The 144179-nt window shown below is 35.8% G+C and overlaps 1 protein-coding gene across 2 annotated transcripts; it reads left to right on the top strand.

Moving 5' to 3' along the window:
- The first annotated feature begins 29973 nt into the window (after positions 1–29973).
- On the top strand, positions 29974–104117 carry LOC145662042 (putative peptidoglycan muropeptide transporter SLC46). 2 transcript variants are annotated; one of them, XM_081727375.1, is made up of 7 exons: positions 29974–30288; positions 86358–87233; positions 89763–89864; positions 96480–96617; positions 100119–100202; positions 103066–103222; positions 103906–104117. In XM_081727375.1, exons 2-7 carry the CDS (start codon positions 86366–86368, stop codon positions 104042–104044), a joined length of 1488 nt encoding a protein of 495 aa, XP_081583501.1. In that variant the 5' UTR covers positions 29974–30288; positions 86358–86365; the 3' UTR covers positions 104045–104117. The 2 variants fall into 2 exon arrangements, with proteins under 2 accessions (XP_081583501.1, XP_081583500.1); XM_081727374.1 differs by lacking the exon at positions 29974–30288 and adding an exon at positions 69024–69272.
- Positions 104118–144179: the final 40062 nt, after the last annotated feature.

Below are 144179 nucleotides of genomic sequence, written 5' to 3'. Positions count from 1 at the left end.
TTGTTTTGTACCCGGATTTTTTTTTTTTTTTTTTTTTTTTTGCCAAATACTTTGCAAAGTTTATCTGACGCTATTTTGGCAAGACCATGAATTGTTTCACTGGACAAAGTCTGCGATAATTCGTTCAACAAGGAGAGTGAATGCTGCAAAGCCTTCTTACAGGATTCCAACTGTCTGACAACTTCAGGTATTGCCGAGAAGTGGTTATGTATGTACTTAATTTTGTTCTCAATGCCACTTGTAGAGAAACATTTTTGAGATACATAAATAGCGGCTGCATCATCGGGACTTAGTGAGTCTATGGCTGTCTTCATTTATTTTTAAGATATCTGTATAATACTGCACAGCTTGGAGCCACGAGCTCTTCACTGGATGAGAAGATACTGGAACATTTGTCGCAACTTCGCGAAAAATACGTAAGCGCGATGGAGCTTTCACAATAATTTATTTACATTTAATACTAGCGCGTCTACTGGTAGATATTAGCATTTGGTTGTTTCAGTTATTCAACACTTTCTGCTATTATTCTGTACAACATTTTGTTCTACACTGCGTTTACAAACGGAGTCAGTTCACTTTAAATATAGCCTACTTTCATGTGATATACTCTCAAATATGCTAGTAAGCAGCAATAAAATTCAGGAATATGCAGTATCCTGCAAAGTTTACAAAGATGCATACACATTGAAATTCACTCAAAATATGCACTTACATGCACCATTACATGCATCTCAAACGAATTCTTGCAAGTCCGTCGGAAGGAAGAAAACATTTTCCATACGTTCTTGCATGTCACTATAAACATGCATTTCGCATATAAATCCGGGCTGTAATCATCAACGTCTTCCTTAACCTCAGTGCATAATCATGGGACGCTAAACTACTACTACTACTACTACTACTACTACTACTACTACTACTACTACTACTACTACTACTATTACTATTACTACTACTACTACTACTACTACTACTACTACTACTACTACTACTACTAATAATAATAATAATAATAATAATAATAATAAGGATCACATTATAGTTTTATAACCAACATTGCACACCTGATTCATGACAATAAATTTACTCTTCTAGTCAACTCTAGGACTTGGTACCGTACTTCAATTAAATTTATGCATGTATCATTAAATTTTAAAATAGTTTTGAGTGTACCGTTTGTTCCCCTAGTCCGTGGAATATTTAATAACAATATTTAAATACTGATTCTCACATAGGGTACTTTATTATTATTATTATTATTATTATTATTATTATTATTATTATTATTATTATTATTATTATTATTTGCTTTTTTACTACCTACATGAATTACTTTTCTCTGTCTATCTATACTAATACAATAAAATATCGTTTATGTGTGTCTGTCTCTCATCGGCTCTCCGCAGAGAAAGACGTGACCTAGAGCTATCAAATTTGGTAGGTTACTAGATCTAATTCTATATGAAGCACTTTCTTCTTTATTTCGCCACTGAAGACATTATAGAGGACTCGAAATTTATGCATAAAGTGAGATTAATAATTCCCGGGCAGCCGGATATTAGTGTCTAATTCATAGTTTTCGGTGTCACTTAGACGAATAATAACACTCCCGAAGCCGTTCAAGTTATATTCTCTACCCATTATCATCGAGGGGGACGGAGAGAAAAACAGTACATCCAAAATCACCGATATTAGTATCGAATTTGCAAGCTGATTGGTGTCAGTCATGATGACATTGAAGCCCAAGTTTAGGCAGAAAGGGGCATGTCAGTTGGCCCGGGAATAGACAGGTACAACCAGGCGCGGACCAAGGCAAAATTTTCACCCGGGCAAAGTGACTTTCTGTCACTTTCTCCAAGTTCTAACATATATTTTACATTTTATTCGAGTGATTTTAATATTTTAAACCCATTGTTCAAAGAGAAAAATTAATATTCAAATACATGACATATGTAGATATATTTAGTACTTAAAAATGAATATGGTATCAGATATATTGTGTTTATATTATTATTATTATTATTATTATTATTATTATTATTATTATTATTATTATTATTATTATTATATTATTATTATTATTATTATGTATTATTATTATTATTATTATTATTATTATTATTATTATTATTATTATTATTATTATTATTATTATTATTATTTATGTATCGATATCTAACAACAAAAACAATATGGAACACCATTTATTGAATACTACTAATGCTGACATGATTAGTGCTATATAATCAATTGTTTTGTTATCAATAACATCAGTAGTAGTATTCAATACCACCCACTACCATAAATCCCACTATGTAACAATCTATTCTAATAACGTGAAATACCAATAAAGACACTTCACATATGTTGAATGTCTTTTACGCACAGCAATATAAACCACCCTTTTTAAGTAGGTCCTACTAGCTGAAGTCCATAGCATTCATAAAACATATCTCATGAATTTGTACAAAAGCTGAACACTCTTACAAGACTAAAGCTTAATAACAGGTTTTATTAAGTATTAGAAATCCTCTGACTTTGATAAGTAAGTAGATCATATCAATGTCAATTTATGGAACTTTATGAGAAAGAGCGTCCATGTCTTTTTCTTCCATAAAAACAGTACCTTAAAATCTTGAATAATTTACTCAAATTAGTTTCCTAATTTTGCAACATTTAGCCTCAGGCGTGATAATTAATAGTGTAACAAAATTTAGAAACTCAATAAAAAGTTAAACTTTACTATTACTGAAAATTAACAACATATTAAACAACTTTAAATATATTTCTTTTCAGCACTCACAAGAATTAAAATATAATTTTCCAAGTCTTTTTTGTCTGCAAAATACCTAACAATGACATCTGTGTCAATGTCTTGAAGAATGTCGAACTCAATCGGCATCATGGCGATCCCCACGAGGCGCTCCTGGCACATGGTAGATCTCAAATAATGTTTAATTAATTTTAATTTTGAGAATCTCCTTTCGCCTGAAGCCACGCTGACAAGAAGAGGGGGCGGCCCCCCACCCACCCCCCTGGATACGGGCCTGCTGGTTACTCCTTAAGTATTTTAATACTTCAAAGCAAGGCTGACATTTTCTTTGTAACTTTGGGAGGGTGGGGGCATTAAGATGTGTTTGGTTGCAAATAAGGGTCTAAGAAGGCATATATAAGGATTTTAAGACAAATTAAATTCAAATTATGCAAAATATTGTATATTCATAAAAAAAATATAACAATAAAAAATATTCAAAAAATACATGGGGGGCCACATAAGCATTGGAAGGCCCGGGCCCCCACGTTCTCCAGGATCGGCGACCTTGCTTCAATTTTTTTTTTTTTTTTTTTTTTTATCTGGTAGTAGGAGGAGTAAAACCAATAGTTCCTGTTGAAGTTGGAAACCCTCAATATCACAATGCTCTAGGTCAGCAAATTTCTTCATCAGGGTATCCTAGTCTACCTTTTTGATCCTGTATAAAAACCCAAATAGGTCATGTTGTTGGGTCGAAATGAATGATTTTGCAAGAACTGTGCATAGCGATACAATAACATTTCATAGACACTACTTTCAACAAAGGTCGACAGTTAGGTGCGGCGGCATCGTATCTAAGGAAACAAAAGTAAGTGGTGCCTGTTAACCCTCCAGTACCACTTTAAATGAGTAGCACATATAAACTCCAATAACATTCATTGCCTGGGAAAAGTTTACAAAGAAAATGGGCCGCTATAAACAATATTAAATCCGCCTCCACTCTCTCTTGTACATACCATTTCTCCATTTGTCGATACAGTCCCCTACTAATATGAAACTCTCTTCTTCCATGATGCAATGGAAAAAGATTATCTAATTGACGCTAGTTTACAACAATATAAAAAAATCAGTAGAGAACACGTTATAAAATTTGCTTTTTGAGACTCGTTTTGGCACCCCCTGACTGTGGCGCCCCGGGTAGTTGCCCAGGTTGCCTGGCCCTTGGTACGCTCCTGGGTACAACGCCAAGGGAACTACTCTTCCTTATTTATTCACTTAACATATTTCTTTACTTTTAAATCTATCTTTCTATATTGTATAAATAAAAATGAAAATGACAATGTTGTGACTTATTAACTCTTCAACAATAAGACTGATCTCGATCAAATTTTCAACATAAATGAGGTCTGGGATGATTTTCATAATTTTATTTTGATGGTGCAATTTGGAGAGGGGAAAATGTGTAAAAATGAGGGAAAATGAGCGATATTAGTGCCGAATCCATAGTTTTCGGGATCGGTGAGATCAACAGTGACACTTCGATGCCGTTTCAGTCCCTATTAGTACTTCTAAGAGAAGATGGTACCATATAAAAATAATTGAAAATAACCGATATTAGTGTAATTCATATTTTTTGCGGTCCCTAAGTTGATTGGGGGCAGTTTTGACGCTTTTTATGTCCAACATGAAACGCATTCTCCCCGTGCGAAGAACGGATATTTAAGGTAATATGTATAAATTCAATGGCTCATTCACTGAGTCATTCATAAACAAATCTCTCTGTTATTAAACGAACTTTGAAATTATTTATGAATGTTCTCCTTCTAGTCTATATTGTAGATAAGACAGTTTTTTTTTTTTTTTTTTTTTTTTTTTTTTTTTTTTTTAAATGTAACTCCTAAAGCTAAGAACGAGGGGAGAGCTTCAATGATTTTTGCCCTCGACAAATCTCCGAAACTACTCACCGTACAACCTTAAAATCTTTTCTTTTCATCGTACTCTGGGTATTTTCGAAATGCAACTTCCTATGTAAGGGAGGGAAGATTGTTTTCTTGTCGTTCAGTACAATTTTGAGAGTAGAACTATTACATTTTGAGTAAATATTTTTCTTTCCCTACTGCAGATTTTTTTTTTTAATTGTGACTTCCTAAAAAGATGGGAAAAAGAGCTTTCTTTTTTCCGTTCTCCAGATCTTTAACCCTATTAAGTATAAAACCTTGAACAATTTGCTTAAGCATTTTCAATTCACACCAAGTGATTTTGCGAAATTTGAGCTTCAAGGGGAGACTGAGGCCTAAACTTATTGCCTTTCTATTGGTCTTTGAACTTTTTCATAAATATTCTTGATTCACTCAGGCTCTAGATGACACGGGATTTTTGAAATGGTACCACTAAGAAAAACAAATAAGAAAAAAAAACATGATGTAATTTTTTTTTCATTCTGGATTTCCTAAAACATTAGGTGCCTGATCTTGAAAACTTTTCATTTCTACCTTCTGAATTAGACACAGTTTTACGAAATGGGATCCTCGGTCTGAGGAAACGGTCTGTATCTCTTCCTTCTCGTTCCCCAGATCTCCGAAATAGGTGTACATAATCATAATTTTGTATAGATATTAGGGTATAAATTTATGGGTAAAACTTTTTTAAAAAAATGAATCATGGAAGAAGGTGGAAATGGGGTTAGAGGTTTTCTCGCACTAGAAAGTTGAAATTTTGTGAATATATAATAAACTGTATACTTTAAGACAGAATTTGAAAATGAAATCTTTAAGTTTTACGTCCCACGGTTATGCCGGTTAGGCTAAAGGAGACGGTGATGATGAGAGATGAGTGAAATAGTGGAATGAAGAAAGTGGGAGAAAACGGGAGAACCCCGAGAAAACCCACGAGCACGGAAGACATAATTTGAGTAATAACTCCAAGGACACGAGTTAGAATCAAAAGATTTCGCATTATTAGTAATTTGCTAATTTCTTTTGAATGAAATAAAGTGAAACTTTTCAGTTTAACGTCCTACGATTCCTCTCTTTAGGCTAAGGGAGACGACGATTAAGGCAAGTGAATGATGATGGAAGAATTGGTGGAATGAGAATTGAGAGGAAGTGGGAGTATCCTGATAAAAATCACGGACACAATGTTGTCCATCATAAATTTATGTGGCCGGGGGTCGAACCAGGGACTCCACATACTAGAGGTAAGCGTATCTATACCATTGAGCCACCTTCCTCTCCCTAACTTCTTTTGAAACTAGCTATATTTTGGCATGCAGAATATTAGCATATTGTGTGAGAGATCGACTTGGTCAAGTTTGGGAACTGAGAAAAGACATTTAAAGGTGCTTTACGGAAAATTAATTTCGATGAATGAGATTTAGTAACAATTTCCGTTAACACTGTGAAAATCTTGTGATTTCCGGTGCAAGAAATTGATTCACCTCAGTCTCAACTCTGATAAAATACATTTTAAAAAATAGCTTTTGGGATTATGCGTATCGCCTAAAAATTTTGCCTAATGATTTACGTAGATTTTGGTGAATCCGCTATTTTTGCTGCTAAAAACGGTCTGATCCAGCCTTAACGTTGCGAAAAGTTATTTAGGAGCTGTCGCGTGAAGTTTTACGTAATTCCAGGGAAATCAAAATTCTATTAAGAAGTGTTTTAAATGAAGAAAATTTGCACATATATCAAATATTTTTTCATAAACCTATTTTTTCCGTGCGAAGAACGGACATTCTCCTAGTAATTTATTAAATTACTTGCTTGATTTGACGAAAGAAGATGTTTACTTTAAGATTAAAATTGAGTAAGACATCATGAAAAAATAAATATTTCCTGTGTTGAGATATGTGCCTGAAATTATATGAACTTGAAAGCATAAGTCACCATTGCCATTATTTTTCTGTGACAATGAACTTTCTGCCCTCTTAAGACACAAGGTTATTTACTTTGATTCATGTTGTATGTTATTGAAGCTTATATCTTGTACTATACTTGATTTTGATTGGAAATGCTGTGTGTTATTTGATAGGAAGTCTGATAACATTTTATATTAAAACAGAGAACTTGTTTTTATGCCAGTTTCAGTACGTCCAGACGTGATTGACATTATAGTTTGTTGTCTTGAAAATAAAGAAAAGCGCCTTTATTTCTCCGAGACGAACATACTGCTTATTTCACAGATGTTCATACAACAGATGAGTACCTGGTTGATCATTTTTACACTACACAGCATGTGACTTGGTCCCATGAGGATCTTCGGCCTTCTTGTTCCTAATCCGCTAGAACAAGACCTCGTGAGAAACGCAAGTAGACAACTCACCTAGTACTATACATCCTTTGTATCTAACAAGCATAAGCTACGTATATTCCTAAAGTAATATATCAATCCCTCCTACCGCCTCCTACCTCCGATCCGCTCCCACTAGGTGGATCGAGGAGGCAGTGATTTTGATATTACCACTTTACCTTGCGTCTTACGCCGCATGGGACACTTTCTCATTGAGAAACAATGTTTCAAAGAACAAGTGCTTCGTGAAATAAAGCTGACTCATATTGATAAGAGAGGAACTGGAAGAAAAGAAAGGTTGCCTTTCCTACAAGACACAGCTTGAAGAATACGAATCTATAAATACCACATCCACAAAATATCGTGTTCATCTGAAAGAAACCATAATACTCTTTCCCACGGTACCAGATCCATAGCCGGATACTATTTGAAGTACTGTGGAGAGAGCGTGAGAGAAATATAGGAAAATGGGCCATTAGGCTATTTTAAGTGCGGTGCATACCAATCTACAACTATGTGCGGTCAATATACCATGAAACAATATAAGCATTCGTTCTTAGAATGTTAGGCGAAAACACAAAATAAGCATAACATATGATGAAAATCTATTAAGCAGAAAAGTGGTGAAACGAAGTATTCAGACTCTTATACAGTATTTTACACTACAATAATGATATGCAGTACAGTACAATGATAATAGCCACGATCGGAAGAGAAATGATTATGATCGATCATATAATTGAGGAATAATCCTCGAAACAATGTTGTAATTAATCAGAAGAAAATATTCCCCAAAATGAATATATTTTTATTCTTTTCTGAATAGAGAAATAGTGATAAACGTTCACACTTGCAATGGTACCTAAGGCATGCCCAATCGGACAAATTTTACATGTTGACTAAGTTTATCCCTGGAATATTTATAATATTCCTCAAATTCATAATTTGAAATTGAAATGCTAAATCGTATTCCTCTGTGTGTCTTTTTTAAACAATTCCTCGTCTTCATCCCATACAAAGTATGCATATCTTGCGCCGCATTGATTACCTCATAAAACTCCTGGTCATCCTTGAGAATATTCGACTGTTGCCTTTTATTTCCATTAAGCAATATTGTACTGGAATGTACGATTTTAGTGTATTGCTCTTATGCCAATATGTTTCATTTTCGTGCATTTGCACATTATATTTCTTATTCTTTTCCTTGCTTTGCTCTGCTCTGAATTTCTGGATTTCCTGTACTCTCCTTCAATAACGTGTATTCTGTCTCTCCTGTTCCTCTGTTGTCGAAGCCTTTTCGGCATATTCTCTTCTTTACCTACACACTCGTTAATGAAGACACTCAAATATACTGTACAAGAACTGAATAATAGAAGTGATGCTGGATTTGGTTCCCAGTCAAGGGCGCCCATCCTGGGAGGGTGGGGGAACCCAAAGCTCATGTGACCCCTGTATTTTTATGAATATGTATTTTATATGTATTTTCTCTTGTTATATGTATTGTTATATGCACTTTTTTATGAATGGGCCCCCCAAAGTTACAGAGAAATCGGCGCCCTTGTTCCCAGTAGGGCTTGCCTGAGATACAGACTTCAAAAGCAATTTGGATTCCATTTTAAATAGTATGTCGCGTAACGTATAGCCTCTGTGTTGAAAAGAATATTAAGCTCCAATAAATACATCTTTTTTTAATTGCATATATTAATTATTTTAGATTTTTATGTAATGATTATTTATGGTGTTTGCTTGCCTCTCTTCCTATCGCAGTTTGAAACTCATTCAAGATGTAGTATTATTTTTCAGCTTCTCAAAATCCCATGGCCAATATAAATTATGAATTTTTCGATTATCACGTCAAATGTAACTGACATTTCATTAGTACTATGTTATCATTTCAATTAACTTTGGAGAACCTTTGATTACTCTTACTTCAATCATACAATTTCTTCCAAGACAGCATTTCCCAAACTATGTTTGACGGCAACCCCTTCGTGAATCCTATATACTTCACGTCTCTCCTCTTTCCTGCCGCTCATTGATCTGACCCTTTTTGCGATTTCAGATACTGCATTGAATTATTGAATCTTCCATAATAATAATAATAATAATAATAATAATAATAATAATAATAATAATAATAATAATAATAATAATAATAATAATAATAATAATAAGAAGAAGAAGAAGAAGAAGAAAATCTATAAATTACATTTATTTCCAGCAAGACTTCTACAAACGCTTCTATGTTACAACATTCGTAATGTTTGTAACCAGGTGAAATGCCTTTAGGCTTAAAAAGACGGTGATGATGAGAATGAATAAAATGATTCAATGAAGAAAGTGGGAGCAAACGGGAGAACTCCGAGAACATCCATTCACATGGTGTTTATTTATCATAAAACTCAATTGATACCAGCTGGGATCGAACCAGAGACCCGGTGCAGCAGAGGTGAACGATCTACCGATAATCAACCACGATAGCTTATTTTGTGTTACCTGATTTTAACTTTTCAGCCCCTGGAGTGTGACGCCCGCTGAAATTTTGCGCCACAACCCCTCTAGTTTACATAGTTTTACGCTCCGCCTTTATGGGGTAGTCTCAGTATGGATTTATTTTGTTTTCTTTTATGGTATAAATTTGAAGAATGTTATTTCCTTTTTTACCTTATAGGGTGTATATATAGCCTACCTTATTTTTGTTCTCTTTAATGCGCCCCTGCGCCCACCTTAGCATCGCCTTTAGGATTACGTCATGGGGTCATGTGATGTTAGGCCATACTCTACCTTTATGGGGTAGTTCCACTGAGGGGTTTAGTTTGTTTTCTTTTATGGTATAAATTTGAAGAATGTTATTTCCTTTTTTACCTTATAGGGTGTATATATAGCCTACCTTATTTTTGTTCCCTTTGATACGCCCCTGCACCCACCTTAGCATCGCCTTTAGGATTACGTCATGGGGTCACGTGATGTTAGGCCATACTCTACATTTATGGGGTAGTTTCACTGAGGGGATTATTTTGTTTCCTTTTATGGGTATAAAATTTTGGAGATTGTTATCTTTATTTTTTACTTTATAGGTTATATGTATAGTCCGTTTCCTTTGATGCTCATCAATGATTGATTTTGGAGCCTTATTACGTTATATGATTATTTGGTGGTGTACTTAAGATTATTTCCTTAAATTTGATATGTACTTTGTGATCCATTTTGTTCCGCTTTAGGGGTGAACATGGATACTTTACGTGTGTTGATTACTACGTTATAGACATTGCATTCGTCCCGAGTTCGATTATGGTGCTAGTTTCAGGAAACTTTAAGTTTAACGACCCCGCAAAACGATGGTGATGAGAAATGGTAGGATGAAACAGGAGAAAACATGAACTCACTTGCTTGCGGATTGAAGCAGGAACCTCACACATTAGAGACAATCGCTGAGCCACCGTGCCCCATTCGGTGTGAGCAATTTTACGTATGAAAAGAACATGGACATGTTATGTTACATTAAACATTTCTGCCCGTTGTTACGCATACGAGTTTGTTGTGAAATTGCAGAATCTGCTTTTACGAAGAGTATAATGTCAGTTCGTTTATTGAATATCTCTAAGAGGTGTAAAGGAGGAACTATTCCGGACCTCATTAATTTATATCGTTTTTGTTCGCAGATTAAATAAAAATGATGCAAAGTTTAAAAAAAGCTGCTTCGTGCATTGGTTTATAATCATATGTTTAGAAGCAAACGTCAGCTATATTGTGTTACATGTGCTTACGTATTCGTGGTCAGTATCATTGCCATTATTTTAGTTTGCATATTAAACATATACAGTATTTAACTGTCAATGGTTTACTTTGAAAGGATATATTTATTCTTTGAGAAGGATAAAAGGGATGGGATGATGTGATTTTGGACCTAGTTAGTACCTCTCGTTTCCGTTCGTGGATTAAATAAAAAGATGACTCTTTGCTTAAAACTGATTAGTTAATTGTTCGAGCGATTTTTTAAAAACGCTCAGCGTTTGTTGGTCAGTAAGCGCTTCATTAATGGAAACAGTGTTGCCAGATTTTTCTTTCCTAAACTGCTCCGACTCGTTTCGAAACGGTTCCGCAGAGTGCAAGAATTTTCAAACTAAAAGTTCTTCGAACTAAAAAAAAAAAAAAAATGAAACAAAAATTTTTCGAACTAAAAAATTTCAAAACTAAAAGTTTTTTCGAACTAAAAAAATGAAAAATTTGTGATTTAGGGCTGACTAGATAGCTTGTCTTGAGAGATGAGCTTAAGACTTCATTTCACTGTTCCGTTATGAAATAAATGACTAGCAATGACTAGCCAAACGGTTCATCAGCATATATCAAATTTAATCCTGAATACTTCTCCAAGATAATTTAAATTCAAATCAGTAAACCAAATATCGTTAAACTGACTGCACTTTCAACTTTAGTAACAATTCACAATTCTACGATGTAATCTGTTTAGGTGATCACTTTCAATCTCTATTAAAATTTTCAAAAAGTTTGAGTTTGATAATTGTAGTTCGAAAATATTTTTAATTGGAAACGTGAATTTCAAATTTTGATTTTAAAACTTTCTGAGTTCGAAAATTTTTAGTTTGAACTTTGAGTTCGAATTTTTTGTTCAAAATTTTAGATCGAAAACTTTTAGTTTGAAATTTTGATTTGCAAGTTTTAAGTTTGAAACTTTCTGAGTTCGAAAAAATTTGTTTAAAAATTTGGTTTGAAAAGTTTTTAGTTTTCAAATTCGGTTTGAAATCTTAAGTTCGAAAATTTTAAGTTTAAAAAATTTCGTTCCAGGAAGTTTTCATTTTATTTTTTTGTTTCAAAATTTTTAGTTCGAAATTTTTTTGTTTGAATCTTTTTGTTTCTTTTTTTGGTTCAAAAATATTTTTCATTTTTTTAGTTCGAAAAAATTTTTAGTTTTGAAATTTTTTAGTTCGAAAAATTTTTGTTTCATTTTTTTTAGTTCGAAGAATTTTTAGTTTGAAAATTCTTGCACTCTGCGGAACCGTTTCGAAACGAGTCGGAGCAGTTTAGGAAAGAAAAATCTGGCAACACTGTTTCCACTAATGAAGCGCTTACTGACCAACAAACGCTGAGCGTTTTTAAAAAATCGCTTGAACAATTAGCTAATCAGTTTTAAGCAAAGAGTCATCTTTTTATTTAATCCACGAACGGAAACGAGAGGTACTAACTAGGTCCAAAATCACATCATCCCATCCCTTTTATCCTTCTCAAAGAATAAATATATCCTTTCAAAGTAAACCATTGACAGTTAAATACTGTATATGTTTAATATGCAAACTAAAATAATGGCAATGATACTGACCACGAATACGTAAGCACATGTAACACAATATAGCTGACGTTTGCTTCTAAACATATGATTATAAACCAATGCACGAAGCAGCTTTTTTTTTTTAACTTTGCATCATTTTTATTTAATCTGCGAACAAAAACGATATAAATTAATGAGGTCCGGAATAGTTCCTCCTTTACACCTCTTAGAGATATTCAATAAACGAACTGACATTATACTCTTCGTAAAAGCAGATTCTGCAATTTCACAACAAACTCGTATGCGTAACAACGGGCAGAAATGTTTAATGTAACATAACATGTCCATGTTCTTTTCATACGTAAAATTGCTCACACCGAATGGGGCACGGTGGCTCAGCGCTTGTGTCTAATTTGTGAGGTCCCTGCTTCAATCCGCAAGCAAGTGAGTTCATGTTTTTTCCTGTTTCGTCCTATCATTTCTCATCATCGTCGTCTCCCTTAGCCTCGAGGGGGCGTTAAATTCAATATTTCCTAAACTAGCACCAAGAATCGAATATGTAAGCATATGTAACACGATTTAGTTGACGTTACCTTTTCAACATATGATTATAAGTCAATGCAGAAAGAAGCTTTTTAAATCTTTCCAACAGTTTTATTTAATCCACAAACGAATACAATATAAATTATTATTGTTAACCAAGTCCGGGATCGCCCCTCCCCCTCTTTTATGCGTCTCAAATAAATGTATGCTTTCCTGGATACACTTTTTGACAATTGAATATCATGGGTCGAGTCCCATAAGTTCCATGAATGAAAACTAAACCTTAATCAAAATAAAGTATTCCTCCCAAAGTTTTCGAGTTAAGTTGATTTTGAGTTTAACATCCCGTTCAGCAGCGAGGATAGAACCTACTAATTAACGTGAAATCCAAACCGCATGAGCTCCTTCCGGGAATCGAACCCTGGTCTCCCACGTTAAAGGCGCATACGCTAACCGGTTAGCCACGGAGGAACTCCAAAGTTTTCATATTAATACTAATACTAATTTATACTATTACTGGGATCTACTAATTCATAATGTAATAGATCATCAAGAAAGAGATCAAACCTTGTTTTAGTAATTTTATACCCATAAAAGGGAACGAAAAAAGCCATCATAATCTCCAAGCTAAAAATCCCAGTTCAGTGATGTCAAACGAACATATTAGCTCGAACCAAATACCTCTAATTCAATCATACCAGTAGGGGTGCGGTGGCTCAGTGGTAGAGCGTTCACCTTTGCTGTTTGTGGTCCCTGGTTGAAGCCCCGCGAAAGTAGTTTTGTGGTGGGCAACATTATGCTCGGGATACTCCATTTTTCTCCTACCAATTCATTCATTTCTTATCGTCACCGTTTCCTTTAGCCTAACCGGCATAATCGTGGGATGTAAAACTAAAGATTTCATTTGCACCAGTGTTAGTCCATCTCATCAAAGGGATAAAAATCTCCAAATTTTATGCCATAAAAGGGAACGAAAAATAAAAAGCATTCGTAAACCTGTACTATTTCATAACGTAATGAATCATCAAGACCAAATTTTTAGTAATTTTAAAGAATCATCATAATATCTGATCCAAAACTCCCAATTCAATGACGTCATAGCAGGGCCAAGGTACCTGTGACTCATTCGCACCAGCGTGCATGGCCCTGAATAAGCATAAGCAAAATTTCAATAGGTGACGCAATCCCAGGCCAAATCATCCCCGATTCATTCACTATGGTCCATGAGGCCCTAAATTGGATAATCAAGAGTGAGATCAGGTGGGACTCTTACTACTTTGTTAGCGTAGGTTCCTTTGGCGAGGAAGACTCGTGTTCTTAGTGGAAGCCCATATGATCCATATTCTACGTTAGCTGTATGTCTGCGTCCCATACAGCCTCTGGTTGAAAGGGACACTGAACTCCAAATCAACCAACCTACTGAATAGCTAAAAAAATGTCGGGAAAACATTTATCATCGGAGTAACCACGTCGTCATCAACTCTGACATGATCCACGGCCTCTTCTCTACTGACTAAAGTGTTTACACTTGTAATAAAACCAGGTTGTGAAATTATCACTAATCGGAGTTTGAACTTCTACGGTCAATCGCTCAAGCACCGTTCTGTCATAATAACGGTGGACCTGACCTTTATGATATAAAAGGGTAAAGTGTTTGTCATGGGCCAAATTACGATGAATTTTAATTAAATTGTCATGGTATAATTATTGCCTCGTTGAATTGTTGATACTTTTCAGTGAAAAAAGGATAAAATTTGAAAGTCCCAAATCAAGGTAAGTAGACTAAAGGAAGAAAAAAGTATACAATTTTTCATACAATTAAACGTACAGTCTGAACTTAAAATTTTCGTGTAATGAAGCTTAAACACAAATATTATGCCTACTTTTCTTACAACTTCATGGGTTGATTGCCCTGTGCTCTACATAAGCGCTCCATATAATAAATATAAGCTTCAACAATTATTATAGTAGAAAGCAATGGATATATGAAGCGAAGCACTGAATATTTTGTTTCTCAACTAATATCGATCGTTTTCGATTATTTTTACAAACCAAACCACTACCAATTTTTCATATATAGAAAGTTCCGCCCCCACTCATAAAGGAGAATTTTAAAAAATGCTAGGACACGTTCTGTTCATTTTCAATAAAGAGTTAACACACTGAATTTCAGCTCCGTAAATTTAAGGACTTGCGAGATACTTAAGGATGGACACGAGTCGAGCTATAACTCAACTCGACTTGAGTTTCGAGTCGAGTCAAATTCAATTTTCTTGAGTCGAGTCACTGTTTTGAGGTCGAGTTTCGAGTCGAGCCGAGTTTGATAAATGGCTAGCTCGTTCAGCTCGTTTTAACTCGTTTTGAAATCATCGCCAGATTAGCCTGGAAAACGAAAGCCATGAGGAATGTAAACAGTAATGCGGAATACTTTTAATGTTGTTCACAACAGGGACGCACCTCGTCTCGTACTTTTAGTGCATCTTGTGGGGAACTTTTAGTGCGTCTCGCCTCATCTTGATAACGAGGCAATAGATTTTAATAACGAGACTGCCTCAAATGTCATGACCACCAATATAACTATGTAGTTCTTACCATAAAGGCTGAGACCTGCACGGTCTAATGTTTGAGCCTAAACAGAAGCTCAATCCGGGTAGTGATGTCAACCGACTCGGCTCGGTTCAACTGAGCGAGCTGCTCCCTCCGGCTCGATTGTGATTAGCCATCGGCTCGGTAGGGACAAGCCATCGACTGAGCCGATGGTTCGAGCCAGCTAGGTTGGGATGAGCCACCGACTCGGCTCTAGCTAGCTCCGTTGAAACGAGTCCATCGGCTTGGTTCGACTCAGGTCAAATAAGTCGATGGCTCGAACTGGCTCGGTTGGGTGAGCAATCAGCTCGGTTTGGTTCGGCTTGGGTGAGCCATCGGTTCGAGCCTGCTCATTTAGGTGAGCTGTTGGCTCAGGTCACTTCTCGGTTCGGCTCGATATGAATGAGCTGTGAGCCGAGCCGTTCGAGCTGTTGACAACCATAAACCCAGGCCGAGCAGTATTGAACATCTTTGGCCGGCGCCGTATAACTTTTAACAACTTTTCGCTGGAGTCCGAATACTTATTCCTCCGGAACTCAAACCCAGAACCTCGTGACCGATGTTTTTGCCTCCTGAAGACTTTTCGAAGACCGAGATCTACAGGCAACTAGTTTTCATTATTCAGATACAAACCGCCTACCTTTCATGGTTATACACGGTATTGTTCTGATAATGGTAATAATAATAATTAATAATAATAATAATAATAATAATAATAATAATAATAATATAAGAAGTAGTAGTAGGAGTAGCATAATTGATAATTATTTTGTCACTGTAGGATACTTGAAAAGAGTACTTGGAACTACACACAGGGTTTAGCTCGAATTGGCTCATTTTGACTCCACTCGACTCGAAACGGCCCAAATTCGAATCGAGTTGCACGAAATTTTCGAGTCGAGCTGAAAAATGTCTGTTTCGAGTCAAGCTGAAAAATGTCTGTTTCGAGTCGAGTCGAGTTTCAAAGAAAACTCTCCCGTGCCCATCCGTAGCAGATACTCATTTTTTTTTTTTTTTGCGCAAAAAATCGGATCCCCACTACCCCCTTAGGATATGTTTTATAATAAAAGCGATGTGATACTATCCCAGTTTGGATTAAGACCTAAGCCAAAAGTCATTTCATTTGACTTTTCAATTTGGCCGTGATGGTTAAGCACACATAATTACATTCAAATTTTTATTATAATAATTTATATATTACAGTAATTCAAATTTTTTTCCCAGTATTTAGCTCCTCTAAAAGCTCACACGCTGTTTCTCAAAAGCCAAGTAGTAGTATAAGTCCTATTGCTTTTATTACGATTACAAATATCAATATCCGAAAATGCCTGAAGTTCTTTTTTCACTTAAATATACTCATCTCAAGTAAGTAAACAGAAACAAATGAAAAAGGAAAGGAAATGAAAGCCATGCAAGTAAAACATAGACAAATTCCCCAGTATTCAGAAGATGCTGTCTATAATGCAGAGAGTCGCTGGATCAGAGTGAGCCATGGTGAGTGGTGGGTTGCAGTGGGTCATGATGGGTGGTGGGTCTCAGTAGGTCACATGCTGTTGACCCACGACCCAATGACCCACTCCATCTCTAGTATGAAACACTGTGACCTTGAACAATTACTATTACCAATATTAGGATTAATTGCATTTTATTTTCACTCACAAAGTTTTTATTTAAATCCCAATCTTCCGCACCAATTTACAAAATTCCGTCCATATGTCCCTACGGTTACCAGAAATGTCTAAATATTTCTAAGTTAAAGAAAGATACATATCCCTACAGTAGACAACACTTATATTCACTGTAGTTAGTTACCATACAGTGAGCCAGCTAAACTAACTTTTGGCAACCAATTAGTGATCAGCGCGCTGTTGTCAAACCTGCGATGAGTGTTTCAGAGGATGAGTGTTTTGTAATGATGAGGCACTCACTAAGATTATTTAATACGTTATAACAATACATAAATACGTGACATTAATTATAAAATTATCTTAGCATGCGTGTTATTGATAATCGTATTAATTGTTATTACGGGTAAAAGCGGATCTGAAAAGGTAGGGGTATGGTAGGTAGCGGCATGAGGTCGCGCCGTCCCCTTGCCTATCTTTGCCCATTGTAATTTTTAGGAACTGGAGGGACGCCGTACATATTTTTTCAAGGTCGGAGGACATTATCTCCCCGCGTTCCCCCTCACTTTTACCCTTAATTATTATAAATAAATATTAATAATGTAAGTATATTCTATTTGGTTCGGATGTTCATGTATTCACCATCTAGTTCATAATCCTTCAGAGTTTAATAACATTGTTTTACTATTACAAGAAGTTCCTTATATATATATATATATATATATATATATATATATATATATATATATATATATATATATATATATATATATATATATATACCCACCTAAAGTTTTCTCTTTGGACTCACAAAAATTTGCTCACCACTGTGCTAGGATATAGGATATATATTTTCACTGAAATTTGTTAGTAATTATGAAAACACGAAATAAATTCTTCAATATCCTGCTATTTTGAAAACTCAAATATATATATATATATATATATATATATATATATATATATATATATATATATATATATATATATATATATATATATATATATATATATACAGTGAAACCTCTACTAACGGACACCTCTATAAAGCGGACACCTCCCTTAACGGACATATTTTGTAATCCCCAAACACTGTAATAGGAAAAAACATATTAGCAAACCTCTCTAAAGCGGACACTCTCTAGTACGGACACGGACAGTCTTTTCTGTCTTTTATAAGTATTATTTACCTCCGTATTACGGACACTTTCTCTAAAAATAAGTTGAAAAGTGTAGTAAAAATACATTTTTAGTAATTCATACATGTGTCACCAAGGATGCATTGTGACAACATTTTGCCTCTTCAACTGTCTGCTCAGCAATCCAAATGAAGCGTCTCTGTTTAACAACACTCTTATGTCCTTTGCTTGCATCCAACTCCCACCCAAGCTGTTTTAGACACAAAAGTGATTGACAGTTGCCCGCCACACGGATGACACGTTATGCTACTGTCCCGTTGGAGTCTCTAACCAACCAGAAGACAAGTTTAGTATTTTTTGCCCTCACGTATATATATTGTCTCAAAAAGGACACTTCAGGACTGCAATTACCCCACAAATTATAGCGCCATACTGAAAACGAAGGAAATACTGATAAGTGTAAAGTGCAGAGAACTATAATATGTTATTTCCATGTGTGCCCCGAACATAGAGTATTGGATGGCAGGGGATAATGCATGTAATCGTAAATACGTGATTCATGCAAAAATATTTTTTTCTAATTGTATATTACCTTGCTCACTAATTTACATAACAAAATACTCAAACCTCTTGAAGGCGGACACCTCTCTATAGCGGACAATTTTTGATTCCCCACGGCTGTCCGCTTTAGAGAGGTTTCACTGTATATATATATATATATATATATATATATATATATATATATATATATATATATATATATATATATATATAAAGCAGTTCGTACATTGTCAGAGCCGTAGCTAAAGGGGGGGGGGCAAGAAGAGCGGTCGCACCGGGTGCTGATAGTAAGGGGCGACGAACAAGCAAGAAAGAAAAAGCGCTGGAAATGAGTAAATGACGAGTCATTCCAAAAACTTATTGGTGTCCTATTAAATCAATATGTTTATCAGTTTGCAAAAAAAAAAAAAAAAAAAAAAAATAGATTTAAAAAAAATTTTTTACTCGCTCCTCTTGCAATTCGAATGTTTCAATAAGAGTGATTGCAAGTTTTAACTTATTACTTAAAAAATGTATTGTATATGATTTTTAAATAACGATGTGATATACAAGGTAGGGTGTAATAATATCTTATAGTGTACGGAGGAGCGTTTTCAAAATCGGAAACGGTCCAAGTTTGAAATACGCTTTCGGCATTGCGATGGTGATGAATTTGCTTAGTTAATCATAATTTTTTACTCAATCAGATTAATCACGATGGTGAGAATGAAGATATGAAAATGAGAGTAGCGAAGAGACATGAATGTTGCTGTTTGCGCAGGAACATTAGCCAGTTGAGAATGCTCGAAGAGTATTGCCAGAACCAACTTAGAACGAATTATTTTTTTCCGAAATTTATATGAAATTTAATAATTAATTTATTTGTTTAAATTCGATAGATAATACACTTACATATTTGGAACCTGCGTATTAGGGGATCTATTGAATTAGCTATATAGAGCTGTCACATTTTTATCACCGTATATATACTGAAAATGCAGATATAACCAGTGGCCATCGGTTATTATTTGGTACCAAAATGTTCACCATTCTCTTAGGTATTGATCAACACCAATATCATCTCACTATCACTTAAGGTTCCGAGATATCTACCGAAATCGGAACTTCTTCCAATATCTTGTAAACGGTAAGAGTGGCGCAAAAAATGTCATCACTTCTTTCAGGTAGTTTTTGATGCTCTATGGAATGGACGACTCAAAATTGAAAAAAAAAAATGCAGATATCAGACACACAGACATAGAGAATTCAGTAACCAACTATTTAAATTCGTTGAAAATGAAGGTAAACAAGGGGAATAATAACATTTTTGAAGTTGAAGCAGTTGTAGAATAGGAGCTTAAGGGTCATAACTAAACCCAGCGAATTTCGTATTTTTCAAAGACGGATCACTAACAGTGATTTTTTTTTTCATTCCATTGACATATGAAATGCTTCCAATTTGAAGGAATTTGTTATAATTTCTCCATCAACTACTTGTATCGCCAGGATATTTCTTCTCTGCATACCTATCTATCTAGTTGTGTATTTTTTTAATTATGTGGATACATAACACTCTCTCTCTCTCTCTCTATATATATATATATATATATATATATATATATATATATATATATATAATATGTATGTGCGTTAGTGTATACCAGACTAGAAATAACTCCCTCGTGTGTATAGCATACGCGCCTTTGGGGTGGGAGGTCCAGGTTCGATTCTCAGCGGGAATTCATGTGGTCCGGATCCCACGTCTCATACAGCCTTGCTGCTGAACGGGACACTAAACTCAGATATCTAATCCAACCCAATAAAACGAGAATCAGATAGCCTATTATACTTATTTCAAAGTGAAATAGTGTTATGATTTCCATTGGTTATTCCTTGCAATTTGCAGTCACTTCGAATAAGCATACAGGTAATTTTATGAACTACAACTTGGGAAAATATGTGTATCTATTTTTACTAATTGGTTCATTATCCAATCATTTGTTTCTTTTTCTTATAAGCATTACTAAAATATTTATTTAAAACATAATGCAGGCAGAGAAACAAAGAAAAATTAATAAACAGTACGATAAATAAAGTAATAAATAATAACTATTCTTGTATAATAACTGACTTTTTAAAGTCGGATTTTTTAAAAAAAAAAAAAGTAACTCTCGGTAAAAGAAATGTTTTAAAAAATAACACGCCTTGAAAATGAAACAAAACAAAGAAAACCACAAAACAAATATATATTTACAATAATATTATGGAAAATTTCCTACTTTAAAATCAGATAAAATTAACATGAAACGCAAGAAGGAATAGACATAATAGCTTCAATGAATCTGTAAGTATTGCAGCAGGTAAGAAATATGACAATTATTTGAGCTGACTTTCATAATTCTCTTCGTTGGCTTTTGCTCCTCGTAACTTACGTTACTCATTACAAACGGATACACAAAAGTTTCTCAAAGAAGTGTTACTTCACGTGGAGTTAATGAGAGTTTGACATTAGACACTGGAATCGTATTGGCTAAAAAGGTCGAAGAATTTAGGGGTGTGGCTGTGAATTGAATAAAGAGCTTTGTTTATGTCTTTTGACGTCCCGATGACCGCGTGAGCAGGTAGGGAGAACTAAACTTCCTTATCCTTTCCTCCTGCTTTATTGTCAATCTTTGGTTTTCTTTAAAACTGGTATTCATAGACGGCACCTGTTGGTGAAAGTCATCTCCTTTTAGAAGAAAGGGCTACTACATGTGTTTGTCAAAATAATTTATTGGGGGGTAATCTTTGTGTATAAGCACTACTTGAACTCGCTGAATGATCACCCTGTCCCTTACTCGTACCTTTATATTACTGGCAACCCTGAAACCAACTTAAAAGACGGTATCCTTTTGGTAATATATCTGGTTCCACAAGGAGGAAAGAATAAAAGCGGATGTCAATATGATTTATTGGGGGGTAGTTTTTGGCTGCTCATCTAGTACCCCCCGGTAATGCATGGGCAGCTTCAACTGTGGGCAGCACACCCACATGCACAGGAAGTTCCAAGCGAGGAAGAAATTTTACAGGAATTCAACTACGCGTCGTTGTCACAATCCATTCCCTGAAGTGTACAAAATGCTCCAGTAACTCCTGGAGATATGATAAAAGTACTTGGAACAGTAGCTACTCTGACAGGAGTAGAAGCAGCAAGAGCGGTCGCTAATTTCGAGGAGGGATTAGCTGGTCCTTGTGACGATATAAGTACAGTTGAAATGCTTGTACTGTCTAGTGTGATGAACTTAGCTGAAGCCAGAACACGAACAAAACCAATTATGAAGATCCATTGTATGTTAGAATGGACATTGATTTAAATCCATCCGATCAACTAGATCTATATTGGCCTGTAATTAGAGAAGCATTTGATCGAAAAACTACACAGTAAGACAATGAAGAAGAATTTTCTGAGCCAACAGAAGAAGAGGAAGCTACAGATTGTCAAGTTAAGGATCCCTTTTTTTTTTTTTTCCTTTTACAATACTAATATTACTTTGCGTTAAAATCTGTAGGATATTTCACATTAGGACCCAATAGGTGTAAATATCGAAGTTGTATCTTATATACAACTACGTCTTTTGTGGATTTCTTACTAGGAAAATCTTGAGAATTTTGTATTCAGTATAACAGAGTATTTTATTTTCGAAATAAATTAGCTTCAATAAAGGAACCGGCTTCAGAGTCTAAGGTTTAATAAATACAAATATTTAATAATAATAAAACGTAAGCATACCATAATGTATCGGTTTGTGTTTCGAATAAACGAGAAAATGTCTTCTGCAGTGACTTTTAATACTTTTCATTTTGTAACTTTTGGATACGCTTCGTAATCTCTAACATTTCAAACTCGTAATCTCTAACATAAGGATTTAGACTTCGGAGGAAAAGGGCGCCAGAAAAACAGTTTTGTTCCGGGCGCAATATTTCGTAGATCCGGTCCTGAACGTAGAGACCTGCACGGGCCAAATTTTTCGGCCCGAGCCCAATCCAGCCCGGGCCCGAAAAGTTTTGGAGATTTTCGGTCCGAGCCCAGCCCGGCCCGATAAGTTTTTTAAAATTCTTGGCCCAAGGCCGGCCCGGGCCCGATAAATTTTAGAAGTTGTTGGCCCGATCCCGGCCCGATAATTTTTTTAAAAAATTAGCTCGAGCCCCAATCTTTCTCAAAATTTAGTACTAAATTTGACCTAACCTTCAGAAACATTTTCTAAACTCTGGTTCACAACCTGACGCTTGCCTCCCGAATGGTACCATTGCCTCCTAGAACTTTGCCTGTTATCGAGAGAACAAAAACTCTATTCCCTGTAACAAAAATCTAACTTAATTGATTTTTAGCATAAAGTGAAGATGGCAATATTGTTTAGCGACAGGCAAACCATTCCCACCCCTTCTTGTTATATTTTGAGTTCAGTGAAGGTCAAGGTCAGAGCTCAATTTACCGCATAATGCCTGCAATCCTCTATAGTGAAAGTGGAGCCGCTAAGCAACACCAACTGTAAATAGCTAGTGCATTCTTTGTAACATTTTTTACGGACACACTTCTTCAACGTTTGGCTTTATTCCAATTATCGTTTAACGAAAATCAATAATTATTAAAGAATTGTAATTGATCGGCCCCAGCCCGGCCCGACCTTAAGAGAAATCAGTGTCGGCCAGCCCAAGAACGGCCCGGCCCAAAGAAATAACAGTGTCGGCCCGCCCAAGCCCAGCCCGGCCCAAAGAAATAGCAGAGTCGGCCCGCCCAAGCCCGGCCCGCGGGCCGGGCCCAGCCCGTGCAGGTCTCTACCTGAACGCCACTGCGATGGAGAACCTCATATAGGCGATCAAACAATAAACAAACGATCTAGCACAATTTCGATCAATATTGTTTCCATAGGGGGAGAGCAAACAGTTTATTTTGTTAGCTCCTCCTACAAAATTATGTATAGTACGTCAGTACATGTAGGGACTACGCGATAGTTGTTACCAAGTAAGATATCTGGTCCAGTGCCAATCAGTATTGCTTCCATCGTGGGGTCACATTTTAAATCTTTAGCCTCCTACAGCCTTATGTGTATTATGCCAATACGTGTGACAAGCAAACTATACTTTTTGGCGATTAAACACGACCAAACGACTATGAAAGGATTTGAAACAATTTCGATCAAACTTGCATTCATGGCAGACTTACAGGTTAACTTATCCCCCCCCTACAAAATTAAGTGTAGTACGTCAATACGCGGGAGGATTAAATGATAATCGTTGGCGATCAAACGATCTGGCCGAATTCCGATCAATTTTGCTTCCAATTGAGGCTGACAGGTTTACTTGTTAGCCCCCACACTTTAAAGTTATGTATAGTAGGTCAATACGTATGGCAATCAAATTATATTTCTTGGCAATCAAACATGTTCAAACGACGATGAAAATATCTTACCCAATTCCGATCAAATTGGGCTCCATCCGGGGTAACAGGCTAATCTGTTGGACCCCTGCAAACATTATGTATAGGACGTGAATACGCTTATCGATCAAACGATAATGCTTAGCGATAAAACGTCGATGTATCGGTCTGACCCAATTCCGATCAAATTTGCTTCCATGGGGGGGGGGCTAACAGGTTAACCTGTTGGCCCCTCTACTAATTTGTCATGTGGCGATCAAGCGATAATTATTGATGATCAAACGCCATCAAACGACAGTGAAACGATCTGACCCAATTCCGATCAAAGATGGTTTCATCGGGGACTAACAGGTTAACCTGTTGGCCCCTTCTTACATAATTATATGTAGTACGTTAATACACGTGGCGATCAAATGGAAATTCTTGGCTATCAAACGCGATCGAACGACGATGAATCGGTTTGAAATAATTCCGATCAAATTTGATTCCATGGGGGGAGCTAACAGGTTAACCTGTTTCCCCCTATAAAAATTATGTGTATTACATAAGTATGGGTATCGATCAAACTAAAGTTCTTAGCAACCAAATATCGATGAATCGACCTGACACAATTCCGATCAAATTTACTTCCATGGGAGGCTAACATGTTCAAATGTAGCCCCTTACATAATTATGCAAATACGTCAATACGCGTGGCGATCAACCGGTCATTGTTGGCGATGAAACGAGATCAAACAACGATGAAACGAGCGTACACAATTCCAATCAAATTTTCTTCCATGAGTGCTAGCAGGTTAACCTGTTGCCCCTAACAAAAATTGAAGACTCACTGTAGAAAACAATGCAAGTGCCAAACAATAGTTACTGTAATAATAGAGACAAAAGATAGTAAATTGTGCCTAAGCATCAAAACAATAGAAAATATTATTGCTTAGAAATACAACCTAGCATATAATCAAGTATGAGTCTAACTAAGGCATAAACGTATTTAAAAAAATAAACTAAGTGAACCAATTTCAAAGTGGCACTTATATTGTTTTCTACAGCGAGCCTTCAATTATGTGTATTATGTAAATACGCGTATAGATCAAACTATAACTCCCAGCGATGAAACGACAATGATTCGATCTGACTCTATTACTTCAATGAGGAGTTAACTGTTTACTCCCCTATAAAATTATGCGAAGTACGTCAATTTGAATGCCGATCAACCGATAATTGTTGGCGATCAAATGACAGTGAAACGATCTGACCCATGCTTCCATGGGGGGCTGACATGTTAACTTGTTAGCCCCTCTACATAATTATTTGTAGTACATCAATATGCGTGGCGATCAAACACAATCAAACTTGCTTGGATAACAGGTGATGATTCCAGGTTTCAACCGGAGAAGAACTCGAAATGAACAGAAGATGGAATGTAAGGGAGCTTTGCAATCATCACTGTTTAGGATTATTTCTTTACATGATTTAGTTTAAATAAATGAGTGATTCGTAATTGTACATTAGGTTCCAAGGTTACATTTTCACTCGAAATAAATTAATGAAGAAATCATTATTGTTAACAGACGTCAAACCAACCCATAAATACACTTTTGAATCTAGTGGCTGGCAGGTTATTTTAGTAAAAATCAAGAATTAATACATTGAAAGCGTTTCGAAAAACACAACAATGCGTCAAAGCACTCATGTCCCTTGGATATATTCAGCTTTGAGGTCAAGTGACTAAGGCATTTGATTACGATTGGATTTGAGTTTACATTTATATCTTAGATTTTAATAAAACCTTGTGCTACTTGTTGGTTTTACCTAGATCAACTGGAGTAAAATAGAAAATGACACTAAAGATTAAACTCTAGCACAGCGACGTACCATATTATGGTTTAAATAATTTTGTGATGTGTGAATATTAAAAAATGCGCTAAATGCTTTAACTAATAAATAATAAACAATGATCTTTGTATTGAACATATTTATCCCTTTCTGCGACTATAAATTCAATTTGTGGCCTTTCTGTGAGCTTAATGTGGCTACTGTCACCAGAGACGCACACAGAAATTTATTTCGGGAGCTCCAAAGCTTTCCGGGATGCCCAAATTCAATGAAGGAAATGTATATTAAAATTTGTAAAAACTATTCCTTCAGGGGTCCAAACCCCAGGATTCACCCCTGTATACGATCCTGACTAATCTTCAGAAGATGGGTTATCAATTGCTTTAAACTTTTCTAGAGAATTATAAGCCTTCCTCATATATGATTAAAATAATACGAACTTTAAAGTTTTAAGGCAGTTGAACAAGATTGCTGCAGTTTGAGTAACGAATAAGTGGACCACGACAATAGCCTTGATTTTAAACATTTGAAGATAAATAATTTTCCGATATCTAAAAATATGGGTAACTTAACCGTGAAACAGTGTACTATTTTCTCTTTTAAATTTCTCTGCATAGCGATAACCCGCACAACAAACTCAGATTTTCTTTCTTCAAACAAACGTCATTCATAACACAAATCCATGCAAGCGCCCGTTTGCCATACATCAGTGTAGTTGAAAGGGCAACAAGTTTGCAGCGCCAGTTATGCCTCCAATGGCTATTTTATAACTCTATGGTTTTAACCAACTAGGTATAGAAGAACGCCGAAGAATAAATATTTAATAATTATATATTTTTCTGCACAGAAAATGCGAAAAACAGTTACAATTTGGGAAAGATTAATTTTTAGAAAAAGGGAAAATGGAAAATATTGATCTTACGTTAATAGCTTTCGAAATAAGTGACTTATTAGTGTTCAAACTTTCTGAGAGCATCGCCTAATATTTTGAACTAGTTTCTAAAATTGGACAAAAGATTGTAAAACAAAATTCAAAATTCAGAACATCAATATCTGTTCAGCAACGTATGATCTTCAGCTGGTGATAATTTTCCAGTGACTATAAATTACAAATAAACGAAATAGTTTACAATCAGCTGTGTACTAGGCCTATTACAACGGTTAATTACATTGTTTAAAAGCAAAATTTGCTAGTAACAACTAGCTAACTTGAGGAAGCAAAATAGAATTCTGGGAGGAAAAATTCTTCCATAGTTTCAGACATCTATACTAGAGCTCAGTATAATTTTCTGCTGTACATTTTCAAGCTGGTTATCAGGGGCAAAAATTACGTACTACCTTTCGAGTTCCTTTATGGAAACGTGTATAACTGTAGTTTTTACTTTTCTGTGTTTTTAGTTTGCAATTAAATTACTGGTATAAATAGAACTATATTTTCTATTTAGAATACTGCAAGACACAAAATATGAACTTTCCCATTTAGCAGTGAAGAATATCCTACAAATTATGTATACCAGACAAGATAATATGAAATTGTGAGCGGAAGTATGACATTATTACTGATTACATATAAATTTCTTTTGCGTTGCCAGTATCTTCAGAGAACTTGACAGGTCTAAAATTTTATTCTAGAACAAGTAATGTTTGAAACACCCATAAATCTAGCTGATCACAATAAATTGAGAACCAAATTCTTGCAATTTTTTGAACTAGTAGACGTGTTCTGCTTTGGTGGTTTCGTAAAGTAAATATTGATCATTTGTTTTGTCCACAGATATAATTTTCCTGTGATAGTTCGTGGAATCAGCTAATATATAATTTACTTAACATCATGTTTAGTTTATTGCTCCGAACGCAAATTATGTATCTTGACATCCTTAAAGTTTGATATTGCTTAGTTTCTCATTCTAAACATCTTTTCTTTTAGTTTTGGTATTGTGATATAACGATTCAGCTGCAATCCCACATAAATGGATATTTTGCGTTAAATTCAGTTAATTAAATTATTGTTCTCTGAATTCCTGTTAACTCCCTATGTTGTTCCTCTTTTTGTGATCAGACGTAATTTCTTTGGAAATCGTATCCTAGTACAGGAAATGTGAAAATATCAACAGAAAGCAAACAGGGGTAATTCTTATTACCACATCGAGCTTATAATTTGTAATTGATATAGCAATCACTAAATATCTTCAAATTACTATACAATGAAGAGTTTTCTTCAAAGTACTGAAATCTGAAAATTTTCTTTCACAAGTTGTGTAAATATGTATAACGTCCCATGTTATAAACTTGTGCTGATCAATTTTGGTGTTGTAAACATAGGAATTTGATTTTGAGTTTAACGTACTTTTCAGCAGAGAGGCTATATGAGACATAGACCTACTGCTTAACATGGGATCCGAACTACACGAGCTTTCGCCGGAAATCGACCCAGTGTCTTCCACGCCAAAAGGGCGTACGCTAACCGCTTAGCCACGACGGAGCTCAGATAGTAATTTGTGTATGAATATTGAAAATATGCATGAACTTTAGCAAATGTTGACAAACTTGCCTTCACCATATGCACGCACAGAAAAGGGGACAAATTCGGTCTAGTATAGACACAACATTGTATCCGTATTTATTTTAATCAATGGACCTCCGGCATAATTTTATAGGTCTAATTTTTAATTATCTTTGCTTTTGGATGTGTTCTAGGTAAAGTCAATGTTACAATATTTCGATTTATAGTTATTATTATTATTATTGAAACAATTTGAGTATTGAATTGATAACTAACTTCATATGAAGTTTCATTTTAATTTTTAAAATGTATTTATTTATTTATTTATTTATTTTGTAATACGTGCTTGCAACTGAACTTTCGTTAGGATAACTTAAAGGAATGAATTCTGTGGGAAAGAGACCTGAAAATAGACACAATAATATAATGAAAGAATAATACAAAGTCAGTAACAACAATCTTTACAGCAGGGGAACCCAAGTGGAAAGCATTGAAGTTTCAAGTGGCTAAGAGAAAATAGTTGAATTTTTTAAATGCTGCAATTTACTTATTAAAATATATATAATGGTCAGTGGCTCACGCAATAAGGGTTTCCGGGTTTTAACTTTTCATCTTCAATTAGATATTATGCAATATTTACCATGTTAAGATTATATACAAAGACATAAAATGACGTAAACTTGTGAGTTTGAACCCCCTTGATGAATTTCGTAGGGTATTAATAATGAGACGACATCTACATGAAAACATGTTTTTAGTAGGAACGTACTCATCGATGATTGCAGGTCAAAGCCGTTGAGTATGTTTAGGAAAAAAGGGAACATGCCGATATCAACAGAAAAAGTTTGAGGGTACGCCATAGACTATAGGTGCTTACAGAATAAGCTTGGCATAAGAGAGGATTCGATGGAAACTTGGTTCTGCTGCAATGAACCTTTGCACTTCTTGCGACATATAAAGATGGAATTATTATTTTCAGGATTACTACTGTCTTAGCCACAATAATTCGTGATTTTCAATTATGATCTAAGCTCTAAAGTTTGGCCCAGACTTTTCATATTGCTTTCTTTGTATTGCCACCATATATATTGCAGCTTGAAACCACTGATTATTTGAGAGTATTAAACACTGTAAAACAATAAACCTAAGCCAGACAGGAAAGCTCTAATACGCTAAACATATACTCGAATAGTTAACTGTATTTTCAAACAATAATTGTCTTTGTTCCTTGCATTGATACTCAAAATACTACTGAAGCAGGGTTTCCATTCATTCTTCTCTCCTAACTAGCATCCTTGTTAATTTAATCCCGACAAACCACGAAGAGGAAGTTGCTAATCTTGCCGAAAAGAACCGAGAATTTCAAAAACAGCTGTAGTCTACGTCATTAAGTGGGCAGACCGTTGTGACTTTTTCGCGTGTTCAACATTTCGTAGATGAACTGTAAACATATATTTCCGGCAATGTTGCCATATATTAAAATGTGTGAATTGTGGTAGATGAAAAGCCGTGTTTTATTTTGAGTTTCCACGATATAACACGGCATTTTATTCTGTATGCATTGGGTATTTAACACTCAAAGGTAAGACGAGAAAGTAGCTCTGTGTATTAAAGTAAACCGCTTACCAAGACTAAGAAAACCGTTTTTTGAGTTCATTGTCATTAAAAGTGATCCATTAGACAACCGCACAAAGGAAGAAGTCTACTAGTAAGAGTGAAGTGTGAAGTATTTTGAAAACTAAGTCGATGAAGTGTCATATTAGAATCTGCTAAAACGGTAAGTAGTTCTGAACTGTTTTAAGCATACGAAAATTCTGTATTGTATTTTATGTCGTTATTTTATTTACTAACAGAGAAAATCATTATAGGCCCTATTGTGTGGTTTCAATAAAAGTAATAAGGAATGCATTCTTTATTAGGGTGACCATACTCCTCCAGAATGACATATTTTCCAGACTTAAAAACTGCGCGCTGAGCATATCATCAATGTCGTTTTTTATTGCTCCTTTTTTCTAAATAATTACCTTAGAAATTCTTAATCCTTTTAGGATTTATGGTATGTTTATATTAGGGATGGCCAAAATTTTCCGGAATCCGGATTCCGGAAATTTTGTTTTCCGGAATCGGAAAATTTACTTTCCGGAATTCGGAAAAAATCCGGATTTCGGAAAAATTCCGGAATTCAGAAAAATTCCGGAATTCGAAAAAATTCCGGAATTCAGAAAAAATCCGGAATTCGGAAAAATTCCGGAATTCAGAAAAATTCCGGATTTCGGAAAAATTCCGACATTCGGAAAAATTCCGGAATTCAGAAAAATTCCGGAATTCAGAAAAATTCCGGATTTCGGAAAAAATCCGGATTTCGGAAAAATTCCGACATTCGGAAAAAATCCGGAATTTAGAAAAATTCCGGAATTCGGAAAAATTCCAGGTTTCGGAAAAATTCCGGAATTCAGAAAAAATCCGGAATTTTTCCGAGATCCGGAATTTTTCCGAGATCCGGAATTTTTCCGATTTTACTTTCCGGATTCCGGAAAGTAAAAATTTTGGAATTGGCCATCCTTAGCTAGTAGCTGTTAAAAGAGAAACACAATAATGAATAGGCTATATATACTGTATTAATTTCTTGTAGTTGGATATGTCTTTATCATTTACATAGACAATTGCTACTGCAGTTATTTACTACTTTATGAGAAAGGTCTTATTTTCACACACAAAAAAGTCGCCGGTATGTCTCAAACATTATCGCGTTCCCACCTGCAGCTGCTCCAAAGCACTGCAAACTACTTTTTAACCAGGCGAAAGGCAGTGAAGGAAAAGAAATCTCAACAAATATTCTAATAACATTCGCTTATTGTCAACATACCTACAGTGAGCGCAGAAAGTGTTCGTACACCGTGCATACTTTATATTGAAAACAGCTAGCATGAGAACGGGAGGTGGAATATATATATATAACCAGAATTAAGACTACACATTCATACATTTTATTTCTATATACAAGAGGAAGGCCAAACAAACACAATCACTGTTTTGTTCAGAAGAAAAGAGAGAATTCCTTTTTTGTAAACGCAAAAAGTCACCGTACACTTATGCTTGAATTAATGCTTATAAAGTATATTACGTTATTTAATATTTTGTGGGATTACCCTGTGCGTTAATGATTGTCTGTGGTCTTCGTGGCATTGATTTCACCTGTAGTAGTTCGTAGTTCTGTAGCTTCGGGACTGATTATGTCCCATTCTTCTTGAATAGCTTTTCTTAGGCCTTCTTTAGTAAACAAGCTGTGCCTTCTGATTCTTGTCTCCAGAACAGATCATAAATGTTCTATGGGGTTCATGTCTGGGGATTGGGCAGGTGTGCGAAGCTGTTTCAAGGTATTATAGAGTCAGGGGCGGATCCAGAGGGGGGCGATCGCCCCCCCCCCACAAGAGGAAAATCTTATTTTATATATAAATAAACCCATCCATAACAAGTTTGGAGCTCTTAAAAGTAGCAGTATTACCGCCGACCGCCCCCCCCCCCAGAAGTCCGTCCTGGATCCGCCCCTGGCAAACCTTGCAGACAGGCCTTGTTCAACAGTACAAACAATAATTGCGATGTATAATGTTTCTATCACTGTGCGAAACCATAAAAAAAAAAAATAATAAAAAAATAATAATAAAAAAAAAGAACTGGAAGACCAAGAGTGTTGAGTGAACAAGTTAAACGTTACATTATTAGGGAAAGAAAAAAGGTTCCAAAAAGTAGTGCTGTGCAATTGGCAACGGATCTGGAAACACGCGGTGTTAAAGTATCAGCCAGTACAGTGCGGAATATTTGCAGGGTATCATGGTCGGATAGCCAGGAAAATGTTCTGGGTGAACAAGGCAAATCGTATAAAGAGACTAAAGGTTGAAAAAGAGTATAAAGATAAGGGATCAGGCTTCTTTCTGGAATAGGGTCATATTTTCGGACGAAAATAAATTTAATTTTATCGAGTCCAATGGGAGGCGTATGGTATGGCACAAGGTGAATACAGAGATGAATCCTCAAAATCTCGTCCCTAAAGTAAGACACGGAGGAGGGTCCGTGCTCGTCTGGGGTTGTATGAGTGCCTCAGGAGTGGGTCGTCTCCACCTTATCGATGGAGTGATGATCCACAAAGTGTATATTAACATATTAAAGGAATATCTCCATACTAGTGCGCAGAAGATGGTTCTTGAAAACAATTTATTGTTCAGCAAGACAACGACTCCAAACATACAGCGGAAAATACTCGATTGTGGCTACTCTATACAGGGGCGGATCCAGGACGGACTTCTGGGGAAGGGGCGGTCGGCAGTAATACTGCTACTTTTAAGAGCTCCAAACTTGTTATGGATGGGTTTATTTATATATAAAATAAGAAAGTTTCCTCTTGTGGGGGGGGGGCGATGGCCCCTATCGCCGCTCTGTGGATCTGCCCCTGAGGTTTGCTATCTTTCTCAAAGACTTACCCTTCTTATGCACTTTAATAATTACTTTTCTTGTCTCCTCATTTGTTTCTGTTCGGTTGCTTCCCATTTCGACAGCCCACCTTGCAGTTTTTTTCACTCCTATTCACAACTAAACTCATTCTGTTACTCGTCATGCTATACAGAGGTGTATACTCAGGTGAATACTAGTGAACCCCAGTTGTGGTATCTTTGATTCGTATTCGTACGTCAGGTGTACGATCACTTTTTGCGTCTACTCTATACATTTTCTACGGAATTTATTTACTTTCTGACCATTAAACTTGTCTTTGTGGTTCTTTATTGATATATTCATAAAGCTTAGTTTTCATTATTCATATTGTGTGTGTTATTACACTTCTTAAATTTTCTGTTTCTTTTTCGCAGGCATTCTCGTTTCAATAGCATAGGTGTACGAACACTTTCTGCGCTCACTGTATGTACAGTAAATACGAATTTATAATTTTTGACTTTACGAAGTGTACAATGTAATTGTTCAATAATTAACATAAGCAGGCATTCATTAATTTATATTAATATAATAGTTAACAAAACTAATAAGCGGGTGATTTATGACTCAGTGGTAGAGTTTTCATCTATGGTATTCTAACCCAGGACATGTGGGTTTTCGATGGCTAATTTTGTGTTCGAAAATTTTCCCGGTGGTACTCTTGGTTCCCTTTCTTATATTTGTTCCATCATCACTCATTAACGAATTTAGTTTATCAAAACTCTACAGCCATATATTCATTCTGTCCGTCAGTGAAACAAACAGTCTCAAGAACTATCTGATGGATTACCAATCAATTTTGGCCATGATGTACAGAGTCAATAGTTAAGAATCGAGTTCCCTGATGAATGTAATATTCAAACCGGAAGCGGTACAAATCAACCATTTCCGGTTTTAACGTTAATCATTATATAGTAAATATGGTAATAGATAGCGAGAAGCGGTTTCCAGTAATCGACATATATAACATTCATGTAGATAGAATGTTACCTAGTTTGTGCATCTGCTGAAAATAATGAGCTTAGGTATTTAGAGAGCATTTTCCGCTTTAGAAAATGTGTGCTTGGTAAAGAATGTAGAGAATTAGCTGAGTCAGGCACGTAGCTAGAATATGGTAATAGGAAGGGGGGGGGGGGATCTGTCACGAAATACTGTGGTTATTTACCAGGGGCTCAATCATTCTAAACTATTTTATTGGCAACATATATTGGTTCGTTTAGCCAAGATTTCTAATGGGGGCATGATATGAAATACTGTGGTTACACACCAGAGGCTCGATCAATCTAAATATTTTACTGACAATATACCCATATTGATTGGTTAGGACAATAAAATGAGGATATATTAGTAAGTATTTTAATAAGAAGCAATGAAGAAATCTCGAGTAAAAGAATATAAAAAAAGTATTGAAAAAGATATCGTCTTCCGAGGTCATTCGAACGGTGTCGAGAATTTTGTGTCTGGGAAATTTGCGCCCTACCTCAAGAACAGGGAAAATTGCGCCTGCGATGTACCTCCACCGGGAAGTTTGAGCCCTGCGAAATAAAAGAACCTATTGGAGCTTACGCATTTCCTCGGAGGGGCTGACATTACAGCATAAACAATCCTTCCCCCACAACCATGCCATTTGTGATTTATTTTCATTGTGGCTATATAAGGGGAGAATAAACTTCAATATAAGCCAAAAGAACACAACGGATCAACGCAATCACTGCTTCTTCCAGAGATGATTTTGGGGGAACACTGGCCTCCCCAGAGCTCTCAGAGTGCCCCCTCGGAGGAGACCAAAATAATACGTCTATAATATAATAATAAATAGAATAGTACCAGCAGTGACCCCCCTCCGGAATACTAAATGTGCCCCCCGGAACATTTTTCCTGAAAGAACGACTGAACGCAATTGTGTGTTTGAAGTGTAATTCCAGCAAGTAAACACACTGTACATAGTTTTCTTGATAATATTACTGAACTGATTTTACATTCACTTTACATTTTCTTTTCTATATTTTGTGTCCTGAAACGCAAAACAACTCTCAAGGATTGTGAACAGAGATATCTGGGTAGAGCCAAACAGCCTTTTGTAGATTAAATTATACTCTTTGATTATATTAATAAATAATTATATATCAGTCATTTATACGTTTATTGTAAATTTTGTAGTATAATGAAAAATTGTATTTGTATGGATTGCCCTTTAGTGAACTAAAATTGTATTTTTTTCATTTGTTCGGAATATTATAACGGATGGAGTAACTCACTGAGACGATGAGAGGCAAGCCTAGTTCAAGTGCGAGTGGAAGTTACTTTACACAATACAATAATAAGTTGAATTTTAGGGCGCTAACATCCCAGTGCAAATATATAGCCGGCGCATTTTCCCCTCTTTTTGCGGTAGGGCGCAAACATCCCAGTGCAAATATATTGCGAGCGCATTTTTTCCTATTTTTGTGGTAGGGCGCAAAATTCTCGCATTCAAGGAAAATATAATGTCCGTGAAGTTGACAAGCCACTTATGTCAGACTCCAATTTCGACTTTAAACGTCGCTAGTGCTACGTTAGTGTTCGATAGTGACGCAATTCGTTAGTACTCCAACTGCATGCCAACACGCCCACTTCTAAGAATCATCTCAAAAATGAGGTTAACCGTTAGAGCAAGTAAGTGCTCATTGGTGCCATTAACATTAACGTTAAAGCCTTCATCGTACGGCCCTTTGAGTAATAATAACACCACGTTTTTTGCTAGTCTCAATGCGTCCCTATATTCTCGCGAATATTCTGACGTGCCTAAGTTAGTTACTTTTTTTGGGGGGGGGGGGACTATTGTTTATCTGTTATTGTTTATTGCTAGTCTGCAGAGTAGTCCTTACATTAATATGCCATTGTCCTTGATAATCATTGCGTATTTACAAGCAATTTGTTATTACTGTTAGAAGATATCAAAAAACAACAGATAAAATCGACTACTTAACGGTTCATATTTTTCTTTTACAGTACATAAACGATTAATAATAATAATAATAATAATAATAATAATAATAATAATAATAATAATAATAATAATAATAATAATAATAAGACTATTCCAGCATAAAAGTTATCAATTGCATCACACTGGCAACAAGCGACGCATATTTTAACTTCATAAAAAATCGTTTCTCACGATTTTCTGGAAAACTACGTATGATAACATCTTCATTATGTCAAGTTGTTTATCTCAGTGTGATATATGTCTTACTTCTGGACAATATCACAGTAAAACAAAAATTAAATATTAGGAGTACATCGTACTTTTGGACTACATCTCATTAACCATGGGAAGATTGAGTAGTGTATACTTTAGGATGTAAGTTTCAGCTTAACTTGCATCATACATTCTTAGGATTACAAAAAGGAAATTTGTTCGTTTGCATTTGAACAAAATTCTTAGGATTACAAAAAGAAAAAATAATTTTTCCGAATTCCGGAATTTTTCCGAAATCCGGAATTTTCCCGAATTCCGGAATTTTTCTGAATTCCGGATTTTTTTCCGAAATCCGATTTTTTCCGAAATCTGGATTTTTTCCGAATTCCGGAATTTTCCCAAATTCCGGATTTTTTCTGAATTCCGGAATTTTTCCGAATTCCGGAATTTTTCCGAATTCCGGATTTTTTCCGAAATCCGGAATTTTTCCGAATTCAGGAATTTTTCTGAATTCCGGAATTTTTCCGAAATCCGGATTTTTTTCCGAATTCCGGAATTTTTCTGAATTCCGGAATTTTTCCGAAATCCGGAATTTTTCCGAATCCCGGATTTTTTCTGAATTCCGGAATTTTTCCGAAATCCGGAATTTTTCCGAATTCCGGAATTTTTCTGAATTCCGGATTTTTTCCGAAATCCGGAATTTTTCCGAATTCCGGAATTTTTCCGAATTCCGGAATTTTCCGATTTTACTTTCCGGATTCCGGAAAGTAAAAATTCCGGAATTGGCCATCCCTAGTTTATATACTATGGCATAGTATCGTCTTTGACCGCTTATTTAGGTTCTATAACAGGTATTTAAGCCGGTTTTTATTATTATTATTATTATTATTGGTCAAGTCAAGGATAGACCAAAGAACACCCCAGATGCGTTTTGAAACCGGATGGTTGACTTGGCGGCGCCAAGTGGGAGCTAGGGTGTGTGACATTTTTCTTAAGGCAAATTTAAAAAGAAAAATTCACTCCTTTATTTTCAAGATATCAGATTGAAACTTTTCATACGGATTGTGTGTACCTTTGGGTATTTATAACTTTTTTGAGATCCCTACACGAAACCGGGACCTTCTCGAGGGACGCAAGTGATCCGAGAGGGTGATTTTTTTTCAGAAAAATTTCTGGTTTTCCCGATTTTTCCGGTTCAGGGCATGATACGGACATGTAGGTGGTACCGTTGAAAAGGGCTCGTTATACTGAAGAAAATGGCGTTTGAACCACGACTCTAAGTCAAATAGTAATGATGCAGTATATATATATATATATATATATATATATATATATATATATATATATATAGAGAGAGAGAGAGAGAGAGAGAGAGAGAGAGAGAGAGAGAGAGAGAGTGTCCCAAGTCCCAGGAGGAAGGGGCAATGTTTTGAGAAATGGTAGTATGGGTGATTCTGAGCAAAAAAGTTCATATCAACATAAGTCCTAATCTCAACGGTTTGAGAGCTATAGGTTCTGAACCATTTTTTTTTTTTTTTTTTACTTTATATTGATTATTGTTCACCCTGTAGTTATTCTTCAGAGATGGTACATAGTGAATTTGAAAGGTGATGAAATGACCTTTCCAATGAAATGCAATATGTGGCAGTGGTGTCTTTGGAAGAAAAGTTATTGAGGGATATTTTGGAATCATTGTTGCCATCCACTTTCTTTAAATAACCTTAACTTCCTCAAATTTCCTTCAATACCTTCCCTTCAGAAGACAACATGCCACATGCAGCATACCGTTGAAAATGTTATTCCATCACCTTTCATATCCGCTATGTCTTACCTCTGTAAAATAGTTACAGGGTGAACAAGACGCAACAAAGTCAAACATGGTTCACAACCTGTAGCTCTGAAACCGTTGAGATTAGGACCTATGTTCATATGAACTTTTTTGCTCAGAATCACTCATACTACCATTTCCCAAACTATTACCCCTTCCTCCTGGGACACTTGGGTCACCTTCAGACTTTCAAACATTTCTCCCGACCTTAGTTTTCAAAATAAAAGATTGAAATTTTTCACATGTATTATTTATATAACAATGTGTTATTTAAAAAAAAAAATCAGATCCCTACGTGAACCCATGCCCGGGTTAGAGGGGTACAAAAACTTTGAAAATGTTTTTTGAAAATTCTACGGATTTTTCCCGATTTTCCAGGGTCTGGTGTATAATACGGACAAGTGAGTGGTACGGTTGTAAAGTAGGCTCTATCGTGAAGAAAACTAGGTATGATCCATGATCCTACGGTAAATAGTAAGGAAGCAGTAGCTGTTTGAGTGCAAGTTTAAAATTTACCTCAAAAAGTGGGAATCCTAAAAGAGTTTTAAAAAATAAACGTGCTTTTCTTAATATGATGATATTTTTTTGGCCTTTTGCAGAAATATTTGTGTTAATCGCGAAATGTAGAGATGAATTAGGGTAAATAACTCCAAAACTTAAGTGATGTGTGTCTGGAGCAAGTGAATAAGGTAGATCGATCTTATGTACTCTATCACCTGTCATATCCAGAATGACTCGTATCTCTTGATTTATCGTCAGTCACATTTTCTTGGACCATATTTCACAATCATAAAGAATATTCTTGTGGCTATGTGGATAGTGTACGTGCCTTTGAGCAGAGTTCGATTTCCCGCAGGAGCTCATGTGGTCCGGATCCCACGTTAAGCTGTACGTCCACGTCTCATATAGTCTCGCTGTTGAAATGGTCGCTAAACTCAAAAATATAATTCAACATTCATAAAGTCTTGGGGCTTATTACGTGTTTTAAAAATGGGAAGTTGTGAATATATATCTCACTCCTTTCCAACCCTAAAGTTGAAAGTGATAAAATTTGTAAAACTGACTATTATTGACATAAACGATTTTACATTTCCAGATAGTCTTAGCGTACTGATAGATATGATTTCACAAATTTATAAAGTAGTATGAATATTTAGCGCCCTTTCATACGGATGTTCATTCCTGACAAACTGCTTCTCATGAAGAACATAGTCAATTTCACGATCATAGCTATCTGAGTATAAGGAAGAGAATAAATAAACAAAGCCAGATTCCTGAGCTTATATCAGGGTTACCAGAAAGTAAAATAATCTAATTACTCAATAATTTGTTTGTTTTGTTGAACTTCATCTACCAAGGCCATTCTGTAAGATTAAAGCAGAACTTGAGAAGCACATAAATGATGATAGTGAAAGAAATTGTGAAAAAAATATTCACATGTAAAAAATAAAGAGGGAGTCGATTTATTCGAAAATTTAACGCCCCTTTTCAACATTAGTGTAGCCTAAGAGACGAGACAAAGCGAGAAATAAGGATTTCTTGTCTCGTTTTGTAAATTTATGTGCAAAATTTAAATTTGTCCTGATTTCTTTCTTAATTTCAACTAAGAGTTATCAGTCTTTCGTGTCACGAGAGGATCACGAAGGGTGTGATTTTATAATTAAACTATAGTTATTATTGGGGAACATTGTGTAATGACTTACATATCATTAAATGTTGTTAAAAGTTGTTCGTTGTGTTCATATAATCATTTTATCAATTTATAGCTTTTATGTATGAAGTATATAACACTAAAAACAGTGTTTGAAGTCTAAGTTCTAAATGAACTAGTGTTGTCCACAAGACTCTTGAAATTTTTCGTCTCGACATAAAAGGGAAACGATGCACAAAATTTTTCTTATCTTCGGCAATACTATTCTTGATCGAAGCTAATTGAGAGGGACCTACTGTTTACAATGGACGTAGAGCCACTAATTGGATTTCTATTGGAGATTAATCCTCTCAACGGGGCGGGGTGTTGAAATGAATCCGGGACTAAACACGCAGAAATTGAGAACGTTATTCATTTGACCACAAAGGGGAACGAGAACTCGATTTTACACCTTAGCTTATCACCCCGTTCTACAAGGGTGGGTCCTGTGGATTCATACTCCCTCCTGAAATCCCGACTTTTATGTAAACTCAAGATAATTTTAGGGGTGATTTTTACAAGTTTTAATATTTATCCTCATATTGAATTTGAAACCCCCAAAAAGCTTTGGACCCCGAAATAAATTTCTGTGTATGTGCTTGCCTACAATCATCAAGATATTGAAATGGAATAGTAACTCAACTCTTTTCGAAATCATAGGTAGAGTGAAGACTGCTGATATGTGGCATTCATCTTGATCGATAGTTTTGTGTCAAAAACAAAAGCATACGAGGTTTGTTGTTTCATAGGCAGGCTTATAATGCTCTCTAAAAGAGGAATACAAATCAGCAGTTACGCTGTCAGTGATCTGGCTTCCTGATACTGTAAGAAGTGAAAGTATCTTTATCACAGGAATATTCATTGACTTGCGCAAATGAATGTTAGTGTAAAGGGCCAAAATTCTTCTCGCACATGTAGTATGCCTATCTCTAGTTCTTTTTCAATCAATCCCTTCACTTTTGTCTTTCCAATTTACATTTTTCGATATACTGAACCGAAGGTCTGACCATTCTGTTCCGATTGTGTTGACTTAGTACCCTGCCTAGCTACTCCTGATAAGTGGGCTAAAACTTCCTTTCAACAGAACAGTCAAACAAAGTAATATTGTAATATAGACTACAATTCTTCTACTGACAGAAATACTATTTGTCGGTTTCACCAACATTTGTAACGTTAATTCTTCCGTTACATTTCCTGGTTCCAAATATATTGAATATTTATAAAGTACACGAGATTACAATGAATCACACAACACAGTTATGCTCTTTGGATATATATACGAGGCGTGTTTTTTAAGTAAGGTCCGTTTGAACATAAGTACACAACGAAAGTTATTTTAAAAAAGTAAATGTATTTTCAGAAAGTACATACTTTACTCTATTTTTCGACATAGTTGCCAAGTTTGTTCAAACACTTATCATCCTTTCAACCAATTTCAAAATACCCTCTTCATAAAAACTTGCCGCCTGCTCCGATAACCAAGAGTTCGCTGCAGTTTTTCGATACCCAACGGGAGCACAGTTCCCTGAACTTTAGGTCTTCAGAAATAATTTTGTAAAGCACTGATCTCGACACGTCAGGAAATTCATTTGAAAGACCTGTTATTGTGAAGCGCCTGTTCTCACGAACCCTCGCTTCAACTGAAGCCACCAAATCATCTGTAATCGAAGAAGGGCGACCGGAGCGGTCATCATCATGGACGTTGTCACGGCCATTTTTGAATTCTCGTACCCACTTACGCACTTTGCTTGCACTCATAATAGTATCACCGTATACTTCGCAAATCTGTCGATGAATTTCTGCAGTTGACAGGTTTCTTGCTGAGAAAAACCGTATCACTGAGCGAACCTCATATGCGGCGGGCGACTTGATAGTCTTAAACATTGTGAAAGCACAGAACACAACCGTACAGTTCAGCTACAGAGCTGAAACTGAGCACAGTTGTTAACGAGGCATGCCGGTACACGACGCACACGCTCGTTGCGGTATGCGCGCGAACTACTAGTGTCTACAACAAAACGGACCTTACTTAAAAAACACGCCTCGTATATATATATATATATTTCAACATATACCGTATTTGTCACATTAAAATAATATACATCCAATTCTAACAATATGGTTCTTCGTTCTATCTTTTTCTAGTTACCTTAACAACAAGATAAACAAGTTGTCATAGCAACAAAAACAAGAAATACATCGATATAATACAAAATATTTTAAATTATTTCTTTATATATTTTCTTCTTCTTCTTCTCCTTAACCACTTGTGCTCTTTTAAATAGCACTTTTGCCCGTAAATAGAAACAATACTTAGAAGTACATACAAAATATACATTATCTTTGTATACACGACTCCAAAAGTGCATTACCACCTACAATTCTCCTTTTCCTGCAATAGCAGGCAACCCAATAAGCTCGGCGGTTGGGTTGATTGCGAATTCGAAAGGCGCTGGACCAAACCTCAATTTTGTAATAAATATATCAGTGTGGCAAACTGCAAATAAGAGAATAAAACAAATTCTTAAAAATGACAATTTTATTATCGTGACGGAGTTGGATGACATTAAAAGTTACAAAATGATCTTACTTCAGCGGTTCAAACAAGGTCAATGGCAAGAAACAGATATCAGAGGAAAGCATTCCTCTCCTCAATACCACCAAAAAAATCATAAAAAAGAAAAAGGAACATAAAGTTACGTAAGTTTTAATATAAAAGTCCCACTCTAATTTGTGAAAGTTGACACCCGAAAGGCAAGAACAACTGAACCAAAGTCAATGAAATTGTGCACAGATATTGCAGACGTAAAACGAAGGAATACGAGTTTCGTATTTTCCTGGAAAAAGGGTTGGGTGAGGCACGGGCCCCTCCAAACCTTTCATCACGAAATATGAAAACTGCTAGTAACAGTATGTCAGAAGTGTGTAGAAGACATCAAGAATTGCAACGAAACTTTTTGTATGGAAAATACGCAAAAAATAAAGGAATACGGGCTTTTTTAATTTTCTGCGGAAAAAACGGATTTAGGGACAAAAACTAGCACCCAAAATTTTGAAACTAGACGTCTGAAGGCAAGAAGTGAATCGAATTGAATGAAATTAAGCACAGATATTGCAGACGTAAAATGAGGATACGGGTTTCGTATTTTCCTTGAGAAAACGATTGGGTGGGGCACGGACCCCTCCAGATCTTTAATCACGGAAAATTAAATGTGTTGGTAACAGCATGTCAGATGTGTGTAAAAGAATATCAAGAATTGAATCAAACTGCGAGTATGGACAATACGCAAAAAATAAAGGAAAATATTTTTTAAAATTTTCTGTGGAAAAACGGTTTTAAGGGGCAAAACTCAAACCCTAAATTTTGAAAGTTGATGCCCGAAAGACAAAAGGAAGTGAACCGAAGTTAATGGAATTTTGCACAGATATTGTATACCAAATTGGGGAATCCGCGTTTCGTATTTTCCTGGAAAAAACGGTTGAGTGGGGCCCGATCCCTCCAAAACTTTGATCACGAAAATTCAAAAGAGCTAGTAACAGTATGTCAGTCACATGTGTGTAAAGGACATGAAATATTGAAACGAAACTTCTTGTATGGAGAATACAGAAAAAATAAAGGAATACAGGATTTTCTATGTTCTTCGCAAAGTGTGTTTTAGGGGGCAAAACAACTTACCCCAAAATTTTGAAATTTAACGACCGAAAGGTAAGAAGAAGTGAGCTTAAGAGCAGGAAATTTTGCACAGATATTGTGAAAATAAAATATGGGAATACTGGCTCCGTATTTCCTTAAAAAAACTGTTAGGTGGGCACGGACCCCTCCAAACATTTGATCACGAAATATCAAAAGTGCTAGTAGCAGTATATCATATTTGTGTAAAGGACATGAAGAATTCCAACGAAACTTCACGTACGAGCAACACGCAAAAAAGTGGAGAAGGGTATTTTCTGCGGAAAAACGGTTTTAGGGGCAAAAGTTCTCACCCAAAATTATGAAACTTGCCGCCGGAAAGGCAAAAAGAAGTGAACCGAAGTGAATGACATTGTGCAAGGACATTGTAGACATAAAATGAGGGTATATGGGTTTGCTAATTTCCTGGAGAAAAGGGTTCGGTGCGGCACGGACCCCCATTATCCTTTGATCACAAAATATCAAAAGTGCTAATAACAGTATGTCAAATGTGTGTCAAGGACGTTAAGAATTGCAACATAACTCAGTGTATGGACAATACGCAAAAAGTAAACGAATACGGGTTTTTCTAAGTTTTACGGGAAAACGGTTTTAAGGGGCAAAAACTCCTACACTAAATTTTGAAAGTTGAGATCGAAAGGCAAAAAGAAGTTTACCGAAGTGAGTGCAAATGTGCACAGATATTGTAGACATAAAATGTGGATACGGTTTTCATATTTTCCTGGAGAAAATGGTCGTGCAAGGCTCGGACCCCTCCAAACCTTTGATCACAAAAAATTAAAATGCTAATAACAGTATGTCAGAAGTGCATAAAGGACATGAAGAACTGGAACAGAACGTTTTGTATGGATAATACGCCAGAAATAAAGCAATATGGCTTCTTTTATGTTCTGTTGAAGAATGGTATTAGGGGGCAGAAGCTCACACACAAAGTTACGAAAATTGACTCACGAAAGGTAAAAAGAATTGAACCGAAGTGAATGAATCTCTCCACAGATACTGCAGATACTGTAGACGTAAAATGAGGGAATACGGTTTATTATTTTCCTGGAAAAAAGGGTTGGGTGGTACATGGATAATACGTAAAAAATAAAGGAATATACGATTTTCTATGTTCTTCGAAAAGACGGTTTTAGGGGCAAATTTTGCAATTGGACGCCCGAAAGGTAAGAAGAAGTGAACTGAAGTGAAAGAAATGTTGCACAGATATTGTAGAAATAAAATGGGGGAATACGGGTTTGTATTTTTCTGGAAAAAGCGGTTTGGTGGAGCACTAACCCATCCAAACCTTTGATCATGAAATATCAAAAGTGCTAGTAACCGTATCTGAGATGTGTGTAAAGGACATGAAGAACTGCAACGAAACTTTGTGTATGGACAATACGCAAAAAATAAGTGAATATTGTTTTTCAATTTCCGCGGAAAAACTGTATTAGAGGGAAAAAGCTCTCACCCAAAATTTTGGAAGTTAACACCCGAAAGGCAGAAGAAGTAAACCGAAGTGAATAAAAATTTGCACAGATATTCCATACGTAAAATTAGGATACCAGTTTCGTATTTTCATTGAAAAAAACGGTTGGATGGGGCACGGACCTCTCCAAACCTTTGATAACGAAAAATCAAAAGTGCTAGTCATAATATGTCAGATGTGTGTAAAAGACATGAAGAATTGCAACATAACTCAGTGTATGGACAACACACAAAAAGTAAACGAATACGGGTTTCTCTAAGTTCTGCGAGAAAACGGTTTTAGTGGGCTAAAGCCCCTACACTAAATTTTGAAAGTTGAGCCCGAAAGGCAAAAAGAAGTTAACCTAAATTAGTGCAAATGAGCACAGATATTGCAGACATAAAATATGCAAACGGGTTTCATATTTTCCTGGAGAAAATGGTCGTTTGGGGCACGGACCCCTTCCAAACCTTTGATCAGAGAAAATTAAAATGCTAATAACAATATGTCAGAAGTGTATAAAGGACATAAAGAATTGCAACAAAACTTTTTGTATGGATAATACTCCAGAAATAAAGGAATATGGATTCTTTTATGTTCTGCTGAAAAATGGTATTAGGGGGCAAAAACTCACAAAGTTTTGAAAATTGACGCACGAAAGGCAAAAAGAAATGAACCGAAGTGAATGAATCTCTCGAAAGATATTGTAAACGTAAAATGAGGGAATACGGTTTCCTATTTTCCTGGAAAAAAGGGTTGGGAGGTTCATGGACCCCTCCAAACCCTAGATCACGAAATATCAGAAGTGCTACTAACAGTATGTCAGATGTGTGTAAAAGACATGAAGAATTGCAACGAAACTTTTTGAATGAAAAATACACAAAAAATAAACGAATACGGGCTTTTTTAATTTTCTGCGGAAAAAGGGATTTAGGGGCAAAAGCTAGCACCCAAAATTTTGAAACTTGACGTCCGAAAGGCAAGAAGAAGTGAACGGAACTGAATGAAATTAAGCACAGATATTGCAGACGTAAAATGAGGATACGAGTTTCGTATTTTCATGGAAAAAACGGTTGGATGGGGCACGGATCCCTCCAAAACTTTGATCACAAAAAATACAATGTGCTGGTAACAGTATGTCAGTCAGATGTATGTAAAGGACATGAAATACTGAAACAAAACTTCTTGTATGGATAATACACAAAAAATTAAGGAATACCGGATTTTCTATGTTCTTCGGAAAGACGGTTTTAGGGGGCGAAACAACTTACTCCCAAATTTTGAAATTTGACGCCCGAAAGGTAAGAAGAAGTGAACCTAAGAGCAAGAAATTTTGCACAGATATTGTAGATATAAAATGGGGGAATACGGGTTTAGTATTTTTCTGGAAAAAACGGTTTTGTGGGGCACCAACCCCTCCAAACCTTTGATGATGAAATATCAAAGGTGCTAGTAATCGTATCTGAGATGTGTGTAAAGGACATGAAGAATTGCAACATAACTTTTTGTATGGACAATACACAGAAAGTTAATGAATACAGGTTTTTTCATGTTCGGCGGGAAAACGGTTTTTGGGGGCAAAATCTCCCAAATAAAATTTTGAAAGTTGACTCCCGAAAGGCAAAAAGAAGTTAACCGAAGTGAGTGAAATTGTGCACAGATATTATAGACATAAAGTGAGTGAATACGGGTTTCGTATTTTCCTGGAGAAATCGGTTGGGTGGGGCACCGACCCCCCAAACCTTTGATCACAAAAACTAAAAATTGCTAGTAACAGTATGTCAGATGTGTGTAAAGGAGATGAAGAATTGCAACAAGACTTTTTGTATACACAAATAATAAAGGAATATGTTGTTTTCTTTTTTGCGGAAAGATGGTTTTAGGGGCAAAAAACCCAAAACCAAAATTTCGAAAGTTGACACTTGAAAGGTAAAAAGTGAACTGAAGTGATTGAAATTTGGACAGATATTGCAGACAAAAAATTAGGGAATACGGTTTGCGTATTTTCCTGGAAAAAACGGTTAGGTGGGGCACGGACTGCTGCAAACCTTTCATCACGAAATATCAAAATATCTAGTAACAGTATATCAGATGTGTGTAACGGACATGAAGAATTGCATCAAACTGTGTGTATGGACAATACGCAAAAATAAACGAATACATTTTTTAATTTTGGTTAATAGCGGTTTCGGGGGGAAGGCCCCCGTCCAAAATTTTGGAATTTGACCACAAAAGATAAGAAGAAGTGGACCGAAGTGAATGAAATGTGCACTAATATTGAAGAGGTAAGGTGAGGGAATACGTGTTTCGTATTTTCCTGAAAGAAAAAAAAAACTTTTGAGTGAACTGAGGCGTTGAGTTGCGGGAGGAGTGGACCGAAGCGAAAGAAAGATATTGGATATGTAAAATATGGCCTTTCGTGTTTGACAAGTGTCGTGCCTCCATCCGATTTCTTCAAATTTGGCAGATCAAGTAATACAAACACCAACAGTGTAGCTTATTCTATAGTATTTCAGGAGGCACCTTTAACCCTTGGAATGTTTTTTCCGCATAAAGAAAAACACGTGTCGATTTATATCCAGTTTGCTATTCATATGCCAAATTTGAAGGAAAACCGATAGGAACACTTGAGAAACACGAGAGTCCTTATTTTACATGTAATATCTACACACAATTTGATTTGCTTGGGTCCACTCCTTCCTGAGCTATATTTCCTTTTTTTTCGGATGGGACCTAGGCCCCAACACTGTTTTTCCGCAAAAATTAAAACATGTTTCATATATTGTTTTGCAAATAGTCCCTTTACAAAGTTTCGTTCCAATTCTCCATATTCTTTAGGAACTTTTGCGTATGCTTATTTGCACTTTTGATATTCCGTAATGAACAGTTTAGAAGGTCCGTGTCTCACTCAACCGCCTTTTCCAGGGAAATACGAAACCAAATTATCTCATTTTTCGTCTACAATATCTGCGCGAAATTCAATTCAATTCGGTGCACTTCTTCTTGCATTTTGAGCCTCAAATTTCAAAATTTGGGATGGGGGCTTTCGCCCTCTAAAACCGTATTTCCGCAGAAAACAAAAGAAAAACCGTATTCGTTTATTTTATGCGTATTGTCCCTACACAATGTGTCGTTCCAATTCTTCATGTCCTTCAAGCACTTCTGTTATTAGCAGTTTTGATATTTCACGATCAAAGTTCTGGATGGGGTGTGTCCCACCTAAACGGTTTTCTTTTTATCAGGGAAATAAGAAAAAGGTATTCCGTCATTTTATGTCGACAATATCTGTGCACAATTTCATTCACTTTGATTCACTTCCTCTGGCCTTTCGGGCCTTAACTTTCAAAATTTTGGGTGATGGCTTTTGCCCCCTGAAACCGTTTTTCAGCACAAAATAAAAAAACCCGTGTTCCTTTTTTTTTCGTATATTGTTCATACACAAAGTTTAGTTGCAATTCTTTGTGTCCTTTACACATATTTGTCATATTGTTACTATCACTTTCAGTATTTCGTGATGGAAGTTTTAGAGGGGTCCGTTCCCTCCTGTTTACCTCCTGTTGATTACCTCCCGTTTTTCCAGGAAAATACGAAACACGTGTTCCCTCATTTTATGTCTGCAATATGTGTGTAAAATTTCGTTTACTTCGGTTTACTTGGTTTTACGAATAAGTAAGTAAGCCGAATCGTTTAATTCGGCTTACTTACGAATAAGAAACACGTATTCGTTTATTTCATGTGTAGTATCTACCTCCCAAATTTTATCAAAATCGGAGTGTTAAACTTCAGAAGTGTTGCTTGTTAATAATAATATTTCTTTAAAATTTTATGAAAAAATAGAGGGAATTAAAGCGAAAAATTGGGATCAATTGGAACTTTCGGCTCCTACCAACATTGAAAGAAATGACAGCATAAGTTTTTGGATGCAAGGTAGACATGAAATTTGAAACTGATATTTAACTACATTTCTGTCATGATTTTAATGCACACTGCGAAGTTCTTAAATGCTAATTATGTCAGGATTTTGCATCCAAATTAAGTTGCACCATAATAATTCTTGTTAGAAAACCCGCATCGGCAATGCGAATTTAAGATTAGCCGATACTTTAGATAGCATGGGAAAAAGGTGAAGAGTGTAACCTAAGTGTGCTTCACTTGTTACAGATTTTTTTCTCTCACTTCCAAAACTATCCCAGATCTCCCATTTTAAAAAATAATGTGTAGAATGGCAATTGAAAACAAAGACCAAAGCTATGTATCCAAGTTTTCCCTCTCCCCTTTGTACCGGGATCGACCCCCTGATAGAGTTCTGCAGTTTAGCTACAGTGACTGGATGAAAAGGTTGTGTATTATTGCATTCTTACTTTTCTAGTTTTCCTTAGATTTTTAGAGATGGCAGGAATTTTTCCATTCGATATTTTAACCGTTATTGAACTTGTGGAATGTAGACTTTGCATATGGGATAAGAGAACAGACTCTTTCAAGGATAGAATTGAAAAGCAAGCCTTGCCCATGATTTTGAGTTCATGGACAAAAAGAAACGAGAAACGACAGGTATGTATGCAACAGCGCAAATCTGTCTTCAACATTGGGGGGGGGGGACGGGTAAGATCGTTCCCATATTATATAGGGCCTATATACATATATAACGATGTTCAAAATATTTCTGTTGCCGAGAAACAATGCTGTAGAGGATCAGGGGAGCAGAATTGTCTTCAACATTGGGAGGCGGGCAGATTTGAGGCTTATTCTGAGTGGACATTAATTTCATCTCACTTTCCTTTCTAGCGATCGGACACAAATAATCAAATTTCTCTCCCAAAAAACACATTTCAAATCGGATTATTGGGGAGGACAATCTCCCCAGTTTCAAGATTGGAGGGGACATGTCCCCTTCATTCCCCGGGATTTGCTCCAGTGTATGTATGGAGCAATGTAAAACAGAATTACTAATTCGAATTTTATCATTTAATCTACTATGACATTAATGTTAACTACATGGAAAACAAAATAATATATATACATGTGTTTTCATTGGGAAGGCCGATGGGGTCTGAATTTGAACGTAAACACTATCGGGAATGTCACTATACATCTGAGCAATCCCGATAAATATGGATTCGACACAAATATTGGTCATTTTCTACTACTTTTACATATCCCGGTAAACGCCCTCTGAGACCTCCTTGGTTCGAATTGTGAAAAAATCGCCTCTGGCCTCCAGACGATACCGCGAAAATTATGAATGTGACACTAAAATCTGCCATTTTCTACTACTTTTACATATTCCGATAAAAGCCCCTATGATCCTCTGGTTCCAATTTTGAAAAAAAAAAAAAAACGCCTCTGGCCAGCAGCCGATGGGGGCAGTATTTGGAAGTCAACTCCTGTGTGAGTATCACCATTCATCTCAGCGACAGTGAAAACTATTGATTTGAGACTAATATCGGTCATTTTCCATTATTTTTACATGTCTCGCAATTCTCCACCCCGGTGACTCCCGGCCCGCATACAATGGTGGCTGAATTAGAAAATCATCGCTAATGAAAGTATCACCATTGATCTCAGCGACCGCGAAAACTATGAAATCGACACTAATATCGGTCATTTTCTACTACTTTTACATGTCTGGGTTAACGCCCTCCTGAGACCCCCCTGGTTCGAATTTAGTCAAAAACGCTTCACCTTTGTCTGGGACCTGAACCAAGGTAACCGTGTCCAAAATTTGGTAACTCTCGGCCAACTTGTCTGGTTCCCAGGCCGGTCTCGGTTAAAAAAAAACTCTTTGTCTTGATCTGTAGCCTAGACCAAGCTACCCGCAACCAAATTTTGAAAACTTTCGTCCACTCGTCTGGTCCACGGGCCGCACACAGATAGAGAGACAGACACTCAAGCAAACTCTATTTTATTTATATTAGAAAGGTCAGATCCACCGTTATTGTAATAGAGCGGTGCTTGAGTGATTGATCGTAGAAATTCAAAATCCAATGAGTGATAATTTCATAGCCTTGATTTATTACAAGTTTAAACTCTTTAGTCAGTAGAGAAGAGGGCATGATTCATGGGTCAGAGTTGATGACAATGGGTTTCGGTGGGTCTTGGGTCACAGTGTGTGACAGTGGTTCATGGTGGGTGGTGGGACAGAGTGGGTCACGGGGGGTCATGGGTCACGATGGATGGTGGATCAGTTTTTCGTGGCTAAAGTTTTCATTGCCCCACACTCTCTTTGAACTACAGTGTTGAAAATTAATCAGTGAAAATCAATTGCAATTGATCAATCAATTGAAAGTAATTGCTGTGGAAATCAAAAGTTGCAATTGAATTAATTGCTAATTAATTTCAATTGCAATTGAATGACTAAATTCAATTGCAATTACTTTCCACTGCAATTACTTTCAATCGATTGATTAATTGCAATTGATTCTCCTTTATTAATAGCCAACTGCAATTAACAATTAACCATTACTTTTTTCAATTGTTAATTGAAATTAACAATTAAATTTACAGATTAATTGTTAATTGTCAATTCAATTGAAATTCGACCAACACTGCCACTCTTCTCTTCACTGTCCCGATCCGGCCCTTCAAACTTTTTTTTCCTTCTATCGAAGCCAGTACTGCCCATTTGGGAAAAGTCTCAATGTAGAGGATTGCTAGTGGTAAAAACGATGCATTCGCCGTTCTGTTGGAAGGGGGGCTGGTGGAATGTGCCCTAAAATTTTACGTTGCCCCCATAGGAAAAAATCTAGATTCGACACTACTAATATATATATATATATATATATATATATATATATATATATATATATATATATATATATATATATATATAAATAATTGAGAAACACTATGTTTGTGACTCTAAATCTCCCGAACCGCCCCACTGATCTTAATCAAATTTGAAACATGGATGAGTTTTACGGCTGGGCTGGTTTTAGGCTATTCACTTAGATGGTAGAACTTAGGGGGGGGGGGTAAAAATAAATAAAATTTAATAATTCCTGAACCACACGACCGATCTTGATCAAATTTTCAACATAGAGGAGACTCAGGTCTGGGATCGTGTTATTTAAGTCTGAGGAAGCAACGTGGGGGCGGAGAAGGAGAGATATACATAAAAATCAATTTATATAAGACTGAAAGCCACTATTTTTGTAACTTAATAACTCTTGAACTATATCTTGAATATCCGACTGATCGCAATCAAATCTTCAAGATATATGAGGTTTGGATCTGGAAACATTTTTGTAATTTCACTTTAACGGTACATCCTAGGGGGGAGGGGAGGGGGACGTATAAATAGAAACTAATAAAACCTAATAACTTTTGAACCACCCAACCAATCTCGATCTAATTTTCAACAAATATGAAGGTCGGGCCTTGGGTGTTTTTTTTAATCGTTTCACTTTGACGAGCCAACGTAGGGGAGGGAGAGGGGGCAGATATATGTTAAAAAAAATAAATAAAAATAAAAATGTCTGGCTCTGTGACTTCATTACTCTTGAACCACCCGACCGATCTAAATCAAATTTTCAATATACATGAGTTTAGAGGCAGGGATTACTTTAGGCTATTCACTTTGACGAAGCAACGTAGGGGAAGGCGAGAGAGAGAGAAATTTAAAAATGATCAAAAATGACCGATATTACTGTTAAATCCATAGTTTTCGGGCCCGATGAGACAAAGAGTGACACTTCTGATGCTGTTTCAAACCACGTTCAGCCCTAATAGTTGGGAAAAGGGAGGGTACAATGGAGGAGAGGGGGATAAACGTTTAAAAATGATCGAAACTGAGTAATACTAGTGTCGAATCAATAGTTTTAGGAGAAGCTGAGATTAACAGTGACAATTCTGATTTCGTGTGCCGCAGCACGGGGGAGAGAGATCTATATATAATAATAATAATAATAATCGAAAATGACCAATATTAGTGCCTAATCCATAGTTTTCGGGATCATTCTGATGAACTGTGACATTTTCGATCCGGTTTAAATGCAAAATCAGCTCCGCCACTTGCGGGAAGGGGAGAAAGTGATATATAAAATGATCTATAATGGCCACTATCAGTGTCAAATTTATAGTTTTCTGGGTCGCTTAGATGAACAGTGGTACTTTCGATCATGTTTAAATTCAAATTCAACCCCACAACTTGGGGGAAAGGGAGGAAGAGATATTTAAAGATAATGGAAAATGACCGTTAATTAGTGCTGAATCCACATTTGTGGGGGGTCGCTGAGATGAACAGTGACACTTTCGTTGCCATTGCCCGCAACATAGGGGAGGAGGAAATATATATATATAAATGACCGAAAATGACCATTATTGGTGTCGAATCCATGATTTTTGGGGTCGCCGAGTTGATAAATGATCTTTCCGATGCTGTTTAAATCGATGCCATTAAAAACGAAAACAGCATATTTCACGGGTACTAAACACATGAAATACGGTGTTGTGCTTTTAAATTTTCATTTTAACTTAGCAAAGCGGGTAATATATGCTAGTAATACTAATAAAGCTCAGGTACTGTCCTTTCTCTATTTCAAAACCACCTATTTTTTAAATCTCTTTGCTATAATATCTATTTCTAGAGCTATCAGTATATTTTTGTTTTTCGTCCTTATACAACACCAAGGTTATAAAGGGAGGTATTTTTAATGTGGGTTCGGAACTTGAATCTGATAGGTCGTTTCCAACCATACTATCTCGCCTCCAGAAAAACTGGATTACAGGGCAAAGTCTAAAGCAATAAATTTCTCTCTCTTTTGCTAAAAAAAACTTTAGTTCGCATACTAGTCATAGCACATGTTTAGAGGTTTTTCAACGAATCTGTATGAGACGAGACCTGCAAATGACACAGGACTGAAAGCTGAGCTTACACCAGGAGTCGAACCTGGTATCGTCCTAAAACAAAAAAATCCTAATGGCTGACTACTTTAATGCTCATAAATCATTCTAATGTAAAAATTTTGGGTGAGCCCGGCCCCCTTGACTCCCCGTGGATACGAACCTGTGTGACCCCCCACCCTCGAACACAATTTTCTGGAAGAAAGCCTCTATTCTTCCTTTTGTCTGTCTAGTTTACTGAAAACATGAAAAGCAAACTAGGTCACAGAGCATAGAGTTGGAAATGATGGACATGTTGCATTGCAGACATATTTCGTACCGTTGATGATTTTGGGAGGTTTTCCAGGGACAAAATTCCCCTCGGAGTTATATCTCCTATGATGCTCAATATGAGTTGAGTTGATTTTGTCGTCCCTTTCAGCAGCGAGGCTTTATAAGACGGGACCTACTGATTAATTGACAAACCCGAACTACATGAGCTCTCACCGGAATCGAACCCGGGTCTCTAACGCCAAAGGCACATACGCTAACCACTTAGCCACGAAGAAGCTCGGAGCTCATATTAGAAAAGAAGAAAGCACATTATGGGAATTTCAGTGCAGACAACTAAGTACGACGACTGTTAAAAGAATATTTTTCATCTTGAATATATTGTAATAATGGTCAATCTTATTCGATAATGTCATTTTTTAAAAAATAGCATTCTCTTTTCTGTAACTTACTACAGTATACAAGTTAAATTTCACAGTGTGTAAAAGAGGGGAAGGGATTACAACGTACGATGGGCTTCGTTCGCTTCCTATCCGATGGACAAAACCTTTCTTGTAAAATTCAGCGTTTCAAAGAACCTGTGTGGTTGACTGATAGCTACACATAAATTGACAGAATTTTAGTACTGTCTGCCTGAGGCAAAGTCTTAGTACTGAAGCTGCCTGAGGCAAAAAAGCAAGCACACCGCAGGTGTGGTGGCTTCTGTGCCTCGTAACATTATGTTTAAAAAAACAGACACAAGATCACTTGTCAGTGCTTAGTTCCTTGTAAAGCCTGATAAGGCTTTTTTTCTTTTATACAAATCATATTGTTGTTTGAATCTTCTTTGTTCCTTACAAAAACAATGTAACCAGATTCATGGGAACCCACAGCAATTGTAATAAAAGTTGAAAAAATATCTGTATCATTCAGATACTTTATTATTATTATTATTATTACATAATATTTTTCGTTAGTCCTCACAGCAATTAATACTTAGCAAAAGGGGTTAAAGTGCGAGGGAACGCGGGGGACCCTATCCCCACCCCCAAAAAACTGTGAACGCCGTCCTTCCCACTTCCTAAGCAATTACAATGGGCAAAGATAGGCATGGGGGACGGCGTGACGTCATGCCGCTACCTACCGTACCTCTACCTTTTCAGATGATTCCACCCCATCTAGCCTAATCCCACCTCGCCTAACGATTTATCAGCCACTTATATCTCCAAAATAAGAATGTCTACCATTTTAGGCGAGATGGGAATTCCCATCTTACTTAATCCCATCTCGCCTAAAATGGCGGTAGGATGCAAGGAGGTAATTTCTGCACTGAAGAGGGAATTCCTCTAATAGAATTTTAACCAGATATTTCAATCAATATTGGCAATCTCTGTCAATTACAATATAAATATATAATAAGTACTATACAAGAATGAAGCATAGGGGGAAGGCGATTTAGTGAATTTAGTTCACTTTTGGTTTGTTTTGGGAATACTGGAAATTGATTGGCAAAGATAAGCTAATCAGAAACAGGATAGAAATATAGAGGGTGTTTCAAAACAACACTTACAACGTTTGAGAGCTCATTCCTGACACCATGATAAGACAACCTGGGTGCACAATGCTTCCTTTTGGCGCTATGACCAGCCAAAAACCAGTCGGAAAAATGCCCAAAACAGCCGTAACTCGAGAACAAAATGTCGGATTGAAGTCGGGGAAAGGAAATGTATATTATTTTTAGCCATGGCTTCCATTAATGCACAACCCGATATGGTACAGAGGCAGCACAAAGGTCACCTCAAATAAATTGAAGAATTATGGGGATATTTTATGGAACGTTGACCGAGGCAAGTTAACTACAATTAAATACGATATTTCAACTAACAGGAATCTTAGAACACGGTCAAAGTTACAAGAACATCATTAAGATTATAAAAAAAGCTAAGATGGACACATTTGATTGATCTACTTTGTCTCAGTATAGAATTGGCTATCGAGGAAGAACTGAAATTATTTGAAGTCCATAAAGTTTAAATGTTATGCCTTATAGGCCAATGAAGACAGAGAGATTACGCATGGCTATGGGGTAGCGTCTGCGACTTTCGCATAGGAGACCCGGCTCCAATTCGCGGCGGGAGCGCAAGCAGTTCGTATCTCACGTTAATCCGTAGCTCCATATCTCATGTAATTTTGCTACCGAAGGGATGCTAAACTGAAATCCGATCCAATAATAAAGAGAGGTAATAGATGGAAGCTAATTTTTGGGAAATAATTTGTGAAATGAGAATGTAGCAGAAAACAGGATAATTCCGAGAAATCTCACGGGTACGATGGCATCCACTACAAATTTTATAGTCTGGGATCGAACGAGGTTCATCCCACACCAGAAACGCTCTATCACTAAGTCACCCTGCCCTTACTTTGGAGGAAACACTATGATTCTGACAGATGTATCGATATACTAAATAATGTGTGTGATAAACCAACATACAAGAAGTACAAACGGTCAGAATGTGGGATTCGTGGAGTATGAAAATGGTAAGTACGTTTTTCTATGTCAGTTATTCTTAACTGGATGCCCGCGTCTCTTAGGGATTGGGGGAAGACAAGGTGACTCAGTGGTAAACACTTATCTCTGGTACGTGGGGCCTCTAGTTCGATCCTCAGCCAAGAAATTTTGTGGTGGACACCATCGTATCGTGTGTGGGTTTTCTTGGGATACTTCAATTTCCTTCCACATTCTCATTCCATCATATCTTCCATCAACATTCACTTGCCTTAATCATTGTCTCCCTTAGCCTAAAGAGCATAATCGTGGTTCGTTAAAATGAAATACTTCATTTCATTTTACAGGGGTTGCTTAGAGTTTGTCGGTGGGTTACCTTTAAGATAATTTTTAATAGGTTGTATTATTGATACTAATATTTGTAAGAAAGAAGGAGTCTATGAGGCTCATAATTTTCGAAAGGCTAAGAACTACAATTGTACGTTGATTGTAAGAAATGCTAAAGGTACGAACTAAATCTGATTTGTGAGTCTTTTAGCATTATTAGTCGTATTATGGACAAGAAATAACTCACATATCTACAAACCAAGAAAACTAACAGTGAAATTTGATATTCGACAGTGAAATATAATAATATACAACTTGGATATCAAATTTCGAGGTTAGTTTTCTTGGCTTTGGACATGTTCAACTTACATGTGCTTTCGTGATGGTCCAAACTTTCAACATACGAGTATCAGTCTCCTAGATTTTCGTAAATAACTATGAAGATTATCCTAAATCTAACAAATAAGTACAGATTACGATCACTAAAGTTCATAATTGACTTTTGAGAGCATGCTAGCCCTAATTGATATATCACGTCACTACCTTTCCATTTCCAAAATTATCACAGATTTCAAAATGACGGATTTCAAGGTGCCGCCAGAGGTTCGTGATCTACTCTGCCCATTCTTTTTCTGTCAATATGTGAAACTATCACCGTTTGCATTGTCTATCTTCACTATTTTCATGATACAACAGTTTATTTGATGTATTTCAATAACATAGCATAGCTTTCCTACCCATCAATTTTGACCCCCGTCCATTTCTTATGACGTTCAGCCCTTATAATTTTGCAAATATACATATTTCCATATCCTCTATCAGTCGCACTACGTCTCATCTCGCAACTCGATCCATCCATTTGGACCCTTTACTTGTCAGACAATTTTTATTGATGGAGAAACAAGGAAAATAGTTCTACAATGACTGACAAGTAACACGTCCCAAGTGGAACACTCCGATTTTGATAAAATTTGGTAGGTCGATACTACACATAAAATAAACGAATACGTGTATTTTTATTTTCTGTGGTAAAGCTGTTTTAGGGAGCGAAAACCCAGACCCAAAATTTTGAAAGTTGACGCCCGAAAGGTAATAACAAGTGGACCGAAGTGAAATTGTGCACAGATATTGTAGACATAAAATGAGGGAATACGGGTTTCGTATTTTCCTGGAAAAAACGGTTAGTTGGGCCACGGACCCCTCCAAATGTTTGATCACGAAATATCAAAAGTGCTAATAACAGTATACCAGAAGTGCCTAAAGAACATGAAGAATTGCAACGAAATTTTGTGTAGTGAAAATATGCAAAAAAAAATCTAATGCGTTTTCTATTATCTGTGGAAAAGCGGTAAAGGGGAAAAGGCCCCCACCCAAAATTTTGAAAATTAACGCCCAAAAGGCAAAAACAAGTGAACCGAAGTGAATGCAATTGTGCACAAATATTGTAGAGGTAAGATGAACGAATACGTGTTTCGTATTTTCCCTTTCACTTCTTGTCTTTCGGGCGTAATCTTTCAAAATTTTGGGTGATAGCTTTTGCCCTCTAAAACCGTTTTCCACAGAAAATAAAAACCTGCATTCATTCATTTTTTGCGTATTGTCAGCACGTAAAGTTTCGCAGCAATTCTCCATGTCCTTTACACACATTTGACCTAGTGTTACTAACACTTTTCATATTTCGTGATCAAAGGTTTGGAGAGGTCCGTGCACCACCCAATCGTTTTTTCCATGAAAATACGAAACCCGTACCCTCATTTTACGTCTGCGGTATCTGTTCACAATTCCATTCAGTTCGGTTAACTTCTATTTGCCTTTCGGGCGTCAACTTTCAAACTTTTCGGTGGGAGCTTTTGCTCCCTAAAACCGTTTTTCCGCAGAAAATTAAAAACTCGTATTCGTCTATTTTTCGCGTATTGTCCATACTCAAACTTTCGCTGCAATTCGTCATGTCCTTTTACACATCTGACATACAGATACCAGTGTTGGGCAAATTTCAATTGAATTAACAATTAACAATTAATTTGTAAATTTAATTGTTAATTGCAATTAACAATTGAAAAAAGTAATGGTTAATTGTTAATTGCAGTTGGTCATTAATAAAGGAAAATCAATTGCAATTGATCAATCGATTGAAAGTAATTGCAGTGGAAAGTAATTGCAATTGAATTCTGTAATTCCATGTAAAAATAATGGAAAGTGACCGATATTAGTGTCAAATCCATAGTTTTCGCTGTCGCTGAGATGAATGGTGATTCTTCCACAGGCGTTGACTTCCAAATACAGCCCCCATCGGCTCTGGGCCAGAGGCATTGTTTTTTCAAAATTGGAACCAGAGGATTATAGGGACTTTTACCGGCATATGTAAAAAGTAGTAGAAAATGGCAGATGTTAGTTTTACATTCATAGTTTTCGCGGTATTGGTTGGAGGTTGGTGGGGGCCAGAGGAGATTTTTTCACAATACGAACCAAGGGGGTCTGAGGGGGTTCACCGGGACATGTAAAAGTAGTAGAATTTGTGTCGAATCCATATTTATTGGAGTTGCTCAGACGTATAGTGACACCCCCGATAGAGTTTACGTTCGAATTCATCCCCCATCGGCCTTCCCAATGAAAACACATGTACGTTGTTGGATATATATTCACACAAAATATATCCAATTTTAGAAATGTTTCTTAATTGTTCTCCCGTTGTTCAGTTTGTTTACATTGATATTTTATCTGATCCGTGCGAAGAACGGGCATAACAGCTAGTACGAAATGGTAAAGTGTTTGTTATGGAACAAATTACAATGAATTCAATTATATAGATAAGAATTATAATTATAATTAATAATTATTTTCTTGTTGAATTATATATAAAATACTTTTCAGTGGAAAACTGAATAAAATTTAAAAGTCCCAAATCAACGTAAAGTAGACCAACGTAAAGGAAAAATGTATAAAATTTTCCATATAATTAAGCTTACAAACTTAAATAGAAATTTAGCTTAATTACATGGACATTTTTTGTGTCGTTTTGTGCGCCTATTTCCTCGTTTTCTGCGTAACCGGAAATGGGTCAATGTTATCCTACAAATATGGCGGAACAAGTTAATGCTGTTCCGTCAGGAACGATTTCGAGGTCGTTTCCTTCACATCATCTTGTGCGTGTTTTCTACCGTTTTGTAAGCCTATTTCCACGTTTTGTGAATCAATGGTAGGGGATCAAAATGGGCATTCAATGTGGGAAGAAAAATGATCCACTCTCCCACCAGTATCGTATTTCAAGGTCGTTTTTTCGCATTGTTTAGTGCATGTTTTTATAGTTTCTGCGCATATTTTCACGTTTTGTAGGCCAACGAAAGTGGGTCAAAGACGACCTACAAATATGGCAGAAAAAGAAATATTCATTCCACTTTTAAGGTTCATTTTGACCCTCTCCCACTGATGCACAAAGCGACACAAATCATGCATTAAAAATGTGAAGGAAACGACCTCGACATTCGATGGTGACGGAACAGCATTAAGTTATTCCGCTATACTTGTAGGTCATTTTGATCCATTTTCGTTGTCGCACTAAAGTGGAAATAGGAGCACAAAACAGTACAAAGCAGGCACTATACGATGCGAAAGAAACGACCTCCAAATTCGATATTGGCGGAACAATGGCTCTATTTCCTCACACATTGATAGACCATTTTGACGCATTTCTGGTGATGCTCAAAACGTGGAAGTAGGCGAACAGAACGGTACAAGATACACACTAAACGATGCCAAAGAACCAACCCCGAAATTCGATAGTGGCGGAACAGCGAGCAATTTAACTCCCACTTTAAAGCCCCGTTTAACTCACCTCGGGTGATGCACAAGACGAGAAATAGGTGCAGAAAACTTTAAAAAAAGGCACTAAACGATGCGAAAGTAACGATCTAGAAATTCGATAGTGTCGGAACAGTGGGTCATTTTCGTCACACCTTGGAGGTTCATCTTGACACACTTCTGGTGACGAACAAACCGTGGAAATAGGGGCACAAAATGTAACAAAACAGGCACTAGTCAATGCGAAAGGAAGGACCTCGAAATTCGGTAGTGGCGGAGGAGTGAGTAATTTTCGTCACACTTTGGAGGCCCGTTTTGACACACTTCTGGTGACGCGCAAAACGTGGAAATAAGGGCACGAAACTGCACGAAACATTCACTAGTCGATGCGAAAGGAAGGACCATGAAATTCGGCAGTGACGGAGAAGTGGGTCATTTCCGTCACACTTTGGAAGCCCATTTTGACACACTTCTGGTGACGCACAAAACGTACAAAACAGGCACTAAACGATGCGAAAGAACCGACCCCGAAATTCGATAGTGGCGGAACAGTAAGCCATTTAACTCCCACTTTAAAGGCCTGTTTAACTCACTTCCGGTGACGCACAAGACGAGGAAGTGAGTACAGAAAACTTTTTTTAAAAATAGGCACTAAACGATGCGAAAGAAACGACCTAGAAATTCGATAGTGTCGGAACAATGGGTCATTTTGGTCACACTTTGAAGGCCCATTTTGACACACTTCTGGTGATGCGAGAAACGTGGAAATAAGGGCACGAAACGGCACGAAACATTCACTAGTTGATGCGAAAGGAAGGACTACGAAATTTGGTAGTGGCGGAGCAGTGGGTCATTTTCGTCCCACTTTCGAGGCCCATTTTGACCGTCTTCCAGTGACGCACAAAACGTCGAAATACGCACACAAAATGGTATGCGATGTGAAATTAACGACCTCGAAATTCGATAGTGGCGGAACAGTGGGTCATTTTCGTCCCATCTTGGAAGCCCATTTTGACCCACTTCTGGTAACGCACAAAACGTGGAAATGGAGGCACGAAACAGCATGAAAATTCGGTAGTCGATGCAAAAGGAAGGACCTCGAAAATCGGTAGTGGCGGAGCAGTGGGTCATTTTCGTCCCACCTTCGAGGCCCATTTTGACCGTCTTCCAGTGACGCACAAAACGTCGAAATAGGCGCACAAAAGGGTACGAGATGTGAAATTAACGACCTCGAAATTCGATAATAGCGGAACTCTTGGTCATTTTCGTCCCATCTTGAAAGCCCATTTTGACCCAATTCCCATGACGCACAAAACGGAAGTAGACGCACAAAACGGCACAAAACGATGTGAAGGAAACGACCTCGAAATTCATTGGTGGCGGAAGAGCAATAATTTGTTCCGCCATATTTGTAGGCCCATTTTGATCCACTTCCGATGATGCACAAAATGTGGGAATAGGCGCACAAAGCGACACAAAACACGCACAAAAGATGCAAAACAAAGTACCTCGAAATTCGTTGGTGGTGGAAGAAGCTAATGACGCCGTATATACTGTAGCTCTTACCAGGGAGCGCGGTGGGTCAGTGGTAGAGCGTTCACCTCCGGTGCTTGAGGTCCCTGGTTCGATCCCAGCTTGTGCAGTTTGGACTTTGTGGTGGACAAACACCGTGCTCGTGGATTTTCTCGGGGTTCTCCCGTTTCCTCCCACTTTCTTCATTTCATTCATTTCCCATCATCACCGTCTCCTTTAGCCTAACCGGCATAAGCGTGGGACGTAAAACTAAAGATTTCATAACATTTTTTGTAGTTCTTACCATCAAGGCTGAGAACTGCACGGTCCAATTTTTTAGCCAAAGTAGAAGCCCAACCGGAATAGTGATGTCAACCGGCCCGGCTCGGTTCAACTGAGCGTACAGCTTGAGCTGGCTTGGTTGGGATTACCCATCGACTGGGCTCAATTGAGCCAATGGCTTGAACCGACTCGGTAAAGACGAGTTATCGACTCGGCTCGATTGGAACCAATGGCTCGAACCAGCTCCATTGAAACGAGTCCATAGACTGGGTTCGAGTCAGCTCAACTGAGCCAATGGCTTGAACCGGCTCGGTTGGGGTAAGCAATCAGCTCGGTTCGGTTCGGCTCGTGTGAGCCATCGGCTCGAACTAGCTCGGTTGGATGAGCTGTTGGCTAGGCTCACTTCTCGGTTCGGCTCGATAAGTGAAAGAGCTGTGAGCGAGCCGCTTGAGTCGTTGACAACCCTAAACCCGGGTCGAGCAGTTTTAAATATGTTTGGCTGGAATCCCATAACTTCTAACAATTTTTGGCTCGACCCCGAATACTTGCTCCTCCTGAACTCAAACCAAGAACCTCGTGACCGATGTCCTTGCCTCCTGAAGATTTCTTGACTACCGAGATCAACAGTCAACTAATTTTTAGTATTCCGATACAAACCGCCTATATTCCATGTTTATACAGGTACACTGTGTTATAATAATAATTAGTTATAGTAGTAGTAGTATCATTGATAATTATATTGTCTATGTAGGATACTTGAAGATAGTAGTACTTGGAACTACACAAAGGATTTAGCTCGAATTGGCTCGACTCGACTGGAAACTCTATCCGAATTCGATTCGAGTTGGGGGAAATTTTTCGAGCAGAGATCTCGAGTCGAACTCAGATATGTCTGCTTCGAGTCGAGTCGAGTTTTAAAGAAAACTCGCTCGAACTCGCTCGTGCTCATTCCTATTGTATGCATGACGGGCATATAGAGTTCTTTCGAGGGGGATAGAACCATAAACATAATATATTTAAACAATACTTAGTTTCACGACTTTCTTCCCAGGGGGAAGAGGGATGGTAAGTATCCAGCATTTCTTATAAGTACCTTATTTGAAATATGTAAAACAGTAACAAGTGGACAACACAATATACACACATCTTCTTATCTTCAGTTTTAATTGCTGATTTCAATTGCAATTAACAATTAAAATTAACAATTACAAGTTTCAATTGTCAATTGCAATTAACAATTGAATGTTTCAATTGCACCCTTTGCAATTGACAATTAACAATTAAAAGTTTCAATTGCCTGGTGACCAATTAACAATTGACGAAAATTTAATTGCAAATTTTATGATTGAATTCAATTGCAATTGAAATTAATTGTCAATTACAAATTGAAATCAATTCCAATTGAAATCAATTGCAATTGATTTTCAGAGCAATTACTTTCAATTGATTGATCAATTGCAATTGATTTCAATTGATTTTGCCCAACACTGACAGATACTAGCACTTTTGATATTTCTTGTTCAAGTGTTTGGAGGTTTCCGTGCCCCACCCAACCGTTTCTTCCAGGAAAATACGAAACCCGTATTCTTTAATTAGATATCTGCAATATCTTTTCGCAATTTCATTCACTTCGGGCTACTTCTTCTTGCCTTTGGGGCGTAAAATTTCAACATTTTTTTGGGGGGGGAGCTTTTGCAACCTAAAATCGTTTTTTTCCACTGAATATAAAAACCCGTATTCATTTATTTTTGCGTGTTGTCCATACACAAAGTTTCGTTGTAATTCTTCATGTCCTTTACACACATCTGACATACTGTTACTATCACTTTTGATATTTCCTGGTCAAAGGTTTGGAGGGGTCCGTGCACCACCTAACCGTCTTTTCCAGGTAAATACGAAACCCGCATAAGCACATTTTATGTCTACAATATGTGCAAAATTTCATTCACTTTGGTTCACTTCTTATCTTTCGGGCGTAAATTTTCAAAAGTCTGCGGTGGGTACTTTTGCCTCCTGAAACCACTTTTCCGTAGAAAGTTAAAAAAAACAATATTCCTTTGTTTTTTGCGTATGGTCCATACACGAAGTTATGTTGCAATTCTTGATGTTGTTACACACATCTGACACACTGTTACTAGAACTTTTGATATTTCGTGATCAAATGTTTGGGGGGTTCGTGCCCCACCTAACCGTCTTTTTCAGGTAAATACGAAACCCGTATACTCACATTTTATGCCTACAATATCTGTGCAATATTTCATTCATTTTGATTCACTTCTTCTTATCTTTCGGGCGTCAACTTTCAAAAGCTTGGGGTGGGGTCTGTTGGCCCTGAAAGAATAGTTCCGCAGAAAATAAAAAAAACATATTCCTTTTTTTCGCGTATTGTCTATACGTAAAGTTTCGTTGCAATTTTTCATGTTCTTTACTCACATTTGACATAATGTTACTAGCACTTCTCATATTTCGTGATCAAAGGTTTGGAAGGGTCCGTGCCCCATACAACATTTTTATCAGGAAAATACGAAACCCGTATCCTCATTTTACGTCTGCAATATCTGTTCACAATTTAATTCACTTCGGTTCACTTCTTCTTGATTTTCGTGCGTCAGCTTTAAAAATTTTGCGTGGGGACTTTCGCCCCGTAAAATCGTTTTTCCACAGAACATAAAAACCCGTATTCGTTTATTTTTTGCGTATTGTCCATACAGAAAGCTACGTTGCAATTCTTCATGTCGTTTCACACATCTGACATACTTTTACCAGAACTTTTGATATTTCGTGATCAAATGATTGGAGGGGTCCGTGCCCCACCTAACCGTCTTTTTCAGGTAAATACGAAACCCGTATACTAATATTTTATGTCTACAATATGCGTGCAAAATTTCTTTCACTTCGGTTCACTTCTTTTTATCTTTCAGGCGTCAACTTTCAAAAGTTTGGGGAGGGTACTTTTGCCTCCTGAAACCGCTTTTCCGTAGAATGTAAAAAAAACAATATTACTTTGTTTTTTGCGTATAATCCATACACGAAGTTATGTTGCAATTCATGATGTCGTTACACACATCTGACATACTGTTACTAGAACTTTTGATATTTCGTGATCAAAGGTTTGGAGGGGTCCGTACCCCACACAACCTTTTTTTCAGGAAAATACGAAGCCAGTATCCTCATTTTACGTCTGCAATCTGTTCAGAATTTCATTCAGTTAGGTTCACTTCTTCTTGCCTTTCGTGCGTCAGCTTTCAAAATGTTGCGTGGGGACGTTTGACCCCTAAAATCATTTTTCCACCGAAAATAAAAAACAATTCCTTTTTTTGCGTATGGTCTATACACGAAGTTATGTTCCAATTCTTGATGTCGTTACACACATGTGAAGTACTGTTACTAGAACTTGATATTTCGTGATCAAAATTTGGGGGGTCCGTGCCCCACCTAACCGTCTTTTCCAGGTAAATACGAAGCCCGTATACTCACATTTTATGCCTACAATATCTGTGCAAAATTTCATTCATTTTGATTCACTTCTTCTTATCTTTCGAGCCTAAGCTTTCAAAAGTTTGGGGTGGGTTCTTTTGCCCCTGAAACCGTTTTTCCGCAGAAAATAAAAAACTGTATTCTTTGCTTCTTCTTCTTCATGTCTTTTACACACATTTGACATAGTGTTACTAGCGCTTTTCATATTCCGTGATCAACTGTTTGGAGGGTTCCATGCCCCACCCAACATTTTTTTTCAAGAAAATACGAAACCCAATCCTCATTTAAGGTCTGCAATCTCTGTTCACAATTTCATTCACTTCGATTTACTTCTTCTTACCTTTCGGGCGTCAGCTTTAAAAATTTTGCGTGGGGACTTTTGCCCCTTAAAATAGTTTTTTTACGGAACATAGAAACCTGTATTCCTTTATTTCGTGCGTATTGTCCATACACAAAGTTTCGTTGCAATTCTTTATGCCCTTTACACACATTTAACATACAGTTACTATCACTTTTGATATTTCATGATCAAATGATTGGAGGGGTCGTGTCCCACGAAATCCGTATATCCACATTTTATGTCTACAATATGTGTTCAAAATTTCATTCACTTCGGTTCTCTTCTTACCTTTCGGGCGTTAATTTTCAAAAGTTTGGGGTGGGTTCTTTAGCCCCCTGAAAGCGTTTTTCCGCAGAAAATCAAAAACCGTATTCTTTTGTTTTTTGCATATTGTCTATACCTAAAGTTTCGTTGGAATTCTTCATGTCCTTTACACACATTTGACATAGTATTACTAGCACTTTTCGTATTTCGTGATCAAAGGTTTGGAGGGGGCCATGCCCCACCCAACATTTTTTCAAGAAAATTCGAAACCCGTATCTTCATTTTACGTCTGCAATCTCTGTTCACAATTTCATTCACTTCGATTTACTTCTTCTTACCTTTCGGGCGTCAGCTTTAAAAATTTTGCGTGGGGACTTGCACCACCTAAAATAGTTTTTCCACAGAATATAAAAGCCCATATTGCTTTATTTTTGGCCTATTGTCCATACACAAAGTTTCGTTACAATTCTTCATGCCCTATACACACATTTGACATAGTGTTACTAGCACTTTTCATATTTCGTGATCAAAGGTTTGGAGGGGCACGTGCCCCACGCAACTTTTTTTTTAGAAAAATACGAAAACCGTATCCTCATTTTACGTCTGCAATATCTATGCACAATTCATTCATATGCACTTCGGTTCAGTTGTTGTTGCCTTTCCGTCGTCAACTTTCAAAATATTTGGTGAGGCTTTTACATTAAACCTTCACATTATGTAACTATTTTCTTTTTTATGAGATTATTTTTTGTTGCGGGGGGAGGAGATAAATGCTTTCCTGTGATGTGTTTCTTGCCATTCATCTTGTTTGAACTGCTTAAGTAAGATCATGTTGTAACTTTTGATGTCATCCAACTCCGCCAGGATAATAAAATTGTCATTTTTAATGATTCGTTTTATTCTGTTATTTGCAGTTTGCCACACTGATATATTTGTTACAAAATTGAGGTTTGGTCCAACGCCTTTCGAATTCGCAACCAACCCAATCGCTGAGCTTTTTGGGTTGCCTGCTATTGCAGGAAAAGGAGAATCGCAGGTGGTAATGCACTTTTGGAGTCGTGTATACATTCAGTACATTGGCTCCTATCGCCGTGATTTATGATTTCCTGAACTGGATCTCGTTATCTTTCAATTCACGTAACTTATACTAATTACTTCAGAATGCTAAGTCAACATGGAATATTTCCAGACCACGTACAGCAAAGGTACCATTCCTCTACACCAGTGGTTCCTAGTCACAGGTATACACCGGGTCGTTCATTGATACGCAGAAAATAAATAGTTAAAGTGGATAAGACACCTTAGTGGTTTTTACCCCGTCTGGAGTAACTTTGTACCACACGTGGTGAGTTAATCGTCTCCCTTCTCGGGCTGTACAAAAATAGTCTATGTTGTCTGGATTCAATAACGAAACCATTGAATTTTGTACAAAATAGCATCTTTCTTTGTCTGATATTTCGCTTGGTCAAGTACTAGAATCTTCAACGCGCATATCAACTTGTTCCTCGGTATTTTCTATGTGTAGTAGTGGTGATGTCGATATTGGTAGTGAGGACTCTTTAAATCGAAGAGATAACCTAGTTTTGTAACAAACAATTTTGGTTAAGAAAAGTAACGGAAAAACAAAGAGAATCGTGCGTATCAAACCTAGAAATATTATAATCTAGGTGTGGTACAATTTTGTTTCATATTTTTTTTCATCTTTTACAACAATTATAATATTGTCAAATTGCTGACAGAGTATCGAGAAATAATTATAAACACTTTTACCCACAGTAATTGCAAACTTATCTCAGTAGTCTTCAATCTTCAGAAAACATCTGGAGATAAATGTTATGTTTCAACTGATTTTCTACAGTTTTCATATTTCTTTCTTAATTGCGAAATAGTATCGTCTAAATTTGTTTATATATTAAAATCTACTTTAAAATGCATTTATCACAGTCAGCTACCTTTATTATCTTCATTAAAGAAAAATAGAGTCGATTGCATTTGACTAAATTTAATCTTACGCGTAAAAAAGTAATACCAACCAATTAAGAAAAGAAAAAACGTCTTTTCGGCACTTTTCATAAGACCAATTGATTTATTTTTGGCCTGAAAAAATGTAAATTCATTGAACTGATTTCAGTGAGCAAACTTAAATGTTTTAAACGCTTATATTTCTCTTATTTGTTTTATGTGTGTGAATTTTCTCGGGGTTCTGCCGTTTCCTCCTACTTTCTTCATTCCACCAATCATCCTGTTATTGTAAATGCGGCCTGAGCCAAACTTGCCAGAATTAATCTTGCATCGAAGTGACGCCCCCTACATACTCTCAACTAGCTGCGCCCCGGGGCAAGTGCCCCGAATTCTCCGTCCCATAGATCCGGCCCTGCAGAATAACACCGATTAAATACTATATAGAGGTAGTAGTACTTTATAGTATTGGATACCTGACAAAATTTGGACCATTCCAAAAAAAAAAAAAAAATCTGGGTGTACGCCTGTATATACATCTATATCACCTACTACTAACCATAATACTAAATTATATCTTTTAACTTACAAAAACGAAACAGCTGAAGACAAAACGTTCTTTAAGAGCTGCTCTTGTATAAGTAAACAAGTTGTCAAGACTTAAAAAAAAATCGCAACATGTTTGGATGTGAAAGTAATCCGCACAGGTTGATCAAGAGGATTGATGTCACGCATGAAACATGTGCTGTTGCTCTATTGCCTGAAGTCATTAATCAGACTGCTAGAGCACCAAGAGGGCTGCCTGGTGTATGAAGAAAGATTCGGGTCGTCAAACTTGTTTATAAAAATCATCATCAACTGCAAAGAGAAAAAAAATAAAAGTAAGTACATTTTGTCCACGTTTTTTTCTAGGTATTTATATACAAAATAGTTCCTAATATATTTACTCTGCATGAGCTAACTTACAATATAATTTAAAATGCAAATATTTGAAGTTGCTAAGTGTGTTTCTTGGTGATGGAAACCTAGCATTTAAAACACGAAATAGCGATTAGAAGTAAAAGCTTCGAGTTTGATAGTTGCGTCTTTAACCCTAGAAGTACCAAGCCCGTATCTGCTACGTCTAATACCATACCAAGAGAAAGAGAGAGAGAAAGGGTGTGCATGGGTGGGTCAAATTTGCTCTTCTTGTTTCAAGTGATTATTAGACTATATCTATTAAGTGTAAATTAACATTTTAAACTAAACTTATAGCAGAAACCTTTAAAGTAGTTCAACTTTTACATTTATCGTAAGTGGTAACATACATGGCATTGCTTACGATATTAAAGTACGGGCATCAGTCATAGTACAACCTGAACGTTGGTTTTGTCTTGACAGCTCAGTGGTAGAGCGCGTGTCTCTGGTGCATAGAGTCCCTGGTTCGAACGCCGGCCAAGTAAGTTTGTGGGAGACAACATCTTGTCTGTGGGTTTTCTCTAAGTATTTCCGTTTCCTCCCACATTCTCATTCCATTAATTCTTCCATCATCATTTGCTTACCTTAATCATCGTCTCCTTTATCCTAAAGGGTATAATTGTGGGACGTAAAGATTTTTGTCTTGACGGTCTAAGTATTTATTTACGTCCACTTTTGGGATAAAATTTATTACGCTCTTATGAGCTGCAGTGTTTAAATAAGAAACAGAAATAACATTTTTTTTTAAATGTAATTTTCGGATAGAAAGAAATTTTGGCGAAAACAAAGATGGGTTACACCTAATAGCAAAGGGGGATCAAATCTGTCCGCGACGAATGAATTATTTTATTTATAAAAATAAAGTAGCTGATACACATATAATTAATAAAAATGAACATTATATTCAACCAAAATATGCAGAAAAAAAGAAAAATCAAGAGCTCTTAGGAAACACTTTATTCTAAAAATAAATTAACTTGCGGGGAAAATTGACCCCCATGCTACTTCTAGGGTCAAACAAAGAGAGGGCACATAATTAGGTCAATATAATATTTTCAAAAAAGTGCAAATGAGTTTGAATAGGAAAGCTTTCATGAATGCTTTGATCACGTGCTCAAAGAAAGTAAATAGTAAATTATACAGGGTGTCCGCAACAACGCTAATTTCTTTATATCTTGGGGCGCGGGTGAGGAGCGTTCAGGTATGTGTGTTTTGTTGTCAGATATTGTCTAAGAAGACACGAATAAGGATTTCGAGACCAGAAATGAAAAAAATTAAGGAAGGATGAAACAAAATGAAACGAGAAAAAGAAGAATCAGAGTTAAAATAAACTACAGGAAGCTTTTGGTTACTCTGTCTTATGAGGAGATTTGTATTAATGCAATACATGGTGGCGAGGTGAGCGAGATATCCTGGAAGAGTCAAGGAATTTGAAATTTCTAGAAAAGTTACCGATTTTTCAGAATTTCTAGTCAGGGAGATTTCAAGCTTCGGAAAGCATAGTGCCATTCTGTAACAGCGTGGACATTTTTTTATCATAATTTTTCGTCATCGCATCCTTTTAGTATCAAACATGTTATTTCAAAAACAATTTTCTACTGCTCCTTTAACCTGTCATTAGGAACAGACAGTAGTTGACGGGATAATAAAAACAAAAAAAAAAAAAAAAAAAAAAAATGTGAAAAGAAAGTTCTGTTAGCATTTGATTCAACAGAGAAAGGAACGCAGATATTGTAAAATATTTTACAAGGCATTATTGCGTATGTACTTTTTATAATAGTGAATATGTACTTTTTATAATAGTTGAAGTCATAATGAAAGGAAAATTGTTATATTTGAATAAACAGAGGAAGGACATAAATAATGTAAAATCTTTTTCAATACTTTTTTTTTATATTATTTTACTCGAGATTTCTTCATAGTTTGTTGTTGAAATACTTACCAACCTCATACCTCATTTTATTGTCTAACAAACCAATGTATGTTGATAGTGAAGTAGTTTAGATTAATCGAGCTCCTGCGCCTTCAGAATTTCATGTGACGCCCCCCTCCCCCCGTTAGGAAATCCTGGCTAAACGAACCAATATATATTCCAGTAAAATAGTTTAGAATGATCGAGCCCCTGGTATGATGACCACAGTATTTCATATCACGGACCTCCCCCCCCCCTTCACGAAATCCTGCTACGTGCCCGCCGTTGCTATTCGGAAGCTTATTACTATGTGGTGAAAATGGTCTACGAGAACTATTGTTTCTTAAAATATTACAGTTTCTCTTACTAAAAATGTAATGAAGATGTGAAGACCACTATGTATATAATCGAGCACTTTCCGTAAACACCATGATTCATATTATTGAACACTTTTATGGGAATAGAAGACGTAATCTTTGTGGTATTTTGAAAAATCATGGTATCCGGCTGTTACACCTATATTTTCCTTGTACACTCATCTCTTCAGTCGTCCTACAGGTAACAATTCGGATGGATCGGGTGCTGAGACCTAGAAAGCTAGATTCCAAAACAAATTATGCGCTCGGTGAAAAAGTGTTCTAAAAAGATACAGTAACGCGCGAGCTGTGTTGCGCGACCCTGTCTTGTTTCAATTAGTCTTTAGTTATCATGGTGACTTATCAATATCCAGAATATAAATGCGGTACTGCTCTATGTATATAGTCTCATCGAAGATAATTGGTCCAATGACATACGTACTTCTGAAGACTTTTCATACCGCGACATTCTGACCATATACAAGAATTTATTTAACTCCATGGGCCTCCATAGAAAGTTCTGTTGCATAAGCAATAGCTTCATTCCCGCGACAAAGTTGATATCTGCTCATTTCTACATAACTAAGAAAATATAAATTGATAATTGACAATTTTGCAACAAAGTTACTAATTAATTTGTCGATTCATATTCAAAAAGCGTCTTTATCGCTTCTAATATAGGTTTAACTATTTTAGAAGAATAGCTGGAACTTCCTTTTGGGAAAGAACAATCAAATTCTATTCTATGGTAATCAATATCAATTTATAAAAAAATTAAATAAATAAATTATTTATCAGGAAAATTATTAGAAGGTACCAACTAATATACCTAGGCAGGAATTTCGTATATCAAATAATGAAGGAAATGTATATGTCAGCAACATACTTTTGTGAATAGTTCCCATATATTGATCTAGAAGAGTCATTTGTTCTCAAAATTAAAAAAAATGCATATGCAAATGTCTTCTTACACTCCAAGACATCCCTGTCCGGTAAGAATGTTGATAGTGATGGCAATTGCAGACGCTGTCACATACTGATTCCACTCTCAGGCGGCTAAATTTTACATCGAAATACTAAGTTGATCCCAAAACAAGTGATTAAATTCACGTGGTTAATATGCTGAAAAGCAATGTCATCCTGCTATATCTAGGACAATAAATATTTCAAGGTTATTGTGACTTCTTTGTGTTTATCATCTTCGGGAAACTTACTTTCTGCACGCACCTTGCAATCCTACTTCCATCTATTAAAAACAACCCCTTCCCTAATAAAACTCTTCTTTGCTTTCTTTCTGGATAGCAACGAAGTCAGTGAGAGGCAAAAGTTTCGTCCAACACTTTTTCCAATTGTTCTCTTCTATCATTCCTTGGAACAGAATGGTTAATTTCTATTTGATGTTCTTAAATGCGTTTCCACGAGTGTAGATCTCACATCTTAGAAACAGAATTACGGAAATTTAATTACGGAAACCAACAATATATATATAGTTATTACTAATCTGTACAGTTCCAACGTGTTGAAGAGTTCTAAGCTTTATTCTTTCAATTGTATTACTTGTTAGTATGCCTAGTACTGAGAGTTCTTTGCAGACAAATGCACTCCTTCCAAAATTTAAGAATCCAAAACGTTCCTAATAACAAACACTCTCCTTGAAATTTTGTAGAGGCAATTTGGCCCATGGGTATCCCAAATTTTGACAATTACATTCGACTGGGTACATGATGGCGAAAACTTAATGACCTTTGACTTCTAAGGTGTACATATTAAGGGGGTAGACTATTAAATATTTTTCAAAAGCTAACAATTTTTCTTTCGCCTGTTTTTCGTAAGTGAAACGAGATAATGAAATGTAACATACCTCAGTAATAGATAATGTTATTCTACACCCGAAAATACGAATTGGAAGAATTTTCAGTGTTGCCATCCATAGAAATTACAGTGTAAACAGAATTTGAATTACCCAAAAGCCTAGGTTATGGCAGCGACTAGAAAAATGAACTCAACGGCAATTAATGACTTATCATGCTGTCTGTGTTCCTTGTTCATTACTTTTAAGTAATATTTGTATTTTAATTCTACTGATAATTAAATATTATTTATTTTGTACTCTTTATTAAAAAATAAATACAAATATTATTTAAAAAGTAGTTAACAAGGAACGCAGACAGCATGATAAGTCATCAATTGCACTTGAGTTCATTTTTCTAGTCGCTGCCATAACCTAGATTTTTGAGTAATTCAAATTCTGGTCACACTGTAATTTCTATGGATGGCAACACTGAAAATTATTCCGATTCGTATTTTAGGATGTAGAATAACATTATCTATTACAGAGGTAAGTTACACTTCATTATCTTGTTTCACTTACGAAAAACTGTCAAAAGAAAAATTGTTAGCTTTTGAAAAATATTTAGTAGTCTGCCCCCTTAAGACCCCGAGAGTACTTCCTACGTTCTGCAAAAAAGAAAAGGAAAGAAAGGAAAAGAAAAAAGGAATATATGTCTTGGCTTTGGGTCTATGTTGTACTCGTTTAACGTAGGTTTTACGGAATACATTTTCCCTTTAACCAATAAAATTTCTTTACAAACAACTTACTGCTTGAAAGGGAATAACTTGAAATACTCCGAAAGTTCAACGGAAATATTTTAATTAATAAAGAAATAATTAAAATTTCTAATCCAGGTCATCGACTAATTATAAACTCAAATTTCTTCTCTTCAGGAACTAACTTCAGTGAATCAAGTTTTAATAACAGGGAAAAGCAGTGGCGTATTTAGGGAGTGGCTATCAGGCTCAAGTCCTCTAAATAAATTTGTTATATGCAAAATTTCATTAAAATTCATCGCACCCAAAAGGAAAAATATAAGTGCTTATTCACGTGTTGTGTATAGGCCCCCGAAACAAAATCCTAAATACGCCTCTGGGCAAATGTAATAAATCTATAAAATATACATTTAATGTAGTGACAATAGAAATATGCAGCAATCTCCCAGTTATGCATCATATGCACTATAAAAGTTGGTTACCTTATATAGCTTTAATGGATATAGGAAAAATATGCAAATTATGAAAAAAATCCGAAGTTTATTAATAAATATAACAATAAGAGTCGAAAGCACTATACAGGGTCAGTCCTTAAAGTAGTAGGACTGAATCAATTAAAAATAAGATATTGACAGAAATAACACTTACGCTTAATATTCTTCGAAATATGATCCTCCTACATCCACACACCGCTGCCAGCGGGATTTCCAGTTTTCATACGCTTCCTGGAAGGCGGAAACTGGAATGCTGTTCAGCTGCCTCGTCACGGCCTGTTCTAATCTTCCACCGAGCCGTGATGATGCCCTTTCAGGGTGGTTTTGAGGCGGGGGAAGAGGAAAAAGTCTGGTGGGGCAAGGTCGGGACTGTAGGGTGGCTGAGGCAAGGTTGCAATGTTATGTTGGGCCACATACGCCACCACTCGGAAGGCTGTGTGGCTCGGCGCATTGTCATGATGCAGTCGCCAGGAGTTGGCGATGGCTGGGCGGACGCAGATGATGCGTTTCCTCAGCCGTTCCAGGACCTGGAGATAAAAAATTGCATTGACAGTCTGTCCGTGTGGAACAAATTCCCTGTGGATCACTCCTTGTGAATCGAAAAAGCAAATGAGCATGCTTTTCACTTTTGATTTCGTCATGCGCTCCTTTTTGGGGCGTGGGGAATTTCGGGTGTGCCATTCCGCGCTTTGACGTTTAGTCGCAGGGTCATACTCAAACGTCCTCGTCTCGTTCCCAATCACCACATTGTCTAACAAGTTTGGATTTTCACTCACTTCTTCGAGAAGGTCCTGGCAGATCCGTTTGCGAACGTCCTTTTGCTCGCCTGTCAGCACTCGCGGCACCAATTTTGCACAAATTTTCCTCATTTGCAATTGTTCGTGCACAATTTCGTGAACTTGGGTTTTAGCAATGCCAAGTTTATCGGCAATCATGCGAACAGTTAATCTTCGGTCACTGTCCAGAAAATTCTTCACTCTTGCAACATTTTTCTCCATTTTGGAGCTCGAAGGTCGTCCTGACCGTGCAACGTCTTCAACTTCTTCTCTCCCTTCCCTAAACAGCTTGTGCCACTCAAACACACTCGATCTTCCAATGGAATTATCACTGTACGCCTTCTTGATCATTTCATGAGTCTCTTTCCCAGTTTTACCGAGCTTTACGCAAAATTTAATGGCGTAACGCTGTTCCGAAAGATTGGCCATGACGCAGCGTGACGAGGGTCACTCGCAGAGGTTACGATGACGAGCGATCTTTACCCTGCTATGGCTGTCAGCCGACTGGCGCTGCTTTCTGTCTTTCCTTAGATCCACCTCAACCAACAACAGGTGGAGTAACCGCCGTCAGTCTGTAAAAAGAAAAGAAAAAATCAGTCCTACTACTTTAAGGACTGACCCTGTATACTAAGAATTATTCATAATTAGAAAATCTACGTACTTCCTTTTTCATAAACTATGGGTTCAGCTAAACATTATTATTATTATTATTATTATTATTATTATTATTATTATTATTATTATTATTATTATTATTATTATTAATATTATTAATATAGGATTTCCATTATGTAATCCTTTAAATCTGGTCATTTATCTAGTCTTATGTCTGTTTTTTTTCTTTCTTTTTCCCAGTGTATTTATAGATAGATCTACATTTCACGAACATAAGAACTCACTCAAAATTATATAGGCCTACTGAACTAAACGACGATACATTGTCAGCGTTACGACGAGTATTGAATAATGATGTAATAATTTAACATAGGTATAATAAATTAAATAACATAAAATACAGGGATCACGACCAATTTTCGGTGCAAGGCGTGTCTAAAACAGTCAGATTTAACGGAAAACCACTGACGTTGATAACGCGTTTTAATATATGTGGTGATTATACATTTATATGATATTGTGGAAAATATAAAATTCATAAAATTAAGTGTTGTCTAAGTATCTAATCCATAAAATTCATGTTATTCGTTGTTCGCACTTAGACAAGCGTATCTATAGTTTTGTGCACAATAAAACTGCAATTTGAGTCAATGCATAATGCAGAGTTTAAATGAATCCCCGTCCAATACAGGCTCGTTAATTTGACTGAGTTTATTTCCTGGATTTTCTGTATGAATACAAGACAAATTATGCGCTCCCCCCTTCCCCCACACACATTGATCTAGTGGCTAGTCTGCCCGTCTTTGTTACACTGGATACAGGATTCGATTTCCAGTGGCAGAGCGTTGAAAATTTGGACTTATTCGATTATTCAGACTCCATCTTTAAACTGTAGATCCACTTCCCGCATAGCCTTAGTGCTAAAATTAACACTAAACTCTAGCAGACAAATGTTGGAATGTTAAACCTAACACTAATTTATTGGTAAAAGGAACACTAAAGTCCAGTCAACCATAATTAACCAAATAATGAGATTAGAACTTTAAAAGCTAATGCCCTTCATTTTCATTTGCTGAAAAATTTGCTAGGGTTTTGGAAACGTCCAGATATTTGTGTATCAACCCTTCAATTACTTTAAAAAAAATAAAGTTGATCGTTATCATCACTTTGAAATTCCTGGGAGATATACTGTCCTATTGTTTGACAATAGATGGAAATTCTAATTATCAAATTACGGAATGTATTGCATAAAGAGGGTGCTCACTAACCTCTTCCCCTTTCTCAAAGGGTCTGCCTTAGGGAAACACTGTACAAATTTTAAGTAGCACAGGTTAAAATTCAATCTCCAATTTTTGTTTTTCCTTTTACTTACCATACATACAGTACATATGAAACTTAAATATTCAGTTGAATTCTGTTCAGTGTCTAAAGTTCTTCTAAAGATGTTTCCAAAGGTTTTTTCTTTCGCAGACCATTGATACTTTAATCTATAGGGCTAGTCTCTTTACAACAATATATACATCAGTAGTAAAAGACCTTTAAAATTTTTTATCAGATTAGATTATAAAACATATAGAAAAATTGTAAGATCTATCTTCTAATGACCATGAGGATTGAATGTAATATGTGATAGTTGTTGTGATAAGATAAATTGCTTATACAATTTTAAAACAAATTCTGAAAACAATAAGAGAACAATGACCAGTCATAAATGATCATACTTTCTATTTTCTATTGTAATATACAACTTTCTAATAGTAAATCAAATAATTCAAATCGCAAGAAAAGGTATTAATTGATTTCCATAAGACTTGAGTCTCGGTTCATTATTCTATAAATTAAATTGGCATTACATACTACTCTTTAAAAAAGGCACATGTGATTTCTCAATTATTTGTGAATACAAGTTGTAATTTCTACATAGAAGGAAAAGCTATTACTCAGGCATGAGAACATATGTAAACATATTCACTGCGTGAATTTCACTTACAAGCCTGGTAAGTACTCAATAGTTCTTTTTTTCTTTTTTCTTTCAATTATCAACTTCATTCTTAGTCAAGATCCCAATCTTTGAAGATCCATAAAAAAAGACGCTTCATAATTAATAAATTAGTAATAGGAAAACTAGGTGCAATTTTGAACCAGACGGTATAACATACAATAGACACGAGTGTACATAACTGTTATCAGCGATAATAAGAGCAAGGGCGGTTCTATCATTCAGTCACAATGTCTGGGGCCTTCCCAACTACAAATATTAAAATATTAACACACACGCATTTATATACATTTATTCATGTATGCGAATGTAGAATAATAATCTTAAATATTTTAGTATGGAGTTCACAACTCAGCTGTCCATTATAAGTTTGACAAGAGCATGAAATCGCAATGCTTAACGTGTCTTTGGGTCGAAGTTTTCTTTTCCTTGTCTTGTGTTCTCGTTCTCCTTTAGCACAATATGAAAGGGATACAAAAGCATAGAACGGTATGTATTGGCTCAAACGTTGGTAGTATATATATTACGGACAATCATACACTAAACCAGTGGCGTAACTAAAATACAATGGAGCGAATGTAGCAGTTGCTCCAGGGCGCACAGTAAAAGGACGCAAGGACGACAAAAAGAATACAAAAAACTGTTTCTTATGCAAAGAACATTTAAAACATTTCAAAAAATACGCTATGACTATTAGCAGTTAATTGTCAACAGGCGATACTGGGGACGGATCCAGGAATTTTTGAGAGGGGGGCGCAGGTCTGAAAAATAAACTTGAGACATTTTTTCGATATTTAGTTCGCTAACTAAACATGTGGATTGTAGTGCTTCATAATACGTATTTATCTCCGCCCTTCTGGAGGCGGCATTGAAGAAAGCCATATTGTTCAACACGAGAGAATCCAGGATTACCATGAACTGGAAACGTATACATTATCTGCAGTGAGTGGAGAACGTACTCACAATCTTCCTTTTAAGAGAAATTTTAAAACTTTTTTCCCTCACAGTCTTTGAGCAAGCGTTTCATTAGGGACTAATTTATATATATTTTACTCCTCATGTAGGGGCGCGCGAGCACCGCGCCCCCTTTCTGGATGCCCACTGGACGATACCCGATACGGTCGGTCCCATAGCATTGGAGCTATAGAATATTAAAATGCATTTTTTCATATTTTGGACAGCCTTTAATTTTGAAAGGAAGCATTTGTGCACTCAGGTTGGTCTATACTTTTCGTCTTATCTTGGTGTCAGTTTTTTTAAACACCCTGTATATACTAACAGTATACAAAGTTATTCAGGAAAAGCAAAGAAGTTTAATTCACAATCATTATATACTGAATATAAAGAACAATTAAAATATACATGGAACGTAAACATTTTAAAACCTTTTCTTAAATATAATGGTAGACCACAAATTACTGTGAATTTATAAAATCAGTTACATAAAGCTAAAGTTCAGTCGTGTATCGGGTAAAGATATTTTGTTATAATAAAGATATAGCACCGGAAAACCGAGTGTTAAATTAGTAGTAATGGTCTTTCAGTCTATATGGCAAATTAATTAGTTACAATTATGAATAATTTCTAAGTACTTGATTCAAAATATCACAGGATATTCTACCTAAATATTTTTGTTCTATATTGCCCTTATTTTTAAAACATACAATTCCTTAACATATAGTAGCAAAAGCAATTGTTAGACAATTGAAAGAGTAGTACATTCTTTTTCATCGGCCCTTAGTCCTACTCTAGTCAAAATCAGATGAATTGTTGTTCGGTAGCATTAATAGTATTTTCAACTGGTCACTTCTGGTTAGGAAGCTGTACAACACGTTTATGTATTAACGACAGGCTGAAAAATTTATTTAAAATGAATCTTTTTTTTGATGCTTCTGGATAAATAATCGTATATTAACATTTTCTCCGTAGATGGCACGTTTTAAGAAAACATGTTCTCCAATTAAAAAAAAAAAAAAAAAATCGGATTGCTGCTTAAACTGGCTGCACCACATTAACTCAAACTCGAACTTCGGTTAACGCTCAAAATGAATGTTGTAGAAAGAAAAAATGTAGGTCCCCCTCAAATCGAACCTATGATCATCAGCGTAGACGTTCCCTACGCTAACAATTAATCTAACATATATTTTCTTATTGCAAGTTCAATCTTCGATTTCAAGTGAGACAATTATGCGCAAGTCTAATAGCTTTTACTCTTTTTTTCATAATACATCGATTTTGTTTTCATTTTCCACTATACTCGACTGGAACATGCTTTGTCTCTGCAATACAGACCAACAGAAGCAATGACTATCTTTCCTTGAGTATGGTGGTAATTCAATTTACAGTATTATCAATCGATGGTATTCAAGTTCAAAGCCACTTATTAAAATCCTAAATCGCATTTGTTTCTTTCATAATAATATTTTTGTTACTACTTTAGCTAATGTAAGCCCGCAATAAACATTTTGTTATAAAGGTTATAAAATTACACTGAAGGTTACGAAAATCGGACAAACAAACAAGCAGATATTTTACATATTATAAGATAATCACGCCCCATATACTATTTCAGGTATTTAAAAAAATTGTTTTCGAAACATTGCAATGTCTATCCTAACAGAAATAAAAGTATATTTCCAATTTTCATATCTCGAAAGTGTTAGCACTCTTGAAGTATACGAGAACATTCATCATAGAGTGACACTGTCGCTAAGTTAGTAGTTTCACACCCAAGAAGTTTTTGGTTCGAAATCCGTCTACAAGAACTGTGAACTTTCTAATTCTTTATTCTCTAAACGTTAGCATCATTATCTCCTTCCGTAATCATCTGATATTCTAAAACGAGTTCTCCGCCTTAATTCGACAACTGCGAATATGATACTCGTATTTTCGAATTCTCCTCAGAATATGAACGCTGTCTGATCATTTGTTTCTCCATTTCTAACCTTACATATTTGAATGTATCCTCTCTATAACCATATTTGAATTTCTTCTCCCTCTCTCTCTCTCTCTCTCTCTCTCTCTTTGTGTGTGTGTGTGTGTGTGTGTGTGTGTGTGTGTCTCAATGTTGTCTGGCATGAACTTTCATTAACCACATACGTGCAGTAACTGTAGAACTTAACTTATGTTTCTTCTTGAGTTTATACTCCAAGAAATACTGACTTTTTTGAAAACGAAGTCACATTATTCAGAAACAGCTTCTCAAATTCGAGAAAATAATTTTACATTTTGTTAATTTGTAAATCTTATGAACACACTGTAAAGCTAGATTCAAAACTCTATCCAGGTAGATTTCTCTCTGAATGGAAGGAATATATTACGTCACAGCAACAATGAGTTGACAAAGACTGCTTTAGATAAGGCGATGAGAGCGGGAGGAACTTAAAACCAGACGTAACTAATCATTCGAGGATGTAAGTTGGGTTGCCTATGCGCCTGCAAAACAACGTGTTGCAGGATTTTCAATGACAAAACCTTGTATCAGTTTCTGTGGTGTGGTCTGTACAAATTATTATGAGGGACGAAACAAAATATTTTATTAAAGAATTTAACAATTTTGGAATTTATTAACGCCTTATATATGTTTACTTTTAAAAAAACATTTTGAGTCGAATAAATAATTCTTAAATCAAATTTTAAGTTGATTGACCTTTGAAATGTCACAATGAATGTAAACTAGCAATGTCAGTGGAACATGTAAGTATTACACTTGTAATTCAGGTAAATAGATAAATCAAAAAGTATAGATTCACAGAATCTCAAAGAATGACATTTCAAATTTTACAAAGAAATATATAAACATCAATTTTATCTTACTTTTACTAGGCTGAAGGTTAGAATTGTGGATTTGAGCCAATTGTCAAGTAATGTAGGGTAAGTTTAAGGCGGGGAAGCACTCAGGAAGTGTTCAGTATATTTTGTTCCCGCTAGTCTTACAGAATTTTACGCATATTTTGAAGCTTTCTTGTGAATATATGGTTAGCAAACGAATTTTCGGCATGGATTAGTGATGGACAGTGGGAATATTCCCGGTGGGAAGGAATTTTAAAAATGGGAATATTTCCGGGTTTTCCCTGGCCTATAAATTCCCGGGAAGGAATTTATTTCCATTTCTTTACTTTATCTTCCAAATTATAAGAAGCGTATGACTAATTACATTATTTTAATATATTATGATTTTTCTAGGTTTTAAAGAATTTGGAGGTTAAAAAATTTATAATTTTTTGACTGTACTTTATATAACTAATAATATAAGTTTTTAAGTTCCATTTCCATTTGCACTAAAAAGGAGAGTAATTGTTTAGCATTGGGGGCCCAAAACTAGCAAAAAGTAGGACGATTTACGGAACAAATGAGTTGATAGTGGTGTTCAAGTAGTCAAGAACGTATTTAACACAATTTTCGTAGGGCAGTATGGAATTTGTACAAACCGTAAAGGTAAGTGGACGTGATTTATGTTAGAACAGAAAGTGAATTGTTGGTAACGAAGATAGAAAACAACGTGCCCTGCGGGGCTCTAACCCGCCTTTACTCGCTAACGCTCGCTCGGCAATGCTGTCTGAACTTAATGTTGGTAACGTAATTTTACGCATGAAACCATAAAACAACCGCATAGGAACAGAATAACACAAAAAATAGGTGCAAAAGCTGGTCCCCCAAAGCTAAACAATAGCCAAAAGTAGCAAAGTAATAATTTACAAGTGATGAAAAGGAACCATTTTGGAAAGTAATGTAGAATTACGTAGAAATAGAGATAAAGTACTATTAATAAATCCTGAACCACCGTTAGTGATAGACGTCGTTCTGTCTCCTGTCTCTGACTCAAATTTCTGAAGAGATACTCGATTCTCTTACATGTGAATTAACGGATCAAATTTCGTGAAATAGGTAGGAAGAAATGTAGTGTGTGGCAATGTTACGTGCAAAATTATAAAGATAAGAAAGTATCTTGCAAATATTGTAAACATACATATTTATGTGCAAATGTTGACAAAATGGTGGGACATGTGTCTTCTGGCAGAACCTAATTTGTTTATAACATTTAAAAATTTAATATGTTTATATCAGTAGGAGAATCAAGTTTAGAAAATCCACTTAAACATGTAAATTTAAACTTTTTAGCGGTTTAAAAGTATGTGGACTTACTATACCATTTTTGAAACATATTTACTTTCATAGAAAATATTGTAAATAAGTATCCATTTATGCGTTCTCTCTAAATATAATAAAATATTAATAAAATAACATCGTTCAGAATGCTACATTTTACAGAGTCCTCTGGGGACAACAGTAATGATATACTGTGGTATAAAAACGAATTTAATTTTGAAATCATAATATAGTAATAGAATGCAATTTTATTTGTGATTGTACGTAAATTTCTGGAAAATTCCCATTTTTCGGAATATTCCCGAAAAATATCTTCCCTGGAATGTACACATCACTAGCATGGATACCTGGGTTCGATTCCTAGTAGGAGTATTCCCTGATTCCCTGATTCTACGTTAACCCTTTGACTACCAACGGAATAAATGTGTCCCATGCGAATAATTCAAACATCGTTGCAAATTTGTTTTTGGAAAATTCTTTTAAAAAAATACATATTGTTCTCCCATCGGGTCAGGTGTGACCAGGAGACTGTTTAATTTCCAAAACTGTGTACAGATGTCAGGAATATCCCACATTAAAATGTTCATATTTAAAAAAATGGTAGTCAAATTGTTAAGCTAGAAAGCAACATCTTCGTGCTAGAAATTAATGCTGAGATGAATCAGTACTTGATTTGAAACGGTCATAATCAAATGTATGTATGTTTAAACTTCAATGCATAATGAAAATATTATTGTATCCTTATCTTAAAAGTTAATAAACGTTATAAATTTACGAGAAATGAAGCAAGTAAACTTTTCATCATTACTTTTGTTATTTTATATCCGTCTTAAATTATACTGCTAATATATGTGTTAGTGAATAAATAATGGAATTATTGCAGACTCAGTTGAGAAATTCAAATTCAGAAATAGGTTTAGCAGCATTGGCAACAGTACGCGTGTTTAAAATTATGTTCAATAATTCTGTATGCAAGACATATACTAAATACATGATTATGGAATTGTAAATTCATTATCTTTTGTGTGTTTTATTCAATGATTCAGTGGAAAAGATGTGTTGACAAAACAAGGGAACAACATCTTAACTAATTTGTCATTTACGTGTGAAGAAAGAGTGCTAAACTATTATATAGAATTAATAGAAGATTTTTTTTTGAACAGTAGATATTTCTCCTTGCTAAATGAATTGATATAATTTTAGTTTGTTTCCTGAAATTTGCGTTCCATTTTACATTAAAATTTGTATACTTCTCTCTTAAGGAACTGAGCCACCACTGGGAAGAGAGTTAAGTGGATGCCTCAAGTTAGACGTGAACTATGTGGATACTTATGCTTCTAGTTTAGTTACATCTAACATAGAGAAAAAGGAAAATCAAATGTATTTCATTTTACTATCCAAGTCCCAGCCATTATTGCATAATAGATTAAATCATGGGCCGCTTAAAATATTTTATTAGAGCACACAAAAGTACACTAAAGTCCAAGAAGCTCGGACTTTAACCCATGTGCCGTTTTTTCATGTATTTTGTTTAGGCCATAAGGTATGTGAAGGTTACTACAAAAGTTCTAAGCCTAACTATGAAATAAGCGGCTGAGAGTTTTAGTATACTGTCACTTTTCAACATAATCCCCTGACAATTCAAAGCACTTTGCCCACCGATATCCAAGTGCATTTATGCTGCTAATAAAAAAATAATTTTGTTGAACTGTTCATGTAGTCATCTACAGTCTGCATAACGTCATTATCGGTATCAAAATAAACACCTTTCAACTTTTTGAGCAGTCAAAAGTCAGAAAGTACCACACAGAACGAATGAGGTGGATCAGAAGTGAAGTGTTAGATATTAAGAGCAAAAGTAGATGTTAACATGAAATTGGTATGACATCCTATGAAGATTCAATAAATATGTCCTAAAAGTTTTCGATATCTAGTTATAACATTTTTACATGTAGCTAGGCTTAGAACTTTTGTACCAATCCTCGTTTTTTATTTGTTTGTCAAAATTTATCGTCCCTTTTCAGTACTGAGGCTATGTGAGATGTAACTACAGTTTAAAGTAGAATCCAAACTATCAAATGTTCAGTTCTTTCTATGCTCTCTCAACGAGAATCAAATTGGAATTATGTGTACCAAAACACAGCTACTAGACCAGTGGGAAGAGCTAACAACTTCGTATAGAGACATTATGAAATACGATACATATAGTTTAGAAGCCAAAATTCAATGGACACAGATAACATATTTGGTTATTGGTTTATAACAACATAGAAAACAGTCTAATCAAACTTATACTTAGCCCTATACTTGACTAGGATTGCTCCCAATGTCCCATCTATTTTTCTTTATGGATTTTCATCAAGGTTATTATTAACATGGTTTATACATAATTAAGAAAGGTTTGACCAAACATGTAATGTGTACACTACTATGATAAATTACAAAACGATAAGTGTACAGTGGTGTACTCTGTTGTCTCTAATTTAAAGGTGTAGGTACTCAATTTCAGCTTTGATTTGGCTACTCCTTCAGGCCTATAGCCTGGACACTAAGATAGGGGCTAAGATATATATTTTTTGAGGGAACAATTTGGATTCACCTTATATTCACAGATACATACCGACAAGCAGTTTTAGGGGAGCTGAAAGTGGTCGTTTGGGAACTGAGCCTCGCTTGACTACCCCATGGCTACAAGGCTACTCCTTCCTTTTATGTTGATCCTACAATCCTTCCGAAATGAAATAAAATATGAGAAAAATACTATAAAAGTTAACATTTTAAGTATACCTAAATAAGAATCCTTGACATGAATAATTTTCTTCCGTGTAATGTCTTTTTTCTCACATTTTAGAGTGTATAATTTAAATTATTTATGTTCTAAATATTCTATGGTTGAAAATGTATGGCTGAGTAACACAAAATCTTAAAGTTTGACTCATTATGTATTTTAAACAAATGAATATTGTCCCTTGTAGAAGGAAGAAAGAAGAATATATATGTCAATGTTTCTAGGAATTAAAGTATATCTTTGAAGATAATACTTTTCTAGTAATTGCTTTCCGAGGATAGTAACTTATTATGTATCACGAACTCAAGCAATAATGTTAATGTTGCAGGTAAAATTAAAATAACATGTATTAAATAATTGATTAAATGGGATGTAATTAATTCTCTATATTCAAAGCTAATTTTTTGTTCTAGGTAACAAAATGGAAAACACTGAAGAAGAACCTAAAACGTCATGTATCCAAAGATTCTGGAAGTTACTTAGGAAAGTGACAGTTGAACCTGTAATGATTCTGTACATGATCTCTTTCACGCTGACACTCGTTGTGGAAAAGCAGTTTTATCTAGACAAAGTGTGTATGAGCAATCTTCTACTGCCTCCTGAAAACTGTAGCCAAATTAACGAACCAGAAAATGAACATCAACAACTTCTTGTTCACAAGCGAGTGTCAACTTTTATTTTATGGAATAATTTTGTGCGTCAGTTCCTGCCAGTATTTTTTGGATTTTGTCTTGGCAACTGGAGTGATATGTATGGGAGAAAAATTCCTATGATCTCAGCAATGATTGGAAAAGTTATTTATTACGTCGGCTTATTACTTAATAACTATTTTTTCTCGTGGCCAGTTGACATAATCCTTGTAACAGCTTCTTTACCTCGAGCCATTACGGGATCTGATGTCGCCTTGTACATGGCCACATTCAGCTACTTAGCGGACATAACAACTCCAGAGGACAGGAGTTTTCGTATGGCAACATTGAATGCAAGTGTCATTATTTGTTTCCCAGTAGGGACGGCATTCGGAGCTTATCTGTTCAAAATTAGCAATGGATCATACGCTTTAGTATTCTCAATATGCCTTGTCATTAGTATTCTCGGGATATTTTATACAATATTCTCTGTGCATGAAAAGAAAGCAAACGGAAACCAAAAAACATGGTGTAAAGACATGTTTCGTTCTATGAATGTGGTGAGCTCAATTAGAGAAACATTCCGAAAAGAACGGGGCAAAAATAGATTACATATTGGAATTTTATTGCTTGCGATGTTCCTGGCTGTTTGCTACAGAGGTAAGTTTACATTTCAATATTTCTATTATAAATAAATTCAATTAAAGATCTTACGTAAGCCAATGGTTAGCATAGATGACTTTGGTTAATGTTCTAGATTCGCTTCTATGAGGATACTTTCCAGTATTGATCCAGAATCGGGAAGCAATTGATAAGCTACTCTAAGCTAACATGTAAGAACTAACTGACTCCGGTTTAAGAAAACTGGAGATAAAGTCATTAGGGTTTGAAGCTGCTACTATACATCACAAAGTTCAATATGCGTCATTTGGATGATCATAGCTCACCATGGATAATCATAACGTTATAGATTTTTAGCCTACATCTATAAATAGCTTAATTCCAGGTATGCAAGTGCACAATTAATTATAAGAACTAAAGATACTTTGGTTAAACTACAACTATCTGTCCTTCAAACCGTCGGCCCGATGTACAGCAAAGGTTAAAACCATGCCTAATGTGTTTTACACTTAACCTTTATTTTTCTGAGTTTGCGTAGCAGCCACCCAAACTCGTATCATATTTATGCAATTATTCAAGAACTTTGTTACACACGACATTTTATTGATTTCAATCATTGAGTAGCAAACGATACTCTAGATCAGTCATTCTTTCAGAAAAAATGTTCCGGGGGGCACACTTAGTATTCCGGGTGCCGCGAGGAATCGAAACAAAATTATTAATTTTGTAGCAATCAAATTGTAAAACGTAGGGAAAATGTATATTTGTATTTCACATTACTATGAACCTCTACTATGAATCTACAATTTTAAGTTTCATACCGTGTTACTGTTCTGTACATTTCTAATGTTGAAAAAAGTATTTGTTGCCATTGTTATGACCATTATTGCTTTTCTATTGTTGCAGACTATTTCGCAACTTGAAAATTTAAACTATCATTAAATGCTTTCGACAAATTACCTACATTTGTGTTTTAAAAGTAAAATAGATTTGTTTGTTCGTTCGTTATTTAGTGATCTTCCTTCTTAGTAAAGGTTGGATACAGTTTTTAAAAGGAAAGCGTATTTCTAAAAACTTGAGTCCAATATTTCATTGCTATTGTTTTCTATTTTAAATTAGAATAAAAAATAAGCATAATGATTTACTACGGGGAAAAAACAGTGTTCGAGCTTTATTCTCTGTGAGAAAGAGATCAATAATCACAGAAAAAATACCATTGTGTTTTATATTTACAAATAATATCTATAAGTGTGCCGCGAGAATCCAAGTAACACCCGTAGTGTGCCGCAAGTTGAAAAAGGTTGGGAAACGCTGCTCTACACCCTGGCCAAAAGTAATAGTGATCCATCAAGTAGTGCTTTAGATTTTGTGCTTACCAGACGGATACACGGCAAATAGAGTAAATATATATAGGATTTGATGGTATACCAAACTCCTTAATAAAAATTAGTGCATAGAAAAGAAATCAAAGGTCTGGTATAATCATTAACAAACCAGACAATAAAAAGGAAGCCCCCACTTCAATGAATAAGTCAAGTAGTTTCACCACTTCCGCTATCAAGTTAAGCCCAAAATTCCAAAAAGGACATTTTCAGTCCGCAACAAAACATCTGATGAGTATACAAACGATAGACCAATGAGCGAATACTGTAATAGACCAGTGTTTCCTTTAAATACTGTTCCATAGTTTATTTGTTGCGTTTACTTTTTAAATCACATTCTTTCAGAAACTGAAACAAAACTTGGAGTTCACTTTTTAATTATAATAGTAATCAGTCAACACAAACCATAACCATTGTAAATTCCATCTTACAGTAGTTCATGGCGTTGAAACCAACCGGAAACAAATTATGCCAGAAGGACTGTCGGAAATACGTTATGCTTTACTCATCCATTGCTGAGGCATCAAAAAGACAAAGAAAGAAAACAAAAGCAGATATTAAGCAGTACCAGGGCCAACCATCACTACTGTAGGGCGACAAGGGTGTTAGGGCTTCGAAGGGTAGCAGAGCTAATCATGTTGCATTTTGTGGTAGACTATGGCATATCAAATGAAAATGTGCTTCAATGGTAGGCATCGTTGTCAGCACTCGCCAATTGTTATTGTACTAACAACGTTAGTCGATAAATTTATACTACTGTAAAAATTGGCTGTGACTAAAAGTATTCTGTACTCTTTCAATTCACTTTTAACTTCGAGTCCAGTTATAACTTGATTTTTGACTTAAAGCTTTAAGATTTTGAGAATGAAAACATTCTACTATATTCTAATGTTCTCGACCACCTATTCAATTCTACTGTAGATGTAATATTGTTTGGATTTTTTATAGAATAATATGCCTACTTTTCTATGAATGCAAATAATGTGTGTTGCCTTTACTCATTGTCAGAGCATCACACATAAATATTGATATAACTTGGAAAAAGCTGATACTTTTATCTTTTGCATTTCTTTAACACATATTGGATTATAGGACAGTTATTTTAAACAAACAAATTTCACTATAATTGTCTTGTTTTATGGGCTTACTTTTTAGCCAAATAATTTTTTACAATTTAATTTTGCAGATGAAGCAGATGTTCTTTTTCTCTACGCACAGCGTGTGTTCTCATGGAACGCTGTCCAATATAGTTATTTTGATACAACAAGATGGTGCGCTATAACTATAGGTAAGTAGCTATGATTTGATGGCATCTGATTTAACTATTCTGTATGCATAAGCTGGATACGCAGTTGACATCAAAATTTTAAGTAGTGCCAGCCAGTCAGAAAATAAAGTTACACAGCTGTTATAAAGTTTAGTAAATGTTTTATTAATAACTGAAATGTTTAATTTTATTTTAACACTGCAATCTTTAACACTGGTGGATTTATGGATAAGAAAAAACACATCAATCCATACTAAATAAAATTGTGTTGACGAATTTTATAGTCGAGAGGCAGAATCTGGAAAAGTCTCCAAAATAAGAAGTTGGATCAACCCGAGAGAGTAAAAGCAACCGGTGGTCCTAAATAATCAAATTCACTATCTTGATCATTTCTAGACCGCCGGTCGCTTGATGCAAGCCGAAGGTCCCCCCGTACACCCCTCCCTCCTCTACTGAAGCTAAGAAATGAGCGTTACAAATAAAAGACCATATCTCCGAAACTAATCAAGATATTAATGAATTTCTTTTTCCAGTTTTATCACTAAGGTGTGCTTTACGATTTTGTCTATTCATGCTTTAGATAGATCCAACGGATTTTCGGAAAATTTAACTTAAACATTAAAAACTGGCATATTTTGGCCTTAATATTTTCTTTTTTGCTCTCTATCTCTCCAATGAGTTGAGACATTGAAAGAACGTCCCTAATTAAATTTGTAGAGCATTAAATTATCTTTCAAACGGTACTAATATTGTTAGGTTTACTACCAAAAGTAGCCGTACAGCGAGATAAGTTTGAAGAAAAGTGCACTTTGATTCGAATGCTGATGCTCCGAATGGCACCACTGAATTTCAGCTCACATCGGTCAATAAAGGTTTTGTTTCCGAGATAAAAGCTGATTTTTTCCCCAATATTTGAAGAACAGTTCTCACTCTTCTCCTTTGAGCTCTCCTGCACTGTCATGATCATTTCTAGATCTCCAGTCACTTGATACGTCCGTGCATTAAGGATCACAAAATTTTGAAATAAGTAGAGATGTCTTTTATAGTGTTAAAATACATTTATAGTTGATATTCAGGTTAATTAAGAGTTTTCAACTTATTTGTGTACAGTATTTCTACCGGTCGTTGAAAATAATTCTTTTTTTTTTTTAACAAAATATTTTTCTTACCATAATGAAAAAGCAGAAAATATAAATAAGGTAAGAACATATGTAAAGATGTCTTAAGTGAGAGTAAACACAATTTACAGGTGATATATAGGGTGATTGATAACATCGTTGTACACCTGAAGGGTATTTATAAAATCAAGAAGGGTCTGTATTTTCTCAATGATCACTTTAAAAAATGTTTATGCAGAAACCTCAATAAATCTATTTGTATGTAATGTATGAAAATATTACATTGCATTTCATTAAATACTTACTAATTACTGGAAACAAGCAAAACTGTAATAATATTCTACATTATCATATCAAATCTGCGCAAAATTACATATTTATTTAGTCTTTTGAATCCTCATCAGATGAATTATTATCTGGTACATAAGTGTTTATAAGTAATTTATAACACTTGTTACCATTACAGCTACAGGTTTTCATGCACTCCACTGAAGCCCGCATACACTTGCAATTGTTTGTGTACCACGTATGTTTACATGGTACTCTGGGCAACTTTTAGCCATAGATTCCTGAGCAGTCCATTTGGGCATCAATTTTGCATTCGTAGTTTGCCAACCAAAATGTTCGAGTTGAAGGAAGTCGATATTCGAGCGCTGGCGTGCCGCAAAATGTATGTTTCAAGGTTTGTTCAGTTGATGTTGGGCATTAGAGCATCCTTCGTTGATGGAAGTTGGTCTGAGGGTTTTTGACCGACCAAATCAGCACAGACAGAATCGCATCCGAATCAACACAGTACGCATCCGATCTTTAGGCCTATTATTTAGTTCATAGATTTATATGGGAATTTTTTTCTGCTTTCTCTGAAATGAACTGGAAGGATTTTACTGATTTCTTCAAGTCTAGTTGTTTGTTCTTTGATTTTTCAACATACGAATTTGCATTATATATAAATTTAATATTACTTATTTAAATTTGAATATTAAATTTAAACTTATAAGTAATTAACTAACTCTATGGTACATGAAACCTAGAAGATAAGTACACTGGCGCAAATCCAAGGGGCGAGGGGGACATATACCCCCAATCTTCGACCTGGGGGGACTGCTCCCCAATAATCTGACGTGAAAAGTGCTTTTTGGAATAAGTGTGATGATTTGTGTTTGACTACCACAAAGGAATATAAGATGAAATTGATTTCTCTTGGCTTTTCCATCTTTCAAACTGAACTTCGTGCTGTAGTGCGTTTAGTAGTCTCATCAATATGTATTAATTCCACTTCCGTTACTTGGGTACAAATTGCAATAAATGCCCGAGGAGGATATGCCGCTCTCCTCATGCTGGAAAGTTGTCTCAGCTGTAGGTATGGGCACAAATTCCGGGGAAATGGGGGAACATGTCCCCCCCAACATTGGAGCTGGAGCCTGGAGGCTAGCCTATCCCAATAATCCGATTTGAAAAGTGCTTTTTGCTGATCAGTGTGATGATTTGTGTTCGATTGCCACAAAGAAAAGTGAGATTCAATTGGTTTCCGGGGGGCGCGGTGGCTCAGTGGTAGAGCGTTCACCTCCGGTGCTTGGGGTCTCTGGTTCGACCCCAGCTCACGCCGTGTGGACTTTGTGGTGGATAAACACCGTGCTCGTGGGTTTTCTCGGGGTTCTCCCGTTTCCTCCCACTTTCTTCATTCCACCATTTCATTCATTCATTTCTCATAATCACCGTCTCCTTTAGCCTAACCGGCATAACCGTGGGATGTAAAACTTAAAGATTTCATTTCATTTTTCAATTGGTTTCTCTTGGCTTTTCCATTTTTAATGAAAATGAAGATATGCGAGTATGCGTAACGTAACCTCATGTGAAATCTTATCTTCTCCTCTCCCCTAGGCCCTAGCATACGAAGGGTATATAAACTACCCAATGTCAGTAGAACCCATCTTTTCAGTAAATGTGCATTTCATCTATTTGTAGTATCAGCCTAGGCATCTACTTATGCTTCGTAAGCTAACTAACTCTATGGCCTATGAAACCCGGAGGTTCAGTGCCGCTTTCACAAAAGCTCTCCATTGACTTCTATCTTTAGCCAACTGTATCGTTTCTACTTTGGATTCCTATTTCTGCGAGATCCATCTTATATATATCTGTAATGTCCTCCCATCTGCTCCTTGGTCTTCCTAATGGTCGTTTTCCGATTGGTCTTTCAGTCAAGACTTTGAAAGCGTTTCTACTTTCTTCCATCCTAGCTACATGACCAGCCCACCTAAGCCTCCTAGACTTGATTACCGTAATAATGTTTAGTAATTCGTATAAATTATGTAGTTCTTCGTTGTGAAGTTTCCGCCGTTCCCCATTCCCGTTCCTTTTGGGTCCCAATATTCGTCTCAGGATCTTGTTCTCAAATACTTTCAGTCTATGTTCTTCCTTCAGAGTAAAAGACCATGTTTCGCAACCATACAGAAAAACAGGTATGATTATCGTTTTATATATTTTAAGCTTCGAATTCCTCGACGGAATTAGCTACGACAACAGATTTTTAACTGAAAAATATCATGAATTTCCTGTTTTTAGTCGACATTTAATTTCTTCTTGAATATGATTTTCGTTTGTTAATATTGATCCTATATATTTGAAAGTATCCACTTTATCAAAAGTATTATTTAATATTTTAATGCATCCATAATTTGCCGTATTACGATCCTGACGCACTTCCAGGTATTTAGTTTTCTTTGCATTTACTTCTAAACCCATGTCCCTATAAGCGTTCAATAAGATTTCTGCATTTCTTTCTATTGTTCTCCTATTATCCCCTATTAGATTTACATCATCAGCGTACGACATAACCTGGTGAACACCGTTCAACTCTAGGCCCTGGTTGTTATCTTTGATTTTCCTTATAGCGTATTCCAGACAAAGTTGAATAATAATGGCGACAACGCATCTCCTTGTTTCAGGCCATTCTCGACGTGAAAGCTCGTGGACAAAAATTTTCCTGCTCGGACTAAACTTTGGGATTCATTTAAGCATGTCTTAATTAATCTAATTAGCTTTTACAGTATTCCAAATTCTGTAAGAACTTGTATAATGTTTCTCTCCTGACCGAGTCGTAAGCCTTTCTAAAATCAATAAATAATTGATGTACCGGGGTATTGTATTCCCAGATCTCTTCGAGTACTTAGCGAATGGTAAATATTTGGTCGACAGTTGATCGATTTCGTCTAAATCCGTACTGATAATCCACAATAATTTCATCTGCGTATGGGGTCAATCTTGCTAATAGAATATTTGACGTGATTTTATGGAATGTTGACAGAAGGGAGATGCCTCGATAATTATTTAGTGATGTGAGGTGGAAACTTTTCCACTATATTTTTCCGAAAAATTTTCCGTTCTAAAAAAATATCAGTAACCAAGTAACAATTCCTCAGCAATCTTGAAATTGATTGAATTCATGTATAGAAATGTTAAAAAGTGAAAGATCGTTTAAAGAATCTGAAAATTTTCATGGCTCAGAGTTTTCAGTACTATGTAGGAGCAAGTTAAACAATTTTTCATGAATCGAAATATTTTCTGCCTTATATGGAAAAATTGAAGAACTGTTTATGAGTCGGAAAGTTTTCATCATTTTGAAGCAAGAAGTAAAACAACTTTTTTGTGAATCGGAAAGTTTTATTGCTCTGTAGAAACAAGTGAGAGGAATTTTCATAGATCGGAAAATTTTCATCACGATGTAGAAACAAGTGGAAAACACTTTCCATAGGCCTGACAATTTTGGATATTATGTATAGTAATGTTAGGCGGAAAATTTTCCACTATATTTAACTGCACATAGAGCTACAAAATTGAATTTCAGTAGAGGAAAGTTAGTCAACAACAAATTATAATTTTCCAATTAGCTTCCGGGAACCGGAAAATTTTCAAGTTGGGAAATAAAATTTTACAATGTTTCTCTCACTCTTTCTTGCTCTCCGAGCTCCTTCGTTGCTAAGCGGTTAGCATACGTGCCTTTGGCATGGAAAACCTTGCTTCGATTCTCAGCGGGAGCTCATGTAGTTCGAATTCCACGATAATCAGTTGGTACCGTTTTATATAGTCTCGCTGTTGAAAGGAACGTTAAACTCAAATCAACTCAATTCAACTACTCTCTCTCTCTCTCTCTCTCTCTCTCTCTCTCTCTCTGTGTGTGTGTGTGTGTGTGTGTGTGTGTGTATGCAAAGTGCAGAGAACATACCTCGAGTTCGTAGCGTACAAATATCCCATTCTATTATTTAAAATTTCAATTTATTAAAAGTCATGAATATTTTCCGATTCATAAAAACATACTCCACTTATTCATTCGATTCATGAAAAATTGTTCCACTTGTTCCTACATAGTACTGAAAATTGTCTAAGCCATGAAAATTTTCAGATTCTTTAAACGATCTTTCACTTTTTAACATTTCTATACATGAACTCAATCAATTTTATGAATATTGACGAATCGTTACTTAATCACTGATATTTGTTAAGAACGGAATTACCCACCTGAGTTTGAGAATTAAATATATTTTAATTTATGCATAAATTGAAGTTATAATGGCAAGAATTGCAGACCCGATAAATCCTCTATGATATGATACAAAAATTTAGGAGTGAATCTAACCATTTATTCTATTCATACAAGAAAAAGGAAGCATCCTCTTGGCCTACCTAATTTCCAGGGCTAATTATTCCCCCGTTTTGATTTTCTTTAATTCAAATATTTCCTTCTTTTAAAAATAACTAAACAATATAATTTTTCCTTTATTATAATAACTGAAGTCCCGTCATGTCGATATCTGCGCAAGTAGGTGTGGAACACCAGTTTCGCTTATCAACTCCTCTTAGTTTTGGTGTTACTGATGACGGCCGACTTGAATTACAACTGACAACGGTCGATAAAGTATGATACATGAAACGAAAGAAACATCAAGAAAAAGAAACAGAAAAGTAGAAAGGACGAAAGAAAGAACAAAAGGACGTAGTTCTTAAATGAAATGAAATTTGACTAATACAGTATTATTTCTGAACAAAAATCATAAGAAATTGGAAAGTCAATGACATTCTTAGAAATGGTAAAAAGGATTATTGTTGCACGTGGAATGCGAAAAACTAACAAATTTATTTCGGGGGAGCTTGAGCCCGACAGCCCCCGACGATTCTGCTCTCCTGATCCTCCACAACATTGTTTTTCAACTTCATAAATATTTTGAACATCGCTTATATATATATATATATATATATATATATATATATATATATATATATATATATATATATATATATATATATATATATATATATTAATATATATATATAGTTTTCATTAGATATACCTAGGTAGATAGCAAATTCCATGTAAAAATTATCATTCAATACAAATAAATAAATAAAATGCAAGTGTTTCAAAATGCGTATATAACAATCTACCTTATTTGGCGGACTTTATAATGATCAGATCTTTTAGCACTAATGTATTTTGTTATATGATAAGTTTATATATTTTCAGGTTCTATAATACTGTTACCAGTTGTAACCAGAATTCTTCGACTACGTGACACAACTATGTGTATAATAGGTGTTAGTGCCATTTTAAGTGCAAGAATCTGCTTTGTTTTAGCTGACGATGAATGGGTCATGTATTTAGGTAAGTATTAGATATATAGCTACATACCAAATCTATCAATCTACACTCATATTTTATCATGTACAAAATAATTCCAGAGATTAGAAAACTTAGTATAAGATGTAATTACTTTAACTCTTAGAACCTGGGATATTTGTATCCTTAGCTTACAGATCCAGACCAGTTAAATGAGTTAGCTTCTTTACTAATGCAGGTACTTGAGTGAAATAAGAAACACTGTTCTTACAATAGTTGGATAGTCAGTAAAAAGCTACTGATTATCATGAAGATATAGCCTCTACCTCGATTTCTTCACGAATATTCACCCGATTTGAAGGATTGATCGGACAAATTAAGACTTGATTCTGAATTTATCCATTTATATCTCCAACCATAAATCAACTTTACAATTACCTTCCACCAATCTGGTGGAGTTAAAAGATGCTATTATGCAAATTATAACTTAAATACATCTGGCAGATCGAAAAAGTAATGAATTATACATATACATAATGATTAAATAATTAATGAAATTATAAGTGGATTGGTGTCGATGTCGAACTTTTCTCAAAAAGTCATTAAAGTCATGTAAACAATGTTTTTTTAAAAAAAAGTATTAACGCCTTTATAACATCAAGGAGTTAACATGACTTGTCTTTCCTACAACACAGGAAGGCATCATACGTACGATTAATGGTAGATCGTACTGGTTTAATCAATCGATCAAACTCTAAAACAGGTAGATCAACTAGTTCATTTGTTTATATAGGTTATAATCTACCTGAATATAGAACTTACAAGAAAAAATCATGTAAGTAGTTCATGAAGTTCATTAGCTGGTGGCATTAACTGGGCTCAAGTTTGCAGCTTTGCTCTCCGTATAGGGTGTATACACTAGACACTAGAACGTAGGATATACCAAATGACAGCATTTTTAAACTTAACATGACTTAATTATGCTTTGCTGGTTCTAATTTCAGTGATACACCTATAAAATACAACTCGGATTGATAATAAAATACAGTGCATTCAAAAAGTAACTGTCGTGTACTTAAGCAACAAAACCTAACATTAACTTACCCTTACAATAGTTTTTGGAAATTGTCACTACGAACATTTAGATATGCCTGCATGCGTTTCTTTTTGTTCTCGGCATGTAGAATGTCTTTGTTGAAATCACAAATAGCACTTTAAAGTTCCTGGAGTGTACAGAGCTTTCCTTGGTAAATATTACTTATCTATTACGTAAATGTAACAGAAATATGTTCTTTCACTACCTGTGAGTACTCACAATGTTCACATAAGACGTATTTAACGGGGAAAATTCGCTGTTCTAAAGTGAACACCATTTTGAACGTACTCAGAAAGATACTGTTTCAATCGTTCAAAGGTGCTTAACACACAATGAACAGCAAAGAACTAGATACAGCTTCTCATCTCAAGGTTATCAGCCGGCATCTGACTCGCGAAAGCAAACTGCATATAACGTAGGATTACAAACCTTCATAAATAGCATTATTCGCATTAGAATAGCTTAACATGTAACCGTGTTTATAAAGGTGTATAATCACTTTTGGAATACAGTGTGTATCTAAATAAAATATGTAATACTAAACACTAAATAAGTTATTTAATATGATGACAAAATTTAATATAAAAATATGTATAACTTTTTTTTATTAAATACTGTTATGAAGTTTTTTCACACTTCCGTGATCTTCATACTGAAAAAGCTACAGATTAAAAAATAGACTGAAATATTATTCCAAACTAATTTATTTAAAGAAGTATGAAAACAAGTTATTTATTAACAAGTATGTTTAAAGCAAGCGAGAAAAGTCTTTCATTGACTAGCACAAAAACTTGAGCAAACAATGCAATTACCTAGGTAAATAATAATCAGCATAGGTAATTTTTATTGGTGTGAAATTCTACTATTTCCCAGCTGGAGATGCATTTTGGTGGACAATCTTCACAAGGAAATGAAAACTGACTTCAATAGAATATCCTTAATATGTCTTCCCATCATTTAAATCGTCTCTGCATATTGCGAACGATCTATATTCCAACTGAATCATTGAATGACCGTCGATAACAAATATAACACTGTGAACTGTCTACAACTATGATATGTTTGATCAAGATCGGATTCTTCAATTGCTCCTTAGTGAAATTTCTTAGTTTCACGAAATCAAAACTCCAAATTTGATAATAATTAGAGACCGAATCACGCCGTAATATTTCATACGCGTACCAAATAAGCTATAATACCAAATTAGGTAAAGATTGGATGGGCTCATCGGAACCCAACTTTGGTGGCCAATAACTCGCGCACCATAATATTTCATATCTATCAGCATAGACCTATCAACTTGGTCAAAATCAGATTAATTCCATCTTTCGCTTTTTATTGAAGTCAAACAAATTAACTTAGTCCAAACCCAATGTTGATGGCCAATAACTCAGGACTCTAAGTATAAGTAAGTTACAGCTCGCGTACGACCACGGGCGTCTCTGGCTGGGGAACGAAAGGGACGCGTCCCCCAATATTTTGAAGTAGAAAATTATCAATATTCTATTCTAATTCAATTTATTTACTAACAACAGAATAGCATATAAATAATAATTATTATATTTATTTGGAATATAATATTCAGGCTATGAAACGATTATAACAGAGTTCTTAATACCGATATGTGTCAAGGAGTGTGTGAAGATACGCAGAAAGGTAATAAATGGAATCGAAGATAATAAACGGGTTAGACTAGGTACTACTATTTAAATCACTTTCTTTGATGTCCCTCCCCTCAAATTCTACATGGCAGAGACACCAGTGCGACGACTTATACTACCCTTGTGAATGACTTTTTAAAAGAAAAATCATGTGAAGAACAAAACATAATGACCAGTAATTAAAATTTAGTAACCAGACATGTTAAATTTTGCCATCTTGTCTCAGGCATGCTATTATTAACTTACAAAAATATTGTCTAGAATTGCTATTGAACCTTTTCTCGCGTACCCCTGGACATAGTTCACTATCAAATTGTGTACCCCTGAAGCTGTTTAAAAGAAATTAATTTGAAATGAACTTATTAAACTTAATATACATGTTCTGTTGGTTAAAAAGGGGGACAACTAGAGCCCAATAAAAGGACAATTAGTATGCCAATCAAAGAACTATTTACAGGGAATAAACTGCACATCCGAAAAAATTAACATGGGAAATTTCAAAATTTTCTTCAACTATGATCATTCAATAAATATTGGAAACATGCTTAGTTTAAGATTACGTACTCCAAGAAACATCTTCGCGTACCCCCGGTTGAATAGCACTGGTCTAGAACATCATTTGATACATTTGAATTATGCTGGGTTTGTTTGTTATAATTTCATATTTCAAATCATTTAGATGTATGTTTGTATGTTAGGTTGATTTTGTGCAAAGGCAATTGAAATAATAACAATAATGTGGTATCACCAATGTTTTTCTATCATAATAAATTTTACTTATTTGAATAGGTGCTTCGTTGCTCGCGATAGCAGCGTTCACTACAGTTGCAATTCGCTCATTAGTGTCTAAGGTTACTCCACAGAAGATAAGAGGTGAGTGAAAACTATAAGAGTTCGATGTCAATTTAAAATTAGATCAAAAGCACTAACTCAAAGTCGATAAATCACTTTCTCATCCGGAAACTGTAAATTCACCCAATTTGATTGAAATCGTTTTGAAATCGAAAGAATTCAACAAGTGTAAGTAGTTGTCTTTTGGTGTTATTAGATTATTTACATTTCTAACGCTATCCTGGAGCGTAAGCGTAATACCTTACTTACGTATAATCATTCTAAGATTTCCTTAAGAACATTATTGAAATTTTCCTTCAAAAATAATATTTAAGCTTTTGACTTAAAAAATTCAACATATTTGTATGCATACACCATTATTTACCTATGTAATACAGGGTGACTCACACGAAAGTAGCCCAACGTGGTAGGCCTAATATCGGATATCGGTCGAAGGAGTAAGAAAATGTAAACACTGGTTTACCTGATGTTCAAGAAGTGCTGAAAGAGGTCCCTGTTAACATCAAGACACTTTTGTAGGTCCTATACGTTGTATATTCGTTAACACCATGTGAAACGCTTCACGGATGATGTTCCAGATAGTGTGGGTAATGTTTTGATGCAATTCAGAGTTGTTTGCATGGGTATTTAAAGCATACTCAGAGATCAAAATTGCAGGAGTGAAATTCCCAGAAATGAGACGGCCACAACTTCTCGCTTACTTTTCGTATTCACAATTCTCTGCTACGCGGAAACGATATTCTTGACAGAACTTGTTTACCAAAACTGAACAGGCAGGGAATTACTGCTAAACAACTCCACATCGGGGCATGCCGACACCACATCGCGGCGCTATATAGAAATAGTTCCCACAAAATGCTAAACAACTGCGCATCGAGAGTCACACCGGTATCAGTCAGAATTACATATAACTATTTGCTCATCTATGATATTACCCGGGTTGCTTTTACGTGAGCCACCCTGCTTTATAGATATACATATAGATAGATTGCTTGAGTAGTGTTTTAATAAGGTCAATTGGGGTAAGACTATTTACACAGTCACGAGTTGAAGTATATAGATATAGCCTATAGATACAGATCAAATGAAACAAATATGACAAGTCTTCTGAAATAATGAAAATAAAAGTCCTTCACTTTCCCCAACACTGTTATCATTAAATTAGCATCTCTTCCTCTTCCTTTGTTCCAGTTATCTTCTTCGATACTGAATCCAAGTGAATAACACACGCATAATTACATGATCCTGCGTTGAATAGTTTCGGTGATGTGCTGACAAAAAATAAATTCCATTCCCCTTTTAGGATTCCCATTTGTGAAATTCCGACTAATCTAGATTCTAGGATGAAAGGAAAACATTTACAATAAATTGCAAGGTTCTATGCCTAACAATTCTGGAGATCTGGCGAACGGCAAAGATCTTCAAGATCCCTTCCCTCCTTAGAATACGCAATTCCGAAACGTAGTCTTATTTACAGGCAATGATGCAAGTAGAATATTTATAGAAACTTTCGAAGTTCTACACATTATCGTTTCGGAAATCTGGCGAACGCAATTAAAAATATTTAAGGCCCTCATCCTGCCTTATAATATACAATTCCTTGCCTTGTTTGAAGCATAGGGGAATATTTATAGAAAATTTTAAGACTTTATGCCTTATAGTTTCCAAGACCTGGTGAATACCGAATGTGTCATGATAATGGTTTAGGTTTAAACTTTTTACCTATCTAATAATATTTAACTATTAAACTGTTTAAACTACTGTATTTATGTGATTTTTAGTTATTTTTATATTATTGAAATTCTTTCCATGTTAAAATGTAAGGTAGCTTACTTTTCACGAGAATGAGTTTTAATAGGACGCTGTTATCTAACATTTGATAAATTGTATACTACACTGATGTTCAAAACTTAAGCACGGATGTGGTTTTCCCACAAATGTACCCATTTTGATGCTTACGACCAAAACAATATAATACGCCACTTTGTCGGAGTATCCATCGCTGGTCAACAGAGAGGTGTTCTTATGTTGGATGACAATACTTGTTTACATGTAGCTCAAAGAAAAGTGTAGGCTCTCCATGAGTTACAATATTCATCCTTTCACCTTTCCCAAATTATACTTCTTGGGAGGAAAGATCTTCGAATATGATCAGACGCTGCAGCAGATTGTGTCTTCTCCGTACCGCAGATTCCAGGCTTCTTTTGTCACGGCATCCAATGACTGGCTAAGAAATGGGAAAAGTGTGTGGTTGTAGACGGCAACTATTTTAATTAACCATGCACTGTAGTTTCTTCCCTTATGAAATGACACATCTGGGCGGACATTTCATTCCCGCCAACCTTTGGTTACAAAAACTGAAACCCGGCGGGAACTCATGTAGTTCGGATTCCAAGTTAATCAGTAGGACCACGTCTCATATAGTCTTGCTCCTGAGCGGAACGTTAAGCTCAAAATCAGCTCATCTCAACAAAAACTGAAAAATTGAAGGCTATACGTTATTTCTCCATATTCTCATACTCACTTTAGTTGTTAATATAAAAGTTAGACATTACTGTCACTGAAACATGTTGTATGCATTTTTGTTTTGTATGTAATAAGACTGGCATACGTATTTGATTAATAAGAAACTAATTTTAATTTTGAGCTTAGAGAAATACCTATGAAACGATATTTTTAATGATTATGTACTGTAGTATTTAGGTTTGTACGATGATGTTCTTGTCTAATGTTTTCCTTAATGCATTTCTCTAAAAAAAATATATACTAGACCTACTTTTAAAACATTCTATTGCTTTGCTGTTCAAGAATGCTATTGATCTAGATTTTTAAATTAACTATGTATATTAAATTATGATTTTCTTCGATTTTGGTTTAATTTCAGGAAAAGTATTTGCATTACTTTCATCAACAGAAATGTCTGTGTCACTGTTTGCAAGTGCCGTTTATACACAAGTATACACAGCCACAATACAGTCCTTTCCATCTGCATTCTTTTACTTTACGATATCATGTTCTGCTACTGTGATCTGTCTTATTGGGTAAGTATTGCGTATACAAAATGCTTAGTACTTATATATTAGTCTAGTGTAGTTCATGAGCAGGGTTTTAATGGGGCGTATTTGAGTAATGAATACATTTAGCTTTCTTTATAATAATATTATCTCTTCCACATCTAATTGCATAACAGTTTGCTTAATTTAGTTCTTATATGTTCTATAATATATGAGGCTCGTAATTGAGTTTATTGGATATTTTTTACATCGAGAAAAGTAAGTTTCTACGTTGGAATAGCTTAGATCTCCGTAGAACCTAATATAGAATGTAATAAATATAAGGTAACTCAAGAAATGCAAATAACACCTTATTTACATTTATGTGGTTTATATCTACCATCTGCAGAAAACTTGTTGGACCTATTTTCTTAACAACATATATACATAAAATAATGAGTTTATATTTTCCTATTTCAAAAACTACATACTTACGCCAATAAATAGAACATGTTTTTCCAACGTCTAATTCTACTTCATTTTAACATAGATTTATCAGTTTGAACATCGAATCTTTATGGTATGATATAGTAAAAAATTCATACTTGATGTTATTGCTGTTCCTGTTATTAACAGCCAAAGAATGTAAACGTTATTTTAGGACACTGTCTATAATGACTTCCTCTTATTAATAAAAAAAATGTGATTTAAGAATTAATACACTTTTTCAGATTTTTGGACGTATCCCTCAGAAGAAAGGATAAAAAGTTGACAGAGTTAGATCCATTGCCTGCTGATGACCCCGAGGCGAACCATGAATTACTGAAGAAAACGACGAAAGAAGCTATTGTATCATTTTCAAAGAAGTGATTAAATAAAACATTGAAACAAATACTTGTCGTAAATTCCAAATAGTCACAAGCGATAAATGTTTAAATTATAAATAAATAATATTTTATCTTATATTTCACTTCAAAGTTCCACGACTAGATTCAAGTATTTTAATTTTAGGTGCGCTGAGCAAAACAAGAAAGTACGGGTTAACTGCTGCAGATGATGGCCCCGAAATACAAAATTCAAGGACATGAACAGAATTAGACGAAATGTCAACATGAGACTAACAAAAAAAAGGTAAAAGTAATAAACGTCATGACACTAGAGTGAGTAATTAGGGAGAAAGTTGAGGTTAAATTCTAGACTATACGAATTCAATATTAGTTAAACAGGCAATAGAACATATTGGGCCTTATGCAAAGTCGTTCTGACGCTTGATTAGGGTCATACTAAAGAGCTCGACTAATATATGATTCCTGCAGTAGTCAGGCCTTTAGTATGACGCTAATAATACGACAAAACGAGTCTACATAAGGCCCATTGTGTCAGTGCTTCAAACCAATTGTCTTGGTAATTAACCTAGGAAGTGTATGTTCCAAGAATAGAAGGAAAAACAGAAATGTACAGCGGAAGAAAATGAAACAAAAGTTGCATCTTAACTAAATGTGGTTTAAGATTTTCTTTATGAATACATTATGATGGGCCTGAAATGGGACAGTATTTTAATGTCAAAAATCCATAATTTTATTCCTGAAGGAACCAAGAATATCTCCCTTCAACAACGTAGTTTATGCGCAAAAACTGGAAATGAAGCTTCTGGAACACTTTTGTTAGGCAAACAGTGGTGTACCACTGAGCAGTAACAGTCCTTTATTCTTCAAGTGGAACAGTTGCAACATGGCCAGATTTGGAGAAGAAAGTTGCGACCATCTTCTTCCCCACACTTCGCGGTCGCTTCACTTTCGTGGGTGGATTTTCGTCTGGAAAGATCCAAACTGTAGACTGGCGTTTATTTTCAGGGTCAAATTGATAGATCCAAGTCTCATCACCAGTAACAATGTCAGAGACGCGTCGAGAATTGCCTCCATCAAATCTTGCAAGCATTTCTTCACACTATTCCACACGCATGCGCTTCTGTTGTTCAGTCAAAGTGTGAGGCACCCAACGAGATGAAACCTTCCTGAGCCGAAGATGATCATGAAGAATTTTTGTTACTGCTGGTGATCCAACGTTCCCTGTAGATTCAATGTCCTTGAAAGTTGTTCGAGGATTTTCTCGAATCATTTGTTCCACAGCGGCAATGTTTCCATCTGACACAGCTGTTGCCGGACGTCCAGCTCTCTTCATCTTTAAGCGATGTACGGCCTCTTCTGAATTGGCCAAACCACCGAAAAATTGTAGCACGGGAAGGAGCAAGGTCCCCAAATACCCCCTGCAAACGATCAAGGCTTTGTGTCTCGTTCAATCCACTTTTGAAATCGTAAAGGATCATTGCCCGAAAATGTTCCCTTTCGAGCTCCATTCTAGACAGCCGAATACTGCTCACATCAACAAACAAGTAAAGGCGATACGGCCACACCGATAAGCGAGGCGAGTTGAAACTTGCTTCGCTTCTTCGCTCTGGATACCACTACCGAACGCAATTGTTGGAATTCAAATACTGTGCCACAACAATGCGTATTTCAAAACTTTCGTAGTGACCCTCGTACCATTTGCCTTCCCCCTGTTCTGGCCCGGTTTGAAAAATTCATGCTTTTTAGTGGTCACCTAGCACAAGTTAGTTGTGTTTTTAAATTGGTTAGTATTTTATACACTAGTTTTTATATCCTAAGTACCATATAAGTTGTTTATCTACTCAAACACGAAAAAACCACTGGAATCGTTCACGAATTTCTTAGTAGCAGTTTCAAAACTATATTTACCACCGCAGTGAGAAGGTAAAGGTTCGTTGTTTTCGTTACTTGTCAATCGTGCGTAGTTTGCAATACTTAACGTTTAAAGGTACTAATATTGCGCAGTAATTCAATATAGATGCATACGTATTTAAGGAAGAGTAGAGAAGACATCAAAATAAGAAATGTTTGTGATTAACAATTAGGAGTGAAGAATGGAAATGATACAGGGGTAATTGAAGGGAAAGTATATTAAAATAACAGCAATTAGTAATACAACGTTGGAAACAGGTTCATGTAGGTGTTGTCTAGAGCCACCATCAGCGAAAGATTAGCCAAACGTACTTTAAAGGTCTCTGTGGCTAAAATTATTTAGTAACAAATATAACACAAAATAGACAAGGTTACTGATTTCTATATTGATTTATATATGTAGATGTACAAACATATTTTAAATGAGTTTGAACTGAAGTTTATATTTACTTATATGGTGCTATCTTATTTGACAGATACATAAATTTGCAAAGTTTATAGAAGAAATATCTAATGTCATTTGGAAAGAGAAATACGTAAGTAAACAAAATATGTGTGGATCTTACCTCTAATATCGCTAATAATGTTTAAAAAGTACAAAATGTACGCTTCCAAGTAGTTATAGGGGAAAGTGGTCGAATTCTGCGCACTTAAGGAAAAATCGTAATTTCTCCGCTGTTTTTGTAAGTATCACGACATAACTTTGCACATCCATTGTTTGCTGTATAGTAGACAAGATAAAAACGTAGTTTGCGTAAAAGCTCACACCAGTACTCGATAAAAGACAAAAAAAAAAAAACCTGAACTATACATTTGCGCAGAATTACCCAACTAAGTGGGTAATTCTGCGCGTAATATGGGGTAATTCTGCGCGAAGCAAATATACATGTTTAAAGCAAGGAAACATTTTCATAACATATAACATACTTAGATATATAGATGGAATGGGTTTAGAAAAAGAACAAGGTGGGCTACAAGTTTTACTAAATACTTTATTCTCTACTTGTTTTATAATTGAAAAAAATATTACATATTTTAGTGTATTGAAAACATAAGCGTGCGATGATAAGGGAGAACAATGTCATTCTGAGATGTGACACCAAAAATTATGTTGAAGTATGAATTCCACAATCACGACTAGTGTCCTCGACGTTTTTTACCAACCTGTCCTCATCATCTCCAGAAGTAATGACTATGTTAGTTGCCTCCATAGTGACATTTTGAAAGTCTGATTCTGAAAATTTGTCAGGGTTTAATGGTATTATTTCCACAGCCCTAAATCCAGCTATGGCTTTTCCATAGTTGTAACTTTGACGTATGCTTCATCGAAAATATTGTAGAGATCGTACTGCGACGCCGTGGGAATATAAACATGGGAGGGACGAAGATTCCAAATGCACTACAAGCACACACAACAGTGACTGTCTTTCAACGCTCGCACAACATAACAGTCCCTACCTGTTTCTGACCTTTAGGTGCTAAAATCCTCACAAGTTTTTGTACGTTCGAAATACCCCTTTCGTCCACGTTGAAAATTCTACTTAGGGGAAAATGGTGCTTTTTCATGACTGTTTCCAAGTGATTGAAGAATAGTGTCACCGCTTCTTCATTGAATCAATTTATCCTATTCAAACTTACTCCCTCAGGCTTCCTTAGGCTTATTCTTGGATTTCTTTAAAGAAATAGTCTCAACCAGTCCTTTCCAGCAAGTTTGGTAGTTCCATCAAAATTATGGGCAATTCGACTTGTTCAGCAAATTCGTATGCCAAACGCCGATGGTCTATAGGTGTGATACCAAAAAATTTGCAACGCTTATCACATAGTCCACCAATTCGTATTTTGTTTTCGCGAGAACACTTCCGAGAGTAGCATGTTCCATATTTTCAGTTTTCATCCGTAGACTAATAGTAGATTCTGCTATTCCGTACAATCTTCCAACTTTTCGAATTGCACACTCACTTTTAACAGCACTGATAGCTTGTCTTAGTTGTTCCTCTGCATAACTATCTCTCGTAGTTGCTCTTTCTATTCTTCCCTGTATCTTTAATCAGAGAGTGGCGATATTTTGCAGATCTATTACGTACGCTTATTATTAACATAAAACGTCTTGAGGTGCAATTCTACGCACTGCGCAGAATATCTCATAGATTTTGCGCAGAATAATCCCACTCCGCCATTTAACAAAAAACACAAAGCTATGATATATTAAAAATTGATTAGAACTACGAATTGCCGTGATTATAATGCCCATTGTACAATATAAATGGAACATCAAAGTAACGATCTAGAAATATATAAAATATAGAACGTACCTCTTTATTTTTTTGAAGAGAATTTAACATCAACGGGGACGAAATAATTCAATTGCCACTTACAGCCTAAACATTTGACATAGTGGCTTCCCTCCTTTCATGTTAGTTACTAGTAACGGTCGCTTCATGGCAGCAGCAACCAATATGTCGTAAAGAATCTCCAAGTTGAAGAAACACGTGTGCGCAGAATTATCCACCGCGCAGAATTCGACTACTTTCCCCTAGTCCACAAGGAAACCATGATGAACTAATTTCTATATGAATGCAATGTATTAACGAATGATCCATAATGATAAAGATGTTTGACAAGTAAAGCATCTGGTTACATGAGAACACAGTGTGTTTCGAATATACTCGGTTATGCGAACAGCCACTGTCGCTGATTTACCTGGGCTTTATAGATACACACTCGAACTACCGCGCAGGCCCACCAGCCTCGCCGTTTCCTAACTCAGACAGTATTCGTGTTTTTTAGTGGCCACCTAGTACAAGTTTGTTTGTGGTTTTGTACTGTAGTTTTGTGACGGACCTCTTTTGTCGCATTATTTATTCCGCTTTGTTTTGCGTCTCACCAAATATTTATATTTGATTTCGGAATTCAGTATGATGGTTTTCTGTAACTCGGAAGTAGTCTGACTCGCTTTGGTCTATGTTAATGCGAGTGAAGAATAGCCACATTCCATCCATGGAGGATAGATGACAGGAGAGAGGAAGAATATCCTAGAAACTGCGTGTAGAATATCAAAAATTACATAAATTACTTATTTGAAATATAATAAATAAAAGCATTTTGTCGTATAAACAATACTGTTCTTTCTGATTATTTACTCAATGTACAAGAACAAAATAAATCGATAGAGAATTTAGCGAAATCTTCCACTATTTGAAAGCAACCAGTCATTGAGAGTTTGCAACCCGTGGTACCATTTTGGCGCGTACAGTCGTTATGTACTGGTGTGCTTAAGGAGTGTGATAGTACGTATTGCTAGGCTATCCTGCATAAAGTTAGGAAAATCAAGGACTGAAATCACAGACATAATGTTTCTTATGGTCAAACTTATCAGCACTATATTCTGTTAAGAAAGACGCAAAAAGAGCTTCTGAATATAACATTTAAGAGAATAAGTTTAAGCAAGTTTTTAGACATTTCTTTTCTTGTTCAAATTACAGGTATAGCTGAGTTTGAAAATAAAACGAATATCTCTATTAGTATAGTTGGATTTCATAACAACTCTTCAATTTTTCCACTAAGAATTACAAAAGAAATGAAAGAGAAACATATTCCTTTATTATATTTAAAGGTAATAAGAATTGTTATTATTGAATTTAAACGTATGCTAACTTGTTCAAAGACAATTGACTAAAGATGGGCGCAAGAGATTTTTATTTGAAAGATGTTTAGCAAATCATTTTAAATCAGAAGAATTATTAAGAGAGAATTAAAATATGATGATTCTGAAAAAGATTTTTTAAAAATAAACTTGCAAATAACGCTGTCCTTGCAAATACTAGGAAAATATAAGAACGAAAGTTTTTACGAGACTAGCACATAATAACAATCTAGTGGAGAAATTAATTGTGAAACCTACATTTAAAGGTAGAAAAATATTTTCAGAAAATATAGCAGCTATTTATGTTTGAAACACACGTACCCAAGTTCAACAATAGAAATAGAAGAAAATTTAAACCCTGGTTCGATAATGAAATAACTAATGTTCTAAAAAGAAAAGAGTATCATAGGAGACGCAGAAAAACTTCAAATTATCATGACGAACAATATAATGAATTTCGTAGACATTCGAAAAAATTGATAAAAACTGCGTATAATAACTACATTAAATCTTATGAAGAAATAATCAAACACGACCCTTAAAAAAATTGGAATTTATTGAATAGTAAAAGAAAAAGAAAATCTAATATTTCTGTAATGCAATACAGGGATGATTCATTAAATTCACCTCAAGAAATTGCAAATGGGTTCGCTAAGTATTTTGGCAGTGTTTATGATCCTAGTACACCTACATATATTTTGAATGAAAATTATGAATCAGTTATAAGCTATAGCTTAGCAATAACACATATTTCTAAAAATGAAATTCAGCAATCAATAAAGCAATTAAAATCTAGCAGAAGTAGTGGCCCAGATGAACTTCCCACATATTTATTTAAAGGTTGTGCTGAACCTTTATTAGTTCCACTATATTTGATATTCAATTTAATTTTGAAAACTCAATCCTTTCCGGATAAATGGAAGCTGAGTAAAATAACACCGATATTAAAAACAGGAAACTCTAAGAATATTGAAAATTATAGACCTATTGCCCTAATTTCAGTTCCTTCAAAAATTTTCGAAAAAATTTCATTTAATAGAATTTTCTCACTTGTCAAATCCTATATTTAACCTTTTCAGTATGGTTTTTACCCAGGACGCTCAACTTTGACCAACTTACCTTCTTTTTCTCAATTTATTGCAAGTTCTATAAATGATTGATATTACGTTGATGTAATTTATACGGATTTTCAAAAAGCATTTGATAAATTAAATCACACGGTTTTAATAAATAAGCTTCTGGCTATGGGATTTTCAACCTCTTTGAAAATATTATGATCTCTTATTTGCGAGGTAGAACATATTTTGTCAATTATAATTTTGTAAAATCTTTTATTTACGTAGCTAATTCAGGTATACTACAAGGTTCAAATTTGGGCCCATTGCTATTTTCCTTATTCATTAATGATTTACCAAATGTTGTAAAATATAGTAATTGTTTATTATATGCCGACTACATGAAAATATTTAAAGCTATAAAAGTGAATAAGGATCGACATGAACTACAAAGAGACATTAATAGTTGTCTGCAATGGTGTATCAGAAACAAATTATATTTTAACATAAAAAATGTAACGTTATAACGTTTACAAAATAATTAAATGTCCATCTTTTGAGTATAAGATTAATAGTGAAAAGTTAAAAAGAGTATATTCTGTTAATGACTTAGGTGTATTACTAGATCATAAGTTTACACTTAAATGTCACATAAATAAAATTATTGCAGAGTCGTACAGGGCACTAGGGTTTTTAATAAGGAGTACAAGAGACCTATATAATATCCAAGCTTTAAAACAAGCTTGTAGCTTTTTATAGCGATGATTAGAAGTAAGTTGGAATACTGTTGTGCTCTTTGGGATCCTATTCACAAATTACAAGCAAATAACATAGAACGAGTCCAATTTAAATTTTTGAAACATCTTTATTTCAAATTGTATCATATATCAGCAACTAAAAATAAGATCTCTTATTCTTCTCTTTTACTTAAATTTGATATGCATTCTCTTTACAGTAGACGTTTCCTTATTCTACAAACATATTTGTACAAGACAGTAAACTCAGTAACAGATAATTGTAATTTGCTCCAATATATTAATTTCAATATACCAAAACGACCGTTGCGTAAGAATTTAGTATTTAACATAACGAGATCTTATATTACAATTCACCAGGAGTCATTCATAGTTAGAGCTTGTAAGAATTTCAATCAGCTGGCTTCATCAGATTTGGATCTTGACTTCTGTTATCCTACCGCTGTATATTTGCGTATACTCAAAAATAATATTTTGAAAAGACATTATGTATGGATTAATTAAATAATCAAGAAGTATTATCTCTATGACTTATCTTTATGAGTTGAACCTATGATGGAGACTTTTTATTTTTTTATTTTGCATATTTTTCATTTTTGCATATTTTCATTTTTTCATATTTTCATTTTTTCATATTTTTCATTTTTTTCATATTTTTTTATTTTCTTTTAAATTTATACTATTAATATTTTAATTTGTTTTTATTATTTAACTTGTATTTTTCCTTGTTTACATGTATTTTTATTTCTTTCAGTATATAGATATATATGTATTTCATATGTAATTATGTGTGTATGCATATGTCCCTCTGTAAATGGAGTTTGGCTCTGTAGAGGACTATTATAAATAAATAAATAAATAAATAAAGCAAAAATCACTTTTTAAGAGCCTACCTCTGTTAGATTGCCAGTATATAAATCTAAAATATGTTTTTATAATTCCTTTTACAGTGCTTTAAAGAAAAACATGGAAATAAAGTGAAATTATTAATGAGCGATCTGATTCTGTTATAGCAGATATAGAAACTAAAGATACATACGAAAATTTGAAAGTTATGTATTAGCATTTAGATACATTTGATTATTTAAAAAAAATAACGAATATGGTTTGAAATTAGACTAGGTATTAAATAAAAAATATATGCTATTAAGGAAAAAGAAGATAACGATAATGCAGGCAATATAAAGAAAAAGAAAGATCAGATAAGGAGAGCAAGAGATTAAAATTAAACATTGTTAAATCAGAAGTGTCTTTCAAATGTACGAAATACAAAACAGAAACCGATCTAAAATGCGTAATGTATTATCAGTATATAAAACAAACTAGAACTAACAAGGGACATCACCCAATTGTCCGGCTCCGATTTCAATGAAATTTTTATTGCTGATAGAGGACATGTATTCGTTACTTGTGATGACAGAAATTTTTGCCATGGTGCATGTTTTCTATTTTTTAATAATTTTTAAAAGTTGTGATGTGATTAATAGAGATTACTGCAGAAGTCCCTTACTACTCTTTGTAACAGAAGTGTTAATGAAAGAACAACCATGTAGATACGTATAGGGCATAGGGGGAAGTCGTATGGTACATATGACCTTGACGGCAGCCACCTTGAAATCCGCCATTTTGAATTAAAGTCAAGTTTTTAAAATGGGAATAGGGTAACATGATACATAATTTCGGGCTAGAATTTAATCAGGGAGACAATGGTGGAGTTAGTTTTAAGATTCGCCCATTTGGGAAAAAGTTACAGGCATATTAATTGTTTATACTTACAATGTGCGTAAGTCCCTTACCTCCACTTCTAACCCGCGTATTAATGATAATAAGTGGATAAAGGTTTCGGTAATACATATTATGGCTAGAGGGAAGTGATACGATAAGGGTATCATTGACAGCAGAAAATCTTGAAATCCGTCATTTTGAATTAAAGTGAAGTTTTGAAAAATGGAAACCATAGCATGTGTCACCTCATTTTAATAGTAAATTTTCCCCAAAAGCCAATGGTATGCTTATTTTTGTTCTATAGTTAACTAGTATGAATTTATGATTCTTCTAATGTGCACGAAACGTCCATTATTCGATCCTTCAAATTGGCAACACTCCTAATTTTCACCGCATGTTTTAAGATTCGAACTGGCTCTTTACAATTATTGCCATGGCTCATGTTTTCTAAATTTATTACATTTTTGTAAGAGTTGCGATTTGTCAGTTCATGAATAGTGTTGGGATAAGCATCCAGCATTCCTTCTGAATTTTGAAGACTTGCCATGTAATTATTAATTTCCTAGGCAATGTAATTATTTATTTCCTATACCTGCCCTTCAAAAACTCATTTACTGACATGAATCATCACACAACGAAAGAACACCAACTTTGCATTCAGGTAATACCGAAGTCGTTTCACTTCAAAAAAGAAAACGGCATATGATTGTTGTGTAAATCAATGGTCTTTTGTTTTGTTTTATATTTATTTGTTTATTGTATATTCATTTATTTTCTATGGCAATATTTTAGCTAGTCAGACAAAAAAGTCATTCGTTTTCTAGCGATTGTTGACGATGGTTCGTGTTTGTAAGATTTATAATCAGTATTGATCAGGAACTCGATTAAGTTATACCTCTTTATAAACAAGTTAACTGTTTTCATATTTTGTTCATGGTACAAACAATGTTTTGGGAACAGTCATATTATGTCTCTTTGATATTTTCTATCATTGCTGCTGTTCCTTTAAAGTTGTAAAGTTGTATTTATTTAAAAAATACTGTTTTTCGTTTGCGCAACATGTAGGCTACATTTCATGATAATTTTGAGTTCGTGTAACACCAATTTGTTATAATGTTATTTGTATTTCTTTACGTCACATAGGTCCATAGTTTCCTCATGTTCTCTGGGTTAAAATAAATTATTACACTGCCTGGGAAATTAATAATTACATGGCAAGTCTTCAAAATTCAGAAAGATTGCTGGATGCTTATCCCAACACTATTCATGAAGTGACAAATCGCAACTCTTAAAAAAATGTAATAAATTTAGAAAACATGAGCCAAGGGAACAATTGCAAAGTGCCAGTTGGAATCTTAAAACATACGGTGAAAATTAGGAGTGTTGCCAATTTGAAGGATCGAATAATGGACGTTTCGTGCACATTAGAAGAGTCATAAATTCATACTAGTTAACTATAGAACAAAGATAAGCATATCATTGGCTTTTGGGGAAAATTTACTATTGAAATTAGGTGCTACATGCTATGGTTTCCAGTTTTCAAAACTTCACTTTAATTCAAAATGGCGGATTTCAAGATGGCTGCAGTCAATGATACCCTTATCGTATCACTTCCCTCTAGCCATAATATGTATTACCGAAACCTTTATCCACTTATTATCATTAATACGCGGGTTAGAAGCGGAAGTAAGGGACTTACGCACATTGTAAGTATAAACAATTAATATGCCTGTAACTTTTTCCCAAATGGGCGAATCTTAAAACTAACTTCACCATTGTCTTCCTGATTAAATTTTAGCCCGAAATTATGTATCATATTACCCTATTCCTATTTAGAAAACTTGACTTTAATTCAAAATGGCGGATTTCAAGGTGGCTGCCGTCAAGGTCATATGTACCATACGACTTCCCCCTATGCCCTATACGTATCTACATGGTTGTTCTTTCATTAACACTCCGTTTACAAAGGTTAGTAAGGGACTTCTGCAGTAATCTCTATTAACCACATCACAACCTTTAAAAAATATTAAAAAATAGAAAACATGCACCATGGCAAAAATTTCTGTCATCACAAGTAATGAATACATGTTCTCTATCAGCAATAAAAATTTCATTGAAATCGGAGCCGGACAATTGGGTGATGTCCCTTGTAAGATCTTATGATGATAAAAGATGCTTATTAGAAGATGGAATACACAGCTTAGTGTCATTATAAAATAGATTTAAAGAAAAAAGAGAAAATAAAAATAAAACAGAGAATAGAGGAGTTAAATTAAAAAATAAATATGATTATTTTTAAGTTTAGATTTGGATATTTAGATATAAGGCTTTTGTGGATATTGAAAAATTCTGCGGAAGGCACGCTGGTAGAATTAAATGATGGTATACAAGATTTAGATTTTCTCATACAATAGCTTATTATAAGACTTTACTATAATATATTAATTTAACAAAGATGGTTCGAAGACCAATAATGCCCCTTAATTTGATGATAGATGATTAGGATTGTCCCAGGGCCCAATTGCAGTCAAAAGACAGCTCCGGGAGAACCTCGGGCCCAGGTCCAGCCAAGATGTCTGTGTATGGTTTCTCTCAATGCCCAGATGCAGCCAATAGAGTGATAGGAGTTCTCAGAGCCCCGATGCATCTAAGATGATAGAATTAGGGTACTGCCAGAGCCTAGAGGCAACCAAGAGAATGGTAGGATATCTCAGGGCCCAGTTCGCACCCAAGAGAGTAGTAGAAAATCTCAGGACCCAGAGGCAACCAAGAAATTTGATAGGGAGCCAACAGGGCCCAGATGCAAGCAAGAGAGGGTAAGGTAGTTCACAGGGCTCAGATGTAACCAAGAGAAGGACAGGAATGATTAATCTGCCGACACTGATACCGTCAAAGGTACAGCGGCGTCTTTTATATCATATCTTCGTGAGTCCACTTTGATCCTCGTGGGTGGTGATGATGTAGTTCTCTTCGCGTCACATGATGAATGATAATATTCGTTGTCAGTGGTTGTTGTTGCAATTGAACATTTGAATCGTTGCCATATATACACTGAGAAAAAAAATTGTAGGTGGCATACTTAAAAACGTAGGTTACATTCGTAATTCCTGTAGTTTCTGGACTTAACGTACAACCGTATATAACATCCTGCAGCAAACGTATAGCTGAAAAAGTATGTATTATACGTACTGTCTGCATAAGTGCAATGACGTCATTCGTGTGACGTCATCTGCAGTAACAAGTATATACGGAGGTGATATCCAGCTTTGTGACGTCAGGGTCGTATGTAGCATGTGGGTTAATAATGACGACATACACTGACTATCAGGACGGAGCATGATTTCAAGAAGTATGCAATATACGTTCTGTACGTATGTTTCTTGCGTTCAACCCCGAGACAGCATCTATATTGTACTTGTGCCCCATACGTACGACTAGATACAGTATACGTATTGTACGTATGTATTATACAGATTTTCCTTATGTCGCACACAGCTTCTCCAGATACAGCATACAGAATATCCGTATGCACCATACAGAGTGCATATATGTAGCTTACAGACTGTCTGCATGCAGCATATAGATTATACGTATGTCGCGTACAGGTTGGCCATATGTAATGTATAGATCGGATGTATATAGCTAATAGGTTGTCCATATGAAATATACAGATTTTACCTGTATCGAATACGTATTGCCTTCTTGTAATGTATGGATCGGACATATGCAGGATCTAGAGTGTACGTATAGTGCACCATTATTAAAGTGCTGCAACATACTGCAAAGTGCATGATACATTCTTACTGTAATGTTGTCAAATATTGTTTTACTCTGTATGAAAACAAAAATAGCTTAAAATATGGTTGATCTCCTTTGTGCCAATAATAATAAAATTAACAATACTACACTTTTCAAATCTTAGTTTGGAGCAGTGAAACTGTCCAAAGAAATGTATTTACCTGCAGGGTGTCCTATAAGTTTGGGCTTCCTGCTAATTCGTTGGAAAGCTACTGCAAAGCCAAGTGTTGAAAAGTGACACAAGCGTTAATTTTAAAATTATGGGCACAAAGGAGGTTAACCATATATTAAACTATTTTCGTTTCCATACAGAGTAAATCAATATTACTGTAAGAATTTGTCATATGGTTTGCAGTTAGTTAGTTGCAGCACATCAATAATAATGCAAAATGCACAGCCTTATACAATCCTATATTCAAACTCAAACAAGATTTACGTACAATCATTTATTAAGCTGTTATCATCCATTGCTTGTACGATATAAAGATTAGTTTACCTCATTTCTTTCCTTAATAGTATCTTCTTCTAAAGTGCAGTTGTTACCACAAGAGGCCTGAATAGAAGTTTCCAGAAATAACTTCTCTGTACATTTTAATTAACAGGTAAGTTATGTCTTTTCTTTTTTTTTTTTTTTTTTTTTTAATGTCGCAATAATTAAAAGTGTAGTGTCAGCCGAAAACGTATTCGCTTACAAGATGATTCCTACTCAGTACTCGCTATTAAAAATGCAACACCAAGAAGGAGACTGGGTAGATGCGCCAAAGTTCCCAGGCCGATACCTAATAGTAAGTGCAGAATACTCTTAAACGTTCGCTGTATTCGCTGTGTGACAACGTGGTGACAGCGGAGGCGTTGTGCAGCCATCGACTAAACATATTTATTCTTCCCTGCTATAGACGTTCTGCAAATTTGGACTTTCCTGGATGCATCCTTCTTAGTGCAACATTTTAAGCAACGAGCAATTTAACAGTCTCATACATTGCTTAAAGAAAGAGCAATGATTCTCAGAATTACTCGGAAGATATATATACACAATTTAAAACGGTTATTTCAAACTTTGCAATTCAAAGCACGAAAAGAACTATAGATAAAGGAACACTGATTTTAGCCAAATAGTAATTAGTAAACTCAATCACACTCAGTACCATTAGTTGCTTGGTGTTATCCGTAAGTCAGAGATCACGGTATCTCATTTCGTGTAGATTTTTGCATTTGTTTAACGCTAAAAATGTATTTTATCGCTAATTGAACCCAGTACCATATATATACCGACAGGACGTACCTTAGTCACAAGGTGACATGAGTGAAACACTAAACTATTCGATTGACACCTGCGGTCTTGTCAACACTAGAGAAAGTTACAAAGTGATTAAGTAAATACGGAACATAGTTCATAGAAAGTATAGCGATGTATGAAGTCTCCGTTTCATACGACTTGGATAAAGGATACATCTGAAATAGCAACAAAGAAAAATATAATGATTTCTCTGGATAATTTGGATTAGTCCAGAATTCGAACACACACACAACACGAACACACACAAGTCCAACTTTTTTTTTTTTTTTTAACTTCTTTCTTCGGATTCCCAATAAAGTTGACTACTGAAAAGCTGAGTTATAGATTCTGTATTAAAACAACACCTTCGCTAGACATGTTCAGTATACACATTGTCTTACATACAGAACAATACATTATTTATTAATGCATGTCTGAAATAATAGTGCTTCGTATAGAATTTTACTTCATCCAATCGCAATAGCACAAAGATAAAAAATATTGCGAGGGATAATGTTCTTATTACAGAGAAAAAGAATTAAAATGACTTAACATTAACAATCATTTTCTTTAAACAGAGATAATATTTTATTATAATTTATGGAAGAAAGAAATAATTTGTAGTACAGTATCTTTATTAGGGTTATATATTCGTACAAAATAATGTAAGTACAACTGGGTCTGTCTTCAGAAAGGACGTACTTTTAGCCACAACCTACACTGCTTCTTTTGACTGTCTTTCAAGCAGAATCCTGGTTTGAAGCACGAAATACCTGCAACAAAAATCAGAAAATATTTAAAATGTTATATTCAGTGTGTTTAATTTGGTTGTACTTAACAATACAAAATATCTTAACCTTTTTGAGATTAAATGGAAAAAATCTGTTCGGTCAGGTATGGACTTTTGGGTTGCACGTAGAAAAAATATGAGGTGTTTATTGATGCTGAACAACAACTCAAAATGTATTACAATTCAAAAGTAAGTGGGTACCCCAATGGTGTTCGGGGTACCATGGGGTACCTAATGTCTGTATTTTTTAGATATATGGAAATGTATGTCTCTAAAATGTAAGGAACTGATATCTGTTTACCGAAAACCTCAACTCGGTAAGCCTTATGGATATCGAGATATGGGAAAATAAAGAACGACACCATAGAAATGTGGGGTTTGCGTACTAGATGGGCAGTTTCGGAAACGTAATTACGAGAGCTTACAACCACCTCAAAAGTAGTTTCAATTAAATACACTACACACACGCCCTGATGGGGGTTTTCGGGTACCATAATATTCGCAGAACTCTCATTTCTAAACATTCTAAAATATGTTTTAATAACGTTTTAAAGAACCTTAGAGGTGTGTGTTTACCGAAACCGCAAGTCGGTACGCCTAACAGTTACCGAAATACGATGAAATAAAAAGTGACACCATAGGTACGTGTAGCTTGCATATTAGACAGTACAATTTAGAAAATTAATTAAAATATGACTATCAAGATATTGTCAAATAAAGGGAGGATCCATACAGTTATGGGGTTTTCGTGTTAGGTGGTAAAATTTCCGAAACCGGCCATGGAAAGTTAATAAGCATCAGTAGCAATTTCATCTTAAAGTAATTAGGTATTTCCATGGAGTTTAAGAACATCATGGGATCTACCAAGATTACATTTTAAAAGCTTTGGAAAATATATTTTGACATTTATAAAGAGTATTAGAAATATATATTTACCTAAAACTTCCAGTTAGTACATCTAGCAGCTAGAGAGGCACCATACAATAAAAGCGTATTAGATCTTGAAATTTCAGAAAACAATTATTGATCCTAACAAAAGTTAAATAAGATGGTACGTCTATGGGTTAAGTGAGTACCGCAGACTCGTCAGTACAATTTCGATCGAAAGATTAATTCAGCTCTAAATTTTCTTTGGACAATTCCAAGCGTTCATCGGGCTCTGAAATAAAGTGAACATTTTTTGTCAATATCTAATATAGCAAACGAGATATAAGGAATTGTGTATTTTATGACGTCGTAAAAATAGAGACCCACATGGATTTGTACATTTGAGTCTTTGCTGTAAGAAGAAGAAATTTTAGAAAACAACCGTATATACCTTAATAGACAATTAAATTGGCGGGGGCACAGTGGCTTAGTGGTAGAGTGCTTACCTCTGGTGTATTGGGTTCTTGGTTCTATCCGCGGCCAAGTCAGTTTGTAGTGCACATCGTATTCGTGGGTTTTCTCGGGGTTCTCTCTTTCCTCCCACCTTTGCATTCCATCAATTCTGCCAACGACATTCACTTGCTTTAATCAAAATCTCCCTGAGACTGAAATGCATAATCGTGGGTCGCTACACTGAAATATTTCCTTTTATTTAATTTAAAATTAAATAGGGAGTTAAGTATGATCGTATCTCTACGGGTTAAGTGAATACTTCAATAGTTTCTGCAAAAAAAAGATTAGTTAAACACCCTACCACTAAGCTACTGTGTCCCCGCCCATTGAATTGTCTATTAAGGTATATACAGTAGTTTTCTGATTTTTTTTTCTTATAGGAAAGACCCAAAAGTACAAATATATAAAGATCTCTATTTTTACGCCATAAAATATATAATTCCTTTTATCTTGGTTACTATCTTAGATATTGACAGCGAATTTTCATTCTTTTGTACAGCTCGATGAACCATTGGAATTGCCTGAAGAAAACCTAGAACTGAACTAATCTTTCGATCGAAATTGTACTGAGGTACTCATTTAACCCATAGAAGTACCATCTTATTTAATTTTGTTGCGACCAATAATTGTTTCCGAAATTTCAAGATCTCATACACTTTTATTTCACAGTGTTTCTCCAGATGTTAGATGTACTAGCTGGAAGTTTTGGGTAAACACATATTTCAAATACTGTTTACAAATGTCACATTATATTTTCAAAAGTTTTTAAAATTTAATATTGGTAGACTCCATGATGTTCTAACACCCCATGAATATATCTAATTACTTTAAGATGAAATTGCTACTGGTGTTTATTAACTGTCCATGAACGATTTCGGAAATTTTAGCGAAATCTAACACGAAAACCCCTTAACTGTGTTGGTCCCCCTTTATTTGACATCATCTTGATGGCCGTTAGTCATATTTTAATTCATTTTCCGAATTGTAGCGTCAAGTATGCAAGACCCACATACCTATAGTATCTCTCTTTATTTTCCCATATCTCGGTATCCATAAGGCTTACCGAATTGCAGTTTTCAGTTAAAAAAAAATCAGTTCTTTACATTTTAGAGACATGTATTTCCATATATCTAAAATGCAGAAATTAGGGACCGCATTGGAACCCCATTGGAGTACTCACTTACTTTTGCATAGCAGGGTAAAAACGCCAGTGGTTCTCACTTTAAGGTTGAAAACATACTATTTTGTCTTTTCTCTGAGCATTGTGAATCTGTCGGAGCTATACCGTAGTTGGAAAGACTCACTGATCCTTCCTATAATGACCATGTAGTCAGAATTCAAAAAGGAGTAGAAGGAAAAACAATATTTTAAAATCCTTGCACCAGTAGTCCTCACCTTAAAATCAAAATGTTCCAGTAATAGTCAGGATTTTCTATCAGTGTTCGTCACTCAAATAACTTGACATAATTTATTCAAAAACGCACTGTGTATCAGTTTAGGGTTAAGAATACAATATAAAGTAGTAAGCTTAATAACTTTTCATCACTTTTAGCACTCAAGAAAGAAAAGAAAAAAAACGTTTTTACATACTTTTTAAAGCAATTTCAGAAAGAAAAATGTTAACTGAATTCTAAAGTTAACTGTATATCACTTTCACGTTAAGAGTACAATATTAAATACTATATTTAATAACTATACGTCACTTTAAACACTCAAAAATGAAAATAAACGTTTGTACATACATTTTGAAAACAATCTAAGAAACAAAATAAGTTAACTGAATTCAAAATTTAATTATACATCACCTTAAGCTTAAGAATACACTATAAAATACTGAGATTAATAACAATGCATTACTGAAGAATGAAAACAAAAATGTTTTAGCTACCGATATTGTATTTAGATGTTATTTCTCATTAACATTTTTTTTTTTTTTTTTTTTTTTTTTTTGAGAACTCGTGATCAAGTCTAGGGATGCGCAAGAGAAAAGATTTGAGATTGTCTCCTCTCGAAAAGGTGCCGCGAAAGTTATGTATCGTCTCGAAAACTGGATCCGTTTCTATTGGAAGAGCTCTGTCTCGTCTCGAATTTCGTAACAAAAATTATGTCTCGTCTTGTCTCGTGTGCATCCCTAATCAGGTCCATAGCCAAAAACTTCATTTCCGAAGGGTTCGATAGGGCTTTGCGATATCCGAATTTAAATATAGATAATCGATATCGACAAACTATCGAAACTTGTTCGAAATATTGAAAAATACAGCAATATCGAAATATAAACAATATCAAAAATCGAAAATATAGAAATACGAAAGAGAGAAAAGAATATGGATATATCGATCAAACATTTCGATATCGATGTTTTGATATTTGAAAATATCAACCGTTCGATTTAAATATCACACAGCCCTAGGCTCCAACTGTTGTCACCTTTAAAATTAATGTGAAAATTACTGACTAATATTCTGTAAGTACCATAAGACGGGATTATTTTGCACTTCAGGATTAACTTTGCACAAAATACGGCAAAAGTTTCACAGTCCTCTGTCGGTAAAATGATGGACTGTAAAGAGAAAGTTTCAACTGTCACCGTAAGATAGAACATTGACTATTTGGTTGGCGGTTAACATCAGTTCTAATTACCTGAAGGGTTTGTTGTTGTAGAGGTATGGAAAGCAGTCACTGTAAAGGCTGACAAAATTTGAAAGATATCACCTACAAGAATTTTCGTCAAAGTCAAGTCAGTTTCGTAGAATACTCTGTGTATAATGGGACTTTGAGACAATAGTTGAAATTGAAGTGTGAAACGTTTTAAAGTCATAGAAAAATAAAACTGGGAGAAGGTTGTTTCAGCCTCTAATCGGGGCTACTTTGCACCGATCAAACGTAACCCCTCAGATAGGAAATTATTACTACGGGTACCTCCTGCCATCTAACTTTAGGAAAATTTCCTATTCAGGTAAATGTCGGGATGGATTTCTTGTTGGAAAATAAATTACGAAAAGCGGCGGATTCAGAAAAATAGTTTGAGAGTGACTTCACACAGAAAGACTTCCTTTATTTAGAAACGACTAGACTTTTTGAAGGGCTTGAAGCGTAGACGCATAGGAATGACTAACATCAGAATTTTGTAAAAAAGAAATCCTGTAATTTGGGTGAGCTTCAGCCTGAAAGCCTCAAATCCCGTAAATCTTCCACTGATTACGGTTGGGATGATATTCTTGGATATAAAGAGCAACCAAGGCAAATCAGATCTCGAAGATTTTTGCTGTTCTTGAGTTGCCATTTTTGTGGGACATACTAAACTATCAGAACGTGGTTCCTATGACGGTACCAGAAAATACATAATTTTCTTTACAAATATCAATAATTCGTACTAAGTACTGACACCGGTACCGTAAGTCCAACCTCAATATTTGTAGACTGCATGCAGTTTTGTGTAGGAAGTGAAATGTATCAATAGAAGAGAGAAAACACTGCACAGAAACATTATGTTCGTATGCTGAAAATACTTTTTTGTATGTGTTGCAAAGTATCTTCAGCTATCAGGTTACTTTGCAACAAAGTTTATATGAAATGAAATGAAATGAAATTTTTGAGTTTTACGTTCCACGATTATGCCGGATATGCTCAAGGAGACGATGATGATGAGAATGAATGGAATAGTAGAATGAAAATGTGTGAGAAAACGGGAAAACCCCGAGAAAAATCACACACAGTGTTTCTCCAACACAAAGCCCATTTAGCACGTGCTGGGATCGATCCAGGAACTTCACGCAGGAGAGGTGAACGCTCCACAACTGAGCTACCACGTCCCCCAAAACACAACCTCAGAATATATTTCATATAGAGTAGAAATAACAATATGTTGTAAAAAAAAAAAAAATGGCCGGTCTGAAAGGCATGTAAGCTAAAAAGTTACAATTGCTACTCGATTTGTTTACTAGCATTGTTTAATTATCTACGGTACTGAACATCGCAACACCAACATCATTATGTTATGTCACATCCTTTCAAAACTATGAAAACTGCAAAGTACCTGCTTTGCTTCGTGATGTCCGAAGAGTAAGACGACTGAAGGCGAAAGCAGGCAAGTGGCATACAAATTTATGATGTTGAAGGCATTATTTTTCACAGCTATGGAGAAAAGAGATAGAAACAATAATAACGAAATCTTTGTTTTACGTCCTACGAATATGTTATGTAGGCTGACGGTCACAAATGAGTAATGAAAATTTATGATCTTGGAATACGATTTGGTGGAATAATGAGGGAGAAAAATAATCATTGATTAAATATTAAATTGAAAAGAAATAAGAGCCTGACGCTCAAATACTTATCTATCCGGCACCCATCTTGATCCCTCTAAAATATCATGAAATGCTTGATTGATTCTAAACCCAATAATAGTAATAATAAACACAGAATATATAATTTACGCACCTTGAAATGTAGAAATTAATGGTTGTAATTCCCAGCTTTCCAATAGACCTTTGATTTCTCCAAATGAAGATTCGGATATCTTGTTTCTTCTCAAGCAATAATGGGTTACAATAATCAGTTGCAGTCCAAAGCCAAGTCACTAAGTTAAGTATGAATATAAAAGAATTCATTAGTTAGATGCATACAAAATCCTACGCATGTAAATCCGAATCTACTTATTAAATTGTAAATTTAAACAAACTAAATTATACTACAGATATAGTGACATCAAACATATATTAAATAAGATATACAGGGTGTCTCAAAAGTCCCCTGACATAGGGTAACTCTGTTATTATCCGAGTTATAACAAAATGTCGGAGGGGAAAGCATCTCCAAATATGATGTGTCCAATCTAAAGTGAAGGAATTTTTAAAATCGGATGACCCGTTTGCGCTGTACACTCTTTATGCGCCCAATGTAAAATGAAAATGCAACGTTGCCATTTACCTGGACCCACAACATAAGTGAGTGAAGTTACTGTCTTTTACGCTAACATGTTGATGGCCAGCCTCCGTTTCAAACAGTAACTTCATTCACTTATGTTGTGGGTTCAGGTAAATGGCAACGTTGCATTTTCATTTAAAATTGGGTGCATAAAGAGTATACAGCACAAACATCTCGTCCGATTTTTTTAAAGTGTTCACTTTAGATTGAAAACGTCATATTTCGAGATTTTTTTTCCTCTTACATTTTGTTGTAACTCTGATAACAGAGTTACCCTATGTTAGGGAACTTTTGAGACATCCTGTATACATCATAAGAAGTTCCTTTCTAAATTCTACACGGATGTGGTTAAATTGAATGTGAGGTGGGTGATACACATTAGGCCTTTTGGGAGTACGTCACACGGACGACCGTAATTTTGTGTTCAAAATTTTTATGAACTGGTGGGATATGTGATACATATGGCCACGGGCTAGAATTTTCTCAGTATGTCAAATATGCAATCAGATTTCATGCAGCTTAATTTGGTGGAAAGCTATTGCCAATTGAACGTTACATTTACCTCTTTCTTGCAGATGTTGAACCATGCCGTTAGCACGTGAGGAATGGATCGAAATAATCAAACTGTGGGGCGGGAGGAGTATATGTGCAGTGGTTGCCGATTGCAGAGTCATCCACAATGTGACTCTGTGTCACATATTTCAGTGTCACAGTAATTAACTAAATTTGAGAAGACGGGCACATTCGTGAACATACATCGTAGCGGTTCAAACTCGCGGGACCTTGTTCCTTCCCCATTTTGAACCGGTACATGAAAATGCCATTTACTCCATGTTTGCCTGCGCCGATTTTGAAAATTCATTCACTAATCGATTTCTCCCGTTGAGTACTACAAGAACCAGTTAAAATCTCGCGGGCCCATCATTCTTCCCCATTTTGAACCGGTACATGAAAGTGCGATTTTTTTTCATGCTTGCCTGCGCCGATTTTGAAAATTCCTTCACTAGTCGATTTCTCTCGACGAGTACTACAAGAATCAGTTAAAATCTCGCGGTCCTTTTTTCTTCCCATTTTGAACCGGTACCGAAAATGCAATTTTCTTCATGTTTCCTGTGCCGATTTTGAAAATTCTTTCAGTAATCTATTTCTGTCGTCGAGTACTACAAGAATCAGTTAAAATCTCGCGGGCCCTTTTTTCTTCCCCATTTTGAACCGGTACATGAAAATGCGATTTTCTTCATGCTTGCCTGCGCCGATTTTGAACATTCCTTCACTAATCGATTTCTCTCGTCGAGTACTACAAGAATCAGTTAAAATCTCGCGGTCCTTTTTTCTTCCCATTTTGAACCGGTACATGAAAATGCAATTTTCTTCATGCTTGCCTGCGCCGATTTTGAAAATTCCTTCACTAGTCGATTTCTCTCGACGAGTACTACAAGAATCAGTTAAAATCTCGCGGGCCCTTTTTTCTTCCCATTTTGAACCGGTACCTGAAAATGCGATTTTCTTCATGTTTGCCTGTGCCGATTTTGAAAATTCTTTCAGTAATCTATTTCTGTCGTCGAGTACTACAAGAATCAGTTAAAATCTCGCGGGCCCTTTTTTCTTCCCCATTTTGAACCGGTACATGAAAGTGGGATTTTTTTTCATGCTTGCCTGTGCCGATTTTGAACATTCCTTCACTAGTCGATTTCTCTCGACGAGTACTACAAGAATCAGTTAAAATCTCGCGGGCCCTTTTTTCTTCCCATTTTGAACCGGTACCTGAAAATGCGATTTTCTTCATGTTTGCCTGTGCCGATTTTGAAAATTCTTTCAGTAATCTATTTCTGTCGTCGAGTACTACAAGAATCAGTTAAAATCTCGCGGTCCTTTTTTCTTCTCATTTTGAACCGGTACCTGAAAATGCGATTTTCTTCATGTTTACCTGTTCCGATTTTGAAAATTCTTTCAGTAATCTATTTCTGTCGTCGAGTACTACAAGAATCAGTTAAAATCTCGCGGGCCCTTTTTTCTTCCCCAAGCCAATATTTTTTTGTATGTTTTGAATGTATTCAAGTATGGAACAAAAGTATTATATAATTCCCTTAGTAGGCTTCTCAACTTAATAATTTTCAACTTAAATTTTATTTATTTTAATTATTTATTTTCTTGTGACTCAATATTTAATTGCAATCGTTCATTGGGGAGAAGGGTGGCCATTCTCAAATATATAAATATAGTATTCTTAAAATTTATGTGTTCTCGTACTATTAGTTTCTTCCACTAGACCTGGAAATTGCAAAATTAATACCTGGAAAACCTGCAAAATTCAGGGAAATTGAGTTCCATATTTATGTATGAACACTGCTATTTACATTTTTTTTTTTTCGAATAGGGAGAACTGTACGAAAGGGTGGTTTGAGAATAGTATAACAGTAGGTTTCTGGGAGTGTTGTTCGAAATGAAATCTTTAAGTTTTACGTCCCACTATTATGCTGGCTAGGCTCAAGATGACGGGGTGTTGTTCGGTGGGGGTCAATGTTGCCAATTTTGGGTAAAGTCGCTAAATAAGGGGAATTCGACCTCAACGATAGCGTAGGGTGACCATAAAATTTTCAGTTAAAAACGGGACAGGTTCTTGCAACACTAGACTTTTAGATCTACCTTTGTTCTTATCAGTGCCTTGATATCAGAGTTCCCCCTCTCTCTCTTCGTTACAGAGCGGGTACTTATGAAAAAGGAAAGACACGTTGAAGTTTGTTTAACACACAACCAACTGCTAAAACCTCTGCTGCCTTTCGAGCAGTACTGCGAACTATAGAGTATGTTTAATATAGGGATTTTCAGTTCAATTTTTGCCGCTTTGTTATTATTAATACTTTTAAAAGGAGTAAAGGTACTGGGTTTGTTATTTACTTCTTTCATTTACATAAAACGGGACGAATACTACTTTTTTCCATCTACTGACGGGACGGCCGCGACACGCCCCTAAAACGGGACTGTCCCGGTCAAAACGGGACGTATGGTCGCCCTACGATAACGACAAAAAAAAAAAAAAAAAAAATCCGATTGGAGACTTTTTTGGGTGATTTTTAAATGACGATTTACCTACTTACACATTTAGCGACTTTTTGCTGCAAACAAAATGTTGATCTGTAGAGAAGCATTATTAGTTCAAAAAAGTTTTTACGTTATTTTTTTCTGTTTGTTTGTTTTAATCAGCGCAAGTGATGAAGAGTTTGGAAATACAGCGTACTCACTACTCCACAATCCTGCATTGTTATGTTACCCTTGCCCTCTAACGAAGAATAACTACAAACTTGATGTCCTTTAGTTCGCAGAGTTTCCGTTGAGAGACACACGTAATACATCATTACCGATAGCAACAAGATTAGCTATAGATGCGTGAAAAAAGGCGAAGAAGGTGTTTGTTATATTTGTCCTCTGGGGTCTTTTAATTATTCTGCACTTTTTCTTTTACAAAAAATTGCTTAACGTAAGTACTGTAGTGTTAATTATTTCGGAACTATTTTGACCACAACATGAACAAAAGTACCCGAAACAACCTGAAATGATCCCTGAATTAAAGGATTGGTTGCGCCCTGTTTACAAAGATGTGAATAGAACCAGCGGCGCAAATCTGTCTTCAACATTGGGGGGGGGGGGGTAAGACCGTTACCATACTTTTTTTGGCGATGTCCAAAATACTTATGAAGTTGAAAAACAATGTTGTGGAGGATCAGAGTTGTCTTTAGCGTTAGGAGGCTGCAGATTTGAGGCTTATTCTGGGGGACATCTCACGTTCCTTTGTAGCAATCGAACAAAAATCATCAAATTTCTCCCAAAAAACACATTTCAAATCGGATTATTTGGGAGAAGTCCCCCTCAGTTCCAAGATTGGAGGGGACATGTATCCGTCATCCCCCCCCCCGGGATTTGCGCCAGTGAGTAGAACATATTGTTTAGTTTAGATCTACAACTTTTACAATGCTTATAGACAATGAATTTCTCGATTATTTCTTATAGCGACTTTTCACCCAAAATTGGAGTCGTCACCTCTCCTTTCGCAAACTTATTGCCAACATTTTAGAAACTGGCTGCGGGGAGAGCTACAATGGATGATTCAAGTTATTTCGTCGCTTCCGCTGTGAACCTAAGTACAAGATTCCAAAAGTCACATTTTTTTGGTTCCAAACAATATGTCTGCTGGGTGAAAGCACAGACTGGAATGTGTTGCCTTTCCTACCTTATCTTTAATCCCATAGTAGCTCCTTTCCCAAAGGTAAAAAAATGCAATTTTTCCTTTCTTAATAGTACTTATGACCCAAAGTATTACGTAAGCATTGTATGTTACTTATGTAGCTCACAGAGCCGCAGCTATGGGCGAGCAAGCAAAGCACGTGTCCCGGGCGCGTGGTTGGAGGGGCGCCTAAAAGAGAGGTTATATATTAGTACTTTTCCTGGCGGTATTTAATACTTTTCATCAGAGTGCGAAATCATGAAATCAAAGTGAGAGGAAAAAATGAAATGAAATCTTTGAGTTTTACGTCCCACGGTTATGCCGGTTAGGCTAAAGGAGACGGTGATTATGAGAAATGAATGAAATGGTGGAATGAAGTAAGTGGGACGAAATGGGAGAACCCCGAGAAAACCCACGCACACGGTGTTTGTCCACCACAAGGTTCACTTGGCGGGGCTCGGATCGAATCCGGGACCCCAAGCACCAGAGGTGAACGCTCTACCACTGAGCCACCGCGGCCCTAAAAGTGAGAGGAGACTGGAGAAGTGAAGAGAGAGAGAGAGAGACAGAGCGAGAGAGAGAGAGAGAGAGAGAGAAGAAAACGCTCGCACTTTTACACTTCAAAGTAAATTAAGTCATTTATTTTTTCTGTCCCCCTCCTCCCCCTCCCCTAAGTTCTACTGTCAAAGTAAATAGCTAAAAACACTCCCCGGCCAGAACCGCATCTACGTTGGAAATTTGATCGAGATCGGTCGGTCGGTGCAAGAGATTAAGAAAAAATGAAATGAAACCTTTGAGTTTTACGTCCCACAGTTATGCCGGTTAGGCTAAGGGAGACGCTGATGATGAGCAATGAATTAAATGGTGGAATGAAGTAAGTGGGAGGAAATGGGAGAACCCCGAGAAAACCCACGCACACGGTGTTTGTCCACCACAAGGTTCACTTGGCGGGGCTAGGATCGAATCCGGGACCCCAAGCACCAGAGGTGAACGCTCTACCACTGAGCCACCGCGGCCCCCGGCCGGGAATCGAACCCGGGTGTCCCACGCCAAAGGAGTGTTCACTAACCACTTAGCCACGAGGGAGCTCATCTGTGAGGCAGTGTAAACCCCCCAAAAAAGAAAGAAAATAAACGCACACTGGATGTTTGCGCAACTGAGGATCAAAACATTCTCAATGGAGTATGAGAAATAGTAAACGTCAATCAATGTGTGCTTTTGCTTATTCATTACTTCGTTAATACTTAATTCCTTCTAGAAATAGTGAAACAATACTATGAAGAAACACTAATTAAACTAATAACAATTACGTTGTATTTCTTACCATACCGTTTTTACCACCCATAGAATTTCAACCTAGCACTATACTGCATTAGTCACGCCGTAACGAAAGCTGAAATTCAAAGACCTGGCACTCGTAACTGTTGAAGTTGTGTTGTAGCTACCTGTATATCACGCGGCCTGCGTTGGTACTCCTCAACATAAATACGTCACAGCCCAAAGCCAGGAAACATCACAAACAGAAGACAGGGGCACAAGCAGTGCCTGACACTTCACGAACTCAAACCCACCAAGACTCAACTCAACATGACCTTCAATTACGTTCTAGAAACCAAACCAGTGCTAAGGCACAAACTCACCAACTTCCTATATGAAAACACAAGAAAAAAATCTAACGTTTTGGTTCCAAAGTGATGACATAACAATAATACTAAAAAGGTTTTAATTTTCAGTAACCCAAACATTAATTAACTAGGGAACATAACAAAGCAAAAATAAATAAATAAAAATAAATTAAATTAAAAAATAAAAACCTGACAAGTAAGCTCTCCCTGACTACTTTTTTTTTAAATTTCAGTAAGGCTGTAAAATATGTCAATATCTTCGTAATATATATATATATATATATATATATATATATATATATATATATATATATATATATATATATATATATATCATTGTAAACAAGTTCTTTAAACAAAAGAAAGCTCTGAGAGCGCTTACCTCTGACGTGGTAGGTCCCTGGTTCGATTCCTGCTCCCGACAAATAGGCTTTTGGTGAACACTGTAGGTGTGGTTATTCTTAAGACTTTCCAGTTTCCTTACATTTTCTTGATTCCACCATTATCATGTATCTCATCGTCACCTTCTCTCTTACATTGATGTACAATCATGGGGCGTTAAACTAAAAGAAAAAAAAATCTTGCAAATATCCTAGTAAAAATGAGTTTTCTAAACTACACTAGTGGCCCCGCGTAGCGTATTCGCTAACGCTCTCGCCTTCGGTGCGAACGGTCCCGGGTTCGATCCCGGTGGGGGAACTCGGTCGAAAAAGTATCAAAAGATTTTAAGTCCAGCCATCCTGAATGAGGTTTCCTTGGCTTTTCCTCATTCACAGCAGGCAAATGCCGGAGTGGTACCTAACATATAGGTCCCAGGCCGTTTTCTTCCTTCCCAAATCCAAAAATGAAAATGAAACCTTTGAGTTTTACGTCCCACGGTTATGCCGGTTAGGCTAAAGGAGACGGTGATGATGAGTAATGTATGAAATGGTGGAATGAAGAAGTGGGAGGAAACGGGAGAACCCCGAGAAAACCCACGCACACGGTGTTTGTCCACCACAAAGTTCACTTGGCGGGAGCTGGGATCGAACCCGGGACCCCAAACACCAGAGGTGAACGCTCTACCACTGAGCCACCGCGGCCCCATTTTTCCCCAATCCATTCTTCCCTTCCTTTCCCCGGATAGTGTGATCACCGAGGGAAGTCATCCCTCATATGCGACGGGCTAACAAGGCCATTGATGCCGAAAGCCCAGAAATCTAAATCCTAAATCTTCACTACACAAGGGAATTTTCGCGCTGAAAACGGTTTATTAGCAATTATGTTAAGCAGCCCTGTAGTAAATCTGCACCAAGTAATAAATCGTCACATATAAAACGGAATGAATAAACACATAACATTCATTTTGCTACCTTGAAATGTAAAATGTTTCAAAACATTAATATTCAAAGATTTCTCAAAATTCAGATTCACCCATTCCATTGTCCTCAATCATTAACGAGTTTTACAATAGTAAGAATTGTATTCATAAACTACATTACTTACTTAGTACTATATTAAAGCAAGTTACACTAAAAGAATATATAATTAATGGAATATTTAACTAAAGTAATAGTTAACTAGTGTACTTACCCAAGCATTTTTTCCTTCCTCTCTTCTTTTCCGTTTGTAAACAACCTCGTTTCGCAAGCAAAAGACGGTAGTTCAATGACGTCAGCCATGGCGAAAGAAAGAGGTGTCTATAGGCGGCCTGGATCTCACACACAGATGGACGTATATAACATATAGCTGAAGTATTTAACATACGTATATGTATGTAAAATACAGAAGATTGTTAGAAGTCAGACATCCTGCAGCGACATGATGTAATATCTAAGCGGGTAAAAGGCAGTACCTGTGTAGCATATGGATAAAGTACGCTCCGTACAGATTTCCTTAGTAAACATAACGAATCCTTGTATTTGTACAATATACCGCTGTCCGGATAATGGATTTTTCTCAGTGTAAAAGATATCACAATATTTTCATAAAAATTGTAATTTATTAAGTCTATAATGAAATAACGCGAAAACATCTGTGCAATAATCTATACATAAACAATATGTTCAAAGTGTGTTCAAAAATATGCTTTTTCATTTGTTTTAAAATTTAAAAAGCAATGGTGGAAAACTGCGCTGAAACTGGTAATAGTATATCTAGCGTGTCTCATCAGGAAGGGCCATGATAAACAGAAAAGTTATATAAACAATAAATCCATTCCACTTCATTTTCGAGATATCGATATATCGATGAAAATACCACTCTGTTTCTTACCCATTGCTTTGAACGCGCATATCTCAAAAAATAATAAAGGTATCAAAGTCATTCAAAAACAAGTAGGTACCACACGTAACGGGCATGATATACGATCACATTCGTTACACTCACAGATCCTAGTATCCTGGACAAAATCCCGGAATCCAATAATTTCCACATGTTGATCCTCATATCTGGATATCGAACCATTATATCTTAAAATAAAATGGCGTTCACCTCTGATGCTTGGGGTCCTGGGTTCGATCCCAGCCCCCGCCAAGTGGACTTTGTGGTGGACAAACACCGTGTACGTGGGTTTCCTCGGGGTACTCCCGTTTCCTCCCACTTTCTTCATTCCACCATTTCATTCATTACTCATCTTCACCGTCTTCTTTAGCCTAACCGGCATAACCGTGGGACGTAACACTCAAAGATTTCATTTCATTTTTAAAATAAAATGAGGAAAAAGTAACAATTTCACCACTTAATGTACGCTTAAATACATGTCACGTAAATTGCCAAAATTGTGTTATAATAAAGTACAGTTTATTGAGGATAGAGTTATCTAGTGGTGATACAGACATATGCACCGACGACTTCGCATGCAACTGAAGAAGTAGAGGAAAATTATGAGAAAATAGAAATTATAGATAGGGAGAAGAAGGGTGCATGCATAATTCTAATGGAAAATTTCAATGCAGTTGTGGGAGAAAAACAGGAAGGTAGTATCGTAGGCAAATATGGTTTCGGCGAAAGAAATGAAAGGGGAGAGGGACTGGTGAATTTCTGTAGACAGAATTCACTAGTAATTAGGAACACTTGGTTCAATCAGCACAAGAGAAGAACATATACATGGAAATCACCAATAGATGACGAAAGATATCGGATAGACTATGTTATGATTCAGGATAGGTATCGGAATAGCTTAAAGAACGCGAAGACCCTTCCCGGGACTGATATTTTCTCTGATCATAATCTTGTGCTGGCCGAAGTAGATATTCAACTGAAAAATGTAGGCAGAAGAAAAGTAGGCAACAAAGTGTCGAATTCTGAAAAGTTGAAAAACGAGAAAATAAGAAATCTTTTCATTAAAAAATTCGAAGAAAAATGTTCAAATGAGGAAAGGATAGGCGCAGGCAGTAACTAACGGTGAGAACATATTAAACGTTAGGCAGAAGAAACAATAGGTTACCGCGAACACAAAACGGCTAAGAAACCATGGGTTACAGAGCAGATGTTGCAGAAAATGAGGGAGAGGAAGGCGTGGAAACAGGTTGATACAGAAGAGGGCAGAAAGATGTACAGAAAGTTAAATAATGAATTACGAAGAGAAACAAACTGAGCAAGGGAAGAGTTTTACAAAAGAAAATGTGTGGACATAGAAGAATTAGAAAGAGTTGGGAAATATGAGGAAATGTACAAGGAGATCTATGAAATTTCGGAGGAAACAAATTGGTATTACGATGGCAGTAGAAAATAAGAATGGGGAGGTAGTCAGCGTGAGAAATGAGGTCATAGGAAGGTGGAAAGAATATGTTGAAGACTTATATAAGAGTAAGGATAGACCGTGTAGCCTAAATCATGAAATAGAAAATGAAGTAGGCGAGGATGATAAAGGATTTAGTATTCTTCGGGATGAGTTTGAAAAGGCTATATCCGAGAGGAATCGCAAGGCAACCGGACTAGATAACATACCAATCGAATTCATTCAAAATATGGGAGACAAGGGAAAGAAAGAATTGTTCCGACTATGCAATGAAATACATGAAACAGAAGAGTGGCCAAAATACTTTCTGAAGACGATCATGATGCCAATGGCTAAGAAATCGAACCCAAAGAGATGTGAGGATTGTAGAACTATTAGTTTCATATTTCATGCAGCTAAAATTCTGCTCCGAACACGGAATAGAAGGTTATATGGAAGAACAAATGAAGAAGTTGAGGAGGACCAGTTCGGGTTCAGAAGAGGCAAGGGCAAAAGAGATGTAATTGGATTATTAAGGGCGATCGGTGAAAGATTTATAGAAAAAAAGGAAAGAGGTGTGTGTTGTATTTATTGATCTATAAAGGCTTTTGACCGCGTGAATTGGGAATTGTTGGGAGTTCAAAGCGAAGATAGGGTTGGAATGGAAAGATAGAAGACTCATAAGAAACTTATACATGAACCAAGAAGTAAGTGTTACGATAGGGGAAGAACTGACAGAAAGGAGAAAGTGCAATTGGAAGGAGAGTTCGACAAGGATGTTGCCTCTCGCCAACACTATTTAATGTCTATCTAGAAGAGATAGTGAAAACGAGCCTACATGATGATAGCGGCATTTCGGTAGGAGGTAGAATGACTAGATTCATAAGATTTGCAGACGATATGGCGCTTGTTACAGAATCTGAAAAGAAAATCAATAAAATGTTAGAAAAAATGAAGAAGGGCTTTGGAGAATATGGGATGAAAATAAATGTTAGAAAGACAAAAGCCATAGTGACTGAAACGAAGGGGTCTGTGTGAAATATAAAAGTGAGAAGGAAGAAAATAGAACAAGTGAATAGTTTTCGATATTTCGGTAGTATTCTTAGTAATGACATGAAGTGTGAACGTGAAAGAAAAACAAGGATAGGAATGGCGAAAGAAGCCCTTAGGAGGAAGAAAAGTCTGTTGCGGGAACTTGAATAAAGAGTTGAGAAAAAGATTTATAAAATGCTTCGTGTGGAGTGTTGTACTGTATAGAGCGGGAACGTGAACATTACGTAAAAGTGTTGAAAATCGACTGGAATCCATAGAAATGTGGGTGTGGAGATGAATGAAAAGTATTAGTTGGGTCGAGCGGAAAACGAGTGAGAGAGTGTTAGAAATGGTGAGGAGAAAAGAACACTTTTAGATAATATTCAGAAGAGGAAGAGAAACTGGTTGGGACATTACCTAAGAAGAAATTGTATCATGAGGAACGTCCTAGAGGGTATGGTGGCGGGAAAGGAGGGAGGGGCGAAGGAGACTACAATTAATGGATCATATAAAAACAGAAAGATCATGCGTGAAGACGAAGAGATTAGCGGAAGACCGAGGAACTTGGAAGCTTCTCAGCTGCGACAAGCTTCTCAGCTGCGGCAAGCTTCTCAGCTATATTATTGAATGTGCAATGTTGCAAAACTATTATGCATCAATAACATTTCAATCTGTTCTTATGCGTATGTAGTTTCTCTTGGTTTCCAAGAGATGGCAGTGCTAAGAACTCCAATTACATCCTAGACAATAACGAACGAAAGAATAGCACTTAACGTCTTTCAGCTTTTATCTGCAGGATAGTCGTGAGTGTTTACTGTGTTAAAAGATCACAGTAAATTTCCGAAAATGCTTCCCTCAACTTCAATACATTTAGCAGTTCGTGTTAGGACATGGCTTGCAGTCCGTCACAGATCAGTCCGACGCTCTCGTATGGTAGCAAAGGTCCGATGAATTTGGAAAACAATTTCTAATGTGTGCAAAATTTACTCCCATACACGATCTCTTTCACCCGATCCTATATACAAAAGTCCACATGTGATAAGTTTGGTAGTCACTGAACGTAGCCACCACGGCTGATCCATCCATTGCGGAAGGCTGTATTGAGATTATGTCTAACCATACGAGTATAATGACATGGTGCGCCGTCCTGTTGGAAAAACAATCTCTTTCCTGTGGCTAGGGTAATATCTAATTGCAGTGGGAAATCACGCAGCAAAAAATGTAGGTAGTGTTGGATCGTCATTCGTACTGGTAACATAACGGGGCCAATAAGCAAATCATCAATGATCCCACTCACAAGTTTACTGCAAAACGTTCCTGGAAATGTTTCTGATCAGTTGCATGCGGATTCATTCATTCACTGATGTGAGTTGCGGGTGTTGTTCACGCCTTGCGAAGTGAAGGTAGCTTCGTCCGTAAACAGAATAAATGGAAGTATATCTCTCTTTGCCTCTATCAACCGACAAAACTCCACACACAGCTCACCGTCCCCTGCATGGAGATGTTGCACCCGTTACATATGAAAAGGAGGTAAACCATTTTCGATTTGAACCGATGCACATACGATCGTGATACACGTTCGCATGTGGCAATCCTGCGCACACTAGTTTCAAAAGTTCTTTAGACCATTGATAAAATATTGTAAGTCAGGTATGTGCTACCGGAAACGTCCGGATTGTAATTGTGCACTTGGTAGGATGGCGCTGTTCTGTAATGTCCCACACACACGCGCTGTTCTGTAATGTCCAGCTATCAAAGTACCGTCGCCTATATTCTTCTATATACACTTTGAACTACCATTACAGAAGCAATAGACAAAAAACATGTCTGCATATTTGGCTTTTGAGTACAAATGTGGCATTTTATAACACCTTGCTGTCCCTATGCTACTTTTGTTTCAATCACTGTGTCACTAAGCCACTTCAAACTTGCTGTTTCAATGTCTGTTGTTATTCATCACTAACTCACTTTCAATGTAAATCACACTGTCACTTGAGATCCATAGTCTTTCTCACATCTTACTATGAGCAATGATATTCTTTTGCTGGCCGGGGCTAGCTACCCATTCAACGAATACGCTCTCTATGTGGAGGTGGGTCGCAGTGTAATAGGAAGAAGTTAAAGTAGTTGTAGTAAGTCTTATGGAATACTGTCGTACTAAGTTAGGAGAGGGGTACAAAATACGGAAGAATGGAGAGCAGTAGGCTAATTATAGAGAGGATTTTTTTCTTTATTTATTATTTCAAGCATTGTCGGGTTAGACATTGCAATCCTTAGACCACAATCATAAGGTAAAACGAGAAGGTATAATGTGTGGCGTAGTGCAAAACACAACACAGTACTGGGTTATGTTAGTTTACTGTTACTGGTTGATCCAAGCCTCAAGCTCCAAGGAGGTTGCTCGAAGCACTGATCAAAGACAAGAAAAAGCTCAGATTAGCAGCGGCGTAGCTTAAGGGAACGCCGGTATGCCCGGCATCCCCTGTTAATAAGAAAAAATACGTATTTCATTGTATATAAATTGTTTGCTTGTAATTATCACAATTATTTCCACTGCAATCTTCTGGATGTGCTCTCTCGCCTTACTTTGACAAGCGGAACCTACGCATGCGCGTCACTCAGATGCACATTTTCTGTCTTTCCTCTTGTCGTATGCTATGTTCCTTGGGCATCCAGGCCTACAGCAAGCAACGGGGTTTTCGTCTGCTTTCTGCTGAATGCGCATGCGCAACTACTTGCTCTCTTAGTCTGTTCATCCCTTGCTACTCTACATTTTCTTTAAATATATGCTGGTGTATTCAAGTATTTCCAACTCTCTATATATTGAACTAAGTTATAGTTTCTGTACAGAACGTACGAGCGCTAACATCAAGGAGATAGAACAAATCAGAAATGGTTAATTCAATGCCTTTTTGAAGCATGCCGGTTATGTAAATAATAATATAAAAATAGTTATGCTTTAATCGTAATTAAATACATCGTAACTGTAATCGTAATTAAAGGCAAGCTATTAATCTTCATCATAAATACATAGTATGTCCACGTCCAGTGGCATGACCAGAAACTCTTTGAGGGAGCTCACACACAAAAGCATAAATACAAAGCATTCTGTAGAATCACGGTCACCAATCTGGTAGACCAAGAGAGCCAGCATTCCCCGCCCCTCGCAAAGATTGCTGAAGTCATTGGCACATATCCTGAGGAGATAAGGGGGACATGTCCCCTCCATCCGATTTGAAATTGTGATGATTTGTATCTGAATGCCACAAAGGCAAGTGAGATGAAATTAAGATCCCTTGACTTGTTTCATTTTTAAAAAAAGAATCATATTCTTTAATATTTCATTGTCATTAATTGTTAGTCTATTTTCAACTATTTGTTTAATTCCTGCAACGATTCCTATAATGCTATTGTGATCATCATAATTTTGTTCAAATACAATAGTATTGTTAAACACAAATTAAACATAACTTTCTTACAAGGCTGTCTAATTCTTTATTATAAATTAACGAGAATTGTTACAGTTTCGGAGGTATATCACTTCCTTCTTCAGACTACTATTCCAACTGAAATCATAGATAACATAACATAATTTGTTATCTCTACCAATCAAGAATCATTTCTTTTTTCAATTTTTCATTAAAATTCAAAATATATGCCCATTTTTGTGACAATTTTAAACTCTTAACAGAAATAATACATTGTTAATTAATCTTTATATTTCTTTTAACATATATTAACTAAATTAAATACTAATTAACTATCTAAACATTGAAATTTTCTACCTAATATTGAATACTAAATTTTCTACCTAAATATTGATTACTAATTAACAACGTGAATATTGAAAAAACATAGAAATAAAATTTAAGAAAGTTATGTTTAATTTGTGTTTAAGATGGACACAAGGCCTTTTTATAAAAATATCTACAATAGTATTGTTGTGTAGTGTATAAGATTATTGTTATGCCATACATAGTTGATTTTCTTTCATAGTTTTGGGGAAGTCATTATTTATATTATTACAAAGCAAGTGGCCTAAAATTTTAATGTAGATCATTGTGGATGCGTAAATAGAAACATATCAATTGTAAATATGTATGTATTCAGATTTCAGAATTTCACGGCACTGATTTGTAATACTGGTATCACAATTTCATCTACATCGCCGAGTATATAATATACAACAGGTTCACCTCAGAAATCAGATTCATCTACCGTAATATGAGTCTCATCTCCCCTCCCCCAGAATAATCCTCAAATACGTCCTCCTCCCAATGTTGGACAACTCTGATCCTCTGATCCTCCACAGCATTGTTTTCCAACTTCATAAATATTTTGAACATCGCTTTAAAAAAAAATAGGAACGGTCTTACCCGTGTAAAATCTGAAAAATGAAAGAGAGAGATCCCGGTGGTGATCGTTTGTAGGGCCAGATTTTGTAATAATAAAAATTTTTAAAAAAATGAGATGGCGGACTTCGGGTTCATATTCCGTCTGTCACTATTTATTCCCAGTGCACCACCGTTAAAGTCTCCGTTCCCAGAATTAAAATGGTTTTGTGACTCGATAAGGACTGGTTTCACGGTTTGGAAATCCTATCTCCCCGCGGTGTCCTAGGGCTTTAGGGAAAGCCCTCTAAAACCGTGTAAGCAAATGAGAATTGATATTATTCGCATACGTATCCTGTATTCACATGCTGCAACGCTGAAAGAGAATTTTGCTCTAATGTTTGGTTTGTGTGGACGAACTAGACTGACTTTCACTTTCCAATAGGACTGAATGATAATGGTAGTAATAATAATAATACCAGCAAATAAACGAATGTCTAGAATTTAAAATTTTAGTTGAAAATTCTGAAAATCAGTCTAATCCCCACTAGAATCGAGAAACGCTTATATTTGTTTAATTTGCCTAACAGATCCCATGGAAACCAATGTTATGCTTAAGGTTAGGGATACAACTTGTTTGTGAAAGAAAAAGCTTACGATTTTGGGGTTAACAATGTAATAAAAGTTTTAATGAGCAAACAAAAACAACAACAAGAAAATGTTTTTCTAAAAAAAAAAATTGAGCAGGCCGAAAATTAACATTGGATTTTGAGTTTTATGACAACAAATGTTCAGAACAAGGCTTAAGGCCTTAACACAAAAAGAAATCAATTTAAGTAACTTACATCTGGGCTTTCTTTTCTTGACCTATGTAGTGAATGAATTGTTATCATTAACCTGACACATATAAACAAACTGTAGAATTGATGTCTATAACCAGTGCTAGATGCAATCTTACATTGTTTATATTTTATATAGAGCTTTCATAATTTACATATATGTCATACCAAACTGGTTAAATCACAATCTTGCATTTGAAAAATACCTAATTATTTGACATCGTATGCTAAGTATATAGTTTACGTTGATCAGCTGATATGTTCTGACTATGACCTTTCCAAGATTTACGATATTAACATATTATATAGCTTGACGGAATTTGAATATAACTATTTGGTCTAGGAATTAATTCGTGCGGTTGGTACGCACACATTGAAGCTGTAGTACAAACACAAAACACATAAATACCTTAAGAAAAATATTGTCCATCGCTAGCCACCACTTTCGCCCATCTGTCAGGCAATGTACGGATTCCGTGGCGAAAGAAGTCCTCATCCTTGGAAGCGATCCAGTCAGAGACCCATGTTTCGATATCTTCTGAAGAAGTAAACCGCTGTCCAATCAAATCGTTGTTCATGCAATCGAACAAGTAGTAGTCCGAAGGAGCAACGTCTGGTGAATACGGCGGGTGGGGTAAAACTTCCCACCCGACATTTTCTAAATAGGTTTTGACCGGTTTTGCGACATGTGAGCGAGCGTTATCATGTTGAACAATAAGTTTATCATGTCTGTTCTCCCATTCTAGTCGTGTTCTGGCCAGAGCTTGCTTCAAACGCATTAATTGTCGTCGATAACGTTCTCCATTCATAGTTTCACCCGGTTGCAGCAGCTCATAGTACACCACACCTTTCATATCCCACCATATGCACAGCATAACCTTTGCACAGTGAATATCTCGTTTTGGTTGTGATGGACCTGGTTCACCTGGTTTCACCCAGGCCTTTTTTCGTTTAGGGTTCTCGTAATGGATCCACTTCTCATCACCAGTAATAATTCGATGCAGAAACCCCTTTCTGCTCTGTCGTTGAAGCAGCAATTCGCAAATGTTTTTTCGTCTTTCAACGTCTCTGTCTTTCAATTAATGTGGAACCCAATGTGACATCTTTTGAATCATTCCCATAGCTTTCAAGCGTTTGGAGACTGTTGTTTGATCAACGCCTAATGCTGCTGCAAGTTGTTCCTGCGTTTGACACGAATCCTGCTCGAGCAATGCTGTCAATTCTTCGTCTTGAAATTTTTTTGGCTGTCCAGCTCGCTCTTGGTCTGCCAAGCCGAAATCACCACTTCTAAACCGAGCAAACCACTTCTGACACGTTCGCTCAGCTAGAGCATGGTCACCATACACTTCCACCAAAATACGATGACTTTCAGTCGCACTTTTCTGCATGTTAAACTAATGCAGCAGGACACCCCGCAAAAACACTTTATCAGGCACAAATTGCGCCATGTTCACTTAACTACAAACTGGTGTTGTTGACGCTTTAATCCACTGCCCTATACTACGAACGATACGCGATAACAGGGGTTTGCAACACATGTGTGGATACACGGAACTGTGGGACGCTCCGTTCGTTGCGCCATCTGTTGTCCACCCGCACGAATTAATTCCTAGACCAAATACCTATCTCTTATTTGGGTGAAAACTAAATATTGGGATGATTTAAAATAAGTTAAAACGAGTTGAAGTAAGTGGAAATAAGTTGAAGTAAATTGAAATAAATGAATAAAAATAAGTCGAAAAACAAGTCATGACTTTGATTTGAGATTCGTGGGAAGTATGAAAGAAACATAGAAGGATCTAAAGGAGTTAAGTAAACCTTTTGCCTGACTGCTAACCATTTCTAATTATTGAAATTATTAACTGAGAATGGGGTATAAGTACACTAAATATGCAATTCGACATTGACCTAACTAACAAGAATACACCATTAAATACATAAAATCAATGAGTGTAGCATTACTATTTGATTATGCATAAAAGCTATATATCTATATCTATATCTATATCTATATATCTATATATATATATATATATATATATATATATATATATATATATATATATATATATATACATATTAGCACAAGTAGAAAATCAACAGACACAAACATATACCTATAGATATATATTTTAAAAAAATCATAAGTAAAGACATGCATACATACATAAAAATCAAATAACATATGAATATTAATAGTAAATGCAAAGACGTCTCTCGAGATTTTTAACATGAATATATTGAGTTTTCGTGATTTTCTCTCTGTATCATCAATAAGATTGGTATATGGCCGTATATTTTCATTTATTTGTCTAGTCTATGCACATAGACTTCTGATCGCTCTATTGTTAGAGGATCAGAATGACGTAATAATTGCGGCTTTACTTAGCCTACTTTGTGTTTTTCCATCTGTATTCTACCTGACTGAAATAATGTCGGTTCCGCTTTATTTACGGATTACGTATGTCTAACCAAGAAAATGATTAATTGCGAGACAAGTCGCATATAATATAATTACTAATTAATCTTTTAGCTCTCTTACATAACATACTTTTGTTGAGACATTACAGTTTTATTTATTAGAGTTTTACTAGCATATAGGTCGAAATAGATTCACTTAGTGCGTTAACTTCTATGCAAAATGACTTTACAAACACAATAATCTTTGGACAATTGAAGCAATGTCTTGAATATATTTTCTAGGAATACATATTACGCCTTGTTCTAAAGTATCTTAAAATTCTAATATTACATGTTCATAGCGCAGATGATGCACTTTCGCTTCATACAAACTTCAATATGGTAAGGTAAATACTTCTTTCATGACAAATTTCACAGTTCGAGTCGTTCAAGGTCTACAATCCGTTATTTGATCTACATTTAAATTAACTTTCTTGATATATTATTTAAAAATCCTAAGTGACAAATAGAATAATGACATAAACTACTATCTCTTTAATAGAAACAACGACATGTTCACTGAAGTCACAGAATATATGTAATAGTATCATTGTAAAAAAAAAAAAAAAAAAAAAAAAAAAGTCTCTATTTTCAATAAGCCTTCCTAAAGAAGAAAATAAAATTCTAATGCTTAGTAATAATAGTTCTAATTGGAAAATCTTATCTTCACGCGGTGTAAATGCGTTTAC

This window comes from Thermobia domestica, chromosome 10, assembly GCF_964235325.1.
Source record: "Thermobia domestica chromosome 10, izTheDome1.hap1.1, whole genome shotgun sequence".
In the NCBI taxonomy this organism is placed as follows: domain Eukaryota; kingdom Metazoa; phylum Arthropoda; class Insecta; order Zygentoma; family Lepismatidae; genus Thermobia; species Thermobia domestica.
Note: the sequence above shows the minus strand (reverse complement) of the source record. Positions and strands in the feature narration are given on the sequence as shown.

Coding starts and splice junctions, on each gene's coding strand:
- LOC145662042 (XM_081727374.1), top strand. CDS start 69,116: ATGTCACGCATGAAACATGTGCTGTTGCTCTATTGCCTGAAGTCATTA. Junction 87,234..89,762: donor CCTGGCTGTTTGCTACAGAG/GTAAGTTTACAT, acceptor TTAATTTTGCAG/ATGAAGCAGATGTTCTTTTT. Junction 103,223..103,905: donor ACTGTGATCTGTCTTATTGG/GTAAGTATTGCG, acceptor ACACTTTTTCAG/ATTTTTGGACGTATCCCTCA.